The following is a 144179-nucleotide window of genomic DNA, read 5'->3' as shown; positions in this document are numbered from 1 at the left end:
ATGGTTTGAATCCAGCCATTTTTATAATGTGGAATCCGCATTGAAATAGAACTGCAGAGCTTCAACAATGTGATAATGCACTACACTTCAGATGATTTCAGATAAGTATTCTGAATTTCTGATTGAAATTTGAAAATGATTAAAATGTATTTGACTGTTGAGTTGCATAGTGTAATTGGTGTTACAAATGTTTCATACTGTGTTATGTTGCAACTTAATTGGCATTGCAAGAGTTTTGCATGCTGTCTGGAGTAATGTAGTGTTGAATTATAGTTCTTTTGCATGATGTTACAAATGTTTTGCATGTAGTGTTGAATTATAGTTCTTTTGCATGATGTTACACATGTTTTGCATGTAGTGTTGAATTATAGTTCTTTTGCATGATGTTACAAATGTTTTGCCTTTTTGCATGTAGTGTTGAAATATAGTTCTTTTGCATGATGTTACAAATGTTTTGCATGTAGTATTGAATATAGTTTTACATGATGTTACACATGTTTTGCATGTAGTGTTGAATTATAGTTTTTTTTGCATGATGTTACAAATGTTTTGCATGTAGTGTTGAATATAGTTCTTTTGCATGATGTTATAAATGTTTTGCATGTAGTGTTGAATATAGTTCTTTTACATGATGTTACAAATGTTTTGCATGAAGTGTTGAATATAGTTCTTTTGCATGATGTTAATGTTTTGCATGTAGTGTTGAATATAGTTCTTTTGCATGATGTTACAAATGTTTTGCATGTAGTGTTGAATATAGTTCTTTTGCATGATGTTACACATGTTTTGCATGTAGTGTTGAATTATAGTTCTTTTGCATGATGTTACAAATGTTTTGCATGTAGTGTTGAATTAGAGTTCTTTTGCATGATGTTACAAATGTTTTGCATGTAGTATTGAATTATAGTTTTGCATGATGTTACAAATGTTTTGCATGAAGTGTTGGATTATAGTTCTTTTGCATGATGTTACAAATGTTTTGCATGTAGTGTTGAATTATAGTTCTTTTGCATGATGTTACACATGTTTTGCATGTAGTGTTGAATATAGTTCTTTTGCATGATGTTACAAATGTTTTGCATGCAGTGTTGAATATAGTTCTTTTGCATGATGTTACAAATGTTTTGCATGAAGTGTTGGATTATAGTTCTTTTGCATGATGTTACAAATGTTTTGCATGTAGTATTGAATTATAGTTCTTTTGCATGATGTTACACATGTTTTGCATGTAGTGTTGAATATAGTTCTTTTGCATGATGTTACAAATGTTTTGCATGCAGTGTTGAATATAGTTCTTTTGCATGATGTTACAAATGTTTTGCATGAAGTGTTGGATTATAGTTCTTTTGCATGATGTTACAAATGTTTTGCATGCAGTGTTGAATATAGTTCTTTTGCATGATGTTACAAATGTTTTGCATGAAGTGTTGGATTATAGTTCTTTTGCATGATGTTACAAATGTTTTGCATGTAGTATTGAATTATAGTTCTTTTGCATGATGTTACACATGTTTTGCATGTAGTGTTGAATATAGTTCTTTTGCATGATGTTACAAATGTTTTGCATGCAGTGTTGAATATAGTTCTTTTGCATGATGTTACAAATGTTTTGCATGAAGTGTTGGATTATAGTTCTTTTGCATGATGTTACAAATGTTTTGCATGTAGTGTTGAATTATAGTTCTTTTGCATGATGTTACACATGTTTTGCATGTAGTGTTGAATATAGTTCTTTGCATGATGTTACAAATGTTTTGCATGTAGTGTTGAATATAGTTCTTTTGCATGATGTTACAAATGTTTTGCATGTAGTGTTGAATATAGTTCTTTTGCATGATGTTACAAATGTTTTGCATGAAGTGTTGGATTATAGTTCTTTTGCATGATGTTAGAAATGTTTTGCATGTAGTGTTGAGTTACGGTTCTCTTGCATGATGTTACAAACGTTTTGCATGTAGTGTTGAGTTATAGTTCTCTTGCATGATGTTACAAATGTTTTGCATGTAGTGTTGAGTTATGTTACAAATGTTTTGCATGCAGTGTTGAGTTGCAGTTCTCTTGCATGATGTTAAGAATGTTTTGCATGTAGTGTTGAGTTACAGTTCTCTTGTATGATGTTACAAATGTTTTGCATGAAGTGTTAAGTTACAGTTCTCTTGCATGATGTTACAAATGTTTTGCATGCAGTGTTGACTCTTGAGTTACAGTTCTCTTGCATGATGTTACAAATGTTTTGCATGTAGTGTTAAGTTACAGTTCTCTTGCATGAAGTTACAAATGTTTTGCATGTAGTGTTGAGTTAGTTATCTTGCATGATGTTACAAATGTTTTGCATGCAGTGTTGAGTTGCAGTTCTCTTGCATGATGTTAAGAATGTATTGCATGGAGTGTTGAGTTACAGTTCTCTTGCATGATGTTACAAATGTTTTGCATGCAGTGTTGATGAGTTACAGTACTCTTGCATGATGTTACAAATGTTTTGTATGATGTGTTGAGTTACAGTGCCACATGACAAAATGTAATAACTGTACATGTTGAACCAGTGTTTGCCCCAAGTGGAATAGTGCCACAGGACAAAATGTATTATTTTAAACAAGATTACTTTGATTAGTGCATGTTGAACCCCATAGTTGTCCCAAGTGGAACAGTGCCACAGGACAAAATTTAATAACAGTACATGTTGAACCAGTGTTTGTCCCAAGTGGAATAATGCCACAGGACAAAATGTATTATTAATTATCTAGATTGCTTCATGTTGAGCCCCATGGTTGTCCCAAGTGGAACAGTGCCACAGGACAAAATGTAATAACAGTATATGTTGAACCAGTGTTTGTCCCAAGTGGAATAGTGCCACAGCACAAAATGTAATAACAGTACATGTTGAACCAGTGTTTGTCACAAGTGGAATAGTGCCACAGGACAAAAATGTATTATTATCTAGATTACTTTGATTAGTGCATGGTTGTCCAACGTTGAACAGTGCCACAGGACAAAATGTAATAACAGTACATGTTGAACCAGTGTTTGTCCCAAGTGGAAAAGTGCCACAGGACAAAATGTAATAACTAGATTATTTTGATTAGTGCATGTTGAACCCCATGGTTGTCCCAAGTGAAACAGTGCCACAGGACAAAATGTATTATTAACTAGATTACTTTGATTAGGTCTTGTTGAACCGCATGGTTGTCCCAAGTGGAACAGTGCCACAGGACAAAATGTACTATTAACTAGATTACTTTAGTGCATGTTGAACCCCATGGTTATCCCAAGTAGACCAGTGCCATGGGACAAAATGTATTAACAGTACGTGTTGAACCAGTGTTTGTCCCAAGTGGAATAGCGCCACAGGACAGAATGTATTATTATCTAGATTACTTTGATTAGTGCATGTTGAACCCCATGGTTGTCCCAAGTGGAAGTGCCACAGGACAAAATGTAATAACTAGATGACTTTGATTAGTGCATGTTGAGCTCCATGGTTGTCCCACGTGGAACAGTGCCACAGGACAAAATGTATTATTAACTAGATTACTTTGATTAGTGCATGTTGATCCGCTTGGTTGTCCCAAGTGGAACAGTGCCATAGGACAAAATGTATTATTAACTAGATTACTTTAGTGCATGTTGAACCCCATGGTTATCCCAAGTAGACCAGTGCCATGGGACAAAATGTATTAACAGTACGTGTTGAACCAGTGTTTGTCCCAAGTGGAATAGTGCCACAGGACAGAATGTATTATTATCTAGATTACTTTGATTAGTGCATGTTGAACCCCATGGTTGTCCTAAGTGGAAGTGCCACAGGACAAAATGTAATAACTAGATGACTTTGATTAGTGCATGTTGAGCTCCATGGTTGTCCCATGTGGAACAGTGCCACAGGACAAAATGTAATAACAGTACATGTTGAACCAGTTTTTGTCCCATGTAGAACAGTGCCACAGGACAAAATGTAATAACAGTACATGTTGAACCAGTGTTTGTCCCAAGTGGAACAGTGCCACAGGACAAAATGTAATAATAGTACATGTTGCACCAGTGTTTGTCCCAAGTGGAACAGTGCCACAGGACAAAATGTATTATTAATTATCTATATTACTTTGATTAGTGCATGTTGAACCATGGTTGTCCCAAGTGGAACAGTGCAACAGGAAAAAAAGCATTATTAACTAGATTACTGACAAAATGTAATAACATGTTGAACCAGTGTTTGTCCCAAGTGGAATAGTGCCGCAGGACAAAATGTATTAACTAGATTACTTTGATTAGTGCATGTTGAGCTCCATGGTTGTCCCATGTAGAACAGTGCCACAGGACAAAATGTATTATTAACTAGATTACTTTAGTGCATGTTGAACCCCATGGTTATCCCAAGTAAACCAGTGCCATAGGACAAAATGTAATAACAGTATGTGTTGAACCAGTGTTTGTCCCAAGTGGAAAAGTGCCACAGGGCAAAATGTATTATTAACTAGATTACTTTGATTAGTGTATGTTGAGCCCCATGGTTGTCCCAAGTGGACAGTGCCACAGGACAAAATGTAATAATAGTACATGTTGCACCAGTGTTTGTCCCAAGTGGAACAGTGCCACAGGACAAAATGTAATAAAAGTACACGTTGAACCAGTGTTTGTCCCAAGTGGAATAGTGCCACAGGACAAAATGTATTATTAACTAGATTACTTTGATTAGTGCATGTTGAACCATGGTTGTCCCAAGTGGAACAGTGCCACAGGACAAATTGTAATAACAGTATATGCATGTTGAACCATGCAGTGTTTGTTCCAAGCGGAATAGTGCCACAGGACAAAATGTATTATTAACTAGATTACTTTGATTAGTGCATGTTGAACCCCATGGTTGTCCCAAGTGGAAGTGCCACAGGACAAAATGTAATAACAGTACATGTTGAACCATGCAGTGTTTGTCCCAAGTGGAATAGTGCCACAGGACAAAATGTATTATTAACTAGATTACTTTGATTAGTGCATGTTGGGCTCCATGGTTGTCCCCTAAGTGAAACAGTGCCACAGGACAAAATGTAATAACAGTACATGTTGAAGCAGTGTTTGTCCCAAGTGGAACAGTGCCACAGGACAAAATGTAATAACAGTACATGTTGAACCAGTGTTTGTCCCAAGTGGAATAGTGCCACAGGACAAAATGTAATAACAGTACATGTTGAACCAGTGTTTGTCCCAAGTGGAATAGTGCCACAGGACAAAATGTAATAACAGTACATGTTGAACAAGTGTTTGTCCCAAGTGGAATAGTGCCACAGGACAAAATGTAATAAACAGTACATGTTGAACCATGCAGTGTTTGTCCCAAGTGGAACAGTGCCACAGGACAAAATATGATAACAGTACATCTTGAACCAGTGTTTGTCCCAAGTGGAATAGTGCCACAAGACAAAATGTATTATTAACTAGATTACTTTGATTAGTGCATGTTGAGCTCCATGGTTGTCCCACGTGGAACAGTGCCACAGGACAAAATGTAATAACAGAACATGTTGAACCAGTGTTTGTCACAAATGGAATAGTGCCACAGGACAAAATGTAATAACAGTACATGTTGAACCAGTGTTTGTCCCAAGTGGAATAGTGCCACAGGACAAAATGTATTATTAACTAGATTACTTTGATTAGTAGTGCATGTTGAGCTCCATGGTTGTCCCATGTTGAAAAGTGCCACAGGACTAAATGTAATAACAGTACATGTTGAACCAGTGTTTGTCCCAAGTGGAACAGTGCCACAGGACAAAATGTAATAACAGTACATGTTGAACCAGTGTTTGTCACTCACAAGTGGAATAGTGCCACAGGCATAAATGTATTATTAACTAGATTACTTTGATTAGTGCATGTTGAGCCCTATGGTTGTCCCAAGTGGAATAGTGCCACAGGACAAAATGTAATAAACAGTACATGTTGAACCATGCAGTGTTTGTCCCAAGAGGAACAGTGCCACAGGACAAAATATGATAACAGTACATCTTGAACCAGTGTTTGTCCCAAGTGGAATAGTGCCACAGGACAAAATGTATTATTAACTAGATTACTTTGATTAGTGCATGCTGAGCTCCATGGTTGTCCCATGTGGAACAGTGCCACAGGACAAAATGTAATAACAGTACATGTTGAACCAGTGTTTGTCCCAAGTGGAATAGTGCGATAGGACAAAATGTATTAACTAGATTACTTTGATTAGTGTATGTTGAACCCCATGGTTGTCCCAAGTGGAACAGTGCCACAGGACAAAATGTAATAACAGTACATGTTGAACCAGTGTTTGTCCCAAGTGGAATAGTGCCACAGGACAAAATGTATTAACTAGATTACTTTGATTAGTGTATGTTGAACCCCATGGTTGTCCCAAGTGGAACAGTGCCACAGGACAAAATGTATTATTAACTAGATTACTTTGATTAGTGCATGTTGAGACCCATGGTTGTCCCAAGTGGAACAGAGCCACAGGACAAAATGTAATAATAGTACATGCATGTTGAACCATGCAGTGTTTGTCCCAAGTGGAATAGTGCCACAGGACAAAATGTATTATTAACTAGATTACTTTGATTAGTGCATGTTGAACCCCATGGTTGTCCCAAGTGGAAGTGCCACAGGACAAAATGTAATAACAGTACATGTTGAACCATGCAGTGTTTGTCTCAAGTGGAACAGTGCCACAGGACAAAATGTAATAACAGTACTTGTTGAACCAGTGTTTGTCCCAAGTGGAATAGTGCCACAGGACAAAATGTAAAACTATATTACTTTGATTAGTGCATGTTGAACCATGGTTGTCCCAAGTGGGACAGTGCCACAGGACAAAATGTATTATTTAAAACTAGATTACTGACAAAGTGTAATAACAGTACATGTTGAACCAGTGTTTGTCACAAGGGGAATAGTGCCACAGGACAAAATGTATTATTAACTAGATTACTTTGATTAGTGCATGTTGAGCTCCATGGTTGTCACATGTGGAACAGTGCCATAGGACAAAATGTAATAACAGTACATGTTGAACCAGTGTTTGTCCCAAGTGGAATAGTGCCACAGGACAAAATGTATTATTAACTAGATTACTTTGATTAGTGCATGTTGAGCTCCATGGTTGTCCCATGTGGAACAGTGCCACAGGACAAAATGTAATAACAGTACATTATATTATGTTGAACCAGTGTTTGTCCCAAGTGGAACAGTGCCACAGGACACAATGTAATAACAGTACATGTTGAACCAGTGTTTGTCACTCACAAGTGGAATAGTGCCACAGGACAAAATGTATTATTAAATAGATTACTTTGATTAGTGCATGTTGAGCCCTATGGTTGTCCCAAGTGGAATAGTGCCACAGGACAAAATGTAATAATAGTATATTTTGCACCAGTGTTTGTCCTAAGTGGAACAGTGCCACAGGACAAAATGTAATAACAGTACATGTTGAACCAGTGTTTGTCCCAAGTGGAAAAGTGCCACAGGACAAAATGTTATATTAACTAGATTACTTTAGTGCATGTTGAACCCCATGGTTGTCCTAAGTGGAACAGTGCCACAGGACAAAATGTAGTAACAGTATATGCATGTTGAACCATGCAGTGTTTGTTCCAAGCAGAATAGTGCCACAGGACAAAATGTATTATTAACTAGATTACTTTGATTAGTGCATGTTGAACCCCATGGTTGTCCCAAGTGGAAGTGCCACAGGACAAAATGTAATAACAGTACATGTTGAACCATGCAGTGTTTGTCCCAAGTGGAATAGTGCCACAGGACAAAATGTATTATTAACTAGATTACTTTGATTAGTGCATGTTGGGCTCCATGGTTGTCCCCAAGTGGAACAGTGCCACAGTACAAAATGTAATAACAGTACATGTTGAAGCAGTTTTTGTCCCAAGTGGAATAGTGCCACAGGACAAAATGTATTATTAACTAGATTACTTTGATTGGTGCATGTTAAGCCCCATGGTTGTCCCAAGTGGAACAGTGCCACAGGACAAAATGTAATAACAGTACATGTTTAACCAGTGTTTGTCCCAAGTGGAATAGTGCCACAGGACAAAATGTATTATTAACTAGATTACTTTGATTAGTGCATGTTGAACCCCATGGTTGTCCCAAGTGGAAGTGCCACAGGACAAAATGTAATAACAGTACATGTTGAACCATGCAGTGTTTGTCCCAAGTGGAATAGTGCCACAGGACAAAATGTATTATTAACTAGATTACTTTGATTAGTGCATGTTGGGCTCCATGGTTGTCCCCTAAGTGAAACAGTGCCACAGGACAAAATGTAATAAAAGTACATGTTGAAGCAGTGTTTGTCCCAAGTGGAATAGTGCCACAGGACAAAATGTATTATTAACTAGATTACTTTGATTAGTGCATGTTGAACCATGGTTGTCCCAAGTGGAACAGTGCCACAGGACAAAATGTAATAACAGTATATGCATGTTGAACCATGCAGTGTTTGTTCCAAGCGGAATAGTGCCACAGGACAAAATGTATTATTAACTAGATTACTTTGATTAGTGCATGTTGAACCCCATGGTTGTCCCAAGTGGAAGTGCCACAGGACAAAATGTAATAACAGTACATGTTGAACCATGCAGTGTTTGTCCCAAGTGGAATAGTGCCACAGGACAAAATGTATTATTAACTAGATTACTTTGATTAGTGCATGTTGGGCTCCATGGTTGTCCCTAAGTGAAACAGTGCCACAGGACAAAATGTAATAACAGTACATGTTGAAGCAGTGTTTGTCCCAAGTGGAACAGTGCCACAGGACAAAATGTAATAACAGTACATGTTGAACCAGTGTTTGTCCCAAGTGGAATAGTGCCACAGGACAAAATGTAATAACAGTACATGTTGAACCAGTGTTTGTCCCAAGTGGAATAGTGCCACAGGACAAAATGTAATAACAGTACATGTTGAACAAGTGTTTGTCCCAAGTGGAATAGTGCCACAGGACAAAATGTAATAAACAGTACATGTTGAACCATGCAGTGTTTGTCCCAAGTGGAACAGTGCCACAGGACAAAATATGATAACAGTACATCTTGAACCAGTGTTTGTCCAAAGTGGAATAGTGCCACAAGACAAAATGTATTATTAACTAGATTACTTTGATTAGTGCATGTTGAGCTCCATGGTTGTCCCACGTGGAACAGTGCCACAGGACAAAATGTAATAACAGAACATGTTGAACCAGTGTTTGTCCCAAGTGGAATAGTGCCACAGGACAAAATGTAATAACAGTACATGTTGAACCAGTGTTTGTCCCAAGTGGAATAGTGCCACAGGACAAAATGTATTATTAACTAGATTACTTTGATTAGTAGTGCATGTTGAGCTCCATGGTTGTCCCATGTTGAAAAGTGCCACAGGACTAAATGTAATAACAGTACATGTTGAACCAGTGTTTGTCCCAAGTGGAACAGTGCCACAGGACAAAATGTAATAACAGTACATGTTGAACCAGTGTTTGTCACTCACAAGTGGAATAGTGCCACAGGCATAAATGTATTATTAACTAGATTACTTTGATTAGTGCATGTTGAGCCCTATGGTTGTCCCAAGTGGAATAGTGCCACAGGACAAAATGTAATAAACAGTACATGTTGAACCATGCAGTGTTTGTCCCAAGTGGAACAGTGCCACAGGACAAAATATGATAACAGTACATCTTGAACCAGTGTTTGTCCCAAGTGGAATAGTGCCACAGGACAAAATGTATTATTAACTAGATTACTTTGATTAGTGCATGCTGAGCTCCATGGTTGTCCCATGTGGAACAGTGCCACAGGACAAAATGTAATAACAGTACATGTTGAACCAGTGTTTGTCCCAAGTGGAATAGTGCGATAGGACAAAATGTATTAACTAGATTACTTTGATTAGTGTATGTTGAACCCCATGGTTGTCCCAAGTGGAACAGTGCCACAGGACAAAATGTAATAACAGTACATGTTGAACCAGTGTTTGTCCCAAGTGGAATAGTGCCACAGGACAAAATGTATTAACTAGATTACTTTGATTAGTGTATGTTGAACCCCATGGTTGTCCCAAGTGGAACAGTGCCACAGGACAAAATGTATTATTAACTAGATTACTTTGATTAGTGCATGTTGAGACCCATGGTTGTCCCAAGTGGAACAGAGCCACAGGACAAAATGTAATAATAGTACATGCATGTTGAACCATGCAGTGTTTGTCCCAAGTGGAATAGTGCCACAGGACAAAATGTATTATTAACTAGATTACTTTGATTAGTGCATGTTGAACCCCATGGTTGTCCCAAGTGGAAGTGCCACAGGACAAAATGTAATAACAGTACATGTTGAACCATGCAGTGTTTGTCTCAAGTGGAACAGTGCCACAGGACAAAATGTAATAACAGTACTTGTTGAACCAGTGTTTGTCCCAAGTGGAATAGTGCCACAGGACAAAATGTAAAACTATATTACTTTGATTAGTGCATGTTGAACCATGGTTGTCCCAAGTGGGACAGTGCCACAGGACAAAATGTATTATTTAAAACTAGATTACTGACAAAGTGTAATAACAGTACATGTTGAACCAGTGTTTGTCACAAGGGGAATAGTGCCACAGGACAAAATGTATTATTAACTAGATTACTTTGATTAGTGCATGTTGAGCTCCATGGTTGTCACATGTGGAACAGTGCCATAGGACAAAATGTAATAACAGTACATGTTGAACCAGTGTTTGTCCCAAGTGGAATAGTGCCACAGGACAAAATGTATTATTAACTAGATTACTTTGATTAGTGCATGTTGAGCTCCATGGTTGTCCCATGTGGAACAGTGCCACAGGACAAAATGTAATAACAGTACATGTTGAACCAGTGTTTGTCCCAAGTGGAACAGTGCCACAGGACACAGTGTAATAACAGTACATGTTGAACCAGTGTTTGTCACTCACAAGTGGAATAGTGCCACAGGACAAAATGTAATAATAGTATATTTTGCACCAGTGTTTGTCCCAAGTGAAACAGTGCCACAGGACAAAATGTAATAACAGTACATGTTGAACCAGTGTTTGTCCCAAGTGGAAAAGTGCCACAGGACAAAATGTTATATTAACTAGATTACTTTAGTGCATGTTGAACCCCATGGTTGTCCTAAGTGGAACAGTGCCACAGGACAAAATGTAGTAACAGTATATGCATGTTGAACCATGCAGTGTTTGTTCCAAGCAGAATAGTGCCACAGGACAAAATGTATTATTAACTAGATTACTTTGATTAGTGCATGTTGAACCCCATGGTTGTCCCAAGTGGAAGTGCCACAGGACAAAATGTAATAACAGTACATGTTGAACCAGTGTTTGTCCCAAGTGGAATAGTGCCACAGGACAAAATGTATTATTAACTAGATTAGTTTGATTAGTGCATGTTGGGCTCCATGGTTGTCCCCAAGTGGAACAGTGCCACAGTACAAAATGTAATAACAGTACATGTTGAAGCAGTTTTTGTCCCAAGTGGAATAGTGCCACAGGACAAAATGTATTATTAACTAGATTACTTTGATTGGTGCATGTTAAGCCCCATGGTTGTCCCAAGTGGAACAGTGCCACAGGACAAAATGTAATAACAGTACATGTTTAACCAGTGTTTGTCCCAAGTGGAATAGTGCCACAGGACAAAATGTATTATTAACTAGATTACTTTGATTAGTGCATGTTGAACCCCATGGTTGTCCCAAGTGGAAGTGCCACAGGACAAAATGTAATAACAGTACATGTTGAACTATGCAGTGTTTGTCCCAAGTGGAATAGTGCCACAGGACAAAATGTATTATTAACTAGATTACTTTGATTAGTGCATGTTGGGCTCCATGGTTGTCCCCCAAGTGGAACAGTGCCACAGTACAAAATGTAATAACAGTACATGTTGAAGCAGTGTTTGTCCCAAGTGGAATAGTGCCACAGGACAACATGTATTATTAACTAGATTACTTTAATTGGTGCATGTTAAGCCCCATGGTTGTCCCAGTGGAACAGTGCCACAGGACAAAATGTAATAACAGTACATGTTGAACCAGTGTTTGTCCCAAGTGGAATAGTGCCACAGGACAAAATGTATTATTAACTAGAATATTTTGATGAAGACAAAATACATGGTGAGCTTAAATATTTGTTCCAACTGAAACAATGTCATAGGGTTATTGTATTAGCTATTATATATTGATTAGGAAAAATAGTACAATGAACCAATGTTTGTCCCAAGTAGAACAGTGCCACAGGACAGAATGTATTGACATGAATACTATAATTAAAAGAATAGTACATTCTGCATCTTACCATGAAATTTGTCCCAATTGGACAGGGCCATGGCAAAATGTATTTAAAATAAAGTAATTGATTAGGATTACTACCGTATTTCATCGAATAAATGCCCCCAGGGGCGTTACATTTTCCCAAGGGGGGGGCGTTTATTAGAGGTCATTTTCAGCACGAAAATTCCCGTTAAAATCATTAGGTAAGCTTAAAAGTCACGCTAAAATGACGAACTATGACCTTTTGACACTGACTTTTGGTTCACTTCCGGGTTCGGATGCAGATTTTCGCCATTTATTGCTGCTACTCGCGACCATGTGAGCAACTTGGTAAGCTTACTACACAAGATAGCATGGAAATATCGGAATTTGTGAAACATCTTGGTTGAAAAAAGTGGTGGGGGCGTTTATTTGAGGGGGCGACTATTCGACGAAATACGGTATGTTACAGTAGTAAATGTTGTCGTTGTTTGTCTTAAGTGGAATTTGGAATAGTGCCATGGCGAAAATTATTAGTTACGGCACTATGATTAGTATATATATTTAGTGCATGTTGTATATAGTACATGATGAAGCGATAAGTGCCACAGGGCAAATTTACGTCAGATTGTGAATTTATAGGAATTTAAAAATGGTTGTCCTGATCGACAGCGTCACCCCCTCCCCTACTTTTTTTTTTTTATCAAAGTGGAGATTTTGGCATCAGAAGAGAGTTCATATTTTTTTCATTGTCCCAGTGAAATTTTAGCCCAAATTATATTCTGTTTAGATGTTATGAATGAAAAAGTGATAGCCTCATCCCCAGTGAGTGCAGTATAGCGATCTATGGGCCATTGTGAAACACGTTTTACTTCTAATTTAAAAACGGCTAGTGCAAATTGCATCAAAACTTGGGAATTTGATTATTTTGGTACAGGCCTCAATGTGAGGTACAATACGAAAAAATCTGACAACCTACCATTTAAGTTGTATAATTTCATGATCTCAATTTGATCTGTAAATCTGCTGATGTTTATGAATTGGATTTTGCTTTGATCTATTCTTGCAGCAATGCAGTTGATACTATCAGTGACTGCTGGAACTATGCATATCATGATGAATTTGTCAAATCTGATGCCAACAGGCATTCAGCCTCAAAGGTAAGAATTAGAAGCAAATGAATAAGGACATGGCTAGTTTTAGGTACATTGGTAGTAATAGTAATACTAGTTAACATGCTATAACATTATAAATGCAATTCTATTACCCCCACGACCCATTATTCAAAATCGTGCACTATGATTTGTTGAAACGCGTCCACGTGACAGACCATTAATTAGCAATAAAGTGGCCAGGGCAACGAACTTTATCACTTACGCTTTTGCTACCCGTAGGCGCTCCACATTGAGGTGATATTTACTCTTTAAATCGCACTATTTTGTGGTAATAGAATAGAAATAATGTGTCCTCGGCAGTAAAACGTTGAATAATGGGTTCGGCTGCGCCACCCATTATTTACGTTTTACTGCCTTGGACACATTATTTATGTGTACAAATTATGGGTCAACCCCATAGAAAAGCATATAAACTAAATTTTCCCAGGAAAATGTGTGGTCATTTTTTTCAGCCCCCCCCCTAGGAGGGTCAAAAAATTTAAGGGCCCCCCCCCCCCCTTTTGCATCAGGCCCCCCTTACAAGTGTTTGTGAATGGACCCTTACTGGGTTCCTATGTGAACCATCAAAATATTAGCACTAGGATGAACACATATTCACCCATTGCAAGGTGCCGCCATATGCGAGGAAAGCCTCGATCTGGCAGAATGCATGAATGGGAATTGAACCAGTCATATAACATTGCGTAAAGTTAAGTAATAGGTCGCATGTCAGAAGGTGGTCCATTTTGCGTTACAGGACAAAAACTTACCAAAAAAGGATTTTTGGATATTTTGGAGGTTTTGACCCTTTTTATTAATCAACATGACTTTTGAAGGAAAAATATGTTCCGTTTTTGCGAAAACGGACAGTTTCCGCCTAATTAATGTACAGGATTCAATGTAAATTTGAAACTTTAAATGCATTTTTCTCCTTTTCGACTATTATCAGAGCAATTTACATTGCAAATCATTGAAATAGAGTGTTTGGAATATTTTGTATCAGAATACGTTCCCAACCTGATTGTGAACATCTTGAAGTCAATAAATGACTCTTTCAATAAAAGGCATCTTGTATACATGGTGCGTAAAAAGTACGTAAAATTAATTAATTATTTTTTTGAATTTTTAAGGACAATTTGTTAACACTTCAACCTACCCAATTTTGAATGCAAATTTTGAATTTTTCAGCAAATTTCACCCCAGAAAATGTATACTTTTAGCATAGTAGAGTGACTAATAAGCATGCTATGGCAAAATGCTGTAACTTCTTCAAATTCGATATATTAGAAAACAATAGAATACATAAGGAATTACAAGTGCATTCCATGCAAATGAGCGTACCACTTTACAAGTACTGATACTGAAACTGTTTAAATGTTTCAGAACAATACTCTGATGTGTTACTCACAATTAAATACTTAAAATAGCTCCTTATTATGTATTGTTTAAAAGATATATTCATTGCAAAACATCGCTGGGTATGACAAAAAACAATATTCCCATTCACTCAGCACACTCAACCTCCTCCTGACCCACCTGCTCCTGATCGACCCACCTGCTCCTCCACCCCTGCAATTTCAAATGTAAACTGCTGCCATTTTTTTGTTTAAACTTTTGTTTCATTGACATTTTCCACAATTTTTACCCCATCCTGCAGTTTTAAAATGAGACTTCAACTAGCTCAATAGGAGAAGGGGTTGTTGCAGTATTACATTTTTCATTCCGCCCCATTTAGAAAAATGTAACACCTCCACCTTTTTAGGGTACGGACTTGTGACATGCGACCAATAGGGGAGATTGGGGTTAGTTGAAACATTTTTCACAAAATCGTCTTTTTAACGCAATCCGATTACTTTCAAGAAACACTAACCATATCAGTATAAACATATACATACATGCTATAAGTACAGCCTTAAACTTTATTGGACCTGCTTATGATTATTCATTTAATCCAATTTGAAAATTTGAAAAAAAGTGTTTCAACTAACCCCACCCCTGGGGTAAGTTGAAACATAGAGTGGGGTTAGTTGAAACACAGCTTGTAAAAATTTCAAAATAATTATTATTGTGTTGTTGGAGTTATACTTCCCTTGAAGGCACCCTTTAACATACAATCAGTGTGAAAAAATGAATAAATATGTGTGAGTGCTGGTCAATACTTTGGACACAAGGTGATGAGTGTCACCATGGACCAAAATATGAGAAGCCTAAAAAATTATAAAATGTACTTTCTGTGTGCACTTTTTGCTTGTATTATTGCTTTTTAACCATATTAAAGCAATATTGAAGAAATGGTAAACATGTTACAAATTTTTAAAAAGGCAAATGTTGAACCATATTTTTCTATGCGATTTTCACGTGTCAACTAACCCCACCTCAAAAGTTTCAACTAACCCCGATGCCTATTTTTACATTTCAAAATTCATTACACAAAATAAGAAATACAATAAAACTTTTATTTAACATTAAAAAAAAGTAAGTCAAAAAACAGATATTCCTTTCCCAAGCCAACACTGGTAGGGCATCAGTGCTGTTGCTAATTTGGTGGATGACCCTTACTAATACCTATTACTAGGTGCCAGTATTTTACCAAATTAATTGTTTGTGTCAGAAAAAATACAATGTTTCAACTTACCCCTGCTGCTCCAACTAACCCCAATCTCCCCTACTTCCTTTCATGTCTATTGCCAGTTTGAGGATTTCCTCGCATATGGCGGAACAGTGCAATAGGCTGAATACATTGTGTTTTTTGGTTTAATGGCTTAAAGGAGTAATTTTCAGTTGATTCCGATTTTGCATTTGCGAGTTCTGTATGATTATGTGTATTACACTGCTCCATAGACAATGTGTTGTAATTTTGTTCTGGTATACCAGAAAAAAATTTAAATTTCACAATATCTTTGCTAACGAATTAATCTACATTATACAAGAAATTGTTTTTTCATAAACCAAATGTTTCCAGTGATATAAAAATCTCAACTTTTTTGAGTAGTGGGGGGATGATGCTGTGGATCATTCATGAAATGCCCTTTTAAACTGGGAAATTAAATTTTGTGTTTTTCGCTTTTTTTGTTGATTAGTGTGTGAGCTGGGGGAGGGCAAAGCTGCACTTTTACCATAGATAGTTGACATCATGGGCTACATAAAAATGCATCATAGCATTTGACCTGGAGTTGCTTTTGGTGAGAAAAGGTCATCAAACTTTTACACAGGGTCAAATTTGAAACTTGCTCAAATTGTGTTAAAAACCATTCCAATCAGGGATGCAGGATTTCCATTAATTAATGTTTTTTTCCCACAAATTTTCTGTTAATACGGATTTTCCGTCGAGCCTCAATGGTACTTGACTTATTTTGTTACGTTACCTAACGTCCTACATGGTGCAATCCTATCCTTATTTGAACTGTTTTATCAAATCGAACAATTTGACACCTCTTTTGTCAAAATCGGAGCACTTGGATGTTTGTAACCCCCAAAAACGTAACCTTTGACCTTTTTGGTTATAACTCAAGAACGGGACGTCCTAGATAGGTCAAACTATACATTTTCTGAATCCGTTTGGCTAGAGGAATACAATGAAATGGTTTTAAACACAAAGTGCAGCTTTGCCACCCACCCCCCTCCAACTTGTACGAAACACCCCAAATTAATTTTGACCATCACTTGGCTTGAAACTGCAGCACTGCCATTGACTTTGAATTTGAATTTTGTGCTATACCAATCGATACACAATGTGCATACAAGAGAAACCGTGTGCAGCTACAAAATTGTGTGATTTTAATAACACTCCAAATCCAATTATATTTTCAATTGCATTAGATTCCTGTTAGATTTCTTATTATGGCACCACGTCCAAGCTTGAATTTACTTTTTTTTTTAATTTGCCTGTATGCATGGAATGTGTTACAATTTAGATGCAATATCCCTACCGAGATTAGTTTGTTCAAATCACAGTGCATGATTTTGAATTATAATAGACTGTGGATCGGCAATCATGTTAAAATAGCATATTGCTCCCATATAACTAAAAAAAATTCTTCTTCTTCGCAGTGTTGGAGTGATTCCCATGGATTTGAACTAAAGCAACCACCAGAGAACAAAATTTGAAAGGAACTGGAAGCCACCACCTGATAAGAACAAATAGACTCGCACAGTTTTAGTTCCTCCAAAGAAAGCATTTTTGAAGAAAAAAAGGTCATCTCAAAAGCCCATTGAATTAAAGATGGACAGTTTAAGTGGAATTTTGGTACTTCTGATGTTTATTTATGTCTTGTTTTAAATGTTTCTAGCCAAAAAAAAAAGTTTGTTTCCTGTAGCGTGCGCATTAGGTTTTATTTTACGCATTAGATTTTTTTTCACTTACAAAGAAAAAAAAAAAATCACAACAAATAATATAAAACACTGCTGGAGTAAACATTTACACATTACACAACAAACAAGCGTAGTGAAAAAAAATACTGGAGAAAATAGCACATATTTTTTTAAAACCTTTTTTAATATCTACAGGTTGAAAATGGGATCATAAATATTCTTGAATATGAAAAAATATGATATTTTTGTGTGTCGGAGAGACCCACAGTAAATTCCCATTCCAATTTGCAGCAAAAAAAGGTGTTTTTTTTTCATTTGAAGACATGAATTTAAAAAAAAAATAAAAAAACGCATTTTGCATTTGACTTGTATGACCTGCTACAGGAAACAAACATGTTTTTTTTTGGCCAAATATAAGATTTCTTTCTTGTGACAACACATGTTTACAGGAGTTTTTCGATACCCATTTTGATCAACTTTTGTTGAAGTTGTGATATTATAGGTAGCTTGTGGCACCTGTAATCAATATTATTTTGTAAATTAAATCTAATACTGGAACTAAATTGATGGTTTGATGTCACATCAGATGCCTGATGATGTCATGTTTCGAATGCAACTGTAGTGAGTTGCTAAGTTTTAGTTCCAGTATTAGATTGACCTGTAATCAAGTTTGATAACAATTTGGGTATTATTTGCTTTAAAACCAAAAGTAATTTTAAAAAAATTAACTGTGCTTTGTGTCTTTTTACCATTATCTTTTGTAGCCCAAAACAAGGAAACACATTCAACTAAAAAAAATTGATGAGTAAACCTTGCTTGCTTAAGCCCCCCCCAAATACAATTTGTTTGTCATCTCAAAATCCCAATGAATTACATGTACATATACTACAGGGAAGTGTTTTGGCACTTTGCCAATTTCTCAAAATAGCCAATATATCACAGATTATTAAATACAAACCAAGTAAGAATATATTTAAAAGAACTGTTTGTACTTTTTTATTTTTTCTGGATTTTTTGTAGAAACAATGAATAACTAAAATTTTTAGGATTTTATTAGCCAACAGGGACGGTGCTGTGGTTACCAAACTTTCAGGGGTGGTAAATAAGATCATGGAAGTACTAGTACTTCCATGATAAGATGAATATCTATTACCTCGCCAGCTTTTTTCAATTCAGTGTTTCTATTTTAAGCTACAGTGTTTCTAACATTCCCTAAAATACAAGCTTGAAAAAAGTAAACCTTTCATCCAAAAATCATGGTGAGAGAATTTAGGTATTAAGCTTAAGTTTAGTAACCATAGCACCTTCCCTGTTGTCTAAAAATAATAAAAATGGGCATAGTTTAGGAATAAAGAAAACATACAAATTGTTACAATTCGCAAGAATCTTTAAAATAGTTGAGGAAAATACTTTTCTTTTGTTGTGGTTGAAGATTTAAATAATAGACCTGATTGATTTGATACAGGAACTATCCCAGGGATTAAAACTCCAAATTGTTCGATTTCATTATAATATATTCCTCTGGTCTGGATTTGTTGGCAAAAATGGTCAAAAGTAGAAATTAAGGAGTTCATGGGTGTCAAACAGAGAAAAGTTTACTAATTTTTCTGAAAAGTCTATCAAAATGTTTCTCTAATAATAATTCAAAAATGAAATAGTTTGCAGTACCTACGATGTTTCGTTCTCGGGGTTTCAAGTACCATGGTAACACACCAAACACAGGATGGGATTTGTCCGGATATTTTGTGGCCAAAATTTACTATTTTCTGGATATTTCACAAGCTTTGACACCCCTGCAAACAGTTCCTGCCTGTTGAGTCCAATTGATGTTGACTTTATATTTCCCGAGTCACCTATGCAAATCTAAATGTCGCATATATGGCAAACTTTTCTTTTTCTGAATTATTATAACAAAAATTTTTTTAGACCATTATGACAATATCGAATCAATTTTCAGTGATTGTGACACATGTTGAGCCCAAATTGCAACATTTGACCTTTTCACTAATAACTCCAGACTGATTGGTCTTAGGTGGTCAAACTATTTTTTCTTAATCCTTGGACATGGGGAATATTGCTTATAACCAAACAGTAATTTTGAGTTTTGACCCCTGTGTAACCTTTGACCTCATTTCTTTAATTGCTCAAGGGTGCCTGCTGGGCACCTTTCATTTTTGACGTCTCAACATGTTAGGCATCAATTTTAAGCAAGAAAATGTTAAGTCATATACAACTTAACTCTAAAGGAGAGAACAATGTTATATACTGGACTAAAAATTAATTTCACTTGAAAAATAACCATAAAATATAGCTATTTTACAAATTGTTTTTAAGAGACAAACTTTTGGCATTTGACAAAAATGTTTAATGCATGGTATGGTGACATGCAATCACCGCCTATAAAGTAATGCAGCTGTTATAAATACACCTATAGCTTCAGAACTTTTCACAATATCTTGACATAGAAAGACCTCATTTGCCTGGCTCATTTGTCAAACGTTGTTCAATACAACACAGTAGTGCTTTTAAAGAAAAATACCCGAATTTAAAAGTTGCAGTTTACAGCGATCAATGGTTATTACGCAAGCATTGTGGCACATAAGGCGCATGAAAGTCGATTCCGAGTTTATCGTCCCCCGCCCGCGTCTTTTTTTGGACACCAAAAACACCCGCATCAAATTTTCAACAATGCCAAAATAATTCATTATTTTCAAAGTATCAGTGTTTTCACCAGTTTTAGCAATTGAAACATATATTTTGTTTGTAAAACATATAAATTTATAACTTGGAACCAAAACGAGGCTCTTTTCTAACCTTTCTAGTCCCTACCCATATAAAAACATGTTTATAAATAACATGTAGGAGTGTGGCTTTAAATCAACACGCACTTAAGGTCAATAATGAAATCTGATGAAATAATGAAAAATGAAAAAGTCACCTCACCAACCTGGGAAAAAAAAGGGACATAAACTCGGAATTGACTTTCATGGGCCTAAACAAAACGCTCCATTATCTTCGCACAGATTTCAAATTATTACAAATAGCTGCAACTTTTAAATTCAGATATTTTTCTTTAAAAACACTGATGTGATGTTGATATTGGACGAATGGGGTATCAAAATGTGCGTAAATAAATCATCCTTTATATCCTTGTGAAAACAGGTATTACTCCCTATTCCAGAAAAATACAGCACTAATTTTTTGGGATTAAAAAATATTATCAAGTTCTGCCAAATGAAACATAGCTCTATCCTAATCCTTCAGTTAGTCCTAACTGGCAATAAAAGAAAAAAATAACTATTTTACTAATTTCTTGAAAAAAGAGCCAAAAACCTGCATTTTCGGCATATTTTCTGACTATCTATTCACAAAAATCAAAGACTTGGAACAAGTCTAAGCATTCAAAATCTTGAGTATATGCCGACATTTTGCTATAATTGTCACTTTTTTGTGTTTCTTTAATTAAATTATCGGTTATCAGAATGAACAATGTCTTTTCCAAAAAATAGACTGCATAAACTGAAATTAGTCTTGGTACAAGTCTTTGGGCTTGATAGTAACAGCATACGATAAACACCATAAAAATGCATGTTTTTGGCCCTTTCATTTGGCAAAACAGGATAATATTTTTTTAATCCCAAAAAATTAGTTCTGTATTTTTCTGGAATAGGGAGTAGTTCTTAAGCTATGGGCATTTTTATAACAGCTGTGTTACTTTTTGTGCAGTCTTTATAAGACCTAAAGAAATTGTTTGATTAGCGTAACATAAAAAAAAAATCATCGGTCGGTCAGCATTTTTTTACACACATTTTATGCTGTAATTTGCCTTTTTTTCTTTTTTTTTTTAAACTTTAGGTTTAAAAGTAATTTTTTTGCAAAAAAAAAAAAAAGTCTAGGTCGGGCCTATTGTAAGGGTCAGTCGGTTACGCCAATCAAACAAGGTATAAGTAGGTAGCTCTAGCTTGTAATCATACCAATTTAGAGTATACCCCTATTGTGGTAGGGGAGAGCGGGAGTGTTCAGCAAAATAAAACATGTTTAGAGCACTTTTATAATGCCTCCAATACCACCTTAATTAATGCAAATTAGTGACTCAAATATTTTATGGTTTCAAGCATTGGGATGTGTGCTCATAAAAATCGAGAGGTGTGCACTTGGAAGGGGCATATTTTTATTTTTATTTTTTTCCTTGCCTACATGTGGGAACCGATTTTCCTAACTTAAGCAGGCATGAGAATTTTAAGGCTTTTTTTTTTGGCATTTCTTTTAATTTCAGCCCGTTTAGCTTAATTTCACATACTTTTTCAGTTTTTTTTTTCATGCATGATCATTCTCATACCTGCTTAAGTTATGAAACCTGGGGGAGGCACAACGAAAAATTTTGGTTGGTATGCACCCCCGGATTTTTGAGGTGGTGGGTCTTTGGGAGCTGACGGCGTACCGATAAGGGGGGCGTCTTTTGGAGCTGCGAACAACTAAAATGTGGACTTTTGGAGCTGCGAAAAGTCCAAATCAAGGGTCTTTTTTTGGCATTCTGGTTGAAAATTGCCTGAAAAAACCTTTCAGAGCTGAAATTATCGAAATCAAGGGTCTTTCGGAGCTCTATTTTGGTCAAATATAGGGGTCTTTCGAGCTGCGAAATCCAAAAGGGGGTCTTTCCAGGGAGCATACCCGTATGGTCATTTGTGTTATGCCCCCCATGCAAAGGTGGTCAGTTGTACATGTAGCTTCCAGTCTAAAATGGTGTGTCATCCGTAAAATAAGCACCTACCTTTGATGGCATAAACAGGGAAATGTGTTTTTTTAATACTCTTAATATTTTTGGACTAGAAAATTTGCTGGAAAGCACACATAGATAACATTATTTTCTTTCAAAACAAGAGAAATCAACGATCTTACGATTAGGGTCTAATTCGCCCTATAAATATATACAATATGCTACTTAAAGACCCATTCAGTGATACCAACGCAAGTGTAAAAAATTAAAATTGTTTATAAATAATTGCTTTATTGGTATTTTTGAAATGACAAATTTGGCAAAAAACGAAGAAAACAGCAGTACTGATGAAGTTGAAGCCCATTTAAATACATGTAGCTAATTTAGATACTGTCGGTATCTAAATTACAGATTCGCGTAAAATGTCTTATTTTGTCTTAAATACAAGGCTTTCGGCTGAACCACTCGCAGGCTATGTTAGCACATCTATGACAATGTAATGACAAAGGTACCAAAATCTGAATTTTAATGATTTTTACGATCGTCCGGATGAGCAAATCACTGAATGGGCCTTTAATGGCAAATGGCATGTTTTACACAACTTTTCACATCTGGTGTTTCATTCGGTGGCTCAAGCTTTTTTTGTGCATGTACTATAAAAAGAGCAGGTTGAAATCAAGAATTATACCCCTTTAATCAGGGATGTAACTTTAAACGCATGAGCTCCTATGCTCCTCAGTGTGCGCTAACTCCAGGAGGGGGTAAATGTCTAATACACGGGTCAAAAATGAAAAATATAGGCCTATAGTTTTGAACATCTACGACTTGCCGATACAGAGATAAGACAAAGTTCATAAAACAGGGTCAAGATTTTCAAATGCTCCGATTTCTTTCAAAACAATTCAACTAGTCACAATCTTTAAAAAAAAATGTTGGGGTGTGTGACTAGATTTTCCAAAAATGTACCAAATAAATAGAGACTAAAATAAGGGAATTTTCGATCCTTTGTGTTTAAAATTACGGTAGATCAACTTTGCTAAAAAATTATTATTATTATTATTATTATTATTTGAAAGCTTAAATGTTCAAGTCATAAATGCCCATCGGGATTAAATTTCGGTGTTGCTAATTTTTTAAAGGAAAGAGCAGATGAAAGTATCAAATAATAATTGCAAGTTGATTTCCAAGTTGTGTAATAATTAGACCTTTACCTCAGGAGACCACTCGCGCAGCTTCAGTATTTTATTTTTTTTATTAGTTTGCAACCAAGTTTCCTGCTAAGTTAAGTACGTAAAGTGCTAATGGACCGTTCACAAACACTTATGGGGGTTGATGCAAAATGGAGGCCCTGGGAAGGGGGTGCCTTTAAAAAACCTTGATGCTTCTGATAGAACATGATTTTACACTACTTTCTATGAGTTTGACATGCGTATACATTTGTCAAGGGGGGGGGGAGCTGAAAATAATTTTAGGTCCGCAAATGGGTCCCTGAAAAAATGTGAATTTTTCTGTTTACATCAGGCCCCCTGTAACATGTCTTTGTGAACGGTCCCTAATGAAATAAAAAGTAAATAAATTGATACATAAATGTTTTGCGGGGATAAAGATTTATTTATTAGCTATTAATTATTGTATAAATTATTTGCCGTTTCATGCGAAACAGGTAATAAAATGATTGTTATTTGAATATTGTTGTTTGTAGCACATTTTGTTCGTGTAAGTGTCTTGCATTAACTTAGCCCCAACTGTTGGGCTCATTTGAAGAAGAACGTGATGTTGATATTTTCCAAAAGATAAGAATTTGAACGTTTTCCCCTTAGTTGCATTGGGCTAACCAAAAAACAACTATTATAAACTACGATTACTTTTAATTTATGCCCTAAAAATCATTGACTCGTGCAAAATGTTGAACTACATATGCCCCCTGAAACAAGTTATCCAACAACTCAATTAATATTCCTTAAATTTCAATTTATAGCTCTGCAATTGCGAATGCCCTTTAATCTGTCAACCACAGCTCATTAAATGATCCTTTAATTCAGAGGTAATAACTGTAAAGTATGCCATTTTAAACAACTTGATTAATATTCCTTTAATTTAGATTTTATAACTTCAAATTTGCGAATGCCCCTTTTAAACAAGTCATTCAGCAAGTTTCCAATCCAATCAGTAATCAGCTACTGAACAATCAGCGTTTTCAGTGATCAGTCTTATACCTGCTGAACAATCAGTAATCAGCTACTGAACGATCAGTAACCAGTGACTGAACAATCAGTAATCAGCTCCTGATCAATCAGTAATCAGGTAACCATTCAGTAATCAGTAACTGGTCAATCAGCAGTCAGTGATCAGCAATCAGTAATCAGTGACCAGTCTTTTATACCTGCCGTGTTTTAAAGGTGGATATTTTTGAATGTATTTTTTATACACTATGTCGGTGCAATAATACATCTGTTTAAAGGGGTACTACACCCATTGAATTTTTTTCGCATTTTTTTGCATTTTGTGAAGAAATGAGAACAAAATTGGACAAAGTAGTATGCAAAATGAAGGGGCAAATCTTCTCGTTCTATTGGTGGCATCGGTATCAATGTAGCTTACATGCTTTTACAGGTAAAAGCCAAAAGGTGGTACATCACCAATGTTTTAAATTCACTTCATTTTGGAAAGCTTACTATCAACGGATTTCGTTAAAATTTTGGATACATGTTGCAAACGCATTAGAGAAATAATGTTGATATGTAAAATGGGAATAAATGCTTCTTGATGACTTCATGAACTTGGTGATTTTCAGTGCTCCACACCTATCAACAAACGAACTGGTTAAAATGCTTCTATTTTCAATGTTAAGCTATATTTTGTATTTTTAACTAGCGACATTATTTCACTGAAACCTAAGTAAGCCATAGGTAAAAAGTTTCCACAACCAAACTACAGTTATGTTGAAAAAATTGCATTTCTCTTCACCTATACCATCAGATTAGGTAGTTTTTCGGCTTCATTTTTGTGATTTTGGTACCAATTTTACCTTTGTCTAGTTGAAATGGATTGGACAAACCAATCTAAATTGTACTCACCATTTACATCCATTCCCAAGAAATGTTATTCTGTCCATCATAGCATTATATATCCAGTAAAAAGACAAACTAGACCAAATATCAAAATTGATGCCTCATTGCAGCTATATATGTTGATATATCACATGTGTATACAAAATGTGGTAAAATTTGACCTCAACCAGGTGACATATAACCTGACCTATGATGACCTATAACCTTATAGAAATCTCTTTTCCAAACAACACATGATAGAGACATGATAGTATTAAATTTGCTATACCATTCATTGAGGAAGAGATATAGTTGATCACAAGTCTGAAGATGATATAACAAAGGATATAATTTATTCTATTCTTCAAGTACTACTTGAATAGAATAAATTATGTTTTGTTATGAGTGAGGCACACATACTGAGTTACTATAATCCCATAGTAACCGGTAAACAAAAAAGTATATAGGCCAAAAATGATATACTTAAATGGTTTAAAATCACTTTGTAGGTAGAGATATTTTATAAGTTTAGGACATGAGATGATGAACATATTTATGTAGTTCATAAATTTGCAAGAAAAAAAAGAAGAAGAGGGGTACTGATGAAAATCAGGGTATTATTCCCCCTTAAATGAATGAATTGAAAGGTACTTTGTTAAAGCAAAATAATGGTGTATTAAATAACATTTTGATAAGGTTTTAAAAGGTGAATATTTAATGTATTTTTCTTTGTGCAATATCTGTTAAGGTAAAAATGGAGGTAAACATTCTCGATGTAGTAATATTGTATTGATAATCTGTGATAATGTCCTTTTTAATAATAATAAAAAGAAAAGGTTAATTTAAAAAAAATATTTCCAAAAACATCAAGGCCGCCGGGCCGGCCACTCCCTTACGACGACTAAACACTCCAAGTGGGTCCCCAATATAAGGGTCCCGCAGGGCAAGAAAGCAAGAGTAACCTTAAGGATGACGAGCTGATAACAAAAATTCTGTTATATTTACGGACAGCTTGTCACTCATTTCATAGGCCTACTTTTACATTTTTTACTCTTTACCCCATAATTTCCCTCATTCTTCAGGCCCTGTTCTCTGTCGGGGGCTAAATTATAGTCTAAGCTTGTTTGCTATTGTTTTTGAGCAATATTGTCTTTGAGATAACGCCCCGTAGGCACCCCAGCCAGCCCCATACCAATACTGCTTTTTTATATTCCATAGGGTCGTATATTACCTCCAATATTTCTTCACTACGTTGAAAATACGTACTAAAGTGAATTATGACCAACAGAGGGCACCATTACTATACTAAAGTACGTGGTAATTTGACAACGGGGTACAACGTACCCATACGTATGCTGTAATGCAGAATATCCATCCCAGCACGGCATTTACCGTGCCAATACGACCGTATTGACAAAATGTATGACGTGTACATATGTGCATACTGCAGTTACTGTCCGTTTTCCTATACACAATACACAGTGCTCTCACCTTTACAAATAGTGTATGTTAGAAGTATAGGCATTTGCCTAGCTAACATCATTGTGTGAAAAATAACCGGCCAATAGTTAAAGTATTCTCCAAACTTCTAGCAAATATTCGCACTTTCGTAAAATATGAGTGAGGGCAAGGCTTAGCTAGCTCATAGCTAGCCAACTCCCCGTGTTAATTGAATGGAGATTTGACCGAAAATATTGGTAACTGATCGCTCACTTCTGAAGGATGCCACAAAAAAACGGTACAAGCTACATATAAAATATTCTCTGAAATTCTAGAAAATATAGTTTTGTAACATGTCCTAAATTTTTAGCTAATTTAGGTGTTTGGAAGTATTCGCACTTTTGTGTTTTAGGAAGGATATATAAAGCAAAGTTGATGTGTCTGAAATAGAATTGGATGAGTTTTTTCGAGATACAATTTTTTCTACTCTGACTAATGAACAGAGTGAAAGCTGTGAGGGTATTTTGACAGCAGAAAAATGTGTAGGCGCGCTCAATTCTATGGCAAAAAATAAAAGCCCTGGCTATGATGGTCTCACGGTAGAGTTCTATCAGCACTTTTGGCCAAAAATTGGTCCCATTGTTGTTACGGCGCTAAATGATGCGTATCTTTCTGGGTCACTTACCACCTGTCAGAATCGTGGCATAATCTCCCACATTCATAAAGGAAAAGGGCTTCCCAGGATTCCCTTAATAACTGGCGTCCAATTGCTTTGTTGAATATTGATTATAAGATAGCCACTAAAGCATTGGCTGCTCGTATTAAAAAACATTCTTCAGTCTGTTGTGAATACTGATCAGAATGGGTTTGTTAAGGGTAGAAGTATACACGAAAATATCCGCCTTATTGAAGATGTTTTAAGATATGTTGATAATAATAATTTACCTGGTGTTATGATGTGTATTGATTTTAAAAAAGCATTCGACAGTATAGAACGTGACTTTATATTTTATGCGCTCAGAAAATTGAATTTTGGTTCAATGTTCAGAAAATGGATTTCAGTTATTTTTTCCAATACCACTAATTGTATTATTAATAATGGTCACATCTCAAGTTCCTTTGATGTAAATTGTGGCGTGCGTCAGGGTTGTCCGATTTCGCCTTTGATCTTTGTCCTTAGTGTGGAGTTGCTCGCTTGTAAAATTCGTCAATCCAAGCAAATCCAGGGTATTACTTTACCATTTGAGAACTATGAGCGTAAAGAAATTCGCATCTCTACTTTTGCAGATGATACCACCATTTTTGTAAAAGACCCTGAATGTGTTAAAACGGTTATGGATGTATTTGATAACTTTTCAAGATTATCTGGTCTTTCAGTAAATCATGCAAAAAGTGATGCCGTATGGATTGGGTCCTTGAAAAATAATAATTTCGGCATCGGAAATGTTAACTGGAAATTAGCGCCAAATAACACTGTTAAAATCCTTGGTGCGTATTTCTCCCCAAGTATCTCAATAAATCATTTGTCTTCTAATTGGGAGGATAAAATGAATAAGATTGAGTGTTCAATCCGTGCATGGAAGATGCGAGGCCTATCAATGGTTGGTAGAAACTTGATCGTGAAAACATTGTTGGCTTCACAACTTTCATACATTGCTCCAGTTGTAGACCTTCCTGAGAGAGTTGTAAAGAAATTAAACAGTATGTTTTTTAAATTTATTTGGAATAAAGTGGAAGCGGTGAAGCGGAACACCATTATTGCCGATTATGAAAGAGGTGGTATAAACATATTTCAGGTTGAGATGTTTTTCAATGCTTTAAAGATGTCTTGGATCAAAAAACTAAACAATTCTAGCCCTGCTTGCTGGAAGAACATTCCACATACTATGTCAACAAGTTTGGTTTGGGTATGAATGTGTTTAATTGTAATTGTAGCTTCAACCAAATCAACACTGTATGCAAGAATGTTATTGACACCTTTCCTGTTTTTTATAACAACATGTTTAAAGTCTGGTTCAATACTAAATGTACTTCAAATAAAGCTGACATATCTGATTACTACAATCAAATCATTTGGAACAATGATGCTGTAACTGCTAACAAGAAAACACTTTTCTATAGAGACTGGATTGAAGCTGGCTTTATTTTGATAAAAGATCTTTTTGATGATGATGGTTCAATCTACTCACTTGAGTATTTTAGGCACCGCATTCAGCGCACTGGCAACATTCTTTTTCAGTACTTCGCTATTTGTAATGCTCTGCCGAATGATTGGAAGAATGCACCAATTCTAGACCAAATTAGGACTGAATCAATTGTCTTTAATGCAGTCCCTATAGAAGCCTGTTCTTCAAAGTTTTTTAGACATGCCATGGTTAATAAGACTTATGTTCCACCAATTTGTATGAACTATTGGCGTAGAAGATTCCCAAATAACAATTTTGATTGGGAAAAGATTTGGGGTTCAATACCATGTTGTACCAGTGAGGCCAGGCTTATTTCACTTAATTGGAAAATTATTCATAACATTTATCCTACAAAAGTTTTATTATGTAAAATGGGGAAAGAAGATACAAATTTGTGCAATTCCTGTAATGCTGTTGATCATCCAGAGCACTTCTTTTTTCATTGTAATAAGACCACTCCTATTTGGGATTTTGCTAACAGGGTTATTACACAAAGGCTTGGTAAGAACTTTAGGCTTTCTGTTGAAAATGTTTTATTTAATTATCATAATGACATTACCAGTGATCGTTCAAAATATATAAATTATGTTATATGTGTTGGCAAAATGTGCATTGGCAAATTCAGATACGGGGATCATCCTTGTCTTCTGTTCCTCTTTAGGCAGGAGATGGTTTGGTCTGCGATGACTTTAGCTAGTTGATCGCAGATGAACAGTTTACTTGGATGACTTCCGTGTCTGTTCTTGGCTCTGTCATTTTGCTTAAATTATTTGTTTGATTTTCTTACTATATACATATATGTGACCGTCCACGGCGAATGAGCCGTAAATTCCTCCCCCGGTTAATTTTGTTTTATTTCGTGTTTAAAAAATAAACATCATAAACTTAAAAATGGTATATCATTTGACTTCAAACGATATCCAGAAGCGGAGTTATGGTTAGTTAAACTGTGCTCCTTCAACAAAATTATAGCTTTTTTAGTTTCTATGTGTGTCTCTTTTTCCACATTGCTGGCAATAAATATCAAACAGTCATAATTGGCGGTCATTTCAAATCATCCCCAAGTCAACGAGGTTTAAGAAGGTTCTCTCATTGTTAATTGTTGGTTATGCATACCTATACAAATAACCCACCACTTAAAAAGGATTTAGCAAAAGCAAACAAAGACCAGAGCTATTAAAAGTTCTATAGCCATCTAAGGTAGAAGCTTATTATCCACTTCAATAATAGGATTATTGATTGGTGTTGTGACTATCCAAATAAGACAGATGTCGCGCCAGCTTAAGTGACCGATGGATACGACCTTCGTACACATTTTACACCATAACTCAGAATACAATTTAGGGGATTTACGGCTCGTTTGTGCTGCCGGGTCACATATGTAAATTTGTTTTATAACATCTACTATTATATACGGATTATGTGCAGTGCAATAACTTTTGTTGTTATAATATTTATAGTGTATTTAATGTGAATAAAAGGCATTTTGCCTGCCATACTATGTCAAAAGATAAAAAAAAAGGATATGTAAACGACAGATAACACCAAAAAATATGAAGAAATTATTTCCAAACCGTGTTAAATCAACAATCATTATGTTGCTCATTTTCAAGAATGCTGGTTAACAATAAGCAGACCATTGTCTCATTTCGTGAACAAAGGCCCACATACCATTGTTACCTTGTGTTTCCTTTATAATCGGTTACCCAACTGAAACTATAATACCAACTATAATACCATAATGATCTGTGCGATACCGCACAGGTAAAACAGACACATGTGCACAACCAGAGAAGATCTGATTTAATCAGTTGAGCTGTTTTCAATGAGTGTTATCTTGGTTTAATAACTTTTAATAGGGTTTAAGTCCTGCAAAGGTCGTGGTGAATTCTACTGTAGACATGGCTGCATCATGGTGTATTTGCAGCCTAAAGACAAAATCATATTTAAAAAAGCCATAATTGCAACTTGTTATACATCTAGGGGCCGGTGTTATGGACTCTGGGTGAGGGTTAGATTGAAGGAGTGGCAAGAAAGAGAGGGCAATCAATTTTGCCAAAGCCGAAGGGAGGGGGAAGCGATTTTGGGCAGACATTATAAATAGGGCACCTTTTAATTTTATAAAAGCTCTAAACAGGCTTAGGAAAACAGTACAGAAACGTTTACATTATGCAAAATTTCCTACTCGCTGAGATATCATTCTAGTTATATGTAGACCAAAAAATTGGCGGGTGCGAGGGGAAGGGGCATTTTTTGTTTGCAGCTGGGGGGGGGGGACATTTTTTTTTCGTAGGTCAAGATGTTGGGGCAAGGAATTTTTGCACGTAGTTTAGAGCTTTTTAAAGCCGGTGGGGCCAGTGGCAAGGGGAGCAAAGGAAGGCAGCTGGCCCCAGCTGCCCCTGTGAAAAGTCTTGCCCCCTCTTGTCTCCTCTTGCCCCCCTGGGATGGTCGCCGCCCCGATAAGATTTTTAGGCCTTTTTTGTGCTTTTTAGCCCATTTTTTACCATTTTCGACAATGTTTGCCCACTTAAAATTTGTGTTAAAACATCGCATACCTATTACCATGCTCTCTCCAGCTCATATTTGAGACCATCAGAAAGCTGAACACAATATTGATTGTCAATGTCCTTGATAGGGAAACAGATTGGTTCCGAACGGGCTCATTCACATCAGCACACTATACTAGGACACGTAGAAGTGAAGTAGAAGTGAATTGAACCGCCATAAACTTCCCGAAGCTTACAACACATTACTGTGTCAGAGCATGCTATGAAACTTACGTCATCAATCCATTAACCGAGTGAGCAAGGAATAGTGATACATTCTGAAAGCTCTCAGGTGAGAAATTTCTTTTTTTATTATCCTATTTTTTTTTTTTTTTTTTTTTTTTTTTAGGTTTTCTCTTTCAATTTCTTGGAAAAGGTTACTGGTTGACATGTTAATGCTCGCCGCATTGGCCTTTCAATAACTCCCTACATACTATTAAGTTTCTCGTGATGCTAGAAAAAACAATTGAGAAAAGCTATATTTTTGTGTTTAGACTATTAAAATCATTGTTCTTATTCTTCTTTTTCTTCGTACCCTTACTCTAGCTGGTAACAACTGGTTTGGATGAAGTAGCTTTCCAACATTACACGTTTGCTGAATGCACGTGTTCAGGGAGCGTTGGACCTTGAGATTTACCTCCTGGGTAGGACGCTTATCATTTCTATTTCTTACAGCTTCTTAGAAATGTTTTTTAAGTGTATGGCCATGAATATACAACACCTGGGGTTCTACACTTTGTATTTATAATCATACAAAGGGTCCTTTCATCTTTTCTGTTTCGGTTTCCGGTTTCGGTTTCGGATCTCATTGTTATTTTGAAGTGTTAGCATGGTACGTGTGAACAATCCTTTTATTCTAGTCTTTTGTTGACTACAGAAAAGTTGAACGAAGATAACTTCTGTTTCGGTTTCGGGAGTTATGTTAATTTCTGACATGAAAAAAGTGAGATGAGGGTTGATGCTAATCTAGACAAAAGAAGTGTATAAATTTTACGGTCGTAAATTCGCGATAAATTGTACGGCTTCAATTGACTTGCGTTGGGTGTACAGGTACTCCAGCCTAAGCGGGAGTAGATTGTGAAAAAAGCGCAGCGTAGAAATATACATTAACATGATTAATAGAAATTAATCAATAATAATCAGTGTTGCCAAGAATTACGTATACTTGTTCCCGTGCAATCGCGCAAAAAATCGGTCATATTATGATTATGTAGCGATTAAACGGGAATTATTTTTGTCCCAAATACACCTTAAAACTTGGTAATATGCAACACTAGAGAAGTGCGTTGAAGTGAAACTAATAGGATTTCTTTCATTGGAATTGGTAATCTGATAATTGCTTCAGGCAAAATTGCCAGACTCAAATCTATTTTAAATGTATTATTATTTGAGAGAGTGGGGATGATGAGATGAGGAGATGATCTGGTGGAGGTGAGGGGAGGGGAGGGGAGGGCAGGAGAGGAGAGGAGAGGAGATCGAGAGAAGAGAGGGGGCGAGCAGAGCAGGGAGGAGTTTATTCCGTTTATTTTGATTTTTCCACGTTGATCATAGGCCTACTGCTAAAACAGTGAGAGGGGGAGAAGGGTAAAGGAAATACAACATCCAATATAATTCAGATATCCACATAATTCAAAAGATGGCACAGGTGAGAGTTGGGGAGGGGGAGAGACAGACAGATTAGAAAGAGAAGAAAGCGAGAGGAGAAGAGGCAGGGGTCCTTTTTTTAAATGTCATCATAATATGGACCATAATGCCACCAAATTTGCGTTCGGACCTGATGTAAGTAAGAGTGAGTAAGATTGCCCACTTGAGACGCCAGTGTTGCATATAATTGACTTATCCAACCTTTATTGACAGACATAAGTGTGATTGACAGCACCTATTATTACCTCTTCAAATGAGAAGTATGATGCCCCAAACGTAACAATGAAGTCAACTTACACACCATCCTACTTCATTTGTACTTAATCCCTTGCGTTTTCGTTTCTGAACAATAGAGCTCCCGAAACAGAAAACTTGAAACGAGGGAAAGTAAATAGACCTCGGAAACGGGAGGTATGAGAATACTGATTTCAATGCAATGCGTGTTAAATGATTCTTGCCAACAAGTATGTTTCCAAATTTTATGTTGCTCCAGCGATTTTGATATGAGAAGAAAAATCGTAATAACAATGCCCCATAGGATAGTACCAGTGATGTATCGTTTGAGTCCGGTCCACACTCGAGTCCCCTTTTGTTGGACTCGGACTTGGCTCGACTCGGACACAAAATGACTCTGCTCGGCTCGGACTCGGACACAAAAGGACTCGGGCTCGAAGCTCCAATTAAATCCATGTGAAATGATTATCTAAAAATGTCAAAATAAATATCAAATTTGTTGCCTTTACTTATTTGACCATTTTCCAAATTAATTGGGGGCTGTCAAATTTGTGATCTGTCATATATCCTACATATCCACCAAATTATTTAGATTTATATGTCACTTAGCAGAATTATATTATTGTTATCATTAATGAAATAATTGATAATTAATTAAATACATAATTTTATTAAATATTTGGACTATAAAAATATCTAAGAGCTCTTTCATGGAACTTTCCAATCCATTAAAATTAAACTCTTGAAAGAGAAAACATGCACAAATGGACCTGACATTTCAGCTCCCACGCAGTAAGTAAATCGGTACTAATCCATAGTGGTTTGTGTGTGCTCACAACTCACTGCACATGTGGGACAATTTTGAAAAGATGTTTAGAATTAAAGGCGAATTTCTGTTAGTATTGTTATTATCATGACTAGAGCTATACCCGTATGCGTAAATGATTATTAAGCTCAATATGCCGGTATCTTACTATAAAAATGGTATAGGCCTAATGCTATAGGGACTTTTATTGAGACCGATTCCTCCAATTTATTGTACCAAGTTTAAGCGCAATCCAGCTGATAGGATATGCCTACTGTTTCACCCCATATGACCTTTGACCGCAGATGACCTGTTGGATGACCTGTGACCTCAGATGACATTACTTAATTACCGGTAATTAATTAAATTAATTAATTTATATATTTACTTGTTTTACTGACTACTCTTTCTTTCTTCCTTCAAAACCCACAGTGGAAGACATTGCCTTAATATAGATTTTACCAAGTTCAAGTACATACATGTATCAGAATGCATCAGAGCTATTTATAGAACACAGGCAGCAAGTACAATTGTTTATACCATGGTCACTGACTTGGGCACTGTGGATTTTTGGAAATTCACATTTGCACGGATTTTGAGCCCAATCCTTTACCGATCGCAACCAAATGTGATCCCCGCATTCGACCGAAAGTAGCTTAGGACACTCCCCATATTTTCCTTGATCTCCCGTATAAATTACAGCCCAATCGGACCAAGTTTAAAAATTGACCTTTGACCTTCGACCTCCGAGTTCGACCGAAGGTAGCGTAGGACACTCCCCATATTTTCATTGATCTCCCATATGAATTACAGCCCAATCGGACCAAGTTTAAAATTTGACCTTTGACCTTCGACCTCCGATTTTGACCGAAGGTAGCTTACGACACTCTCCGTATTTTTCTGCATCCCCTGTGCGAATTTGGCGAGGCTCGGATCAAACCTGACGGAGCCTTTGGCACACACACATACACGCATACATACAACATTAGGCAAATTATAGTAAGATTATTATGACGATGATGATAACGATGATGGTGAAAAAGAAGAAGAAGAAGAAGAAGACAATACTGTTACGTAAGATGAAGAAGAAACCCGCCTCGGAGCCCGCCCTACTCATTATTTCATTGTACTTATTGCAATTTGCCTCCACACATTACGTAATCAACACAAAGCAGGGGCGGACTGGCCACTGTGGCGTTGTGGCGATCGCCACATGGGCCGCTTGGTTCTGGGCCGCTCAGGGCCGGTTGCTCAAAAAGGAGAGAAAAAGAAAGAAAAAGGAAAAGAAAGGAGAAGGGGGGAAAAAGAGAAAGAGAGAAAAGGAAAAAGAGGAGAAAGAAAGGGAAAATAGAAGAAAAGGGGAGAGAATGGGGAAGGAGTATCTTAAGACATATAGGCCCTATAGGCCCTAGGGCCCGAGGCATAGGTCCGAGAGCCGAAGGCGTAATGCCTAAGACATAGGCCCTAGGGCTTAAGGTATAGGCCCTAACACTAAGCTTATAGGCCGGTCACTAGTACACCGTCGCGGCATCACCTACAAATGGCCTTTTGAATCGCCTCTCTAGACCGTATACACAGCAAAAGGCCAATACTCTAGACGCGATACAGTAAAAATTTTAAATTTTAAGCCAACATAAAAATATTGGGCTGGCTGTCAATGGAATATTGGTATTTCATTGCGGCTGCGGAATGAGGCTATAGGGCCGATATGAGCATTTGGTATATAGGCAGACATAGGAGAAAGAAAGGAAAAGAGAAGAAAGGAGGGGGATAATTGAGGGGATGAGTAATATAAGGGCCTACACAGTGTGCCCGCTGTTTGTCTGCATAGTGATAGGGCCTAAGGCCTGTAGAAATAGGGGCTGATAGGCCTACAGGCACTCGACTTTCGAAGTGACGTGGATGTGCGGAAATGGGACACCAGTTTGAAACTATACATGCTATAGGCATGATAGGGGTCTTTTGGTGAGAGCTTCGACGCCATAATTATAACCAAGGGGGTCATTCAGTAAGGAGGCCTCAAAAGGGGGTTCTTTCAGTTAGACTGGGACAAAATTTGGGTCAAAATATAAAAGTTGACAATTTTTTGATAATTGTTTTTCAAAAGTCGTCAAAATGGGATTTTTTTTGAGAAACAACGGTGAAAGACTACCAGAAATTTGTCAAAAATTCTTTACAAAGAGAGGTCTTTTTGTGACAGGAAAAGAAAACATAGGGGTCATTGAGCTAGTGAGGACTCAAACCAATTTCTTTCCCTTTTGATGTTTCAACTCATAGGCGTAGATCCCAGGGGATGGGGGATAAATCCCCAATATTTTAAAAGGGGGATGGTCCATACAAGCCCCCCATGATGACACCTGTAGGCCTATGTGAGTTTCTGACCAAATCAATCTCATATTTGGCCATTTTAGCCTAAAAAGTGTCAATTTTTTCGCGCTTCGCGCGAATTTATTCCACTGCATCATCACCAGTTTAGCTTCAATATGCCAAAAATGTCTGTGCGCTTCACGCGCATTTGTACAATAAACTTATAATGTCGCCAAAAGGTGCTATTTCAAGAATATTTTTCCAACCCCAATGTCAAAAACAAATCTACGCCACTGTGGAGTTTTATCACGCTCGCTATGAAATGATCAATGCAATTTTTGCCAAAGCTCACTACCATTCGCTAGATGCTGTGAACTACCAAATCGCAATAGTTTAAAAAAGTTGCTATTAACCTTTACCCAGTAGGCCTAAACAATGTTTAGCATTTACCTTTTAATGATTGAATATATACTCACGATATGATAACACAGTTCTGCAAAGATGTAGGCCTAATTCTATATGTGTGCAAATGAGTCAAAACATAAAACATGCACACTACTTATAAATTGAATAAATGTTGGTTTGATCTTGATTATTGCAAGTGAGTGACAATGGATAAAGAATATTTCAAGTCTGTACAAATGGAATTTGGCTTCAGAAATCGTTGTCAAATCCGGGCTTCCTGACCCCTAGAATAGCTAAAACCCTTAGTTGTCCGGGGCTTCGCCCTGGATTCCTCACCAGGGCTTTGCCCTGGACCCTACCAGGGGCCTTACGCGGGCCCCTGGACCCCATGCGCTAGTCGCTACGCTCACTTCGCTCGCTGCGCTCTATTTGAGTAATAGGGCCGGTCTTAATCAATTTGCCACGGCCGCCTAAAACCACCAGTCCGCCCCTGACACAAAGCTTTTGTGGGGATTAGTGAGTGGATAAGAAATTGACAGTGGAGGATACGAAGGACACGCCGATTGTTAGTTGTCAATCATGAATTGCCGCAACGTATTAATATTTTACTGCATGGCATTCCGCAAACACCAAGACAAATTATGCCGTATTTTTCCCAAGATCATCTCATATGAAGTAAGCTGAATGCGATCTGTACTTTTGTAACATTCCGATCGCTTTTGATCACCTATTATCGGCGAATTTGCTTGAAAACACGTGAGTTCATGTTGTGTAAACATAATTAGCATAGACACAAATGAAATTACGATGCAATACAAAGCAATTTGAATGCGCAGCAGATCTATAGAAATAACGTTGCCCGGTTTTATGCAGAATTAGACCCTGTCTGATGTAGTGTGCCACATACACACACAAATATCCCCACATGACTAGTGTCTGATAGGGGTGATCTGATACATGTAGATTTACCTTCAGGAGTTACATGTACCTGTTCATGGGTATATGGGTCTTTGAAGTATTGTGTGTACGGTTGGTTGGTTGAGTCTTTGAAATGTCAACTGTGTGAGGTGGGGTGGGATTTGGTAGGGTAGGTGTGTATTAAACGAATCCAATTTCACGCATTCCTGCTCCTGAATGGCAGCCATTAGCCGCGACGGGTACCCAACTATCCCACCTAAAATGTGGGATGATGCGGCCTTGAAGGGTATTATAAACTGCATTCTATCACCCGTGTAACACGTAGACAAAAGAATGATGGCAGTTTACAACACAAAAGAATCTAACATCGAAATATGGCCGACTGACAATGTCAACTGTGTGAGGTGGGGTGGGATTTGGTAGGGTAGGTGTGTATTAAACGAATCCAATTTCACGCATTCCTGCTCCTGAATGGCAGCCATTAGCCGCGACGGGTACCCAACTATCCCACCTAAAATGTCCGATCTGCCGCGGCCTTGAAGGGTATTATAAACTGCATTCTATCACCCGTGTAACACGTAGACAAAAGAATGATGGCAGTTTACAACACAAAAGAATCTAACATCGAAATATGGCCGACTGACCATGACTTGGCTCGTTGGATTCGTCTATAGACGAAATTTATAAAATATCTGCACCGCTTTCGAACATAAAGAAACATAAAGACAAAACAGAAACCAGTAGCACTGACAGACTGAACAAATGAGGATGGGCATTACAACAAGTGGCAATACACCGTGTGACCAACTTTAATGAGCTATGACATCATCACCCAATTTACACCCCGCCGTGATATAATAAATAAAATAAAAAAATCCCCAAGCCTCAGCACACTTTACAGTAAGTGTATTAATATATACTATGCAAATAACCACTTTCCTCGCTCCACGGTGCAATGGTAACTAACCCTTTGTTATGCTAAATAGCTTTCTCAGTTTTACGTGCTAAAGGCCACACTCGCCATACTTCAGTAAATATCAAAAGAGGAGCTAGCTGTTTTCCGTGTGTGGGAATTTTTAATGTATATTTCTGTGTATAAGATTTGTGTATTTGCCAAATGCCAAATATGGGCATTATGACCAATGACTATTTGCAAGGTAACTATAGGGAACATAGCCGGATGCGATTTTTTTTTCCTAGTCAACATTTGCATCACATAATACATTTACATGATATAGGCCTAAATGAGGCTGGATTGAGCTGTGTTCAGTTTTATACGGCGGATTTATTGCCATAATTATTACCTCTTACTTAACAAAAGAAAAACAAATTTATTCCAATTAAAATTCTACCAGGGTTCGAACCCACAACCTTTTGATTAACAGTCGAGATCGAATACCACTACGCTGTGAGTGCTTCTGCCAGAAATGCGTTTGTTCATCATACTTATTGATTACGGAATAAATCGCAAACACACGATATATATATATATTACTTGTCTATTACTAATAAATACGTATATAATCTCCAATCAATAATGAACCTTGCCACCGACTATGCGGTTCCTATGCAAATGTTGACTAGTAAATTAATATAGGCTAGCCGGATAGTGTCCAAATGTGGCTAGAATATGCTATATGGTCCAACCTATCGAGTGAGTCTGATATTTTTATGAATGAACTATATTATGAATGGCAGCACGCCGTCATCCACATCCACACTCACTACGAAACAGTGAAATGTTTCTGTAGGTTTTTAATTTTTAAAATATTTTTTGCATGTATAATTTATGGAGATAACATTATTCAAATTAATATTAATTGTGATATTTTGGCCTAAATACGTTTGTTTAGCAAGACATGGCTTTCGAAAGGAGTAGATACGTGCAATTGGCCTATACCCTTGAGTGTGTGATTATTACGTAGTCAATTCAACACACATGGGTGAATGGGAGATGTCTAACTTTTTCTAATGGAGACGGGGAGAGACAGAAAGATTAGAAAGAGAAGAAGTCGAGAGGGGAGAAAGACTCACAAAGTGTCACATTAATATGGACCAGTTTAACATCAAACCTTTCTTGCTCAAACTTACTTTAACGCGAACGTGGAAGTTTCTGTACCAATAGCGTCTTTTAACTAGGGAGTAGGGACCTGTGTGTCATACGTCAATGTGCGATCATAAGAAAGGCATGTAAAAGCGACTGCAACAAAAATCCTCCCTTTTGTTTGCTCAAGAAGTTTGTTGGTAACATGGAGCTATTAAAGATGGAGACGCAATAGATTAATTATGTAACGCATTGTTCACTTGTGCCGATTTGATTTCCGACAAGCTATTCATCGAAAGGTATCTTTTGTTCGGGACAAAGGACTTCCGCCATTAAATCGGTAAGCTGACCTGACAGTGTATTAACGCTTTACCTAGCAGGCTACTGTCAATAAACGAAAGTCGCGTGAAAGCGCCTACTGGAACGGAAAGTACCTTTTGTTAGCTTACCACCCAAGGGTGTGATTGAGTAGCCGTAAACACAAAAGGCACACATTAGCCGCCGACGTAGAGTTCGTTGTCACCCACTGACTTCAGGTGCTTCATTTAAATAAATTGAATGTGCTTGCTGATCGATTAAACATCAGAATGTATTAAGGCTGCCATGTCCGCATGTCTACAGATTCCACGCTACCAAATAGAGTTCCTATTCATTTATGTGTTAAAAGGTATGGAGGAATTGATCGTTTTCATCGTTTTTGGAATTGATCGGTAAGCAGCTTGATTTTTCGCAGTGACGCGTCGAAAACTATGTACATCCTGTCCATCTTACAGCACACTGATTCTATGTATATAGTGACGTCATCTGGTGAAGAAGAACAAAAAACGTGCCTCAAATTTCAGAACTGTGACAAATGTAATCTTTTTATGCTTAGATAATGAGAAAACCATCCACAAAGTACAGCTATCACAAAAAAATAGGCACATCAACCTTCTTTTCTAACTTTTTTTCCCAATAAATCAACCCTTCTCACAATAAAAACACTGATTTTCTTACCAGCCATTTACCTTGGTGGTGTGATTTGGTGGTGTGGACTCTATAGTACTGTATAATGGTAATAGCTACGTATACATGTAACATAATAGTACCGGTATAGGCCTATATAAAAGTTGTTTCACAAATTGACATTTTGATTTTATTTTAAGAAGGAGATAGAGGATATCCGTGTTCTATAAGCTGCATATCCTATCAACGACTGCTACCAAAATCCTCAATGATCAATGAGTGATTTGCATGGAGAATGAAGATATTTGCACCCGGTGCGATCTGACACGACCAGAGCTCTGGCCACCCTGAACATCTTCTGGTAATTAAGACACAATTTACTGGTCTTTAACCTAGCTTGTAGTTCAGACTTTCTTTTGTCAAGTTCCCGTTTGATCTTGCCCAATATATCAGATGTCTCAATACTCTCCAGTATTGATTTATCTGCCATCAACGAAGAGTACACATCTTCAGATTCATCCATCAATATCTCAAATTGAGCAAGTTTTCCAATGTATGGATTACTAGTAGCCCCAGGTTCACCACAATAAATGTTAAATTATGTCCCAATTGTTTACTACCTATTATTCTACTGTTAATTAATTGAAGTGAGAAGTGAAGTGAAGTGAACATTCGCTGGTGAAGGTCGCCGGTTCGAATCCGGCCATGTGTACTGGGTTTTCTTTTCAACGTTTGTGTGCGCTGGCTGCTCTGGGTAACGATTAAAATTTGTTCGTGATGCAAAACTGTTAAAGAAACATTTTGCAAAAATGTTTGCTCAAAATATTTTACAATTACATTTTAAAAACGTATTCATGATCTTTATGAAACCCGACATTTTAAATGTCATTAAAACCGGTTTTGAATATCAACGTTTGAAGAACATTTTTGTGTTTGCTGGGGGAGCGCATTTTATATATTACGATGGATTTACCTTAATTATATCACGAGACACCCATATTTGGATTTTAATGTCTCTTTTTATCTCTTTTTAGTTTGTAACTAACAGAAAGTAAAAAGAGAACCTTAAAAATAAAATTTAGTATTGTCGAATTATAATAGTCAATGTACAAAAGCAGCCATTGAAAATCGGCTCGTATACCATTGTTGAGCGATTTGCATTGGTGTATATCGCCATCTCCCGGTAAGTGTATTATTAATATCTACAACTGTTTTGAGGGAGTGCCTGGCAAAACGTACTGCATGTACTTGCGGTATCAGCTATCGCTGGGATTCAAAATATCTGTCAGTACGCAGTTTTAATGTTAACCTCAATAGCCCTCAGCTACATGCACAAAATTGGGTACAAAAATCATCTTGAGGTAATATTTTTACGAATTAATGAATTGAAATACGAATTGGAATTATTTATAGGCTAATGAATGCATATTACTTGTTTGGAGAGAAATTAAGGGGGAATAACACCCTGATTTTCATCAGTACCCCTCTTCTTTTTTTTCTTGCAAATTTATAAAGTACATAATGTTCATCACCTCATGTCATGAACTTACAAAATATATCTACAAACAAAGTGTTTTTAAACCATTTTAGTAAGCCATTTTAGCCCTATATATTTTTTGTTTACTGTAACCTAGTAACTGAGATGTGTGTTTCATAACAAACCATAATTTATTCTATTGAACATGTCCAAGTAGAATACGTGAATAGAATACATTAAATCCTTTGTTATACTATCTATAGAAATGTACTCACTGATTATAACACTGAATAAATTAAATACACCTAATCTCTTCCACATAGACAATTTAATACTACACCATGTATGTATCTTCAATAATGTGTTGTTAGGAAAAGAGATTAAAAAAGGCTATAAGGTCATCAAAGGTCAGGTTATAGGTCAATTGGTTCAGGTCAAATTCTGGCATTAATTTTTAAGACATGTGATAGTCTGTGATATCATACATGTTATAATGAGGCATCAATTTTGATATTTTGTCTGTTACTGGATATATAATGGAAATTTGTGAGGTGGATATACTAAAATACCTTGGGATGTAAATGGTGAGTACAATTTAGATTGCCTAGTTGAGATGGATTGGGCAAATAAATATAAAAATAAATACAAAATCACATAAATGAAGCTTACGGAAAACTACCTAATACGGTGGTATAGATGACAAAAAATACAATCTTTTTCAACATTGCTGTAGTGTGGTTGTGGTAACCTGTTACCTATGGCTTAATTAAGTTTCAGTGAAATAGTGTCGCAAGTTCAAAATACAAAATATAGCTCAACATTGAAAATAGAAGCATTTTAACCGGTTCGTTTTTTGATAGTTGTGGAGCACCAAGTTGATGAAGTCATAAAAGAAACCAGGGACCACTTATTCCCATTTTACATATCAACATTATTTCCCTAATGTGTTAGCAACACATATCCAAAATTTTAACGAAATCCGTTGATAGTAAGCTTTCCAAAATGAAGTGAATTTAAAACATCAGTGATGTACCATTTTTTGGCTTATACCATTAGAAGTATGTACGCGTCATTGATACTGATGCCACCAATTGAACGAGAAGATTTGCCCCTTCATTTTGCATACCACTTTGTCCAATTTCTTTTCTCATTTCTTCACAAAATGCAAAAAATGCAAAAAAAAAATGCAATGGGTGTAGTACCCCCTTAAGACAAAATAATACACACGCGCTGATATTGATGTGTCTAATGCTGTTATGTACTCTCTAAATTCCTAAGATTTAAAAATAAGTCTAAGAGACTTTAATTAAAATGACAAAACTTTTAAAAGACTTAAAATTCAAATCTTTATTAGAGTATTATTTAAATCCATTAGATTTGAATTTTAAGTCTTTTCAAAGTTTTGTCATTTTAATAAGTCCCGGGAATTTAGAGAGCACGAGCCCCGAAGGGGGAGTGCATTAGACGCATCAACATTAGACGCATCAACATCACGAGCCCCGAAGGGGGGAGTGCACAAGACGCATCAACATCAGCACAAGTGCATTATTTGTCTAATTTATCTCCCAGCAAGTAGTACGCCTTCATTAACCTATTTCATACACGAGAAGAAAAAACACATTATTTTTTGCTGTTTTTAACAGAATTACATGATGCAGTCATGTCTACAGTAGAATTCACCTCGACCTTTGCAGGACTTAAACCCCATTAAAAGCTATTAAACCAAGATAACACTCATTGAAACAGCTCAACTGATTAAATCGGATCTTCTCTGGTTGTGCACATGTGTCTGTTTTATATCTGCGGTATCGCAATGAGCTGGTATAATACAGCTTCAGTTGGGTAACCGATTATAAAGGAAACGCAAGGAAACAATGGTATGTGGACCTTTGTTCACGAAATGAGACAATGGTCTGCTTTTTCTTAACCAGTATTCTTGAAAATGAGCAACATAATGATTGTTGACTTAACACGGTTTGGAAATAATTTCTTCATATTTTGGGTGTTATCTGTCGTTTACATATCCTTCCTAAAACACAAAAGTGCGACTATTTCCAAACACCTAAATTAGCTAAAAATTTAGGACATGTTACAAAACTATATTTTCTAGAATTTCATAGAATACTTTAAATGTAGCTTGTACCGTTTTTTTTGTGGCATCCTTCAGAACTGAGCGGTCCGCTACCAATATAGCTCAATATTTTCGGTCAAATCTCCATTCAATTAACACGGGGAGTTGGCTAGCTATGAGCTAGCTATGCCTTGCCCTCACTCATATTTTACGAAAGTGCGACTACTTCTGAACATCTAACCTATCTGTAATTTTAGGTCATGTTAGAGAAATATATTTGCTAGAGGTTTGGAGAATACTTTAAATATTGGCCGGTTATTTTTCACACAGTGATGTTAACTAGGCAAATGCAATATACTTCTAACATACACTATTTGTAAAGGTCGCGCGTCAATGGTGAGAGCACTGTGTATTGTGTATAGGAAAACGGACAGTAACTGCAGTATGATTGGAAAAGTGTTGGAAAATACAAGCAAATATAAATACATCAACCCACAAGAAAAATGAATGCGCCCGAAAGCAATACGCGTAGTAGGCGGAGTGCTCGCCCGGTTTGGATTTTTCTAACGCTTGCTCTGATTGGTTCTCGCTATCTAAGAGTGTATGAAAGGTTAACAAATGCGTTTCACCTGCTGGGAGTGAAATTGTCAATGCACGCGATGTTGATGCGTCTAATGCACGAGCCCCAAAGGAAGGAGTGCATTAGACGCATCAACATCTCAGTACAAGTGCCTTGTTTTGCCAAATTTCTCGAGCAACAAGTGAGACGCATTTATTAACATATTTCATACACAAGAAAAAAATTCCACGATTTTTGCTAATTTTATAACAAAATCGTCACTAAAAATAATGGAAAGTATACAAGCAAATATACATGCATCAACCCGCAAGAAAAGTGAACGCGTCCGAGAGCACTGCGAGTAGTACGCCCGTGCATACACTATTATGGTTTGGATTTTTCTGATTGGTTCTCGTTATCTAAGAGTGTATGAATAACCAATGATAACCGCACGCTATCTGTTTTGACATCATTGCTTCAAATTTGAGGGGTTTGTTGTGGGCCGAAGTAATGACCTTAAAACATATAGTGCAAAGTTATTATTGTCAATTCATTACCGCCATCTTACAACTTTTCTTCATGAAAATAACGTATTTTTTTGTTTAAAAGATCATTGAAAATGTATCTTACTTTCACTGTTATCGCATAACGGGCTTACTCGCGATTACTCGCGCTTGTTTGCGCGTTCAGAAAGGATACGCAGACGCGGATTATTTGCGAGATTTGGAACAATTACGGAATCTGCTGTCAATTGTCAAGACCAGATCCTATGCACACGCCTGACGTCACTCGTTAAAAAGACCCTTTTTGCAACAGATAGTGACTATACGCCTGATTTAGTTCGACAATCCCTCATTTCAAATCATTAGTTTTGGTGTCTCTTTTGTTCAGAAACCAAAAATCAAGGGATTAAAAAGTGGAGATGAACTGTTCTCCAATCATAACACTATTGTGCTGGGAGGAAACAAGAGGGTATATATAATCAAAAGTATAATGGCCTATAACCATACGTATATAATAGCCTATTGTGCTAACATTTTCATTATCGATATCTATCAACGCGGGCGACAGTTGATGCTCTCTGCCGTAGGTGGCACACTTCCATGACACCTTATATTTACACCCAAGTTCTATATACGAGGCCTACATGTAGAAATCATGTGCATATATTGAGAGGGTGGGGGGGTGTTTTGTTTATTTGTCTGAAATATAAACGATGCATGATGATGTAGATGATTTGATTATGAATTAGATTATTCCCCGGAAAGCACAACTCATACCTCTTACCTATGTTCCCTCCGCCACCTATATATAACCTCCTCCCTCCCCCTCCCCACACTCGATATCGACTCTTCCCTATTATTCCACTCCACTCTTGAGCTCCCCTCTCCCCCTCCTTCCCTTCCCACTTCCAATGCTCTCTCCCCTCTGTTTCTCTTTCTCCCTTACCCTTACCCCCCCCCCACCCCCCAAACACACACACACCCTATTTCCCTGGCGATCTCTTCTCTCTCTCTCTCGCTTCTCCAATAAATAAATTGAATAAAAGTCAGTTTAAACCAGCTTTCTATGATATTGATCTTCCGTCATGCGACATGCACATAAATAGAGTTGTGTATAATAGTGTTTATATCACTGAAGTCATAATCTGTCAAGTGTCTATTGTAATGTTTGTGGAAATATTTCAATGGTCTATATATTTTCACAGTGAAATCAGCTTAGGCTATTTCGTAGTCTCAAGTCAATGCTTTCAAACTAAATCAATGTTTTCAAATGTAGACTGCTTTGTTCGACTTCTCTGCTCGTGAATATTGCACTGCGAAATTTAAACATTTCTTTTGTATACTTAGATCAGGTAACTCGAAAATCCTGTACTTTTATTCGTCACACCACTTATAAGAAACTGAAACCAAAACCGAAACTACCTGTCACAAATGTTTAGTTTTAAACAAAAGGTAGAAACAAAGAGTTCGATATCTTGTGATTCAAGTGGTTAGGCAGGACAATAGGAAACCACGTGACCAAAACCAAAACCAAAACTAAAACTAAATATTTGAAATGAGGCAATGTATTTATATTGAATCATCAAAAATAGCCATTAAATTCACATACCACGTGTATTTCTTCGACTCACCCACTCCACTTCATTTACGTAACCGTATTTGTCAGATAGCACGTGTATATGGACTTGTCTGAAAGTGCCCGTGTTCGTATTCTGGGGTACACATCGCATTTTTCTCCGAGAAATTGACAAATTTATTGTTTCTTCATAACACTTCACATATGTGATGCGATCAAACAAAATACTAAGTTGCTATATCGTGTAATCGATGGATTTTCCCAGTTATTTTTAAATAACTGATAATAACTGATAAAAATTTGCATAAATTATGCAAATGATCCTTTATTATTAGAAATCAGTGATCTGTATGATCTGTGTCGCAACCTCTTAAACTGTCAACATGTAGAGCATGGTTGTGTCAGTATGACTAGTACTCACAATGTACGGCGGTCTCTCCGTAAAGCTTTCATAGTTCACATGATTCATTACTTTACCATCTTTATTTATTTATGAGTTGTCCCCGTACATGTATGGCTCCTGCTGAAAATGGGCCCTAAAAAGCAGGCACATTCCCGTATTCTAGCAGCCAGCACCCATCAGCAGGGGAAGCTACATATCTTGGCGTGAATTATCACCTGCTGACATATCCACGTGACGTACGTTCCGTATAAGTTAGCTTTGTTTCGCAGAGATCACCATACATCAGTGCAAATGCTAAAGATACTTTTCGAATATACTATATTTATCGTCTTATTTTTCAGTGTAATTATCCGGCATCTAAAAATAAACTTTAACGAAGGAGTGCACTTAACTTTGCAGCTTCTATACATACTGGAATATCTATAGTAGTTCAAGTCCTTGATATTTTAACAATTGTAAAATTTAGGGTTAAACGACTTGAGTTTTTTAAAGGTTGACTATACTTGTAAACTGGAATATCTATAGTTGTTCAAACTCTTATCTTTGTAACAATGGTACCATATTTTGTAACACGGACTACGCAGGGGGGTGTTGCACCTCCTCATTTTCAATTATAAACGTCATATACCGTTTTATTTGTACTAATGTATAGCTATGGGTCTCCTCTATCCAGTGATAACAAAATAACATTCCCCACATAATGTCGCTATGACGTCATAATGTGAGAGCACCCATGCAAATTTGGGAAATTCCAGCTATATGCAAAAGTATAGGCAACATTGAATTTCTGCTAAAAATTCTACAAAAATGGGATTTTTCCTCAATAAAGTAAAAAGTGCAAAGTTGCTCGATTGAATATTCAATTAAAAAGATTGAATTTTCAATCTCGCCGTCCCGAATTAGGGACAAATCGTTTTCGACTGTATATTCAGTCGGGTGATTTGAATTTTCAAACTTTTTTTTCAATCAAAAGGAGTTATTCTTAATCTTTTAGTGATTTTAAAAGTTATATATATAACCTGACATGTAAACCTTGTCTGTACAACATTGTGTGTTTGCTGGGACATACTGTGTTACCCAATTAAAATGTTTATGGTGAAAACTATTCTTTTACATTCAGTTCGAAACTTTGTTGCAAAGTTGGTATTATTTGATACCTTACTCTCTTAAAATGATTTTTAATCTCGCCGTCCCGAATTAGGGACAAATCGTTTTCGACTGTATATTCAGTCGGGTGATTTGAATTTTCAAACTTTTTTTTCAATCAAAAGGAGTGATTCTAAATCTTTTACAATCTTTTAGTGATTAAAGTTAGGGGCAAATCTTTTTTGATTGAATTTTCAGCAGAAAGGATTGATTTTTATTGTTTTTCCATCTTTCAAAGTTCACTCTAAAACATTTGAAATCTCATTCCAAACATATGCAACACATGTAATTTGGCAGTACATTAAGAGTAACACTTCATTAAAATAATAATAAAATCAGTCTACAAAGAGAGTTATAGTGGAAAAAACAACAACAAAACAAAAAAACATTTCAATCTATTTTTCAATCTATTTATATTGGACATTGATTCCTATCATCAATCGTTAAAAGGTTGACATATTATTTTCAATCAGCCAATTTAAGAGAGTAACCATTTTTAATTCACCGTGGACATCCCTCAACTTAACATAACGTTCTTTCTAGATTTTAAAAATAAGGTTGCAAAAAACGGTTTGAGATATTTTCTCCACTAGATGGCAATACTGGGCTTGTTTGTACTTAATTCAATGCATATTTCATGCTGATTCCCAGTATGGTCATGAAAAATGTTCAATTCCGAAATGTATTTTTTTAATGAAAATTTGGACCTTCTCGTCTGCAGTTGACGCATGTGCGGACAGGGTTACGAAATGCAAAGCCATTACTATGACTTACATTATCAATGGGGGATGCAGCTAATTGGTAGAGGGCGTGTGCTAGACCCGGGTACAATTCCCGGCTATCCAAACATGCACCTTTCGTTTATTTTTTGTTGATTCTTCTCCTTCATTTCCCCCCATCTATTACGTTCCTTGTGATACGAGATACTTATACAAATTTGATTATCAAAGAACCTTTAAAGAAATGTAAGATAGCTATAAATCTTTGTATTCGTTCTTAAAATAATCCAAACATAAAGGGGAAAACAGTTTAATAATATCATTCATCAAAATATAAGAAGGGGAATAAGGTTGCCCATATTTCATCGCTGGCACAGGCACGTAGATGTGACACTAATAGTGCTACTTCATGTTGTTTTTTCCAAACTAGATAATCCGAAGTTTATTTTTACTAGCCGTGTGGTGCGGAGAACCGGGACCCAGCGGTACACGACTTTTACACTGCACGGTTTTGCAAGCATAACGGTAACTTAACTCAATATTCATTGCACGCGTGCATTACGCGGGTCCGCAACGCACCGTTCGCGCTAATTGGGCATACCGCAAATTGGAGCCAAAGAATCTACCCAATGTGGTATATATCCCTTCTGTGTATGCTATACTAAGTATTGCATGTTACCGCAGTGAAGAGTAATCGACCTGTTGTCATGGACTCGAGTATACAAACTTTGAATTTAATTACATGACATCATTATAAATGGGAATTCGTGTATCCCTTTGATTTCATAGGAATTGAGGAATTAGGAGTGTGGGATAAAGAGCTTCTGGCTTGGGAGGTTTCCTGAAATTACCACGTGTAACTACCATAAAGATGATTAGCTCAATTTCTTTTATGCTTTTTAAAGTTCGTTTTGCTTTCCCTTTGCCATGTTTAACATAGAGTTAAAGAGTTTCACAATGTATTGCAAATCATTGTGCTTTTCAATCTTTGTTTTATTGCGAGTGTTAATAAAAATAGTATACAATAATGCAGCTTTTCGTGTCTCATGGGATATTGCGATTCAAACTCAAAAAGTAGATAAAAAATAAGCCTATTTCTTCAACCGTTAACAATCATAATTATATTATCTAAGCTAATGTGCAAACTGACATTTGAATAACCATATTTTCATTTTTTCTCTAACCCCTTACTTATAAGTTTAATCTGGTCAAATCTTGTTATAATATGAAAACCATACCTCGTCTTGCATCATTCTTTGTCGGTAGTTGGGCAATAATTTCGTTTTGCAAGTGAAGTGAAACTGCTCGATGACAGAGCGGAACAAAAACCGATGCGAGTGATGCACAAGTGAGCAGAGACGAAGATGACGAACAAATCAACAGAAACGAAGATGGAGAAAGCGGAAAGATGAAAACATTGAAAGGACGCTTTTATACATAATTCCCATCCTCCTGTGTTCTTCATACTTTTCTTCTTGATCAAAAGAAGATCAAATGAGTATAAGCGAAGATGGTCATTAGAAGATTGGAAAAGTGGAAAGATAAAACTCTATTAAGATGATAAAAAGAGGCTTCCTTACCTATTCACATCCTGCTTAAATTTCTTTGCCGACCACGTTATATTTTCTTTTTTCTTTATTAAATGATGCCAATGAGGAGAAACGGACAGCATGAACAAATCAACGGAGATAAAGAAAGCGGTAAAATGCAAAAATATATTAAAGAGTTTATTTTATCTAAGTCCCTTCCTTTTGTTTCCCACTTCGTTCCATTTTTCTTTCCTTTTTTCAATTTCCAATGACCATCATCAAGATTGATCATGACCGCTAATAACGATTACAAAGTTATTATTGAGAATCATTCTGAATGTTCATTTTTAATGGGGTAACACATACTAAAAGTAGCTGTTTTTACTTATTTTTAAGATTTACAATAAATATATTATGGGGGAGGCTCACTTTTAGCTCTGTTCATTTTTGTCTACAAAATCATTGTACGTGAAATTACAACTAGCATGGCAAAATAAAAATGAACTTCATACTTAAAAACATTAAAAATCAAAAAAATTAAGAATTGTACATTTTGTATGACTATATAATGCATTAGGCTCTATGAGTACAAACAAATTAAGTAATTTGTTCAGTGGTTCTTGGGATAACTATTTTTGAGAAAATATCTGTTGAAGCCTTATGGCCATCACACGAAGCATTAACACTAGTATTAAAACAATACGGTTTATTCGGTTCAAATTGATTTTACCGTTACCATTCATTCCCCCTTCCCGATGTCGATAAAAGAATGTCAAGAAAAGGTATTACCATTAGATTATTATTAAGTTGACTGCAAGAAGATACATACGAATATTATCTTATTGCGAATATAGCAAAATCAAACATAACGAAGTTAATAGGTGTTCCGATATTTACTGGAATAGCTTTACGGCAAGCATGACACAATAGTCTTCGCCCGGCTAGCAGAGCATCACGGCAGTATCTGCATGTATATGCATGACACAATGCCTCGCAAAAATGATCATATCAGTCCGTAAAAAAGACGATTTAATTCTATTAGTATATTTGACATTTAACATTCAAAAACTTAAAAATTAATGATTTCGTTTTGCATTTATATAATTATAATATTATACTAATGTTTGAATATTATATCATTCATACAAAGATTCTTATCATTTGATTCAAGGTCAATTACTATTGAATATTTTTGCTATTTATAGAAAAAGACTATTGCACTCCGCGCCAGTGCAATAGTCCATTTTCAATCAACGATTGATTTACCTCGTTATTTTACCCAATGACTAACACCCTTTCGAGCCTCAGAATTAGATGTTCAGTTTCAACATACAGTGAATATTTATTATTAGCAATAAGAGAAAATTTTCTGGCAAAATCATTTCACTCTTTTGTGATTCCATAACTAACTACAGATGTGAAAATCCGCTCCGTCTGATTCGCTTCACATCTCTATTTCAAATGAGGGGTAAATTCTCTGGTTTGTATTACCCGTATGAGCTGTGATCATACATGTCATATTGAAGCACTATGTACCCATAATGGCCTCATCCCAATGACATAGTTCAATAACCTCAATTAAACAATCATAGTGCAAAATTTGACCTTATGTTGCTGAGTATGATTTTTGTACCCAAATGTTCAAAGGTCATTCAATAAATGTACAAATGTATTGGGGTTAAAGAACTGTGTCCCTGGTGGATGAGCATGTTGTGGATCCTAGTGAAGGCAATGGTTTTGCTTGGATTTAGATTGTCATTTTGTTGATCTGCACAATGTGTGTGGTATATTGATGTCCATATGACAAGATTATGAAACTTTTGATGAAAAGAAGTTTTATGACAGGATTTGCTTGAAGTATGGGCACAAAAAGTATCAGTGCACTTAAAACAAAAGCAATATCTAAGGTTTGTCTCAACACTGGAATTGTGGAAACCTTTGTGCCTCATACTGCTATATAGTGTTGTTGTAAAGTATATAAAAGTATAATATTTAGAATGGCTAAGACTTGATGAGTTCATCTGTGGTGTCAAATTTGCCCAAAAATGATTAGTTTTGGAGAAATTCCCCAACCGGTTTAATTTTCTTTCTTTATTTATTTGCCCAAATTTTGCCGGACAACGTAAAAAAAACCACTTTGAGTAAAAATATATTAATCTTCAAAAACTAGATACAAATATTTTTTACCATGACTTTGACCATCTTTGAGAAACTTTCACCTATAATGGTTGAGAAATGCGTAATTTTGCAAAACAAAATCATAAAAAAGCCTCAAGTTGATCAAAATTTTAAAAACAAAAAAAAAACCACCAAAAAACTAGCTTTTAATTATATTACCCCCCCACACACACACACACACCCAAAGTGGTATATTTGAGTGGTGTACAGGCATCATGTTAAGTACTGCGTTGCAGTGTTATTGGTTGGGTAAAAAAGTGGCATATACCATTGGCAAGCTTGGACGTTAAAGGAGTGTTTCGTGATCCTAGCATCCTCTTTTTATGACATTTTTCAGTACATATCCACGAAAAAACCTATTCCCAAAATTTCAGTTGATTCCGATTTAGCGTTTGCGAGTTATGCATGATTATGTGTATTACACTGCTCCATAGACAATGCGTTGTAATTTCGTTCTGGTGCACCAGAACGAAATTCAAATTTCACGATATCTTTGCAAAACGAATTAATCTGCTAGAAATATTTTGTACATAAACATTATGTAGCCAGAGGTTTCCAGTGATATACAAATCTCAACTTTGTTTGAGAAAAGTGGGGGGATGAGGCTGTGGATCACGAAATGCTCCTTTAAGCTTTTATAAAAACAAGTTTAATAATTAACTATGTAAATTTTATGCAAATTAGCTCATGAATAGTTAATGCGCTCATAGCCAAATATGAAAAAATATTTTGATTTACATTTTTGAAGTGTATAAGTATATCAATGTGGCATTTTCATGCAGTTTTAAATACACTGCTGTGTTTCTACATAATCCGAGTTGATTTGAACTATTTAAAAAAGGTATGGACCGTTTCTTGGGCTATTTTTATGGCAAAACTTGGCCTAAAACGGTTAAAATGTGTAAGTTGTCAACATTTTAAACCATTTTATGATGTTTAGATGGTAGTAATATTAGGGGAAAAGATTTATTGTTGATAGAGAAGTGATACATTATCAAAACTGTTCAAAAGACAAGACCTTATTTGTGTAAATATTTTTATGGGGGAATAATAAAACAGGGTTAAACATTAATTTTAAAAAATGACTGTCTTTGGAGATTTTCTCCAAAAGTTGCACATATTTGACCTCACAGATGGATTCATAAAGTCTTTGCCATTCTAAATATGTATATACCTTTATATACTTTAGACCATTACTTTAGCAGTTATGTGGCCCAAGGTTGCCATAATTCCAGGGATAAGACCAACCTTAAAGACAGTATAGTTTCATAACTAGTAATCGGCGGGAATTGTTAGGTTTTACCACTACGCCGAAAAGTAGACCCACGTTAAGAGTTGTCTATCTGATCTATTTTATGCGTGTTAAATAAGGTATAGATAGAGTATAGAACTTTGTATTAATAATGTGTGATACTTCTGGCGAGATGTCACAGGGTACGTGTGCGTTCATATGAAATCATGAAAATAACAATAAATAATCATGAAAATAACAATAAATACCTTTCAATACCTTCAGCAAACGGCTCTTTTCAGAGCCACCATAAACCTTTATATTAGCAGATAGGCGAGATCTGCTTGTTCTCTGTTGACAAGGGGCAGTCTTCAGTGAACGACTCTTTTCAGAGTCATCAGTAGACAAGGGCGGTATACATGTCTCAATCTTAGGTACTTTTGTCCTGAAGAAGTCAGAGCTACTCCTGACGAAAGCTTGACAGTTCTAAACTTGTCCGACGGCGAACCCGCTAAAAACCCACTAATTGTTATGAATTCCCGTCGTAAAAGCCTATCCCACAATCTTTCAATACCTCTCCAACATCTTCCCCAAATACTCTCTCCATACCTCTTCCATAGATGACCATTCTTTTCCGAGCAAATTAATGAAAGGATTTTCCATTTTGACAGAAGATACAAAATGCACAGTATGTAAACATGTTTAAATCCAAAACACAAATCAATCTAAACGCATCATAAGGCTAAACACATTTATTGTTTCAATCCTAAATGCTTGTCAATCTAAACATGTTTAAACTATAAACAGGAGTGCCCTAAACATAAAATTGACCTAAACGTTACAAAATGGGGACAAGATCGGTGTTTAGATTTCGTGTTTAAGGTCTAAACACTGTATTTACAGTGTACATAAAGAATTCCAGCTGGCACACACACATTAATGTTTTCAGAATATTTCCAAGAAATTGTAATGCAAAGTTTAAATCTTTTAAAACTTCAACATTAATGCCGCATGGTATCAAAATCACACGTAAAGCTTTAAGCACTTGATCATTATCATTCTTTGTAAAGTTAAAATATAACATACATGTATTTGCACAACCTAAAGAATGAAAGTTGGAGAGCTTCCAATTGCAGAAATAAAAGTTTTCTCGGACAAACTGTTATACACAAACATTAGGAAGCGGTGAGCGAGTATGAAAAAAGCTCCTGTTGATCAAACTTGGAATGAACTGCATCATTGATGCACGCATTTTGCAATCGTTCATTTCTTCAGAACCAGTCAACCGAATCAAATCAAATTTTCGTATGTGATGCACAACAAAATAGGCTATGCGCTACATTTTAAATTTTTTGATTTTGATATCTATTTCTCGACTTACATTCAATTTTATTCACTCAGGTTTTTTTTCTGGGACACCCTGTACAGATTAACTACGAGAAGGCTTGTACCATGAGTGTATTATTATGCTATAGACGAATCCAAGTAGCCAAGTCATGGTCAGGATTTGGTCGGACATCTTTGGGTAGCCGCTAGCACCAACCTGGTGTTTTGAGCGTCCGATTGTGCAAATAAAAGCCGCCTAACACCTAGAGAAGATGCAAGGACGAGGAGGGTTAATAGAATAATAGCTATATAATTGAGATAATTCCGCAGGTAATCCCGTCGCATCTATTCATATACATAGTCCTTTTGTTCGCAAGTACATCAATGCATAGATACCGCGTATAGTTAATCCGATTATTATGTCACTTCAACAACGAATAGACCATGCTGTGTGTTTTGTCGAAGGGAACTGTATTGTGTTATTCTTTTGTCTACCTGTGTTTTCGCGGAAGGTGTAAAACGGGTGATGGAATGCAGTTTAAAATTTCCGCCAAGGCCGAATCATTTCACATTTTGAGTGCATTGTAGCCGACGGCTACCCAACTAAAGGCTGCTAGTCAGGTGTAGGAATGCGTGTATTTGGATTCGTCTATACTCATTTTCTACACTTGTGATCTGCTACCATGAAATGAGCGTAAAGTCGCAAGTTGGTAGTTTTGGGACGTCCTGGCTGCGTCATTGACGTTCTGTGTTTCACACGCACCTGTTCAAGCCAATAGTATGTGTGTCCTCTGTGAGTGGGGGAACAATGGGCCATGCACAAAGGACATGTTACTGGCTTGTACACGGTGCGCGGCAAACAAAGAACATCAACTCAGCAGCGAGGGTGTCTCGAAACTACGAACTTGCGACTCCACGCTCAATTTGTGGTATCAGGTCACATTTGGTACTCTCCTGCGCAGAATATATCTGGGATAGTAGTCACACAATAAAAGCATATAAGACACGAGTATGTCATGTTTCCATCTTACTTCCAAAAGCAAGAATATTTTATTTATCCAATCTCCGCCGATTTCATCGTCAAATAATATTATTTTTACATAAACACTACGATCAGTTTATCAACATCTACATGCACACATACTCAGTAGCAGCGGTACTCAACAGAATGGGCTATCCCATTTGAAAGAAATCCATCATACCCATGTGGAAGATTTCAAAAAGTCTTCCATAGAAAAAGGTGTTTTTTTAATTAAATTCCAAAGAAATTGGCTATGGTATGTTGAATGGAAGTTACGCAATTGTGTATTCTTTATTTGCTACCCACGCTCCCTCTGTGGAAGACTTGAGCTGAATCTTCCGCATGGGTATGACTTCTTTCAAATAGGATTTCCCAATAAAATATTTCAATTAATAATAAGATTAATAAACAATGGTACAACCGTTAGAAAGTACACATAGCCGGGTTATTCTGAACACAATGCGCAGTATTTCTAATGGTTATACCACCACAATGTCTTTTGTATTTCAATTTTACAACATTTACTGTACATAAATAGTCAAATTAGCTGTCATGAAAAAATATTTTTACAACTTCAATGAAATTTGTTCATTATGGTCAACATATTCTAACAGGAGGACAATACAATTTATAACTTGCTGAAAACTTAGTTCTGAGCAATAGTAACATTCATAGTGTAATATTTTTGCGCAAGAAGTAATGCTTCTTCTCACTGGTCAGCAATAACAAAGACTGGTTGCATATAAGTCTATAAGTTACCTAAAACAAGCAACTGTTTGTGTTTTTTCCTCTTTTTGGACAGTTGCAGCCTACTCTAAGTTGCTTGTCAAAATTTTCATATTTTCAAAAGTGTCCATCTTGAAAAACAAACAAACAAACAAGCTATCTTTATTATATAGAACATTCGTTCAACAGCGGCAGAAGATTTTCTCTTATACCACTGAACAAACAAAAGAATAAATAAATAAATTTATTTTACATGAGACAATTTATTGATGGCGCAATGACAATAAAATAATTCGGCAGAGAGACGAATACCTCTGTAATATACCGTAGACCGTCCCTATCAAACACGTAGTGTGCTGCAGGCGACTCGCCTAGCGCGAGTAGCGATCAAACCTTTATTTCGTCAACAGAGGGCGACGTTACTAATATTTGACCAGTGAAAACCCGTTTTTGCTTTAAAGACGATTTATACTTGGACACTATTCGCCAAGATAAGAACGCTATAGACGAATCCAAATACACGCATCCCTACACCTGACTAGCTGCCTTTAGTTGGGTCCCCGCCGACTACAATGCATCCAAAATGTGAAATGATTCGGCCTTGGTGAAAATTTTAAACTGCATTCCATCACCCGTTCTACACCTTCCGCGAAAACACAGGTAGACAAAAGATTGATTTAAGTTTACAACACAATACAGTTCCAACAGTTGTGCAAATTAAAGCCGCCTTACACCTAGATAAGGTCGAGGAGGGTTAATAGAATAATACAATAGAGATAATACCGCAGGTAATCCGGCCCGTCGCATGTATTCACAGATGTACAAATGGATGAACAAAAGGACTATGTTTGAATATATGCGTCAGGATTACCTCTATTGTATATATTATTATATTAACTCTCCTCGTCTTGGCATCTTCTCCAGGTGTTAGGCGGCTTTTATTTGCACAATCGGGCGCTCAATACCCCAGGTTGGTGCTAGCGGGAAACCAAAGATGGCCGACCAAATCCTGACCATGACTTGGCTCGTTGGATTCGTCTATAGATGAGTTGACTTCTGACGTCAATGCCTCAACGCATCATCACAATTTCGATTGTTTTTGCCTGGCAGTATGCGAGCGCATCATATTTTGTTCAGGGCCCGTGTTTTTAAAACTCCCGCCACATCACAATAAGACTATTGAACAGTGTAGTGGTTGCATGGGGTTCACACAAGCATAATTCAGGAGGTAAAATACAAATGACCAGCTTGAATAAGAATAATGATTTAAATTTGCATGTACAAAATATGCATTTCTAGGACACTAAATGGAAGTCACAATTTTTGTTCTGCAGGGTCAAATTTGGCTCACGATGACTCCCTTCACACACTGATTCTGAGTCAAACTAGTACCTGACTCGGCAATAGAATATGCTGGGAGTCATTGATTCCGAAACAAATTTGACCCCGTAGAAATAAGAGTGCGCATATAAGATAATGGTAGACAATTTCAATTTATTTTAAACAATGGACAATGTTTGGTCACAATATAAAAAACACATTTTCAAAAGGAATGTGCTATGACTTACACCATTATCATTTTTATAAATGATGTTTAGTAACTTAATCGCATGTTGTTCCAGAATTTAAACAATATGAACTGGACTGAAATTTTATTCCCTTATTGTCGATTTTTCAACTTATGACATTTATTGACATTAATTGCACTTACTAGTTTCCATAATTAAAATAATGACGATATTGGTTACATTGACCAACACAAACAAAATAAAAACTTTTCAAGTTTTTTTTATAGTTTTTTTTAAATAGGCATGGCATGGTCGGAAAAAAATGGTACTATGTTATATTAATACTTTTCTAATTTTGTTGAGTTGTTATTTGTACCGTATTTTCACTCAGTTGCACCTCTTAATATATCACTTTAAAAGGGAATAGTCGCTTACATTTATAAATACCTGTTGTTTTTTGTTTTGTTTTACTATCAAATAGCTTAAATCTACTCGACAAAAGTTATAGTATATATGAAGACCTGAGCGCAAGAAGACCGTAAGTCCACTTGGCCCCTCAACATATATACACTAAAGTTACGTATAGTTTCTTAGGGTTTTATCATGTTTAATACATGTTCCAGGGTGTAAACATCATGAAAGGTTGTGAAAGATTTGTTTTGGTCCCTGAACATGTATAAAACATTACCAAACTATAAGAAAGTATACGCAACTTTAATGAATACATGTTGAGGGGCCAAGTGGACTTACGGTCTTCTTGCACTCAGGTCTTCATATGTAAAATAGTTGAACTTTGCATATTGTGCTTGTTCTAGTGAAAACCGTTTGTACCACATTTTAATGAAGAAAAAATTCACTTTTTTGGATGATTATGTCATTTGTATTCACTCACTGCATTTGAAATAATATTTCAATTTCAAAAGCAGAGCATATTATGCTCAGATAAAAGTCTTTAAACCCCGATAAACGTTAACGCTCACTGGGTGATCTTTGAACGTATTTGGTATATACTTGAATGGGTAAATAAACAATATAGGTATGCATGAAACATTTGCACAAGAAGTTTAACACAACATTTGAAGCCCACAGTTGAAGAACAATTAAAAAACAAGATAATAAACACAATAATCAAAATAATAACCCGTGATTAACAACTACAATAATAAATATGAACATTGAAGTTTTAAGGGGATGACATTAATAATCATATTTACATTTTCAGCCATTTTTACATGCATACCACATGTAAAAAAAGTATTGATTTACATTTTACATCATATAAAAGTTGCTCTTCTCTAAGATTAAAGGTCAGGTTCAAGAAGATTCTTAAACGAAAGAGAATTACTTCCGGGTTTTATCACCTGTCGAGCTTCATTAAGGCACCACGCACACTTTGATCATATATTGCCATCGGACACCCGATAGGAACCGATGGCTGTGTCTACCATGTCTACCGTATCCTGAACATTAATTTGCATAGTGCTTTTGTTTTTTTATATTTAATACAAAACAATAACAATATGCTAATTCTAAATTATTATGCTCTGTACAATAGGACCAAACTAGACGTGATACCTACGTTAATAAATTTCTGGCTAAGAAAATTCTTGAACACCAACTCTGAATCTGACGATAATTATTAAAACAATCTTTTCTCTTTTTCACTTTTCAATAACACAAAAGCGAATAAATTTCCATCATCTTTGTTTTGTGTTCTCGTGCCAGAATGAACTTCAATGTATTCGTTCGCTGAAGAACACCAAAACACTGTACCAATCCATTGTTACCTCCTTCAGAATAAGTATCTGGACAGTTCTCTGGTCCCAAAGTATTGAACCATGGTCATCGTGCATGTTCATATTGCATAAATGCAAAATAATTATAATGTCAAGATATTTACATCGACAAAAGTTTTGGTCAGTTTTACTGTTTATTGTCGTGTTTTCTCAATCGTTCAACAAATATGTCGTTCCCAAGATGCATTTAGTGCTGCCGTCGTTCCCTCGTGTTCGGTTTACTTCTTCGAAGTATCTCTGGAAGTATTAAGTACATCCTTGCAGCATCAATGTCCTTTTATAATAAACATCTTGTCTTCATGATAAAGTAAATTCTGGGAACACGGCTTTTATACATGAAGAAGGCATAGACCGATTCCAGACTTCTATACACATTGTTCGCAAGAATCAGTAGAGTTCAATGCTTCCACATGTTATTAATACACCATCGTTCATTAATTTCATGAACTCTGTACGATTCGCATTGCACCGACTGGAGAGCTGGGGTTCTTTGCTGTGATATCAGAAACTGAAAAGATAAGACAAGAAATGGACTATTATAAACTAGCAATATGAGCCACACCATAACCAGTGGCACAGTACATTAGCCAATATTCAAAGGTCATTCTGTGTGTGTACAAACACGTTGGGGTTAAAGAACTGTGTCCTGTTTTGTGTTTGAAGAAATTCGGACATACGGTTTTAAGTTTTAAAAATACATTAATAATATACAGTCTTTGTATCTAAATCTTTTTTTTTTATCAATAAGAAATAAAGTTAATGAGGTAAAATGACTGGAAAAACTCATTAATATGTAATATTATTGCGACACTTATCAGGCTTATCAATATGCTCTGTGTTTGAAGCTATTCAGACATACAGTTTTCAACATACTGGTAAAACTCATTAATATGCAATTTCTTGACAATATTTTGCTAAGAATCCACCCCTTTATGTTTACGTTACTTTTATTTTGCATACTTGTGCCTTGAAACTTGGTTAAAGTGTTTCTAATAATTATGTTCTAATGCATTACAAATTGATTCCTATACACTTATTTGCTAGATCTGCTACACTGTGTTCTAATGTATTATATAGTCTAGCCGCCCTCTAATTTGCATATTTGCATATTTAATTAGCATTTATGCAACTTAGCTAATTTCCTAATATCTAGAAATATCCTCATACATCATTTTGTGTACATCCTCATGGATGTAGAATATTCGATGTAACGTGTCTTCGTTATTTAATTTATTCCCATTCTATTTCCACTACAAATGTTTGAATACGTAGAATCGATTATATTTTCCACAAGATAATCGACATAGCATATTATCGATTTTACGTCATGAAACATTCGTTAGAAGTTAAACACTACTGGAAATAGAATGGGAATCGATTAAATATCGAATACATGTTACATCGAATATTCTACGTCGAATCCTCGGAGTCTGTATGGACCTTTAATACCTTAAATAGTATAGTACAAAATTAGTTACTACTATAAGTACTAACTTGATTTTATCAAGAAGATTCAAGAAGCTCCAGTGACACATTCTGCCGTGCCACGGTGCTATAATTCTCAGCAAATCATTTGCCGTAGCTCACCTGCGCCAGAATTACATGATGTTCCGTGTACCACAGATTTGTATGCAAGGGGTGACGGTCTCAAGACATTCCCGCCTTCGAGAACATTAGCCGTATCGCCAGCTGCACAGTTCATGGCTCCATTTGGTGGCCACATTGGGTGGGAAAGGCTTGTGGGCATAGCGGTGGTTCCATAGGCGGGGACGTAGGCAGGTGCAGGGTGTGGATAGGCGGCTGATAATGAATGTGACGTCACGACGAAATTACCAACAGATGTATGGTCCTGCAATTACATAAAAAACAAATACAGATACTGTTAGGTTGATGTAATTGAAATCATAAATAGAATGAAGTTTATTATCTCTCTAAACACTGTACTAGGTATGTAACTATGATATTAATACGCAGTAAGACCAGCAGCCGATACCTGTGCCCTTTAGCTCTCATTTAAGACCTCATTCGGTTGAGAATTAAAGAAACGATGATCTAAAACCCAAGCAAGGAACGAAATCAAAAGTTGCTCTTTAATATTCTAATCAATGGAAACCACGGGGTTATACAAATCAATAGACTATGCAATGGAGCAAATCGTGTCTTTATTTTGAACGAATAAGGTCTTAAATCCGAGCTAAAAGATGCAGCTATTGGCTGCTGGTTCAAACTATGACATATCTTAGACTTTTTTGTTTAGGAAATACACGGGTGACAACAAAAGGTACCTCAATTCCTTTGCTGTATATCAGTTGGTATATGCTTCATAAGGATTTAAATCAAAATATCCTTGGCTTGCATCATATTATTTCCGATCCTCACATATATTAGTTGTGTCTCGTATTGTCTTACGCGCTGCTTAGCGTGAGGCACACTAGCCGCATCTTTTCGTCACTATTTTAAATATTTTTAAATATGCCAGTGTATTTGGCTTTGTGTAAAAGTATGGGTTGCTCTTTGGTTCAGTGTGCTTTCAATGCGTATGGCGGAACTGTAGAAAGTCAAGTACAGAACAAAAGACTTTTAATTAATATCTAATAATTGACAGAAGTCTATTGATTGAAGAGTGTTAAATAAGAGCGGTCGTCAACCTTGCAATTAAAATATAAAAATACATGAGAAACGGACGTAATACTTGAAGCTGGAGGGAAATGGAGTGGCATCGAAACTGAACAAAATTAATACAGAAATATCTCACGGTCAGAAGCGGAAAAATTATGATTATACAGGATACAATAATATCAAGTGGTTAGTGCAATAAGATAATATCTCCAATAGCTGCTAGGTGTCGTATTATTTAGATTTGTACAATATAGAATGCAATTCTTTTGTCAAATGTAAAAAGGGAGCTATTGCAGATAGGCATGCTTGGACTAATCCCTTGCAATGCATATACACACGAGTAGCCAAAGCAACGTTCATTATGTGTGTTTGTTTGTTATGTTTGTTTGTGTGATTGCTATTTGCTGGTCTTGTGAATCGCTTGGTTGCAATTATTTTGTAATAATACATGCTAAGGAGTACGTACGTTTGGCAAGTGATTTTAGAGCCTTTGTTTTTTACTTTGTTTTACTAACCGATATTTATTCATGTTACCATTTTCATGTTCTTCTTGAACATTTAAACAATTCAACGACACATAAAACCCGCGAGACTTTTTATCAAATTGCATAAAGTCATTCCACTATAACCTCAACTCTCTTGGCAATGCGTCGTTGTATTCACGCGGTCTATCTCATCCAGGGTCCAGGATCCCTTGAATTTATATTTGTTGAAGAAAGCGTATGTCCCAATGCATATGGCCAGACTTCTAGTGTGTCTTTGTCCCAAGATTGTACTCTTGTTATCATAAAAAGCCCTCCACACACCCTATAGGATTTCAAATTCAAAGGACTCACAGGATTACTAGGACAGAAGTTTCTCAATAATTAAAAGACCTATTTATGACTGTACTATAAATATGTGGATATTAGAACAATTTGGTTGAGGGATACATAAACAAATATATTTTTCTTTTGGCCGTGTCGGAGTCTTTTGGTGATCCGACATTGTGACGATGTGACGCTGTCTCATAAAAATATCATTCAATCGAAGGCCACAAACCAACATATATCACTAATCACCCTCGGGAAACTAATTAATATTGATACCATGCTAAAAAAACTCTCTTTAGATCCCGCGCAATCACGCGGGATTTTAATGTATTGCCGACGTTGTTGAAATTTGAAGTACCGCCGAGATGTCATGTTTAATATGCTAAGTGGTGCTCCCGAATGAGAAGGAATATCCCGCCATGAATATCAAATAAGTAGCAACACTGTACATTGTTATGTTGTGCAATAACGAATATCATCTTATGTCTTTTTATATACAAGACAACTTAGACAAGACGTATTTCTAAACGCTATACTTTGTAATCGACAAGGGATTTCCTCGAGATCGTTCCTGCTTGAAACCTGTCGCTTATCAACAGGCGGCGACCGGTGCTTTTAAATAAGAGTACGCAGTGGAATATACCATATCAAAATACAACATGAATCCCAGTTGTCCTTGAATTATATTATTCAAATTACTGAACAAATGTTTGTTTTAACACGACCATCTATGGGAGTTCCGATTCTCCGGGACGAGAAGGTTAAGGGTTCTTATGACATCTAATGGGAGAGAGAAAAACGTCTTCCATTTTAACATGTTGATTTTAAACTAGGCTAATGACGTTTTAAAGTGCCGATTGGAATTTTAAACTTGTTCTTCGGGAAAGTGCAATGAAATGTCATTGTATAAAAGAACATATAGCTAGACAAGTTTCTTGACGATAAGTCTTGAATGACAAGGTTTTATTCTTTATAAACGAAAACAATATTGTTTGAAGCCGATATTTTGTCTTTTGAATGCATTAAGGCGAATAGCTTCCACCATCTAAAAAGTCACTACAATGAGAACGTTCATCTCGTACATCTCCATAAATTTTGCAAAAGAGATAATTCTAGAATTTAGTTTAGTTTCTGTTTGTTTTCATAGTTCGATTACTATAGTAGTATAGTATATATTGTTTTGCAAAAGGTTCAATACAAAAAAATGACCAATGACAAAAGGCATTTGTCATGTTTGTAGAAATTACATTAAAAAAGCATCAACTCCAAGTTTTAGTCTCTTTAATTTCTACTATCTCCATTCGCGCCGATGTATATTAAAACTTTTACCTATTAGAGGCTACCTGATGTCATCACCTGACGTCACGACAATGTGCACATCGTTTAGCGAACATCGTTACTGCGCATTTTAATGCCGTTAAGTGCGCAGTAGCAATGTGCGCATTAGAGTGACGACATATGATCCGAACGCAACGACTTGTGGGATTTACCGAAGAGGTTAATCTTCTTATATTAAAGCACTCCATTGTCCTTCACATATTCATGCATTGTGTTTATTTTAATTGGCTGTATAGCAATTATTAACCACATTCTTTTACCTAGTGACGAAATTATCTGTCAGAAACAAAATGGAGCCCTTCTTTTTTCAGAAATCTGAACGATCTCGTTTAAAAATATGTTTACGGTACGAGTTTGCCCGCGATTTGCAACAAACACGAGGTGGACCCTATTGGCAAAAAGCTATACATGTATTTCATTCATGTACTAAAGAAAATGTATTTTCAATTTTCTTTTCTATCCTCTATTATCTCCTTGAAATTATGTTTTTTAACAGTTATATTTCAGCATAGATTTTATGATTATCTCAGGTAGATGGTTAAAGTACCCCCGCCAGAAGGACAAGACAATATAAGACAATAATAGTGCCTGCAATATTCACTATAGACTAGGTCATTGGCCAGATATTTCTAAAATCTTGAGTTAACACCCAAGAGTTCGTAGATTTAATAAAGTGATGACAAATTGAGAGGTATTCAATTCCACAGTAAGAAGTCTTCTTTTCACCTTTGCGCTAACCATCAGTAGAAGCTCTGTTCAGACGACTATCAACCTAGGAGTTAAACTTCCAAAATACAGAATTCACATATGTATTACAGGTTTGCCAGCTAACACCCCCTAGTCAATGGTATTTGGGGTGAAAATTGTACGAGAAACGGAATTTAGCCAATCAAACATTGGAATTCTAAACAAATGCTGAAACCCTTCAACGCGACTATACCTCCAATTTCCTCTACGTTTACCCGGAGGTTCAGCTAAACGCCCTAAATAGCTTGGGGTTAAACGCCACTTGGAGTGTCAAACATTTAAGTGTGTTTGCACCACCTGAACATCTGACTGAATCATCAAAGGTTCTGAACTACTTAGTATCATCCTCCTGTGTGAACATGGCGTGTGTATTTTGTAGAGAGCAGAGAGGTTTCGGCAAGGAGGTAATGATGAGAGAGGAGGTCAAAGGGATGAGACGAGATAGAGGACGTGTGACATTCTTGTACACGCCCACTAAATCACTGGGGTCGTTGCTCCTTAGTGGTGGCGGATCGGAGTGAATGAAATATAACGTATAGACAGCCTTCCCGCGTACAATGGGCCGCTATCATTTTTGTATCTAAACTTAATTTAAAAATAAACTTGTACAGTATGTATTGATTTTATTTGATGTAATCGATGATATCACATCTAAATTCCAATTAACAACAAAACCGGCTTCAGGAAACAGAAACGAATGCGCTGGCGAAGTTACGTAATAATGGATTAACTACCATATCAATAGGTGAAAACAATTTTTGAATATACCGCGCTGCACTGATACGTTCACGCGGTACCTCTTCATTGAACCATATACTATACTATACTACTATACTACAACATTTATAAAGCGCCTTTTCAAGAAAGTTTCAAAGCGCTGGTAAGCAAAACACAAAAGATAAAAATATAAACATTAAGCAATAATTGAATATAACAATGGCGACATACATGTATCATGAGAAGTACAAAAGAGTTTATGGAAAACAAAAAAAGTTACTGCGGATAAAGATGAGATTTGAGAGCTGTTTTGAAACTGTTTATGTTTTGAGCATTTCTGATTGTGACAGGAAGCCTATTCCAAGATTGAGCAGCAGCAATGGAAAAAGCTCTGTCCCCAGCTTGTTTTCTGGATGATGGAATTTCCAATGTGATACAGGATGATGAACGAGTACGCATAGAGTCCGGCCGCGATCTTATTTTTAGGCACGCATCAATGTACTGAGGACAGAGCCCGTTAAGTGATTTAAAAACATATCATGCTGATTACTTGCACCTGTAAGATTAGTATCTTTGAAAAGACCAGTATTGTATTCAATCTATGATTGCAGACATACACAGGTGATGAGTGTAACCTGCTTGTAGTGCAGCGCGATATGTTCAAAATTGTTTCACCTATTGCTATGGTAATTAATCCGATTAATTACGTAACTTCGCCAGCGTATATTACACCTAGAGTGATCTCCACACAAGAACGTCAGTCACGCTCTACGCACATTCTCGAGTTAGGACTATAGCCCACCAAATGTAAGAAGTAACCAGTAACAGTAGAAGAACAAGAGTTGCCAATTAAACTAATTAGTTGCATCATCATACCTTGTTATTTTCTATGTGGTCCAGATTGCTACTATTACACGTAACTTGATCCTTTAGTGAAGTCCCATTTCTTCTGTAATCTAATGATACTGAGTGCGCATGTGCAAGAGCTGTGTTCTCCGCTGTCATACCTGTTGATGTTGCATAGATACCGGGAAAAGCTGAAAAATACAAAACAAACATTAAGAAGTTTAGAATTGTTAATATCTTTTAAGCTGTTTTTTAATTTATTTGCATCATTCTAAATGTCCATGCTCCTAAATTTTATGTGAAAAGTCCAACGTGCATGCGTACCATCACGACCGTGGGACAAAACACTCTAATGTAATTGTGATATGACGCAGCAGCCAATAGTCATGTTAGTGTAGATCCATGAGACGATGCCGAATATTTTGAAAGCTACTGGAGATAAGGATCAGTAATATTGCTGTGTAAAACCCACCAAAACGTCAAGAACGTAAACTATTGGCGATAGTATACATCGAAAAGGCGAAGAGAAAGGCCCTGGTACAAGTTTCAAGAGAGATGGGATAGAAAGATTAAAGCACAAAGAACATTAAAGAACAAATTCCTAGCCCCAGCCCTACGACTTTAACATACACACCCCCAATCACAACATGCTGAAGAAGCAAAAACATTGGAACACTTGACCATTATGTTCATTTTTACCAATAGTAGTCTGGAGCTTTCGTAAAATAATTTCAGACTTTGGAGATATCTGGGTTTTAGCATTTTACAATGTGGCAATTATTAAAACCATTCACTATATTGAATCTCTTTATTACCGCAAAATTATTCTGCGATTGAAATACAAGACTCAATAATTTACTGACTCTTTTTATTCAGCTAACACAACGAGTCATATGATATTAAAAAATGACAAAATGGCTTTCTTCATGCAAATATTTTGTATGCGTAGTGATTTTCTTCCAATATTGACTTATCTTATTTATTCTAGAAGCACTTTGTTGAGTCAGCAGTCAAACTAAAGTGAAATGTTTTGAGTTTAACAACCGTTTGATTTGTATTCTATTCGGATAAATCATGGGATATCCTGAATACGAAAAACGTGAAAATTGAATCTCTAGATGACTTGAGTACACGGGTGACGACCGCGAGAGGTGTGCGCTAGGCTGACGCGCATCCTACCGCTAACTTGGCTAACCCCTTAGCTGCTCAAACGCATGGTGAGAATACTATAACGTGTATAAAACGACCGTTATTTTTAAATAGATATTTAAAACACGTGGTTCATAATTTGAAACAACCACATAGCATGGAATTAGTAAATCATGTATAGAATTGAATTTAAATGTTCTTAATGTCTGAGTAACTCTGTATTCCTTAAGCAAGGAATGCATGGAAATGGGAAATATCTGCATTTAAATTCGGATGTCCGTATGCAATGTCTTAAAAGTTTGTGGATATTCTACGCGGTCCATCGAGCATCTCTCCCGTGAGAATGCACTTGAGTTAGGGCAACGGCACATGTTAAGGAGAATGTAAACTTGTTAGCAAGGGCAACTGCCTTGCTTCGAGTTCGTCGTCGTCTTCTGTGCTCACTCAAGAACAAAAACTAGAAATAATCACAAGCTAGCGATCCTCTCCTTGTTATAGAAGGACCATAACGATGATGACGCTACACGGACGACACGTTTGTGATGCGCATGATGAGATCAAAAAAGATCTGCACTATTATGGTATTCAGCACGCGATGTTACCGGAACTTCAACTCGCACAATTCCAAAATTTCATCCATGGTGCGTTGAGATCTCCAAAAGCTGATGTCACGGTTGGTCGATGCAAAACGAGCGAGAACGCCAAGAGTAGAGGAAGATTGGAATAAGAAGGGACTTGAAGACGGGGCGAGGGATAAGGGGTAGATACGGATAGCCATTATCAGTAAGACAGTAATACGTGGTCGGAATTAACAGGCCGTGGAAAACTTCATGTAAACCATACTTGTAAAGATGCCATTGGAAATAGCTGCCTGATAAGTTTTTTTTTTTCTGTATAAACAATCCAAACACAAAGACAGCATCATGTGCAAAAGTCAATTTGTCACTACAATGTAACGATAAATATTTGGCTGAAGACACAAGCTAAGACATGTTCCGTGAAGCCAGTTTTGAGACATGTCTCTACTCTCTAGTAAGCTTGGTAAGACACTTATTTACGTGCCTATACAAGACACGTCTCGCAAAATGTCTCCATGCAAGATATGTCTCGCAAACATGCATCTAAAATGTAAGATGTGTCTATTGAAGCCAATTTTTAAGACATGTCTTGAGTTTGTGGCTTCTGACTTGACACGTCTTTGCTGAAGACATGTCTCAGTGTGTCTCAATTTTCCTATGTGTGTCTTGTCATGTGTCTTCAACCAAATATGTAATGTTTTTTGTTGTTTAATTTAAGTTCTTATACCGATCCATTTTCTTTTTAAACAAAGCAAAGCAACAAGCAGCTATTTTCTCAGGTAATAAAGATTCATCCCTGTCGCTTTTTCTAGCATCCTCAACAAAGCGCGTTATAGGAGCTGCATGCATACAAACTTCTTTCGCTGTACGGCAAAGGCATCTGCCAAGTAGGCATGTAAAACTAACGACAATATTATTATTATCATTATTATTTTAAACAAAATACATCATACTCACTCCAAAAAAAAAATTATAATAGTAATAATACGAAAATAGACTGAACAAATACAAAATGCAGGATTGTACTGGGCTATTTAAGTCAAAATCCACACTGTCCCTGTGGAGGATTTTGGAAATATTTGCTACAGGGGAGTGTAAATTTAAAATGGAATGAGTAAATTAGCTCCATTTGAATTCCATACATCCTCTGAGAAAGATTCAACCTGAACCATCCCCTGAGGGAGGGTGAGTTTCAAATGGAGCTGCTAATGTGTTAATCCATTTGAAATTCATACTCCCTCTGTGGCAGATATTTCCAAAATCTTCCACAGGGGTAGTGTGGATTTTGACTGGAATAGCCCAACGTGACCAGCGACTATAGTCTTATGCAATAATGATTCCTGATGATTACAGCGATACTTGGACAGATTCATTTCATTTCACAAAATGACAAGTATATGCCGATTAATCAAAACATTATCCAACAAAGGGCTTTGTTTTAATTTCCTTTACTTTGCACAATGGATGTTTTTGCGTTTTAGGGAGCCATTACTGCAATACAAAACATTTAGTGTTGCCACTTTACCCTCAGTTTATTATAAAAAGATTTAAATGAATAAAGCTGATAAAACTTCGTTTTGCTTTTGCAGGAATTTCCCTCTTCACAAAGCTTACATTTGTGACAAAATAACGGAAGGTAAAATCCACACAGTGAATGGCACTATGGACCACAATGGCCTCATCCCAATGGCATAGTTCAACAACCTCAATTTAACACTGGAAATGCAACATTTGACCTCAAGTTGCAGAGTATGAGTTTTGTATCCAAATTTTCAAAGGTCATTCAATGAATGTACAAATGTATTGGGATTAAAGAACTGTGCCCTGATAGATGAGCATGTTGTGCATAGTGTTGGTTGGTGTCTCATGTCAAGAACCGAATAATTCAACTACATATCACATCCAAATCTTTCAATAGCTACCATATTTGTTTGTTCACGAAATGCTATATCGTATAACCAATCGAGATGGTTAGTAACTACATAGTAGTGCCGAAAGCTCAAAAACATCGCAGTGCTTTTAGCAACTAAGGTTCAAGGCGTAAGCCCCTTAAGCCTAGCCCTTATAACCGTCAATATCATCAAAGCCAGAGTTGAATTTTAACTTTCCACATTCGTTATTCTAAACAAAACATAAAACATCTGGCTAAATCATCATTAACTCATGAAATTCAACCATGCCAACATTTTGGAGTTTAAAATATCCTTTTACAGAGTTCAAAACAGGTCAATATAAGACTAATAAATGAAATAGTTCGCAGACGATTGCGCATAAATATGTAGGCCAGGATGGCGGAAAGGCGTTTTGGATCAAGACAAGTCGGAAGCTGAAGGGCAAGCGAGATGCCTCGAGGAATCGTGAGAAGGTGTCTGCCCCCATATCTATGTCTGAGCAGACGACGTAACAAACAAGCTCTGTACGGAAGTAAAAAATTCTATCTACCACGTGTGTTATATACCTTTAATTTTAGGTATTTTCTTTAAAAGCCACTTTATAACATGTATATCATATCCCGAGTTCGGCAAGACACTGACTAAGCTACATCTTTCACGAAAGCAATAAATTATGGCCCAAGAATTATCTGTGTCAGAGGCGTATCACACAGCATCCTGAGTTTAATCATTTTGTTCAGTCACGAGGTTTCTGTATGGCGTTGTGAAGCCACTATACTTTGCGTGGTAGTTAAAATTTTCACAACTTCACAAAAGCAAATTCCAGAAAATATGGAATATTTTTACCAATACAACTGACCCTAAACAACCAATATTGTACACACATTTTGGAAAAAATTTAGGAAATAGCATATTTTTAATAACATTTTGCAGAATTTATTTTTTGTGTCGTCTGCTTACAATTTCCCGCGTATACATAGAGTTAATTTTGCACGCGGCAATGATTTTCCTCTATGCGTACTCTACAAAACCAACCACTTTTCTATTTTTACTCTCAAATTCCAAGAGCCATATCAAGAGTCACTGAAACATCACTAGGCATGTTAGTACTGTTTGATCATGTTGTCACATAAATAACATGTATGAGAACTAAAAATAGGATCTTCTGATTTGTTTAACAATTTTTGCAAAAATTTAGGTCTGACGTCTGCTCTTGTCTGCATTGAGTTAACAGATATTTTACTCGAAAGAGAGACATGTATCATCAGTTTTGCCTAGATCAATAGATCTGAACAATTCCCGCGCGAATCAAAAACTCAATCCATTTTATTATGTTGCTTGAGGAGAAATCATATTTCATTTTTAACAGCGGCACTTTTTCTATGTCGTCACCTGGTGTTCAACTTAAGTGCAGAGTTAAGAATGATACATGATTGTATAAAACCTTTGTTTTAATGTACGGAATTGTACATGTATGTACATGTACTCGTGCAGGATACACTCACAAACGTTTTCCTTACCATTTTGAAATGGGGCTCACAGGTTAGAAAATGTTTCAATATTGGGTTATAAAGGTTATAAAACGTTTTAAGAACGTGAATTTTTGAAAAAAAATCAAATGTTGTCACAAAACATATGTAGTCTGTACTGTTATTTCAAAAAAGTATTTACAGTAACATTTTAAAAACAACAGTAATGTAGCGTTTTTTGATGATAATAACTAACTAATACATGTTTTCTGGGTAATTTGTTATTTTGTACATGTGTTCATAGTGGGGGTAAGGAAGTAGTACTGGAAGTAGACGTATATAGAACTACGGTATTCTATCTACGATCCACAACTTATAAGAGGTGTGTGTAGCCTACTTTGTTATGTACCAATTTATAGCGTCACATCATTGCGCTTGGTCACAATGGATCATTATGTAAAACAAAGAGGCCATTTCAAAAGTTGTACCTGACTCCATAGGAAGCAACTTTCTTTAACAAACACCTGAATAGGCATGGCCTATTGTGTGGTTTGAGAGTTGACTCCAATGGACTCGGATGCAAATTTTAAAACGGCCTCTTTTTATATAATGAACCATTGTGCCCAACTGCAATGATTTTTGACGCTATAAATTGGTCCAGATATATAAAACAAATAAGGCTAAATCACAGTGAGGCTAAATATACCATTTTACATTTTTACGTTTCTTTTCCCATTTATAAGTAGCAAAAGAATCAGCAGTGGAGGTGGTAGTAATTAGCAGAATATGTAACAATTTAATTTGATCTCGAAGAAAAAATGAGTCAAGTTGCCTCCGTTGATAGAGACGTAACTGTCGACTATTTTGATCAACAGTGATCAGTTGTTGTACACAACATCATATAAATATGGCACGATACCTTTTAGTGTTGGGTGATACATTTAATGGCACGCTACCTTTTAGTGTTGGGTGATAAAATTTACACGGAAGATATTTGTCACAGAAAAGTAACTTTGGAATGCAAATATGAATGACATTTGACCTTTGATGATGACGTTAGACTAGAATGAATGATTAATGCTTCTCATATTACAAATTTTGACAACGTGGTGACTAATATGAAATCTACCATTTATACGCCATTGCAATCATTCTCTACATGGACTCTTCCAGTTGGAATCCATACACCCCCTATATAAGATAATCCTCGATACAACGAGTGTGAAATTCAAATGGGGTTAACTGAATGGGTGACTCCTTTTGCAATTCATACTCTCTGTGTTGGAGATTAAGGTCATGTCTTCCATAGGGGGTGTATGGATTTCAACTGGAATACCCAATATAAATTCCTTTAAATGCACTGTCTGTAATTTCGGCGAAAGCGCAAAAATCATTTGAATAAAATTACAGTCTATACAATATTATCAATTTATCATGATTATCATTAAGGAAATATTGCCTAAAATAATTCAAACTAGAGTCAACAGACGCTGAATACAAGCCGCGATTTGACCCTATAACTTGACCCCTGGGTTACGGATGGGGTCAACTGCTCTTACACTGTGCTTAGGATGTCATAAGAAATATTCCTGGTGAATTTCAGCTTAATCGGAACTTATACATGGATTTTGATTTTTTGAAAATTTTTGATTGACCTTTTGACCCCTTTAATGACCTTTGACCTCAATGTAAAAAAAAACCTTATGTACACCGACAAAATGCATTGTTCCAATTTTAATTAAAAAATTCTAACATGTTCAGTTCTTGAGATAAAAATTCTTGAAGTTATTCAGCTAAAAACAGGAAGTGACCCTTAATGACCTTTGACCCCAAAATAAAAATACCATGCATACATCAGGGAACACTAATTCATGTATGTTGGTTATATTATTCTGGTCTGTTTACATTTTGAGATACAATTTTTTTGAACATTTTTGGTTTTTGACCGAAGTAACCCCTTAATGACCTTTGACCCCAAACCTGTAGGCATCCTAAAGACCCTGGCTAGTAGCAATGCATGTGTGCTAATGGCGACTCTCTGCTATATATTTTTGTAAAGACAGTGATTTTTTGAATATTTTTAGCTTTCAGACCGGAAATGACCCCCTTAATGACCTTTGACCTCAATTCTTTTTAGGAAGTTTTAAGCACTGCCACATGTTGATTCATATGCATGAGTCACATGATCATTGCATGAAATTTGTGGAAGGAGTAGCATTTTTTGTGAAATCACACTTTTGACCATTATAGCTAGGTCAAAGGTCACAGCAAGGTCAAAGTCAAATGGAAGGTTTGGCCTAGTCCAGTGGTCATTTGGCTCAACTATGGTTGAAATCTGTCGAAGCATAAGAGAGCTAGGGCGAAACGTGGCAAGTCACGCAAAATGTCACGAGTTGCCAGAAGAAGAAGAAGAAGAAGAATTAAGAAGAGACAGAACAAGCCGACATCCGTCGTCGGCTTGTAATTCGTGAATATTGCTGCAAGTGTTCTTATTGGTCGTATTACTTATATTAAAACACCTATTAATATGCTAGGTTTCTTACAAAAATGCAACTTTCTGGTTCTTGATCACTTAAGTAAATCTGAGTTAGTATCTCGCTATGACTTACTTGACTTAAAGCCGTCCTCCTGAGGTAGGTCTCGGAGATGGCTTCCGAACAAGTTTGAGTCTCCACAGCTGTCTGTTGGTGGCCAGATGTCCTGCCGCTGCAATTGATGGTATTCCCGTCTCTGAACAGAAGTGCTTGATGTCCTCGAGCCACTTTTTTCCCGGTCTTCCTCTGGGTCTGTTGCCTTCTATGTGACCTTCAAGCAGGATTTTTGGATATCGGGTGTTGTTCATTCTTTTCACATGACCAAAATATTTGAGTTTTTTGGTCATGATAGTTGCAGTCAGTTCTTTGTAGTAATGTAGCCGCTCCCTGATGCTAGTATTTCGGATTCTGTCTCTACGTGTGACTCCTAATATTTTCCTCAAGCACGCCATTTCAAATACTTGCAGTCTCTGTTCCTCTGATTTCTTGAGTGTCCAGGTTTCGGCACTATATGTGATGATGGATAGGACCAGTACTCGGTATAATTCAAGTTTGGTTGAATATTTGATGTCTCTCGACTTCCAAATGGGGTTCAGCTTCTGCATGGACCCCATAGCAAGACCAATCCTACGTTTGATATCGTTTTCATTGCTGGGGGTTTCTGATATTACCCCTCCCAGGTATACGAAATCCTCCACCTGCTTGAGGGGTTCCCCGCCAATCAGAATATCAAGTTTCACTTTTTCTCTGTTGATGACCTGGACTTCAGTTTTGCTGATATTAATAGTAAGTCCAAACTTCTTGCTGAAAGTATCAACTCTTGTAACCAGAAACTGTAGGTCTTCTTTAGTTTCAGCCAGGAGGACAATATCGTCTGCGAAGCGGAGGTTGTTGATGTACTGCCCTTGCACTTTTGCACCTATCTGTTCGTCTTGGATAGCCAACCTTAACACTAGTTCCAGCAGAATGTTGAAAAGTTGTGGAGACAGTATGCATCCTTGACGTACTCCTGTCCTAGTGGTAAACCAAGGTGTAAGCTCTCCATTGACTCTTACAGTGCTTTGAGATGTTCCATAGAGTGCTCTTAGAAGATTGACGGTCTTTGACGGGTATCCCAGGTGTCGCATGGCTTGCCACAGACCCTCTTGCCATACAGTGTCGAAGGCCTTCTGGTAGTCTATATAACAGCAGTACAATGGTTTCCGTTTTTCGTTGTACTTTTCAGCCAGTTGTCTTAGGGTGAAGAGTTGGTCTATGGTGCTCCTTCCCGGTCGGAAGCCTGCTTGGGATTCAGCAAGTATTTCCTCTGTTCGGGTTTGCATTCTTTTATGGAGTATGCTACAGAATACTTTTCCTGCAAGGCTAAGGCTGCTGATCCCTATGTAATTGGAGCAGTCTAACTTGTCCTTTTTCTTATAAATTGGAACAATAACAGCTCTTCCCCAGTCTTCTGGAATTTCACCTGTGTCCCATATTCTGTTGCACAGTTTGTGTATAATCCTGACACCTGGTTCTCCTGTAGCTTTCAGTTCCTCTGCTGAGATCCCATCAAAACCAGGGGATTTGCCTGTTTTGAGATGACTGATGGCTGCTCGAACTTCGTCTATCAGGATGTTTGCTTCCTCCCCTTCTTCAGGAATGGTTGGAATTGTTTGGAGGATGGAGGTGTCATCAGGACTGTCTTTGTTGAATAATTCTTCAAAACTTTCTTTCCATCTATCCTTGACTTCCTTATCTTCAGTTAGCACTTTGCCATTTTTGTCTTTGACACTTGACATTGATGTTGAGCGAGTCCCTGTGATTGTTTTTATGGTGGCATAGATCTGCTTGGTTTTCTTTGCTTCATGCGCATCATCCACATCTTTGCACAGTTCACGTAGCCAGTTGTCTTTACACTCTTTCGACTTCCGTTTTATTTCCCTATTTAGAAAGTTGTACTTGGGTTTCAGAGTAGGGTCCTCCTAAGCGCTGCAGTTTCACTTTACTTCTCTGTCTGCTTAACTCTAGGACCTCAGTACTTATCCATGGCTTCTGTTGTTGTGGTTTTTTCTTTCCAAGAAGTTTATCAGAAGTTTCATTGATTGTATTTCTGATGTCATTCCATAGGTCTTCAATCCCGACATCAGTATCTGGGATGTTTAATAGGGGTTTGAATCTACCACCTATTGTCACTTCATATGACTCTCTAATCTCTTCCGATTTGAGTTTTGTAACCTCGTAGCGAGGAAGTCTGTTTGCCTTTGGTTTCACTTTCAGCTTGAGTTTTAGATCAGCAAGGACCATCTGATGGTCTGATCCAATATCGGCGCTAGGGTAGCTCCGTGAGTTTGATATGCTGCTATTCCATTTTTGTTGAATGAGAATGAAGTCAATTTTGTTCCTTGTTGTACCATCTGGGGATTCCCAGGTCCACTCACGGCTAAACTTTGATTGATTGAATTTGGTGTTTGATATGCAGAGGTTGTTGGTAGCGCAAAAGTTTAGGAGTTTTTCTCCTCTTTGATTTCTTTCACCACAGCCAAATTTCCCGAGTATACCATTCCATGGTTCCCAATCCTTGCCTACTTTGGAATTGAAGTCTCCCATCACTATCAACATGTCTTGGGATGGGGCTTCATTTATAGTTCTTTGTAGATCTTCATAGAACTCGTCCATTTCTTCTTCAGTGTTGCTGGTATTTGGAGCATAGACCTCGCTATAATAGTGCCTTTAAATGCCGTCGCGTCATCACCTCAAAATGAAACAGCCTAAAATGTCAGTGTTTGAGAAAGCAGAAATAAACAAAGTATCGAAGTGAAATATCATTTATCATTTGGCGATTATTTGTACTTGTCGCTTCTACAATTGAAGCTTTTTTTTTATCTTCCACATTTTGATGCTGTTAATCTGAAACTTTGAGATGTTAAGGTGACTTTATAACTAATTCATTGTAAAAAGCTGAATCAGTCTTACTTTGTCACATTATATGATCTGGGGGTGTGGGGTGCGTTTGGTGGGGGTGTGGGGTGTGTTTGGTGAGGGGGGTGCGTTTGCGTTGAGCCGTCGTACAATGTACGACGATTTAGACACGTTCAAGAAATCATACCTCAAACTAGCAGTGACACCTTAAACATGATTTGTCATCAATGACGAGCAAATAAATACAGGACTAAAACAGATTGCCGCCTTATGGTCAGCAGTATCACAATTTGATGGTATGAATGATGAGTCTGAAGAATAAAACAAGAGCTGATATGTTTGGATGAAGTTGAACAAATGAATTGACGAGCGTGATGCATGACATTGCATGTCCTATGCATTTGGACACGCATGTCTGCTTGTCTACCCGCCCTCAAACACGGTAAATTTATCACCTTTTCAGAGTAAATATTGATCAAAATTAAAGACCAATTTGTGAACACAATGTAAATGTTGCCTACAACGCCATGCTTTAATTATATCGCTATTAAGGCGAGTGGCGCGTGCAGGGACAGACGTTAGCCTGTCACAATGGGGTTATGTGCATGGGTAAGAGCGCTTTTGTAAATGTTTGCTAAAGCTGTTCGACACACATATCTATGTCGATTTTAATGCAATGAAATAACATTTGACTTGTCATTAGATTTCATTGAGCCACTTTTGCTGGCCAATGTGACTTTTGACCACTTTAACAAAGCTCTAAGTGGCCTTAGACTTAGAGGTCTGGATTTAGTGTGTTATGGTAATGCAAAACTTAAGGGTGAAAGATTTTCTTCTTAACATGTTAGAACATTTTAAATATAATAGTTTTACTTTTTACCTTGAATGGGCTTAACGAAACATTTTTTACATAACTTTCCTTGTTTTATTTAATACTTGTTTCAAGTTTTAAATAATAATTTCATTTCATTGTCATTCGGTTTCCTAACTAATGTAAAATAATTTAATAAATATAATTGATAAAGAATATTATTGTTCTTCAAAGCATATAAAATGAATGCAGTTTAATTAAGAAGAGATCATTTTATATAAAGAATGTTATTGTGTCACCCTGCAGCATTACATACACACCATGTGGAGATGCGCTCAAAATAATTATTCAATTATTTGAAAACAGGCATTTGGGTTTGATCTTTGCTATTATATAATAGCATTATACTGTCGCAATAATGAGTACAAATATACAGACAACTCTTCAATTGAACAAACAACTATAGAAATATGTTTTATCAAACATTGTCAAAAGTAAGTAATGTTGTTTGTAAAACAGTTAAGTTGACAAGCTGCGAAATCTGTCAATCATTTTATTTTTTCAGGGCGAGACACGCGCAGGCGCACTTAAGTAGATTTGTGAATTTTGTGCTGAAGAGGTTGAGAGGCATGTATACGCATATCGAGATTGTATTTAACAATGTTAAATTGGGCCAATAATGGCCCATGCAAACACTTAAATTTAATATACTTGTCACTATAAATGTGTGACTACCACATGGCTTTGTAACGAAACGCCATTTATTGCCTCAACTGGGTGTAGAATTTTACCGTTTGCTTCACTTGTGTTCAAGTTGTAACTTTGAGATTTATTGATTTGGGTCTACAATTAGGCCTAATTGTTTCCCTTCACATATCTATAGTATGTGCCGATCAAATTTATTGAACCAACACTAGACAGGTTTTTCATTGCAATATTTTCTATAGTATTAATGACCTTGAAACTGTGATTTGCTTATAATCATCACATGTAGAGTTAAACGTTGGGCAACTTTATTTTACATGGGCACGTTTGTCGAGAGTCAACATGTTTAATGTGTGTGAGAAGGAGCATTTAAGTCACACAAATTCAATAACTCCACTTCATGATTATTAAAATATATCTTTTTCGAGATAAGTTGAATTATGCAAACATTTCAGCTATGCCATAACTTCAATCATTCCAATAATGGGTTTGTTATTCGTTTTATCTTTTCATTTTTTTTTTTACTTGCGAGTTACGAGTTTGAGTCTATTATATGACTTTACATTGGGTCATCATGGTCATCGTTCACAATGGTTTACGAAAGCATAAGAATTGGTGGTAGCATCGCAAGGGGCACCAACATAACCAATGGAGATTGGTTAATTGGGAAAGTACAATTCAATTAACTATGATTAGGAGGACATGTGACTGCTTGCTTTCTACGGTAGATAGCAACCAGTAATGTATGGTCATTTTGAGAGACAGCATTTATAAACGGTCTTCAACAGAGAAATAAATGGAAGAAAGAAAGAAAGAAAGAAAGAAAGAAAGAAAGAAAGAAAGAAAGAAAGAAAGAAAGAAAGAAAGAAAGAAAGAAAGAAAGAAAGAAAGAAAGAAAGAAAGAAAGAAAGAAAGAAAGAAAGAAAGAAAGAAAGAAAGAAAGAAAAGAAAGAAAGAACGAAAGAAAGAAAGAAAGAAAGAAAGAAAGAAGAACAAGTTTCCTCAAAAAGGGTAAATAATTTAAACTGATAATATAATGTCGTATTAAGGCGCATCAATTTCACGCTTTAGTATCGTCTTATCATTGTCATTTCTTCTTGTTTTATAGTGTTGCCAACCTAAGAATAATCATGGTACTTCAAAGTTACGCGTGAAAGCCGAGTTACTCAAAACCGTGAAAGAATTCCTATAGGCGGCGACTTAAGGGATTCACGCTAGCCGGCAAATTCCCTAAGCACCGCATTTTTAAATGCACCTCATCAAAATGTGTTTTATACTTCTGGAGCTCGAGTTTTAAATATGTACGAATTATCAACATACAAAGTAGTACTTAAATTATGCATTTGTGTGATTCAACTAAATGGGTTTAAAGCATGCCGAGGTGCGTGATGTCAGAAGTTTCAGAAATGGACATTTAAAGGGCAAATGATTACTTCGAGACGTTGCTAAATGGATTCTGCGCCTTAATGTACTGTATTATGGGCATTTCATTGGAGTGGATGTCTAATAGAACGACGAGGGAAATTCATAGTTAAATGCGATCCAATGGGCTATTCCAGTTGAAATCCATACACCCCCTATGGAAGACATGACCTTAATCTTCTACACAGGGAGTGTAAATTTCAAATGGGGTTACTTTAATGTGTAAGCAACTTTTAAAATCTACACCCACTGTGTGGGAGATTAAGGTCATGTCTTCTATAGGGGGTGTATGGATTTCAACTGGAATAGCCCAATAAGTCTCTTCCTCCTTCAGAGAAGCGATGTTTTTGCGATCGGGGGCTGCACTTACTGATTCTTATGGCTCACATTACTGATATACAGCACTGGGATCCACAACATGTTCATATATTCGGGTACAGTTCTTTAACTCCAATACATTTGTACATTAATTGAATGACCTTTGAAAATTTGGGTACATAATCTCATACTTTGCAACTTGAGGTCAAATTTTGTACTATGATTGTTTTATTAGGGTTATTGAACTATGTCATTGGGATGAGGCCATTGTGGTCCATAGTGCAGGCATTGAGCATATTGAAAGAAGACACACATAAATAGCCTACTAACCAATCTGTAGCTTTTTTTTAAAAGAGAGACTTAATTTATGTTAATGCTTAGATTAACCTTCATCATAGATGTTTTGAAACAAGCAGTGATGTACTAACAGTTATTCAATCAAACGTAACTTATAAGCTTATTTAAATCTCAATATGGCAGAACGGTGCCGAATTTGGAACCTTTTTATTTTTTTCCTCTAGACCTATTCAAATGGGCGCTGTGAAGACTGTATAGCATGTAAAGGATTACGTTGGATAGGGAGCCCGATTAGAAGCCCATTAGTATACTCATTATGGATTGAATCTTGTTCCAATCAAGAGCCATGTTATACAAAAAATATAAAAATAATTAATGTTGACTATAATAGACTCCAATTTCCACAAAGGTTGAGATAATGTACATAGGTCTGTATTAAACAGGTCAAAATAGCGTACGGTCTGGGCTAGTTGACTTGAAACATGAACGGCTTTGTGTTTGGGGATTCATATAGCAATCTGTTATCAATCTGCGCGACGATGCGCTCCACAGACCGTGCGCTATTGGATGCGTACGTTCGGCGTTTACTCTCTTGCGCCTCGAAACAATGGAAAGCTGTTGATCCATTTAACGATGAACCGCCCTAATTTTAACACGGATTTTGAAGTATGAAGCATCGGTCGGAATATTAGGTCAACAAGTTACTTATCAGAAAGGTAGCAGTGGATGTCATGGCTGTTGTACACAAGTGTAATGATGATAAAGGGAACTTTTGGTGCTTTAATGCAATTGTAGGCTTTTACACTACTTTCACAATTAAAAAGCCAGAAAGCAATAACATTTATACAATGTTATAAAAGTTTTTAAAAATAAGTCAAAGGCATAATAATATTATACATTTGACTGTCTGCACATTTTAAATAAATAAATAAATAAATAAATAAATAAATAAATAAATAAATAAATAAATAAATAAATAAATAAATAAATAAATAAATAAATAAATAAATATGCATATAAATAACAGATGTAAAATATATTTATCCTATACATGCTTTATCAGTGTAACAGAATAAATCCATTGTATTTGTAGTTTTTAAACGCGTTGTGACCTTAAAATCCGCGACATACATTCGTTTCAAATGAGGGGGTTTTCTATTTAACCTACTGACTCCATTCATGGTTTTGTAAGTGACACCCCCAATAACTACCAGTGTGTTTTAGCTAAACACGTTTTATAGTACATCCGATATAGGTGGACGTTGGCCAGTCTTATGTCCGTGATATTCAATTGTTATTCACTGGAAAATATTCTTTGTGATTGTAAACACGCTTCTAAATGGGTTCAAGTTAATAGATGAGGCGGGGCAATATTGTATAGTGGCGGGTTGCAGACGGTATAGCAACTGGTGGCTTATAGCCTGTATAATGTATTCATATCACTGATAGAATTGATATGTTGAAAATTGAATATTTTGCCCGATTTATGGTGATAACGTGAACTGCCCAACATAAGGCGTAAATTGTTCAGGACAACTCTACTATTAGTATACGTGAATATTTTGAAAGACCACTTAAAAAGAAAGAGCTTCTAAATTGAGTCTTGATTTCATTTTAATGGTTTCAACGCATTGCATTTGTGTTTCACGCCTGTAGTTGCTCTTAGATTGAATATATAGGACTCTAAATCCGCTTTGTCAAGACATTTAACTTGGTTCATAGATTTTAGATATTAGAGTTTTTGTTCCTGCCCTAGATATGATTTGCAATTCTAGTCTCTTAAGTTAAGCTGTTTTGCAAATTTATATTATTTCAATCATTCTTTCTGAAAATAAAATAAATTTATAATAGATTTATAATAATGTTCAGGTGGGTCAGAAGAGAGCATGACAAACTCAAATATTGAGAAAAATAAAGCTGACACACAAGAGGAATGGTAGTGCTCTATAAAGGTTAAGAAGTGCACTACAGTTATGAGGTAAATGGCTAAAACTGGAAAAAAAATATTGCTCATGCCGCCTTTAGATAATAGTATTTGTTGAAGTATTCCGATTTATCCTCCACTCCAATGGTAATTAATTTCACGATATTGTACAAAAGTATAATTTATAATATGCATTATAATGATGTTCCTAACTTAGGCCTATGTAAAAATGCGTTTTGTTATATATATAGTAAAATGAATAAAAATGTATCACATATTTGGAGGAAAATAACGATTCCCAGAAAGTCGAACTCGAATAAAAAAAATGTATATGTTTATCTAGAATTCTTAGAGGTTGAGAACATTTGAAGTTGAACCATATGGAACATCGTCTTGCTTTCAGCTAGGTATTGGTCGATTGATCAATGCATATAAACAGTGTGTGTTACGTTACGACCATCGCAGTTTGCAAAAGGTAGAGAAAGAAACAAGAAATACATAAAGAGACAAAATAAAAGCTAAAACAATGACACTGCATGCCTATTTAGAATCCGAGTATTTGATAATCATTTGCATTAGTTTTCTTAAAATATCTCTATCGCTCTTAATGCGTCTTTGCCTTAATCAACATGATCAATGTGTTATAATGTAAATGAAGATAAAATGGCGGGAATACGACACCGTATTCGTAACAATTTACGCCAAATGCTGGCTCGTCATCCGCCACTGATCACTATCCATCAGTTGCATTCGTGCAGAAACAACCGGGTAAAGACGAACCCATCTTCTGCCATGAACATGATACCATACACGTGTGGTTGTCATGGTTTTGACGAGGATATTTGGCGGGAAAGCATGACTTTTTTTCGCTCGCTTTTTTACGCTGATATCAAAGGGCTACAAAAGTTGCTAATGCATCTCACCAAATGCATGTTTTCTCTGCTATTGTCAAGATTGAGTAAAAGAGGCACAAAATACGACGTCCTTCCTGCATGTCCTGTTCGATATTGGGCTATTCTAGTTCAAAACCTTACACCCCCTCTGGAAGACATGACATGAATATCCCACACAGGGAGTGTAAATTTCAAATGACGTCACACCGCAGGTAACCCATTCACACTCTATGTGGAAGATTAAGGCCATGTCTTGGGTGTATTTCAACTGGAATCGCTCATTTGGGGATGTGATTGATCAGGCGAAACATATCTGTCAAATTGATGTTTCTCTGTCCTAATAGTGTTTCATCTATATTAAAGATGCGATTTATTAGATGACAATTTGGAAATAATGATGAAGTTAAAGATCATCATTTCCCTTTCTTTCCCTTTCTCTTCTGTTTATGCCTGGACAGCATAATCATGATAATTATCGTGTATAGAAACGCACTTTCTCAAATAATTTGTCCCTCATTTACGATCATAATGTTTGGTGGGGGTGGGAGGGATTGGGTGGGGTGTCAGGATGTATATCTGGGGGTGGGACGGGCGAAGTTATATATATTTTGGTATAAAAAGCTTTTTGTACCTATGCGTCAGCTTTTGTCATTTGCGCATTAAGTGATCTTCTGTGTCAAAAGCCTTTTGTAAATCACATCGGGGTTTATTATAGAAGATGATATACACGGAAGAAAATAATGCAATCACTATACCCAGGATGTTTAAGCATTTTGATGCTTTTGAATGCTTCAATGCAAAATTTGAAGGTAAAATCTTAAGCAATTATACAATCTGTGCTATACAAGAAACGGTGCTCTATTTCTGTTCGACAAATGCGCAAAAGCATCATCCTATACAATGCAAAGTACTTGAGTATTATTGGAGGCAATTTGATACCCTATGCATTAATAACAACCGAGGATATGACATTTGAATTGGAAAGGAGAGTTGCTAACTCTTAGATTTGAAAGCCCAATCGGGCGACTTTTCATGCATTTGCCCGTCGATTTAGTGATCATTATTGTTACAAACAAACCGATGATTTTATAGAGACAACAAAATTGCCGTTTTTCAACAATGGCTCGCAACTACGGTAGGTTGCTATCCTTAGCTATAGACACCAATCATTATGATAACATTGGGCGACTTTTTGATGATTTGCTGCGTGATTCGGGCTGAGCATTTTTGGTAACCCACTCACTAGTTTGGCAAACCATAAACTGAGCACGAACGATTTCCAAATACGCCATGCTGCTTTTTCGCTTCGCTTTACTTCAATATAAACACAGCGTCATCAAATCACACATTAATCTATAAAGAAAGGGGGAGAGTGAATGCCCGTGATACATTTTTCTCCGTTTTGAGCGCAAAATACACATGATACGGCTAAGTTAATTTTCATAAACAACTAGCCGGTAAGATGCGTGGAGGCGATTCAAAGCATGTAGACAGTGTCCGGACGCCACGCGCCAGAGCCAGGACTAGGGGAAAGTGGGGTAATGCCGGACTGTGGGGAATCCCGGACACGTCGATTGCAGCTAAACGGAGAAGGGTGGCACTATTATACTACCTTAGGGTATTAGCTACCTCAAGGTGTACCTCACGTGTACTACTACCAGCGCTTTGGGTCTCGTCTTTCTTTGTGAAAATTACGAAAAAACAGAAATTGTCATTTTGACTTTTATCTGAACAGTGATTTATTAGCTGGGTGACAGTTAAAGCGACAAGGGACACAGATTAAGTATGGCTGAAAATTATGTTTGATACTTGATTGTTAGCTGGATGTATGAATTCTGGTATCTTAAAAATGGATTAGTAGAACAAGCACTGACAAAATAAATCGAGACCGTGAGGGGTAATCCCGGACACACATGCGTCTCTATACAGATGGGGTAATGCCGGACGCTTGTTATTTCGAAAATATAGACAACAACAACAGCCCCCATAGTTGCATGCTTGAGGTAACAGAAGTACCTAATACATTCAGGGGATTATCACCCTACTCCACTTTCCCTCTTAGCAACAATCATGTGTCCGGGATTACCCCGTGTCCGGCATTACCCCATCATTTTTTTCCATTTTGTTTTTTAATTATAACTTATTAACTATAGATGTTGAGTTATTAAAAACTTGTTACTAGTTAGAACATTACTCCTACTTTGCATTGGTATGATTTTCACTGATGAACTTTATTTAATCTTGTACCTATGTAGCCTTAAACGAAAGGTGCCCGGGATTACCCCACTTTCCCCTACAACTCGCATGCATAACAACGTTAAAATAACAAATCAAACCTGATATATTATCACTTGACAAAATGTCACAACTGGGTAGATTGGCAGGTTTTTAAAAAACGGTTATCATCTGTCATTGTCTGTGTTTTCATCGCGTATTTGGAAGCTCTTACAATGAGCTCATTGACTCTACTGGGTGGAGAAAGTTGTTGTAAAAGCTAATGAGTAAAATTTAAATGCTGTGAGGAATTTGTTTAAGTCAACTATTAAGATTATGTGAAGTGAAACTTACATGGAATTTTGAGCACTAATAACAATTGTATGTGTATCTATTCGTGTTTCCAGCTTTTAAATTATGCCTACCGATATTTCTTTCCAATTCTTCAGTATTAAAAACTCTATTATTAAATGTATTAGGCTACTATTTATTTATCATGTTCATAGCGTAGCCTACGAAACCCAGTCGTTTATACAGTTTCTGATAAGCACCTGCCTTCATGATCACATTGTAATTCAACGAATATTTCAAATCCAATAATTTATCAAAAACTTTTTATCATTCAAAAGTCTCCTTATGATTTATTCATGGCGCGCACATAATGTCAAAGGTCATTTGGTACCTGGAATATCGCAGAAACCAGCAACATTTGTTTGATGTTAAAGCATCTCCGCTGGTATGATTCATGTATTCAGTCGTGTTCGACTTCTAAAACTATAATATCACACGCAGGACTTTGGGTGCCAAAACCCGGACCACCAGATGAGGGGAGCCTGGGCTGCCGGTAAGTAGAGTTAATCTCCCTAATGACCCCTGTAATTAGATTTGACGGCGTGCTTCTCCACTCATAGGTTACGGAGGAAAGAAATGAACATAAATCACGCTTAGATTGTTATGCCTTGGTAACAATACGTTATAAACCATACACACAAGCATAGGATTATAGCCTCAATACTGAGGTTGTATTGGTGCTGAGAACGCATGGTCATTGAACCTGTCCGGTGCGTAATCTTTCAACGCGACATGGACTTATTAATGGAATCTACCGTACCATTTCGTCGGGCTTTTTATTTAAATTATCGCAAGACCTATTTTGGGATTACAACACTTTGAGCAAAATTCAATGTTCATGTCAGAATCAATGGAACAAATTTCGAGGTACATATTGGCACTTCGTAATTCTTTGGGTCACGAAGATTAATTAATATTGTCGCCTATAGTGAACAATATCTTAAATCAATATCACGTATCACGTATATCACATACATTTTAGTACATATAATATGATATCATTTGCAAAATTATAAACAATTTCTTCCAAATCACAATAATTATAGGCCTTCCAAATCGAGTACAAATTTCATCAGTACAATTTGAACAAGTGTACAAATTAAGCAAAAAAAATATTGAATTCTGTGGATAATTTCACATAATAGGCCTATTTTAACCTTTTTTCATATATCTGACTATTCATCATCATATCGGTCTACTGATGTGATTAGTAAACAAACTTACTATATAGACGACATTATACATATTTCACGTGCATCTCAAATTAAGTCACAAGAAATTTTCAATTCCGTATAAATAGTTGACATTTTGTTACATTATTTGAACCTTTGTCTGACGCTCTGCATCCGAGCGCTATAAAGGTTACTAGCCAGAAGCTAGTGAAATTTAATCGACTTTTCACCTAAAGACTTTCCTATGAATATCGAGGGTTTGGGGGCAATAAGCCCCTATCTGCAATAGCTGCCATGAATCATGTTATGAAGTTTGTACTATGTAGAATGCAATATATTGACACAATGGCTATAGGGCAGCTATTGCAGATAGGACATTCTTGCCTTAAATCCGTGATATTCTCTATTGTTAGAGTGACTCTTACGTACGATCTCTGAATATGCTCATCCGCCGAGACACAGTTTGTTAAACCCAATATATTTGTACATTCATAGAATGACCTTTGAAATGTGATGAGCATAAAAACTCATACTTTGAACTTGATGTAACGTTTGAGATATCCATATTGAATAGGTGTTTTTGGACTGTGTATTTAGGCTTGAGATCATTTTGCCTTTCTTATGTCTGAAGGATCTACAATGGCGTTTGAATGAAGATTAACTAGGTGTGGATTGAACATTGCCCACGGGAACACTCTGTGATGATTTATTTACCATGATTATACAGGGCTGTTACGTTATTAGCCTTATCCTGATGATCACATGATATAAAAAAAAATAATGTTACATTATTAATGCTAAGGATATTTATGAATATAATATTGAACAAAAGTACCCCAAATTGAAATGAGCTTTTCATTTACAAGTTCACTGGCTGATCTTGTATACTTCATCTTCATCTATGACAATTCGCTGACTGATCTTTTATTTGTGATTTACTTTATCCGTTATGTGGGATTATTTTTTAACAAATAGACATGATAGAAGCGTCAATAGTTCAAGTAGGGAGGGTGGTGAGGCTTCTTAAATCTGACCGAAATCTGAATACTCGACCGATTCATTTGACATGATAATTAATTATTACCTGTGCGACATGAAAACATCAATGCAGCACGGTTAATGACTTTGCATCTTTTTCTATGTTAGGCCTATATCAAATTGCAGACATGTAAATGGTGTGCATCGTGTTGACTGTGCTGTCGGCGTGAGCATCCTAAACATTATGGCCCGTATCTCCCTAAGTAACATAGAAGTGCAAAAGAATACTGTGAAAACATGTAACAAATATTTTCCCTTGCTCAACAAAATATTATTTTCCGAGATTGTTTTGTTGGGGTCGAGTGACGAGCAGTAAAAAGTTAATGGTAAGATTCCTAAAGTAATAGATCAACATGATCAATGTGCTTCTCCCATTTCGTTATAAATTTCCTTACACTACCCATGTCATAACTTAGGCATATACTTTCTTCTTTCATTCTTTCTTTCTTTCTTTCTTTCTTTCTTTCTTTCTTTCTTTCTTTCTTTCTTTCTTTCTTTCTTTCTTTCTTTCTTTCTTTCTTTCTTTCTTTCTTTCTTTCTTTCTTTCTTTCTTTCTTCCTTCCTTCCTTCCTTCCTTCCTTCCTTCCTTCCTTCCTTCCTTCCTTCCTTCCTTCCTTCCTTCCTTCCTTCCTTCCTTCCTTCCTTCCTTCTTTCTTTCTTTCTTTCTTTCTTCCTTTCTTTCTTCCATTTATTTCTCTGTATCTTTTGAAGACCGTTTATAAATGTTGTCTCTCAAAGTGACCATACATTACTGGTTGCTATCTACCGTAGAAAGCAAGCAGTCACATGTCCTCCTAATCATAGTTAATTGAATTGTACTTTCCCGATTAACCAATCTGTTTAGTGTCGCACGAGCTCAATTAAATTATAACATCTCACAAAACACGGGTACCGAAGACATAAAAGACTAGTAATTACCCAAGTTCAGGGCTACCTATTAAGATAACCACATATGTAAACTTGACAAATTTAGCGCTATTTAGATGCAAGTTGCAGACTACATCGAGTTAAAGGCGGGAACATAAAAAGGCTGCACAAATGACCGAGAATTAGTGTCATTTCGATGCGGCTTGAAGAAAAAGACTTTTCAAAATTGCCTGAGAATTCTTTGAAAAGTTTAGAAAATAGTTGTTGTACATTGAATGATATCGCATGAGTGTAATAATAGATTACGATATAAAAGCTTGAAACATGTTTGAACTATTGTTCTAAACTGATGCAGATTGTTGACAGACTCGTCCAAGATGCATTCTCAAGATGTGCGTTTTTAATAAGTATACCCATCATATCGATCAAGCTTCGGTTTCAAGTCAAATTTCCGTCTCTAAATATACAAATATGTCTAGAATAATATTTAGATTTATCTTGTATGAGTAAATCGTGTTTGTGCAAAGAGAAGAAAGAGGAGGGGAAACAAAGGCGGATGGACATGATGGATGGGTGGATGATGTTGGATGAGGATACCCGTAACCATGGTGATGAGATGGTTCAAATAGTGCATTGACTTGTCAAAAAAAAGTTCGTTTAATATGTTTACAACATTTTACCATGTTTGTAATTATATGTTTTATCATTATAAAGCAAGTGGAGTTGTTGTATGGACCGGAAGCTTGGTTCGCTTCTTCCCATGCATGCTACATGGCCTTAATTTTTCACAGGGGTATAGGGTTTAAATGGAGTCACCCATCCGGGAAGCTTAACTTTTGTTTCTGCAACGGGACGCAAAAATTTTATAACCCATAGGAACACATAGGAAAGGTTTAGGGTTAGGGTTAGGGTTCAAGTTAGGGTTAGGGTTAGGATTTAATAAAATTTTGCGTCCCGTTATGGTTGCAGAAAAAAATTACGCATCCGGGAACCCCATTTAGAATTCATACTCCCTGTGTGGAATAAGGTAATATCTAGGGGGTATGGACTTCAACTGTAAGAATCCAATGTTAGTAGCTATTGCAAACCATATTTTCATCACAGCTCCGACTGATTTGATTATCACCGGGTTAATCTCGTGTTTATCTAAGTTAATAATCTTAATAGCCTTTTTGTGACCGAAGCTTGCGATGATGAGAGTTTAAAATCTCGCGAGAGTTCAAGTATTTTACCGACAGCGCTTTTTCATGCTTGTAGAGGAATTGTACAGATAACCCGTAAATTATTTATCGCTATGAAAAACATCCAGATATTTCCACACTTAATTCTCTGTGTTGAATTCGACAAATTAACGATGTTAATTGCAAAATTAAGTAACTAATAGGGTCAGTGTTACTTCAGCTGTATGTTGATATTCAGTGATATTAGGAAGAGCCCTACAGAAATGTGAAGCATACACGAAATTAGCCTATTGTCACGACTTCATTTACCGATTATTAAGCTGTAAGCTCTGAGCACAGTGCCGGTGCAACGGGGGTTGGGGTTGGGGTGGCAGGACTCTTCCCCTAGTTTCCCCCACCCCCTCCTTAGTGAAAACCAAAAAATACGAAAATGTCACTTTTTGTAGCATTTTGCGCAAAATGTTTTGATTTTGCCGCCGTAAATTCACTTCCCATGCACCCCGCCGCCACTATCTGTGTATATGCTTCTATGAAGCCATGCCTAATACAAAAAAATTGTCTTCATTTACTAGCAGATGACACCAACATATAATGCTTATCATTATTTCTTAGAAGCTGATGTTTTATGAACGTCCTTTTTTATCAGTTTTAATATTTAAATGATGAACTTATTTAAACACCATCTTTCTCCAGAACACAATGAACCAACTTTGCGTATGACTTAACGTGTTAATGGCGTCACACGCACACGTACGCATACCCGTTCGGAGAGTTTTCTAAACCTCGAAGCATCAATACGGCTACTAGCATCTCATTGACGAGGGCAATGGCCTATAGCAGACAAACCAATACTCACACGTAAGCACAGTAAGTGTAACCATACGGTAAGCCTTATCCCCGAGGAGGAATAGAATACACCATCCAAGTATTGGTCAGAAGGGAACTGGAATTTCTTTTATTCATTTTAAAGTTTGAGGTCGTGATCCTTAATGTTCTGAGAAGAACATCCCTTTCTTTTTTCAGGTAAGCGTTGGCCCGAGCGTTGGATGTACTACTGTTAATGTTACATGCGAAATTGCTGAAGGTTTTCATCACATGTCTCGGAAAGAAGCTATATCGGATCACAGTGCGGTCGCATGTTCGCACAATCTTTTACCGTTAATTTTCTTTTTGCTCTTGAGTATATTTTAGACAACTCCTCTACCATGTCTTAAATAATACCGTTTATTTTATTTTTTTTTTTTTTTTTTTTGCTCTTGACTATATTTCAGAAAACTTCTCTACTATGTCGTAAATAATACCTTTTTTTTTGCTCTTGGGTATGTTTCAGAAAACTTCTCTACCATGTCTTTTAAATAACACTTTTTTTTTGTTGCTCTTGAGTATATTTTAGAAAGCTTCTCTACCTCGTCTTAAATAAATGAGAAAAAAAGTCAAGGGCTGAGATTTGCTCATAATAAATATTATAAAAATCCTTTCAGCATGTTGTTATGGGATTTCATTGGGAGATAAACTTGAAAAAGCTTCGAAGCTTTTTTTTTAACAGGCCGTACACATTTATATATGCCTAATGTTTGAAATATGTGCGATGTAATTCTATTTTAAATCAGTTCGTCTATCATTGCTAAGGTTGATCGCATATGGGTATCATAATGTTTTACCCCCCACTCATCATTAACGATCAGACCCCGGGGTCAAGTCATCAGGATGAGGTTTTCTCGAGTAACATGTAACCTTTAACCCCAACAAATGCGTCTTCGCTGGTCAACCATTTCCGTTTCGCTTTATCAACATAACCATATTAAAATCCGTGTAGTGTACAATAACGGAGCTGAATGAATGACGGGAATGCACCTGTAGGTCTTTAGCGTATGGCGCAATGATGAACGAGTTTATCTTCCAATCCAGTAAGCCCCACGGCTTTATCCACTAAGTTAACTTCAGTATCTAAGTAACAAGCACATTGCCCTCACGTCAATCAAATTTCATTGGCGGAACGAGAATTTTTCAGGTATATAACAATTTGTTGTAAGGGTCAGAGCAAAAGAATTGCTTGCCGGGTGGAGACAGATTTGACACAAGGTACCACAAAGCAAATTAATTACTGTCACAGTTTTGTCCTGTTTTAAATTTTGAAATGATGACAAGCGCGGTAAGTGGGACTATAGTTTGTTCAAAATTGTCGTAGGTGACATCGAATGACCTTTAAGTGGAAGATTTTAGGTGTCAGCGTGTACTGGTAAAAGTACAACAATATCAACACTTAACATAAATAGAGCTATTATCTTTTAACTTTGTAAATATTTGACAAATTTTAAGATTGAGATAAAAATTATATATTCTATTTTACATTGAGCAAGAAAAGCTTCTGAACTTTATGTAAAGGGTGAACAGACACTACAACAAGAGGAACGAACTCAGTGACCAGTTCGTTCCTCATTTCCGGTCCCTCACATTGAAATTGAAGCCACTGTTAATGATATTGTATTTACAGAACCGTCCAGTCCCAAATTGGCCATCCAACTTTTGCGTCACTTTGCGTTGGATGAGGATAACCGCACAGCAAATGCAGGTATACTTGTAAAAGCGCCAAAACCATTTTGATGACGCCATTATCAGTAGGCGCGATGAAGCATCAGAGGATGGTGACCTGTTTCGCCCGGAGGCTTCGCGTCAATGTAGGAAATTTGCAGGCCTAAGTAACCACAATGGCATCATCCCAATTGCACAATTCAATAACCTCAATTAAACAATCATAGTGCAAAATTTGACCTCAAGTTTCAGAGTATGAGTTTTTGTACCCAAATTGTCAAAGGTCATTCAATGAATGTACATATAAATTGGGATTAAAGAACTGTGCCCTGATAGATGAGCATGTTGTGGATCCTAGTGTAACCGATTTTGCAAGAGATAGAAGATGAATAGATAGCAGTCAAAATGGAGACATAAAGGCTGTACAGCTCACAACTTGGACAGCAATGAAATGAATCATTAGTATTTAAGAAAAACAATAAAATCAACACTTATGAGCAAAAGTGACATTTTTTGAAGATAATTACAAGGTTGCGTTCAACACCGTGTAATTTATTACAAATCGGTGACGGGTTTGATATTTGAACTTGTATTAACATTGTTTATCGAGGATTACTTAACATGATTCCATGACAAATGCGTAGGCCTAATAGGAAGATAAAATATTTTACTCAACAAGTACACTTGAAGAATTTGATTTCATAATCATAACTATTTGTTTTTCAAATACATTTATGCATTACCTAAAAATTTCAATATAATCAGTCCGACTAAATTTAGTTACTTGTCTAATAAGTTTGCGCAAAATTTAAAATTGTTCACAAAGTTTGAATCTATATGAGATACTGAGCACATAAGTACCAAAAAGCTATTGTTGTTCAGAAACTCTTCATTTCACCAAATTTTTATTTATTTATTTATTTATTTATTTATTTTATCAATCATTGTAGGTAATATTTTAGGTCAAGTACTAAGGGTTATTACAACACTTACACACCGCTTTCAATTGGTTTCAAAATTCAAAACAAAGATTTTGTTTCGAGTGTATCTTGACTTACAATGAAGTTTTTCCCGTGTCAGTTTGCGTCAATTCATGTCATTTTATGGAACAAAACGTTTTCAAATTCAAAACTTAAGTAGCACGAGATTGCCTGTATAAGCAAGACAATCACTGCAAAAGTCTCTTAAGTGTATCAATTCGCTACTTTGAAACCATTGCATATGCAAAATAGTAAAATACTATCAATTGTTACATTGTATCGTCAGCTGGTCACGCTTGTTGCAATAATGATATCCTAATGTTTATTTACAATTATTTTGAATAGTACTTCAGAAATGATATTTTATGCATTTCGATGACGGTAAGTTATGGTTTTTGAAGGGGATACTTTCGTTGTGACATGTTGAAAATTGACATGTTTTGGAGTTATTTGGACATGTTTTGGAAGTATTTAAGATAAGCTGGCGTACCATTGCTTCTTTGTTGCTTCAACAAACTTTCGATGAAGGAAACAAAAGATACCAAATGATTTTACGTGTTTACACATGTCGTATTATTGCAATTAATACAACCATTGTATTTGACAAAGACGACTCTTTACAATGGCGTGCGCAATTGAAACTATTAAATGTGCAAGTTCTATCCAGCTAGTCCAATGTTTTGTGCCAATCAGTGTTTCCAATAGGACCTCTATACCCAAAATGGTCGAGCAAGTTGAGACTGAATTGGTCCAGAAGAGAAATTCTCCGTTGAAGAGAAATAAACCAGAGAATCCCATTTCGTTCCCAGACAGACAATACGATGATTTCCCTTCTTCCTTACCCTAACGCCCGAAAGAGAGAAAACAAACAAAGAAGTTGTCTGCTCTGGGTGGGATTCGAACCCGAGACCTCTCGCATACCAAGCACTAGGTCGGCGACACTTAGCCACGGGTCTTTCGCTGGCAGGGCTAACTAAAGCGTGTTATACTCACTTAGGGTGATTACGTCATTACATCATGTGAGATACACGCACTCGCAGTGCATAATGTAGTATTTTGCAGTATCCATGCGTGTTACGATTAATTACGCAATGAAGCTAATCTGCAACAAAGCCCAAAACATTCTGCATAAATTACTGACGCTTGCACTTGTTGAATTGAGAGTTTGAAAGGTTGAGGTTTAATGGATATACAGTATAAGCGTATCAGTCTTAGTATCCCTTAAAGTCAAGTTCGAATGGGTTTATCGCCACCTTAAGACTTTCCATGTGAGTAAGCTTATGTTTAATGCCCCTTTTCGCCCCGAAGGCAATCATCTCTTCTCTCCGCTATGACATCTGAAAGCAGCTAGAACAACTATCATCAAACGCCATTGCTCTTGTGGCTCAGTGCAGCAACCTCTTCATTTAACACTCTTCCTTAAAACCCACTACAAAAAGGTTTATCCCTTGTATTGAAAGTAAACTTACAAAGGGAATCCCCGAGGTTTGTTCGGGTCACCTGGTGAAACTGTCTAGCTAGAATTAAACTAAGCGAGTTTGTGTAGAAGAGGAGCTGATTGAATTATACCTGTAGGGTACATGCCGGTGTGACTAAACCCCATAATGGCGGCCGCACCTTCACGGTAGAGTTAGAAGCTAAATCCATAGCGGTATGGTGTGCCAATGAATGTCATAATACTAAGATTGGCTTGATTTGCACCCGAGATTTGCGCTTAAGATTTATTATAACATCTAAAGTGTCAGCTAAGTCATGTAAGTTGGACCTTTACAATGCTCAGGACATTTGAGAGTTTGCGAAATGCCGTACCACATTTGCCTCTTCGTTCACCATGCATTGGTCATTCGTTGTAGGGTGTTTCACCATTTCACAGTAGAGTGGTCTTGAATGGAAAATCTTCTGAAATAAAATGCATTTCGCAAATTATCCATTGTGTTATCATGGTTATGGTGCCGTTAGCGTACTTTCTCAGCATATGTATTGCATGATGGAAGACCCTTAAGTGAAAGACATATCCATTCCGGAGACAGATTCCCCAATGAACATGATGAATCCAAAATGAAAGTTCTTTTTTTTCGGACAGAAGGTGGTGAATGATACATAATAGTTGATTGGTTCGTTAGTTTTCCTACAGTTTCTCAGTGACCAGCAATTTAGTTTAATTTGCACACCGTTTATAGGCCTACTTATGTGCTATGAGCTCGGCTGCCGAATTCAACAGCGATGCGCATTTTTTCTGGTTGTAGGATTTGCAACTGACCGATATGTCATGGTACAAGTATTTAGTATGGCATTGGCACAAGTATAAGGTACTTTAAAAGTTGTTTGTTGATTATCCGTAACTTTGACGATTTATTTTCTGCATCACGCATACCGTATCAAAAGGCATGCCGAGCGTATTTGAATGTTTCCTCCTTTTATCTGAAACCAAACTATTTTTATTTTATCTTAAATGCATGGACGTACAAAAGTAGCACAACCCTGTACATGTACCTAATACAATAATGCACATTTGTCTATAGCTGTAATAGCATTGAACCCCAGGCATTAAACATGTTAAAACAAGCAAAAACAAAGACATACTGCATGGCCAATATGTTTTTATATAACGAGAGCATATTGCCTATACCCAACGTAGATCAAAGAGAATACCGCCGCGATCAAACATCATAACACGCCTATTTTTACGCTCCATTCATAATGTCATATTTCAAAAATATGAATAACATTTAAATAAAACAAACGCAAATCAGCATCATGATGAATGGATGCCTCCATGAGTTGTGAAAACACGAAAGTCCCCGATACCGACCAAAGCATTTGCCCGCCCGCGCCGCGATGGAAAATCTCTCACATATGTGACGAAGTGGGGACGGCCATTTGATCATGCTTGTGCTTATCAAAACACGGGAAGAGTTAAAACTAAATGCTCCTAAATGATTACATGTTCTTTCCACTGATGACAAAACTATAAACTTTAATAGATAATGCAATGTAAGGACGCGGCATGGATGGCCACATTGGACATGCTTTGCTCAGGCATTGTCCAAAATTTGGTTAACATTCTGAAAGCTGGCCTCTTGTTTCCCATTCTTCTTCCAGTTTTTAAAATAACAAAGTACATGACGCACATTATGACAAATTCGTCATATGCAGTATTATTAACATGGAACACTACAAAATGGGCTGTGCTTTTTGTGGCAATATGTATTTTAACAATAGAAAAAATAGAATAACCTACGCCTTTAAAAGCTTTGCTGAAGACAAATGTCTTCCAGCAATCGATACTGAACATTGCCGAACATTGCATTCCCTGAATACACTAATCAGTCAGAATTAATAGGTAAATTTTCACGGGAAAATTTTCTGGACACGTGACCAATGCGCATCAATGTGAATGTAACCTCGAGCCTGATCTCTGACCCCCGGTGGTGACCTCGCTATTCAAGTCTTAGTAATTTTGAATTGGAATAGTATTTTTGACCGCTATATTGATAGAAATTTGTGCATTGCAAATTTATTGAATATTATGTTATGTTAATTTCTTCACAATATCATCAAAATGTCATTTCAAAAATATCTATCTACGGAAAAAAATATTTATCTACGGAAACTCTTGCCATAATATTATTAACTTGCGGCAAGTAACTTATTTTGCATCAAATGAGTTATTCTTCCTATTCAAATACGCTGTGCTCGGGGTCACATTCCATAATGCTAATATGTCTGCGCCCATGGGTGTCACGTGTCCAGAAAGTTTTCCCGTGAAAATTTACCTATTAATTCTGACTGCTAATGTGACATTTAGTACGCACCGTATAGTCGTGCGGTATACCCTTTTCATGCTTATTCACCTGTAAAGAAAGAGCACGAGAAATAGGAAAATAACAAAAAGCAAGCCCCTAAATTTCAGTGTAAAAGCTACGGAGCGCAAACTGTCTCATTTGCATAACAAGGAACCACTTTAATGAAAGCCAACGCCCTTTATATCAATTTAGTTGATAACGGCTTTCTCATGATAATGATGACAAGAAGACATGTCTCACAATATCAGACTTATCCTGCATGGAGACATGGCTGTGGGCTTTTAATTTGATGATTCCTTGACGAGAGTTGTGACATTTTGTCTTTAGTGTCTGAAAGGTTGATTGCTCTCCGTGACAGGACGTTTTTGAAGAAGGGAATTTTTATATGGTGTAGCGCATGGTTATATAAAACACCAAAGTCCTACATTCACCATTTCAATTAAATTGCTTATAGCTCAATTAACAATTAACATGATCACGATTCTAACTAAAAAATTTGAAGGAAAAGTCTGAAGTAGCCAATTCGACAGATTCGATTTAAATTTTAAGTGCACGCCAGAAGGGAGTATAATATATTTCCACGCAAGACATGTCATCCGAAGGTCCCAGGTTCAGATCCTGGATGGTCATGATGGTTAGTGATTTTTAATACATGTGATTCTTTTTCATCATATCCACATGTTATGTTAAAACCTGTTATTATATTGTTAAAACCTTTATTATATTATGTACAAACATATGTCTAATTCACGATTTTTACAGAAGAGAGTTAATGGCTATGTTAAGAATGTGTTTCTCTAAACTTGATACCAATATCTTTAACTGATTTAAAAATCTTCCGCTCTGTAACGTGCGGCGCTATAAATCAGCATTCTGCTGTATCCTTTGTCAATCCGTACTCTCAAATTGGTTAAATAGTTTTAACCAATTAGATTTAATTAAAGAAGCACACTTACCACGTCTTACATTTGGGCTATATATTTTTTATAAGAAGAAGTGCTCGTCCACAAGAACACTCTTTATATTTACGACTATCTGTAAAACAACACAGACGCGATCAAATAACCCTAACAAAAACATGTTGGACTATTAATCTCAATCCTCCGCTAGAGATAGCATGATAAATGGCATAGTTTGTCTCAAAGAAGCGCCTAATTTAAAAGGTAATACATAGCCACATGTCTCCAGTTTGCATGTATTGTGACAGTAGCTTTAAGAGCAATTCATCATATAAAAGACACCATGATTTACTGTTGCGCACACTGCACGTTTACTTTACAAATGATACTCAGTTCCCTGAAGTACCATATATTATAAGACGGTACTATCTCGATTAAAACATGCAATATCATGGACGAGTGAAATATGACATGTAACCTAGATTTTTTCTATTTCAATTAAGAAGAGAGAAGAAGTACTTCTGTTATTTTGAAATATTAATTTATATGCAGCGGAGTAGATTCTACCCACAGAACCAGGTCAAATGTAATGTTTACTTATGCAGTGGTCAACGATCAATTTGGTGCTTCAATTAGGAACAAATAAGCAGCAAACTCTCACAATCTACCCTACTTAATTATTATTATAGTTTCATTCAAATAAGCGGGACGTTTGAGAAATATATATATCAATTAAAAAACGTAATTTGAAATTCATTACAAATTCTTATTACTTAAGGCTTACATCAAGCTTTTTGTTTAAACGTCTTTGTATCAACTACCATTGTTATCATTGTTACTATGACTTTCTGTATACAAGCACTTGTCTTGCACTCTTGGTACTAGAAAATATATAGACAAATTGCATAATTCTCGTGACAAGATCATTTTTCTTGCTCTTTGGACAAAAGGATGTGACAAAAAATCATACAATTAACATGATTAATATACAACTTTAAGCGACCGCCTGATCATGTCTCTTGATCGTGGGCATCAAATACCACAATCATCACAATGTACATGATGCATTTAGCGCAAAACAAATTAAGTTTATAATCGCCAGAAATTACGGGACTCCTCTTATTGGTATATTTGAGAAAATGTCGTATTCCAAATTAACTTCATCTATCAGAAAACCAAGAGTGAGGCGCTTCTTTCCTGAGAGTAGTAAAATAATTATTGAATATAATCTGCTACGAATACTTTTTGGACACTCGAGCACTGTATAAAAGAGAAGACATTAATTTCTAAATGGTCATGATGGTATAGCAGCAACACCCATTGAGCTGGCTTTTATCTTACCGATTATAAAAAAGTGCGTTCTTCTATGTGCAAAATCATATTTCAATATGGACCATGAAAGCGTATCATAATGTGCACAACAATTGGACGGAAAAGCGACACTTTAACAGCATTAAGGCTATATTACTTCTTATCAAAATTAGGTAATTGCGACTTCTAAAAGCGTAAAATACAACCATAATACTTGCAACAAAAGTAGACACCGAAAAGAAAACCCACAGTACGAAATAAGAATAGAGTACATGGAGTGGCGTATTGAATGTGGAACACATTAACGCGTCTAGCTATACACCATTTGGATCACGTATATATCTTTAATGTTGCTTCGACAATAACCGGAAAACCTGAATACGATCCCGTTATTTGAGCTGCTAAAGACACCTAGATAAACCGCGCGAAATCTCTATCACTCGATGTACATTCTACATATGTGTCGCCTTTTACTGCATGTATATAGCTTGTAACTTAATGCTTGGCGTTCCTGATTGTGTCTGACAAAAAAGGAGCATTCATGATTCGGTGAATTTTGACGGTATTTTACAACGATAAATATATCACAAAGATTGAATAATTGCTTCGGAGACATGTCAAAGTATAAAAAAGCACATACTTTTTGATTTGCGTACAAATGTTATTTTTATACCTGTGTGCTTTTCAAAATTACATATTTTGCTTGATCTTTGATACAAAATAATTCTATTTATATGGTCACGTGAGCAAAAGGTTAACGCAACGAAAGCCATCTATTGTTACCAAGCTATTTGTCGGTAGAAAGATGATCCGATGACACCAGGAGCATAGAGACAAATTAACTGATAATTTTCGCTCAGGCCCACTCAAAGTTGATCCCTCTTTTGTCGCCACTTACGATGTTCTGCAAATATGGATGAAGATGGTGATACCTTTAATGATTTTTCTGTTTCAATTGGTGATCACGTGGTACAAAGTGATTTGCTTGTTGTATTATTGATTTCAAGACATGCTGATTGAGTAACCGTGCTTAGTAAGATTTTCCATGGTAGGAGCAGTGTGTGGGATGATCGCTCTCATCATCTTCCACATCATATCTCTCTTCCTTAATTCTCTTCTTCCCCTTCCTCTCTTTCTCACATCTCCGTTCCCATTCCTCCCTTTACGTACTCCCCTTTCTCAGTCAGAGATCTCACGAACGTTTAGTGCCACATACGCGTATCTTGTATTAATCAAATACGCGGGCTTTTAGAGTGAGATCATGAGTTGTGATGTGTGGGTGTGGTGGGTGGGTTTGGATGTGGTGTGATGGGTCTATGGGGTTGGCTGATTAATATGTAACACGGTATGTAGATACTTGTACGGGTAGACACTTGCATAAGTCCGTGTTTTAATGTGTGATTTGGGCTAAATATCTACATGCAACGTGTTGTTTATGGTGGTTTACAGGTTTCCAAAATATCATTATCAATCCCTCATAAAATATGTCAAAGTTTCTCTATTTTCTTTATCAAGAATTTAGTGCATTATTTAACTAATGTATCTATCAACAGAACATTACTATTGAAAAAGCTCAATCCAATTCTCAAAGCTCAGGCGCACATATTTAATACTCAGAAACGCATTACAGTTACATTAGAACTCTCAACACATCATCAAGGTACCAAAGCCCTTTGATTCCGTAAGTGACAACCCAGTTGTGTATCTGTAAGCAAAATGGCCGTGGGAGCACTTAGCCTATTAACTGCAACATCAAGGGTTAAAGAAGAAACGAAAGGGGTATACCTAATGACAGAAACCTATGGGAGGAATGTAAGCAACATACTTTTACGATGAGAATTTGTGCAAGGTGTGTGTTTCTTAACCTTATGATTCAGAAATTTCCACTTCCATTATACAGGTTATAAAACTTTAAACGGTTAAATTTCTTGTGCATTCCATTTTCAGTGTTATTATTTTGTTTAAAACTATAGTCTTCAGTTAGTAGAGTATTACTGTAGCATGATAGTATTGATGTCAAGACTGGTGTATTTGCATCTCGAAATAACAGGTTAATGTTTTAGAAACTTGACTCGACTTAGCTTGACTTCATTCTGTCATTCGAGTGGTTTCCTCGAACTTCTATTATTCTGTTGTAACTTTCAAAAATACAATTGCATAATATCATTGGAGTAAAATCACAATACTGATATTTTCCATTCTATACAGCCGAAATAGAAACTAAAGTGCCTTGCCCAATAAGGAACCTTGTACAAGAATTCCATTTTCAATGTAACTACTTTGTTTAACTTCAGTTAGTAGGGTACTATAGCATGATATAATTGATGTCAATACCGGTGTACATGTGTATCTGGATCTCGGAAAAACAGGTTAATGTTTAGAAACAAATAAGATCCTAAGTAATACCTGATTGTCGATATGTACTACGGTAGTAAATAATTGTGTTCTGATTTTGTTAAATTCTCAGTGAATAGTAGCTAATGGTACCTAATTTTTAGACCTCACAATCTTTGCTTGAGCAATATCATGCAACGATTTTAAGTGCACCATAACACACTTGATTTCCTATGTAGATTACCACTGCTCTGTATACAAACATGCTTGTGCGTGGGTTGTTCTTCAGATCTGCCTATTTTTCAGGGGACAAACTTAACCAAGACTTTACCTATGTTAACACGGATGAACAGTGTTGTACAAGAGTGGCAAAATATTCTATTTTTATTCCATCAAATCGAACATGGGAAATGTATATTTTGGGTATACAACTCATAAGTCTTACTCCACAGTTGATCAAATTTGGAGCTATGGTTGCTAAATGAATAATCTAAATTTGCTGTTGGAAGTAATATTATTTTGGCTCATCATGCTTTATCATGTCTATAGTGAATAGTTTCTGATGATACATGTGACCTAGGCCTAGACCTATTGCATGCTTCCATCTTGACATTTGAAGGATGAATACAACAAGTCGCACTATTCGATCAAAACCTAATATCCAATATCTGTTTAAAAATCATTAGGTCAATGAACTGAGTCCCGAGATATGATATTATTAGCATATCACTCATCCATCAATCCATCTCTTTGACAAGACATCAACACCCAGCTATTCCCATCACAGACTCTCAACGGGGTTATCGTTGGTTATCGACGGGAAGCGACGCGTGTAATTCTCCGGTCTAGTTTCCGCTAAGGGAGTGTCAGTTCTGCCCACTGTATTGTTAAGGTTTGTTTTAGAAAACAAAATTTAATGGTTGTAGGTTTAATCTACCGTTACTGTTCATCAGTGTTAACATAGGTAAAGTATTGGTTAAGTTTGTCCCCTGATAAATAGGCAGATCTGAAGAACAACCAAAGCACAAGCATGTTTGTATTTAGAGCAGTGGTAATCTACGTGGTCTAAATAGGAAATCAAGTGTGTTATGTTGCATCTTTGGCAATTCAATTGTGCATGATATTGCCCAAGCAAAGATTGTGAGGTCCGCAAAATTAGGTACCATTAGCTACTATTCACTGAGAATTTAACAAAATAAAAACACAATTATATATATCGACAATCAGGAATTAGGATCTTATTTGTTTTGCCTTCCCCCTTTCTACTCTTTTCCTTCTAAATATTGTTGATTTCTCGCTTCTTCCTTTGTACGTTTTCCCACATAACATTCCCGTCTCAATGTAAGTCGATTAATGGACTGATACCTCGTTTATATTAGATGACGGCATTCATCATGTTCACTGCTCATGGAGTGACTGCAACAGTTCACAATTTCCGACTTCACAAAGTCAGGTAGTGGTTTTTTGATACCAATCTGTTACTGTTCATGCACAGTTCTGTTCTCCAATTTTCTTGTATGTAGACATATAATGACCTTTGACCGGATTGGGTACAACAATATCATCCTTCACAACTTGTGGTCAAGTTTTAAATTAAGATTGAAGTAGAGTTGTGAAACTTTGCCATTGGTGAGGAGGCTAATTTGGCTCATAGGGAATGCGGGGGAAAGTTTACTTGAGTTCAGTCCCATCCAGCGTGCGATGACCCCAGAAACCCCAAATTGCAACTCATAATGGTTGTCGATGGACCTACGACCTACATATGTCCTGCCATCAGACCTAGGAGGCTCGTTTCTTTCATCTTAACTCTCCAGATGGCCTAGGAATACAAGGCCAAGCAATGATGTGATCACGTGACTGATTAATGAAAACACCGCGTATTCTTGTTGTATATATACGTGATATTATGATGAGCGACGCGTAATGTCAAGATGAGTGTAATGTCAATATGAGAATAAATAATGCAACTGAAAAATTAATGGTATGATGTTTTTAAAATGTTGGTAAGATAATGATACATGGTGTCCCTGAAAGAACTGTATCGTCAGATACTTTTTTTGTTTGGGTATTTTAACGCCATAATTAAACATAACTAAATAACTGGTGTGGTTGAGGAATTTTGACAATTGACCAAACCGTTCGTGAAATATAAGAATTTTACTAAACTGACTCATTTTCGAACCTTTCCAGGGATTCAAATATCAATCGATGATCTGTATAACGGAGTCCTAAATCACTGTACATCATCAGCATGCACATGAGGCGTCTATGTCTATTGTCATTAATAGATATTTGACTCCGTGGAACGGGCTGAAAATTAGGTAGTTACGTAAACTTCTTTTATTTCAAAAACGGAGCGGTCAATTGTCAAAATTCAAAAGTATGTGATAGCTGATATATTCATCAACTATACCTCAGTTTATTTAGTTACGTTTGGTTTATGCGTTAAAATACTATTAAAAAAATCAGTTTCTGAGGATACAGTTTTTTCAGGGACATCCTGTACTAAAAGCAGAGATGGGAGACAATGTAGACATGGTAGAGGAAGCAGGGAAAATGGAGAGAACCACAAACAATGCAACTAAAGGAAGCATAAAAAACCCATGCACCATCATCATAATCATCAGCATCCTCCTCCTCCTCATTAGCAGCAGCAGCAGCATCACTACCAGATCATCTTCGTCATCATCATCAACATCTTTCATCACCATCACCATTATCATCATCTTCGCCCTGCCCACTCTTACCCAATCTTCACCGTGTTCTCAATTCTCAAATTTTGGACCTATCAAAATATGTCAGAACAAGAAACTAATCTGTCGTTATTTATAGTTATTCAGTGTAAGCATGATGAGTGTATATGATCATCTGCTGACATATTTCAATTGAGTTATCAATGTCCAATGACCGCACCTATCCTTTATGCTAGGATCATCTTTCAGACACCAGTCAAGCGTTCCGAGTTGCCATGGACCGGTCCTAGCACAGACGAAGCGGATCATCCCACCGCTGCCACCAGCCGCTAAATCGTCACCCACATGCCGCAGTTTAAGATCTATATACCCACAATGAAGCAATGCAATACATTTTAAGGAGATAAGACACTTCTTACGGTTATTGAAATCACTATGGAAACCCAGAGTCTTCGTCCCAGTTTGTTATACGCCTGGGAATTGGAGACTAGGTAGACTACAGACAAGCCAGAGGCCATGCTGGAAGAACTTCGTGGCGAAATGGCACTACCATGAAACACAGAAGAGAAAGGGAAGGTGGCTCGGGGAAGGTGCTTCAAAAATTTGCTCGTAATGGATGATATATTAGGTAGGATAATGAATCAAGAGATGCATATCCAGGTCTCGCTACACTCGGCAGAAGTTCCATAAAGCCAATTTTATCTTCAGATTTGAATTGTATTCCAAAAACTTACTGAACCTAAACTAAGGTCATTGCTGCATGCTCATTCGATTCCATTTTGGTATGCAAAGTTGGTCATACTAAGTAAATATAAACATTTCAAATCATAACGTTATACTGTCTCCCATTGGCATTACCCTACCTTTCTGCTTGAAGCTGGTTATTATCAAAATCAGTTCTGCAAAGCACTCGAACTGGAAATTTAACAAGGATCATATAGCTGGGAGAAACATACCTGACTCATGTAAATTATGTGTCTCTTTTTTGTCATGTTGTACCCTCATATTTCATTTCCTTTGATAGGTTACATATATTTCAAACAAAATCAGTTTACTTATTTTCCTTTTTTCCAGTGACAAAAATTTGCTAAATAAAAGCAATTATATTTTAACAAACTATAAACCCCTATAGCTATTCTATGTGTACCTGGACACATATTAACAGGCAAGCATGACGATTTCATCGCTGCGTTACGATAAAGAAAAAAGTCTAAATACGTATTTATAAGACGTTTTACTATATTTTTAACAAAGATAACACTTCACAGGAAAGCCCTTGGAGACAGTTGTCTTTGATTCTCAACTTTGGGGGTAGAATCTGATGGAACATGATATAAAGACTTCAGCAAAGTCCGGAAAAGTTAATGAAGTATATGCAAACGAACCGCGCGATACTGTCTGCCTGCTTGAGGGCGATTCAGTGTAAGCCGATTGTCAGCCAGGTATACCATGACGTTCCACACGCTGTTGAAAGTCTAAAGGGTTTTATACAGTAAGCTTACCACAGATGTAGCTACGTGTAGTGACAGTAGCATGAGATATATCAAGTTTTTGACTAGGAATGTTTTGACTTGAACAAAATCATGTCAAGTACTAGTCGCAATAAAGCATGTGTTATCTCCTTTATAAATGAAACCCGAACATTCTATAAGTATGTTAGCAGTACAGATGCGGACAAGCTGCTGTCATTTAAAGTCCTTCCGACAACTTTCAACATAACGTTGTTACTTGAGTTAGGGTCAAAATGGTCAAGCCTTATCTATAACAGACTTATTTCAGCACAGGCATATTAGCATGTGTACGTCTTTGAGTTCTTAACCCCCTTTAGGTAATATGGATGGGGATCATGCGCCGGGAAGGAAGGTCCCAAATTCTTTAAGACCTCATGTAATAGCAACAGTTTGTACACGGAGGTGGGCCCGCGCGTCATCTCAATGAATTGCAATGCCTTGCATTAAGGGGCAACCCCTAAGGGGATTGTCGAACGCAACTGTCAGCACCTCGAGAGGCTACGGCGAACAGGCCTAGCCTCACACCCGCCCATATGATTCTACGAGTCATTGACCGGGCTATGGCCTAATTTTAGAAAGCTTTCAATACATTGCTATGCATGCACACAGCTGAAGTGAAACAAAACTGGATATCATTATTCGTTGTCTGTCTGTATGAACTACCAATCACGACGCTCGTACTGAACCGATTATGCTAATACTTGGCAACGCTACATTTTTACTGACCAATCAGAGTTGTTGTACTATCGTAGTTAGTATTGGATGGCAAAGCTATATTTTGATGACATTTGACGTCAATAGTTCTATTTATCAGTTATTAAAAGTTTCGATATGGTAAAAATGGCGGATGTTGGGACACCGCCTTTCATAGAGATGTCGATAATAGACAATAATAGAAACAAAGCTAAGTGATGCAAATGTGTATGGTACAAGGCGAAGTAGGACTATTACGTATCTGTATACTAAATAACCCAATTAATCGAAATGTGTTACCCACTAACAACCGCCCACATCCAGCACCGACAGAATTCTGTAGGATATGAAATACCCTTGGACATTTTCAAGATATTTTACCAAATTATGAAAATGATGATGTAGGATGTTTTTAGAACTTTATACTTTTACTCTATGATCAGTGTCAACTGTAATAAGGCAGAACAAAGACGGCTGCTATTCCATGTTTATTTGTTCCTTAATGTGTATCCGGTAATTACCTATCATTTTTATGAGTGCAAATATGAACATCTTGTTACTGTTTATTAATCCTCATTGTTTCCCTTAGTTTGAGTCTCCTCTTATTTGGAACATGTTGGCTGCATTATACAGGGTTCCATTGTTTGCAATGTTATAATTATTAATATTCTGTCAAGGTTACTGACACTATGGACCACAATGACCTCATCCAAATGACATAGTTCTATAACCTCAATTAAACAATCATAGTGCAAAATTTGACATCAAGATGCAGAGTATGAGTTTTTGCACCCAAATCTTCAAAGGTCATTCAATGAATGTACAAATGTATTGGGTTAATGAACTGTGCCCCTGATAGATGAGCATGTTGTGGATCCTAGTGTGAATATTGAGACAAACATAATAATTATTAGGTGAAAATTTTCCCGAAGAGCATGAAGCATCATCTTGATATCTAAAATCACGATGATTCAATTATACTGAAGTGCTTTCATGAGTGAAAGTGCAAATACTGACTGTTTGACGACAATCTTTGATGCTACGAGTAACCTCCGATAAAAATATTTATGAATGGCTCGAATGATACACGGATATGTAGGCATCTCCATAATTGTGTTAGCATTATTCTAATAGTATTATTTCAAAAGAGATGCCTAAATTCATTAATCTAAGAAACAACTATTAGATTGGAAGACATTATAGCCATAATTAAACATTAAATTGCATTTATTGGTTCATATGAATGGTTATTGCCCATCGCTCTTTGACCGTATTTTGTGAACGGTATAGCAACCTTTAGTGAAACATGAACATTGCAATTTCATCTTCAGATTAAATTTTACCGCGGCATCTATTTACACTACATATATCCTTTGAATGACCTATGACCTACGATGACAGATTCATTGCAATATAAAAGTTATGTTCATCAAGTTTCATGGTACTGATCAGATTTAAAAAAATAATTACCACCTTTGAATGATGTATGGTGCCCTTGACTTGATACATCATCCTTTGTCATGTAAGTCTAAGACCCGAGTCACCTTTTTAAAAGACATTTCTTGTTTTCGCTAAAGTATGCATCAATATACAAATATATTGGGAGATACATTAATTGTTATCTCTTTATGATGTTTGTACGGAATACATGTACAGAATAGGATTTACTCGATGAGAATGCCAACAAATATTTCTAGTTCACGTTCAAACCACCAAGGTTGTCTGTTACGCCACACCACCATGACAGGTCATCCGTCTGGTGTGCGGTATGGTCCGTCTAATTTCGTTGAATCAGGTGTACCCAGACGTGATGGTGCCATGACAGACTAGGCCTTACCTTGACTCCCTATTTGACACTGTATATCCAAATTGTCAACACCAAGGAGCAACTAAACCAATACTGGGACTGTTAGTCCTTATTGAAATACGTTTTCATCACATGACGATGACGTCACCATGTATGATGCCGGGGTATGACCGTATGATCATGGTGATGTCACGTAACATCAATTTGACATGATTCGTCATAGTCTGGAAAGCTAACATTTATTTTGTGACCAATTTTTAATCATGTAGGCATTTACAATAATTGTTTAAATCTTCATATTTAATGAAAATCTCAAAATTAATTTCTTGGGCCATACTAGTAAACCATGCCTAATACTAATAGTAAAGATGTATATATGGATCAGCTAACCCGAGAACACGAAAAGACCTGTTATTAGGGACCGATCGTTATTTACGGCAGGGGGGGGAATGGGTGTTTTGGCAAAAATATCGACAAAAAATTTCGCGTTCCCCCCTCGCGTCCGCTCAAAATTTTCGCGTTCACCCTTGTTTTCCCAATTTTCTCCATTTAAAATTTAACAATCACCCCTCCAGGTTCAACTAAAAATTTCAGGTTCCCCCCTCAAGACCACAAAAAATTTCGTGTTCCCCCCTAAATTTACCCATTCCCCCCCCCCCCTGGCATAAATAACGATCGCTCCCTTAGGAAACCAAGTAGTGAGCTACATAGGAAACCACTATATATAATTCCGTGGGAATATGAAATAAGCAAAGAATAATAGGAAATAATAGAATGAGACAATCGCAAGTAAACAACAATCGGACGTCCTTAGCAACTGGTATAAAGGCCTAGATATGTACCTTCTCTTTTTAGATATTGGTACCATCAGAACACTGACAAACGTTCCTGAAGTTTTGTTGTGTTTATTTAGGGAAAATAAAGTGTCCTCGCGGTCATTGCCGTGAAGATGTGTTGGCAAGATAAATTTGGCTTCTCAAATGTTTCTTTAACGCTTTTTGAAGTAAATGGGAAAAATATGTTACGTATTAAATGTTAAAATGTAAAAAGGTATGTGTATCTTTATTTGGTTTACACATCTAGACCAAATTATAGCGTCACACATCATTGCGTTTGGTCACAATGGCTCATTATGTAAAAATGAGGCCGTTTAAAAAGTTACACCTAAGTCCATAGGATTCATCTTTTATTAACAAACACATGAACAGGCCTGGCCTGCAGTATCGTTTAAGAGCTGATTCCTATGGACTCAGATACAACTTTAAAAACGTTTTTTTAACATAATAATTGAACCAATGTGATCATGTGATCGAACATAAATAACATGACGTGTACTACTAAGCCTTAATTACATCTGGCAACACTTACAACATTTACACCCGATCAGGCGTAAAATTAGTAACACAGGCAATAAGATCTCTCGGATACCATGGTTAACAAATTATGCTGAAAGTGTTATTAAATTTGACATGTACAAGACCAACGGGGAATTATATTTATTAAATTTGAATAGGTGTTAATTGAGTGGGGTTGAGTGAGGTTAATTTACCAATTATTTTACAAGACAAAACACGTATATAGAATGGATCACATATCAATGAAATTTGGCATTGTCTCATTGACAATAGCTATTGTGGCACATTCCAACCGAACTATTTATTATTATACATGAATTAGAGACGTTTTCTAAATGTAAAGAATAAACCAGATGCCTACATTGATCACTCCAAATGGAATTGAATGACAAGAATGAAAATTGAGTTAATTTCATCCTTACGAGTGAAATACATTCAGAGTATGCAATTAAAAGTAGTGACATTCAGTAAGTTTAAAGAGTAAATCGACGTCAACAAATCGGAAGGTTTATTGGCGACTTGTTTCCACATTTTACAAAAAATAAAAAATAATGATAATGATTAAAAACAATAGCTGAAACCATGAATACTACGAATAAAATAACCTGCAAAAATGATTTTATATTCATCAGCACCTGTCTGTTGTCCATCACCTATATACCTATGTGAAAGGTACTGCAACTTTTTTACTTTTTTCAATTTAAAGGGATTATTATGACTTGGTAATTTATACCAAGTTTTCAAATGTTAGTGGTGATTTTACATTCTTCCCATAGAAACAATTTCTGTTGAACGAATTTGTACTCAAATTACTTCTTAATGATTGATTTCAAAATAATATCAAAGATAAAGCTATAATTGAAAAATAATTGTTTAAAACTTCTATATCGCTTGAGACAAGTCTGGCATATTAAAAGTATTGGATTTACACTTCTGTTTCACTTTAGATTCGTGGAAATATTCCTGTTCATCAATAGCCAAAACAATGTACACTATACAACAATACAACCATGGCGCATGTACGAAGATGTAGCTATAAATAAAGTTTTACAATTTTCTATTATGATAAGAAAATGTATCCAGTTACAAGTCGGATTTATACTTTATCGCTTTTGCACAAAGGCGAATCGCACGCATGCTCAGTATGTATAAATTGCGTCGTTTTTGCACTGAGCATGCGCGCGATTAACTATTCTGCAGAAGCGGTTGAGTATAAATTCAGATTTACAAGTTGAATTAATTTGGTCTAAGAACGAATCATAAATTACACAAGAAAAAAATATGTGGACGTATTAATAACCGGAAAATTACTATGCCTTTGACAGGGTATACATGCTATAAATTTCTGACGACATTTAATGTTATGTTACTGAGGTTATTTCATAGACTCTAAAGGGAATACATGAGATCAAAAAGTTCAAGTCCGTAAAGACTGGGGTTATTGGCATGTATTTAGGACATGAGATAACCAGGATTAAGACTAACGGGGTTTAAGCAATACATTATGCTATGACTATCGCGCAGAGTTTGTGTTGATGTTGACTCAAGAGCACAAGTATAGCAAAGAATTTAACTGTACTTAATATCTTTAATATATCTTAAATTATCGGATTCAACATTTCTGACAACAACTGTAGTTCCAGTGTAGATATTTAGCTGGTCCACAACTTATAATTTTCCCCCAAAATACTTTTTATAATAAATCGAAAAATATGAGGAAATGCAAACGCGTAAAAAGGTATTAGGGTACATTATAGCCTATTGTTTTACACATACATGACACGTATGACATACATGACATGACGTGTGACGCTATAATTTGATCCATAAGTATAGCGTCACACGTCATTGCGTTCAGTCACAATGGTTCATTATGTGGAACATGTAAGAGGCCGTTTTAAACAGTGTTAAGTCTAAGTCCATAGGAGTCAACACTCAAACAATACAATAGGCCAGATATATCCACGTGTTTGTTAAAGAAAACCTGACTGCTATGGACTCAGGTGCATTTTTTAAAACGGCCTCTTTTCTAACACAATTAACCATCGTCTCTGAATGCAATGACGTGTGACGCTATAAATTGGTCCACATGGTCCCCAAATAGGGCTAAACTTCCTTTTTACATGTTTACATTTCGTAAAATATTTTTCGACTTATTTAAAAAAAGTATTAGGGGGAACGTATAAGTTGTGGACCCAATATTAACTATAAAGCTTGAAGCATCTTCCTAATAATACATATAGCATCATGATGGCGATAATGATTTCCTTATAGTACCTATTGACCACTTCGAACCTGTCCAGAGTAAAGCCTGCAGCAGATCAACAAATACTGTCCATCTGAAAACAAATCCTCGCTTTACTTAACACGCTATAGTAAGGAATATAGTCATATACATCTTGTACGGTTAAGTTATTGCCAATATGCTTCAAGCGAGAACGTCATATTTCGATGCTTAAAACCACGACAAGAGCAAATCTATAGATGTAAGGATAGAGGGTATAAGTATTACGCGCAGTGAGGCTCACTGATCATGACATAATGTCAAAAGTCTGGAATACAACTTGAAATTTACATAAAATATCAATAAAACTTGTTTTTATTTCAAAGATGTCATAGTTGGTGATGTGCGCTTCATCGATATTGTTCTGACCCGTCGGGGGTTTGGTGCTTCACGCGAGTGTTGTAGTCAATATTTAATTCATTTGCGACGGAAATATGCCTCAGGTTGCTAAGTAAAATACTTCCTTACTAATGTTCAAATCATTATTGGGAGTTTATTCCTAAGTACAACTGCCGAAAGCAATCTTCAGCTAGTTAACTTTATAAGACTTAAGTCAAGTGCGTTTTGTAGAAAAAAGTTATATGATCTGGGCGTATCAGTTTTCGTTATGCTTTGGTTTATCGCCATCTTTTCACGCCTTTCGTTGCTTTGTTAAACCAAAATGACCGCGTCAAGCACGTCTCGTGATCGCCACTTTATTCTCAAATTTGATTGTTTGTTAAAAAACAAAAACTAAAATAATACTAACAAATAACTGAATATTTTATTATTATTATTATTATTATTATCATTACTATTAGTGTTATCATTATTAATATTATAATACACGTATTCGGTTAAACTCATTGTTTTCAAATCAAACGTAACAGAATATTTCTTATTTGTTCATAATTACTGATAATCGTATTTGATTGTCGTAAAATGAGGTATTTTTCTGTAACAGAGTGAATATCACATTCCTATTCCTCTCCACGCATGTGTCAACTCAACTGCAGACAACAAGCTACCCGTTTCCTTTAAAAATTAAACAAAACCAATTGTACATATTTGGCGCCAGCATGAAAATGCATTTAAATTAGTACAAACAAGCCCAGTTTTGGATCAATGTTTCTTGCGATAGCGCTTGATATATTGCCTTTTTTTATTGAAGCTTCTGGCAAGCATGCAAAGCATACAATCCATAAGAGTGTTTCAGCCTAGCAGTTCACTTATCACTTGGGTGGCTTAAGGTGCTTGCAAGTTCAGTGGGAATGTTTTGTTTCTAAGCATTCCAGCCATTACTTGAAAATTACCCAATCTCATGTTTCAACAGACCGCGGAGTTCGATTGAAAGTGACTTCATTCTTAACCGTTCAAATTGTCAATCTTTAAAATCCTCCCAAAACCAAACATTTTTAAGTATACGTCATGAACCAATCATAACACTAGGATCCACAACATGCTCATCTATCAGGGGACAGTTCTTCAACTCCAATACATTTGTACATTCATTGAATGACCTTTGAAAATGTGGGTACAAAAACTCATACTCTGCAACTTGAGGTCAAATTTTGCACTGTGATTATGTAATTGAGGTTATTGGACTATGCCATTGGGATGAGGCTTTGGTAGTCCATAGTGATGTTTCTACTCATTAAAGTGTGTTTTTCCATGTGGATGCTTCATCGATATTGTTCTGTCTCGTCGGGTGTTGGTGCTTCACGTGAGTGTTGTAGTCATTATTTAATTCATTTGCACCGGAAATATGCCTCAGGTCAAGTAAAATACCTTCTTACAAGAACCAATCCTAAGCATGTATCTACTCTACACATTAAAGTGTGTTTTCCATGTGGATGCATTATGCTCAAGAAACAGTGAAATAAAAAAATATTTCGAATACTTAATTACTTATGACAAATCTCGGCCATGTCATATCTGTACCATGTCTAATTGGAATACTATATAAATTGAAGACTGAACTGTTTTTATTTTTGTTTAATTTTCATTATTATCAAAAGAAAAGAGATATTAATACAGTTGCTGAACAACAATTATGCATGGTCACATGAAAAATAAGTTGAATATACCTATACCTAATACAGTTAGAAATACATGTACATGATTTTCATTTCATCCATAAAGTAATTTGCACATTGGCTTTCTTTGACATGTGGTAGTTTGTAGATTGATTAAAACTACATAGATTAACAATAACTCAAATACTAGGATGACATTTGGACTCAATTTGGAGTGTTATTCCACGATGGCCGCCAAAGCTACAATTTCCATTTTGAATTCCCAGTATAAATCAGATGCAACAATCATATAGGGTATGATGCACCCATTTTCATCATAATATTGTTAAAAAAATATCAAAGACGCTCCATTTGTATAATAACAATTCCACTTTGTATTCAAATATTGCCAGATATACACAATATCATTTTCTCCTGAAAATTGATTCCTAAACGTGATAAAAATGTACAACAAAGTTCAGATGGTTCAGTACACAAAACATTGTCAATATCAAGTGTCACTATTAAAGTTGTGATTTGCCATCGCCATGCTTAAAATCTATAACGCGTTCGAACTTCGAACGAGTACAAATACGCCCAGCATTGGATCAGTTACAGTTTCATTCAGGCTTCAGCATTCAAGATTTTACATGAATGGAAGTCTCCGAACTTACACACATGTTGAAGACAATAATTATCCTTGTACATCACACAAGAAGGGCTCAAACTGTACCATGATATGAAAGAAAACATTTCAAGGGGGTGATTGAATTCCACAAGGATTCCGTATGACAAAGACACTCGACTAATTGACATTAGGTATACAAAATAAAAATTGGCCTCCGATATAGTTAGCATGATAGACCTGAATGATATCTAACCGTTTGGGTCAAACCTCTTGTTCGTCAACCCTCTTCAACAGACATTGGGTAACCAGGAATATGGGAAATGTCTTCGATGGTGAGACAGTAATGTATTTGACTTGCTCTTCACCAGTCACCGGGGAATTCGCACTCAGCGATCTAGTCACAAGTCACAAGAAACACGGTAAGATGACTGGGAGTATAGTCTTCACATCATGCTCAATACCCGGGTTGCGCCGAGTTTCCCAGATCTAAAACTGTTAATCGACCGTTACTAAACAAGCAAATAAATCGACAAGTACTTCATCAGAAGTATTATTAGAAAATAATGCATGTTATAAAGCGGATAGAACGAGCTGTTTTGTGTTTTGGATATTTTGTTTTTAGTACAAACTAAGTGATTTTTTAAAGCTTACGCGGGCTACATACTGAAATCATCTCTCTATTACGCCGTACATTATCAACTTTCTCTCTCGATGAGTTTAAATCCAAATTCATCAAATTAGCATGCTATGGGGAGCCAACTGCATAATTTGGATGAGAGTAAGTTTACGAACGAAGATCTTCTTAAAATGTATTCAAGTCTTTGGTTTGAAGTAGATTTGGTTTACAACAGTTGACAGAAATTTTATGCAAATCAGGAATTAATGCAGGCAACTACGACCTTGCTTCATACTCACTTGACATTGGTAACAAAAACAAATAAAGAACAGTAAAAAAGCAAAGCTTAAGCAAGGCAAAACAACTTGACCAAATAACAAAAACAAGCAAAGTCAACGAAGACAGAATACAAAGAACTTTCTTCTTTTTTGCTATATAGCTTTTCGATGTGAAGCTTTTACAAGATCGTTATGATTGAATATGCCGTACACATTGATTTAAACATGGGCATAGAATTATATGAACAAATTATGCCATTTTTTCCAAGCCACAAAGCCATGGGATAAACTTGATGTTAAGGCGCTACAATAACTAAGTTTGGTATGACATTGACATTGAGTTTATTTATATTAGAACTAAGGATACCGCGTTGATGGGATGCTGAAATTATCAGGTCAGGGTTTAACTCGGGGATGTCAGGGGCAATACGGGTAATTTGACAGTCACTTTTGCATCTTGCCTTCTCTAATGATGGGCACATGATGATGTGAGCCTCACTACAAAACATGCACACTCATCATGCACTTAGAGCCATACAATTATCTTAGAAGACCTCGGAAGAACTTTTTTGGCTCTCAGAAACATAGGTAGAACCTTTATTTTATAAAGGTTCTTAGAATTTGACTAGCCTCTTTTTAATTTGAACGTTCAATGGAAACCTCCCTATTCAAAGGTTCTTAAAAATTTAGAACTATTTAAAGAACAAAAAAAATTCTAAGTGACTTTAGTTTTAGAGAACCAAAAATGTTTCTGAGAGGACAGAAAAGGTGTCTTTTGGAATCGTTTGAAGCGCGCATATATCGCATCTATGTTGGCTCATTGGGTTTGCTCTATAAATAAGTTTTGTTATTAGTTGAAAATCAGGGTTTTCAGCAAAATAAAATAGATGAAGAGTACTAGAAACATAATTCCTTTAGCATTGATGGTATGTGCCTTTGTTGCTTTGTGTTATAACACCGTATCATCATGCCGGGGTCTTTCAGGGTGTCCCTTGCGAGCGGGTACATTGCTAACCATGCTAACCATAACATCATAAGGTTTTGTTTTATATTCACCCATGCGACTATCTTCATGCATTTGTAGCAGCACTCACTGAGGATGAAGATGAAGGTATAGCTGGTATTTCCAAAGATATAGATCTCTAAGGTATAATATCATACAGAAGAGATATATATAAATAACATGATCAAATATTGAACTTGAATTTGTTCCAACAAATGTTCCATGAAAGGTTTGGTAAAAACATTTTGTTTTTTGTAAAAAATTTCCCTGAAGAAATATTTTCTTTATAGCAAGATCTAATTTCCTGAAATACAGAAAGGTGTTTCACTATTGCCTTGGGTATTGCAATGCATGCCCAAACCCATCTGAATAATTGGTGTGGTTGAGGAATAAAATAACTATAACATACTCTTGAAATGTAAAATGTAAACATTTTTACGAAAATACCTCATTTTTAAACCCTTGCACGGATTTATTCAATCATTGATTTGTATCTGAAGCACCAATCATGAAATTGATTGATATTTGAGTCTGAAGAATTGAAAATTGCTAGAGCGGAGCGGTCAAATTTATAAAAGAATGCAATACATGTAGTTGTTTTAGTTCTCAACCATGTATTTAGTACTTCATGTTTTGTTCGGGTATTTAAATACCCAGAAATTTAAGTTTCCGACTATACAGTTCTTTCAGGGACACCCTGTATCGAGCATGATGACTTAAGAAACAAGAAGAGTCCTTAAAAAGGACAACGTTCCGCTATGGCATACTGGTATTGAAAATAAATCAAAATCTACTCTTTCTTGACTCATGGAAACGATTAACATTGATATAATTTAGCTGAACTACTTGCATGGGGGTGTAGAAACACGCAATACAACAGTTGTTAAATGGCATGTTGTGGGACCGGTGCACTGGCGTAACAAACAAGTGGTAGAATCCATAAGTTGCTATGACAACGTACCTAGCCCAGTTCGGACAACGACCTTATGAACTTGAGGAGGTCTTTTTAGCTGAATGCATATCCAGTAGAGAGAACCATAGAGAGAACTGTCTATGCTGAATGCTGGCTTAGAATTAGTAGAATTAAATTTGATATATTTTGTGGAAGACTTGAAATCAGTATAACTTTTGTTAATGAAACACTTTTGATATATCATGGTTTAAATGATTTACAAACTAAGTATTTTAGAATATTTACTTCAATCTTCATTCACAAAAATACTCTAGTGCATGTATGCAGTTTACTAGTAGTATGCCTAGATGCTTGTGGACCCAATGAGATGCCTTGTTACACACTAAACTGAGGTGATTGTCTCTGCTACATCTCCTGGCCTCCATGCACTTTCATGACTATTAAACCAAGCAACTATTTGACAACCTAGTGTACGAGAGGCAGCATTTTACCTCTTTACAGTCTCTTTCTCATACATATAATTCACACTTCAAGCAAGTTTTACAAACAGGATATGATGAGAACTGGTACTGGGTGTTTTGATCAATCTGAGCATATCGTTCCTACGGAACAAAAAAAATGCACTAAATAAACGCGATAAAAATCCCTAAAAAAATAATGTAACAATTACAATCATTCAATACGTGAAAAGTCTCTAAAATCTTTCCAATAATTCCCACCAGACTCCAAGCTGTTGGATGATGTTATGGTTAGCAATGTAGCCGCTCGCAAGGGACACCCTGAAAGACCACGGCATGATGATACGCTGTTATAACACAAAGCAACAAAGCCACAGACCATCAATGCTAAGGGAATTGTGATTTCTAGTACTCCTTATCTATTTAAATTTGCTGAAAATCCTGAGTTGATTTTCAATTCAATGATGCGACTTTATAATTTTCTTTACCTAGATGATCTAGCTAGTACTGTATCACTGGATGATGCGGTGTTTTGCCCTGAAATGCAGGTCAAGGGTTGGAAGGTTGTTTTTGTCATGAATGGAAAGGAGACTGATCGGTTTGGAGAGCATACTCTCTGCATACACGTAGAGCATGTAAAGCTTCATGTATACAAGTATAGCGGGTTACACATGTGCCAAACATATACAGACTGAAATTTAATTTATACTATTATTTTGAAATCCATCATAATGATTATTCAAATAAAATAATAATGACCTAAGTGTCCTATATAAACTTCAACGCTTCAAACTTCCACAAGTTCATAACTCAAGAAATTGTTCAATGACATTATTATGATTTGTTTGAACCAATAATTTCCGCCCAATAGTCACCGCAAAGAGTGCTGAAAGCTTAGTTGAGAATGAATTTGTTATTTTTGACATGCTAAGTTTATAGAATACACAAATAAATGGAGCTAAAACAAGCTCTGTTTGAATCACCGTGATAGCTTCATCATCAATTGTAAATCTCATGTAAGAGCCGCTGATTGCGAATTATTGTTAAGGCTTTAGTGGATATCTTTTTGATCCACTCGTCTTAACTGCGCTCTTAAAGAATCAGCGGATAGCCAAATGTTAAAATACTAGTAATCAGGGTAATTAGAGGTTTGGGCACATTTCATCGTATCACTGACATCATTATATCACTGTTTATCATGAAACTATTTAGTAGAAGAACATCCAGCAGACTGAAATGTGTGCAACATTTTAAATAAAATTCTTACAATTTTTTGACGATAAATGTACATCTACCAAACCAAAGCGTTTCTTGATACACACTGATATCAAATTGATGACAATGAAAATAGAAAACATTGACAAAGCCCAATTACTAGTATGTTAACGTTTGTCTATCTCCTGACTCTCTGATAGCAAGGTTAAGATGAGCGGATCAAAGAGATATTCACTGAAGCCTTAACATTCATTTTCAATCAGCGGATTGACTTACAATTGGTGATGTATAGAAGAATAGAATAGAATAGAATAGAATAGAATAGAATAGAATAGAAAATAATAGAATAAATTAAAAGAACAAAATAGAATAGAATAGAATAGAATAGAGAAGAATAGACTAGAATAGAACAGAATGTAATATAATAGAATAGAATAGAATAGAATAAAATAGAACAGAATTGAAAAAAAACTAGACTATACTAGAATAGAATAGAATAGAATAGAATAGAATAGAAAATAAGAGAGTAGAATAGAATAGAATAGAATAGAATAGAGCAGAGTAGAATAGAATAGAATAGAATAGAGCAGAGTAGAAAAGAATATAGAGCAGAGTAGAATAGAATAGAATAAAATAGAATAGAATGGAATGGAATAATACATTTCATGCTGTCCTGTAAAATGTGTATGAATCTGCAAGAGAAATGGTTCTTGAAAACTAAAATAACCCAAAAGGTTCTTTGTAGAAGAAACACTTATTAAGGTTCTACATACAGCCGCCTCTAGGTTCTACAACCTTAGAGCATACCTGCTATAAGACACGTCTTGATTAACTTTCATTTATATAATCATGAGTACAAGCTGTATCAAAAAGATTGGTACACATCAATTTTCATTGATACAAAACACATCAAACCAAAATTCAGGATGGAATCCAAATAATTTGTAGATTAACTGTATAACAAGTCATAAACTATACATTCTGGACATTAAAGATTACCCAGTGTTGCATTTGGCTGAGGCATGCTTTCCAATATATATCAAAATTGATGGGTACTAATCTTTTTGATAAAGCTTGTACATGCAGTAGTAATGGATCTAAGAAATTAACCTGTTAGTACGCACGGGTATAACTTCTCTCGGCGATTTCCATCCCCAAAAAAGGAAACTTGCCAATTCCATTAACATATTAACCTACATAGATACAGATTTGCAACAACCTATAATTATTTTAATTACTCTCATACCAGACCTTGAAATATCAGGACATTGTCCTCATAATTAGAACTTAATATACCAGTGATATAAGAAGAACCGTGACGGATATGCTGATTTCCTTAATGTTGCAACTCTATGGGACACTATTCAATAGCACTTGAAAGACAGGTCTAGCAGGTATACGTACGAAATAGGTATATACAAGTGTTTATAGGAAGTAATTTTGGCCTATGAACAGCTCCAAAATAGGTGGTCGTCCGCTTGGTCACTTCGAGGGCAAAGACCGGGGTCGGTTGAGTATTTTGATTGAGCTATAAATGGTTAATAAGGGTGTTTTTTCATGACTTTGCACAATATTGTGGTACTCTGTGTATTGCCGCAAATACAGTGGCTCCCTTAGTATATTATCTACGTATCTATCTACCTATAGCATTAAAGTTAACTCGCCTTAATTGCACAAAGTATGCCCAAGACTAATAATAGTAATTGATGTAAACATTGGTTTCTTCAGCGGTTTGCATATACCGGTAAAACGCTCAAAGAAAACGCCACATCCAGCCATGACCCGTAAATTGCTCCACAGTGACTGCTGAAAGAAGCCGATGATAATTCGTTGGACATTAGCCGCAATTGGGGAGAAATGTCACTTATAAAGATTTATTCTCCGATGAGTTCAATGATAATAATATTGTTATTTCTACGATTCTCAAGTATTTTGTATTTACTCTATGGGATTGTAAAAGTATAGATGCTATAATGATAGGGGTCAAAGACGAATTGTTGATAGTGCAGAGCATCACGATGTCTCCTCCAATTTATGCTGCAATACTTGAACTTGGGAAAGAATTGGAAGAAAAATGTACTTGAGCATGCATGTGTGGAAAAATTATGAACATAACAAACATCAGTATAAACATAATGAAATAATGTTTTTAGTCAAAGTGCTTGAGCTTAGAAATAATTATAATCCCATAATTTATTCCAAAATTGATATTAGGTCGAGCATGTTGATTAACGCTCTCTGTCATGCGTATGTACTTTTTTGGAGAATAGCTAAGAAATTGGTTTGCATAGTTGAAATAAAAACAGAAAATTAACTTGTTTATGCTTTTTTCATTTTGCAAAACAATTAGCCGCTTTTTTGTCTCTTGCTTTATTTTTCAGTAGTGTTTGAAAAAATGACATGGAATTGAAAGTAAGCAGAGTGCAGCATTATCTGAATTATCTTAATCAAACACATGACGGCAAAATATTCATTTTTTTAAATTCGCATTTGGTAAAGAATTCTCTCTATCTCTGATACTTTGACATTGTATTTTGTCTTCGGTATGGACTCACCTGCACTGTGGTCTTGTGGTGTCATCCCCATGCCCATAGCGTGACGATGGAACCCGAGGATGTCTGTGACACTATGAGAGGAAGGCCAGTGCCTCATCGGGCCGCATTGTGAGACAGATTTTGTAGTTGCGGTAGGTGGACACGGGTACGCGTACATTGGGCTATACATGTGTCGTGAGTCCTTGGTAGGATCGTACGGATGCTGCAAATGTGACAAAGTCGATCCTCCAATTTTGTTGCGAAGAATCCGACTGATGGAGCTAACGGATGGCACATTGTATTTATCACAGACACCTTCGGCCAAAAGTTTATCACGAATCTCCCAAGCGAAGATACCTGGATCACGCTGCTTGTAATCACGAATCTTCTTCACCACATTTGGGGTAGTGACTCTTGGTTTACTTCCACCAATGGCACCTGGAAGAATGGATCCAGTCTCGTTATAACGGGCTAAGATCTTGCTGACGCAACCATGTGACACCCGCAACTGTCGGCTGATATCGCAGGGACGAATCCCTAGTTGTGCTAATTCAACGATTCGTAGACGGATTGCGTTAGGTAACGGTCTCCCATTGACGAACACACCACCAAGTTGGTTCACTTCTCCAAATGTTTGCTCTGTAGGGAACATACCGTAAAAAGCCATCACTTTTGAGTTAATATTGTTAGAAACGTGAAAAGAGAGCATTGGTGAGAGAGAATAAGACTATACGCTCGCTTGTCCAGGGTTTACCTTACCGACTGGCGTCGCGAAGCACATCAACTCGCTTTTGCTGCGGGACTGGCAATCGAGAGCGCCATTAAAAGAGTGACAGCTCGCGGTGTGTTTGAACAACGTGAATTACATTTCCGATTTAGCTCCAATATACTATAGGCTATTCAAAATTGTCGCATTGATTTGGGGCTTTCATAGGACAGAAATCTAAACCGTTAGCTCTTTGAAAATCAAGGGAAGAATCAAGTACACGCAGATTGAATGGGTGTAAATGAGCCTTATTCGATGGAAATTAGCGATAGTGATACCGTTTTTGACAAACATTAACACTCAAAGTGTTAGAAAGTCGACCCAAAATGAAAACGATGTTAAAGTTATGTTTAAGTGTCAGAATACTAGGGGATAACAACAAGTGGGATGAGGGAGACAGCGCGCAAGATTTTTTTTTCCTTTTCAGATCATCTTTTTAAACTGCCATCATCATGAAAAATGCATGGGCAGTTAAATCGCCATGACCAATCGCTAATGCGGGTATAATAAGTCAACAATCGTACATGAAGATATATGTCCTGTCTTTGCAATGATTAATGTACGTTTAACAATCGGAAGAGGTGTGATACACTTCAAATCTGTATTTCTATTTTTTCCCACACTGGTATAAGCCAGAATGCGTATTAGGCTTTTTAAAGCCTGGTTTGAGCATTGTGTTTGATTCCTGGTCCCATCAGGACACAAGCATGTTTCCGCACGGAAATCCCTCTCATTTACATAATACTATAAATATTTATTTAACTTGAATATTATTCGGAATAATACTGCTGGATGGACATTACATGTAATTCCTTTCAAATGATACCACTCTTATCTATTATTGGCTTAGCATGATTTAGGTCCCCAAGATTCCTATTTTTAGATGTTCCGTGTTTTAAAAATTAAGTGTAATGTAATTGTAATTTTAAGTGTATTTTAAGTAAATGTAAGTGCATTTATCTCTTCAGCTCAACAAATCTTCTACAAAGATAATATTTACATATTGCAAACCTAGATGCTCTACTTTTTATAAAAGCTTAAACTAAATATTTTGAAAATCAATGGCTTTGACTTCATCAACACCTAAATGCTCCAATGGAGCAAATGCGTTGTACAATGACGGCGACGATGCCGGTGGCTCTATTTGGTTTAACAACACTTGAATTCAAAATCTATTACAATCACTTGGGTTTAAACACATAATACACAGTAGCCTCAAGGTAAAGACTTGGCTAAGCAGTGTTTGAGAACAAGCTTATTGCTAATTGATTGAGCAAATTCAATTAAATATATAAATACTGGGTCTTTGTGATCAATATGTGCTATGAACATTGGGGCGTGGTCTTTGGCGTGCTCAATTGACTACTGTACATGCAAATACAATGTTGCCGTCATGCACGTTGTTGAATAATTATTATGATTATGTTTGAACTGTCAATATTTAGTGGTCTAATTGATTTTGTTAATTATCAGGTGGCCTTTAAAGGGGGGTTTCAATACATTTGTTTAGTAAGTCAGCCGGGTAAGTCAGTAAGAGCGTGCACTTAATTAGGAGAATTTTAGAAATTTGACATTTTGGTATACTATGTGGCTGTGCTCTTAATTTGTACAAGGTTTGATCAGAGAAACGTATTAAACATAAATTAGAAGACTTTTGACTCAAAACAATATCACACTATTTTATTCTTATTTGTTTTGAAATAGGGGACTTTTGGTAGCAGCCAATTTACTTATAACATTTCAAACGGTCTTATTATTTAAAACTCCCTTCGAATTGATGATTTCAAAAACGTCTAGATATTAAATGTTAAGGCTTTATATTAAATATATATATCAAATTAAATATATCAAATATATTAAATATATAACAATTTTTACATTAATTTGTTAATTGTGTCTTAACTTATGCTTATGCCTTAGTTGTTTGTTCCTTTGTAAGTGATTTTGTTTAATTCCACAGACATTAAGTGCATTTATTTATTTATTTATTTATTTATTTATTTATTTATTTATTTATTTATTTATTTATTTATTTATTTATTTATAAATACTGGGTCTTTGTGATCAATATGCGCTATGAACATTGGGGCGTGGTCTTTGACGTGGTCAATTGACTACTGTACATGGAAATACAATGTAGTCGTCATGCACGTTGTTGAATAATTATTATGATTACGGTTTGAACTGTCAATATTTATTGGTGTAATTGATTTTATTAATTATCTTGTGGCATTTAAAGGGGGGGGTTCAATGCATTTGTTGATTTAGTAAGTCAGCCGGGTAAGTCAGTCAAAAATCACCAAGAGCGTGCGCTTAATTCGAAGGATTTTAGAAATTTAGAGAAAAAACATTCATCAGTATAAACACATGAAATAATGTTTTTAAGTCAAAGTACTTGAGCTAAGAAACAATTATAATCCTATAATTTATTCCAAAATTGATATTAGAGCATGTTGATTAAAGTGACATGCTCTTTATCATGCGTGTGTACTTTTTTGGAGAATAGGTAAGAAATTGGTTTGACTAGTTGAATTAAAAACAGAAAATTAATTTGTTTATCCCTTTTATTTTGTAGTGTTAATTAATTAATTTAACTTTTAAAGATTGATTGATGAATTTCTTTTTTGTTTGTTTATTGATTCATTAATTTATTCGTGCATGCATTATGTGCAATTTGATTGGAATATGAAATTCTCGAATATTTCATCTAAATGTTTCAGTTTTCACAAATACTTTAGTATGCCCTCATCTGCCACACTCGGGTTTGTTGTCTACCTGATTATGAATGTACTTAGACTACGGAGGGAAATTAATATAGACGTCTCAGCGTAGAGCGATTCCGGTTTTATGAAAATTGAGGAAAAGGGGGATGTGTTATCCGAAATGAACATATCCTCCCTCTGTCAGAGTTAGTTTTTATCCCGCAAACACCCTGCTAATAAAATTGCCGGTTAATTGATAGCCGTCATCGGGCTGATGGACCGCCATATACCTGCAGGGCGTTTAAGGGGTTACAGCCAAGAATATAAGGGGGATGTGATCAGTTGAAATGGTTAAGATAAGGGTATTTTCTGAGCAGTTTTTGGTACTGTCATGACGCTGAGACGGAGTCGTGTTATCTGTTTTAATCAAGGTTTGAATGATGAAGTACACATGGGACTTATGATAAGGTTGTGTGATTTTGTGAATATGATGAGTTATAAATGTATTAAATAGAAGTGAACTTTTATTTTGGCTAATAAAGAAATATTTGCATTTGCTTTTAATGTGATGGAATTCAGAAAAATATAAATATGAGTACATATTTATTTTGAATGTTACATTTTTTTGGCACAAAATTTTAAGTCTTAGGGTTAATCGCCAAATTTCATGAAATAATTAGAAACTTTATGAGTCAAAATCATGCTCCTAACACTTAGCTTTTCAAGGCACGGACAATATTCACGGAACAGTTATCGTTTGCTCCATAGCGGGAAATACTAGTACACATTTAGAGACGTTTGAACTTGTTGTGATGTCGGAAATGAGAGATGAAAAGTTTAAACAATAGAAATCGTGATGTATGTATCGTAAGGGTGGGGCCCCCTGAGATGCTATGCGCGGAGGAATCTTCACTTTCTGACCAGGAAGATATTGTTCATGCATTTAACAGACCGTTGGAACGGTGAGTTCTTTCAATGTGCATGACAATTCTACGTTAAAATATATGTATATTATATGCCATTTAAAATTTGCTTTCAAAATATGCAAATAAGGCTCATTTAAAATTTGCATTCAAAACATTTAAAATTTGCTTTCAAAATATGCAAATAAGGATCGCAGTTCATATCATAATGTTTGAAAAATTCGAAATAAAGTAAAACAGCCTTGGAACAAGATTAGTAACTTTTAAGTAAAGACAATAACCATGATAACCGTTAATATATAATACCAATAAAGTGTAAGGTTTTTCAGTGTAAGTTTTGAACTACCGTGCTTTTTATACAATACCAAGTTGCAGTAATTATTGCATCATTTGAAATTGAATTTGACATAAAACGGAAAGGGCAAATTTCCCGTCATACCTCTGGAGGAAAATATCTTCAAACGCGCAAACAATTTGACTTATAAGCCGTCAAGATTGGCTGATGCTGTTCTGAAATTGCTTGTAGGGGTTTGATGCATAATTGGGAAAAGTATAAAGAAAGAAGGTCTTATTCGTTGACCACTGACGTTGCTTCTCCTCTCTCGGTAATGCTCTCTTTTCGTTATACATGTTATTGTACATTGTACTTAAACTTCTTCTGTGACAGATTTACCACATACAGACAATATACAGATACAAATAAATGTTATAGGGTCAGTCCATGTCGAAACAGATTGAGTGTACACCCACCCTCTTGGATTTTGCTCTCCTTTGGCTCAGGGGTACCTTTCATGGATCCCTAGGTGAGGTCACAAGAAAAAAATTCAAATTCCATTTCGTTTGCGAATGGCGGGCAATCAAAGTTTGGCGACCTCGACCAAAATTGTGAATTTAAGGGGTCCAAATGACAAAGTGCTCTCTTTGAGGGGCACTTTCTTCTTAATTGAATCAGTTGTGATCCTCTTTTTGAATGTGGTCACTCACTGGCTGTGTCTAAAATACCTAATGCCAAAAAAGATAGATTTCGGAATTTCGTTGGGATTTCAGAGGGGGTCAAAATCAGCACTTCGTACTGTTCAATCAAATTATCTTGATTTTGAAGGACCCATGATAATGTCACAGTGCACTTATAGGTCCTAATTATGTTCAGAATGGATTAACCATATGCCAATGTCTATGAGCAATTCAAAAAAAAGAGAAATTTCTAGACCCCTACAGAATTTTAGGCCACCCCTAAAGTGGTTCAGCCACAAATGGCACTTAAAGACGGCAAATTTTAACCCCTAATAACTTTAGGTGTACACCAGATATGAATTTCTAGTCTTTTGCATCTGAAAGAATGTAGTTTAATGTTACTAGGAACATAAGATTTGTTTTGTATTTTTTGTGTTTTAGTATTAATTTGACGCTTTCAAAAATAGTCATTTTTGCCTAACATACCATGCATACAGGATACGGTACAAAATGCCAATTTTAGTATGATATTTTTTATATTTTTGATCACTTTATAGCCATTTGTATTATTTATCCTGATATTTCAAGTTGCTCTTGAGTCAAGTAATAAGAAAAAACTACTTTCTAATCCTCTGTATGGATTTTTAAGGGGTCAAAATGCACTTCCTGGCAACGATGCACATGCAAAGTACAGGTTATGGGGGTCAAATTTTCAGAATGATCCCAATTATGTCAAGTAATATATCAAATTACTCGTATGGTCATGAGGATTCCAAAAATGTATAGTTTGTTATGTGTCAGACCTTTCAGGAGGGCGCTATGACGAAAAATGTGCATAGGTCAACGACCTTTTTGAAAAGATCAAAACACAAAAAATACAAAACAAATCTTATGTTCCTAGTAACATAATACTACATTCTTTCAGATGCAAAAGACTAGAAATTCATATCTGGTGTACACCTAAAGTTATTAGGTGTTAAAATTTGCCGATTTTAAGCGCCATTTGTGGCTGAACCACTTTAGGGGGCCTAAAATTCTGTAGGGGGTCTAGAAATTTCTTTTTTTGAATTGCTCATAGACATTGGCACATGGTTAATCCATTCTGAACATAATTAGGACCTATAAGTGCACTGTGGCATTATCATGGGTCCTTCAAAATCAAAGATAATTTGATTGAACGGTATGAAGTGCTGATTTTGACCCCCTCTGAAATCCCAACGAAATTCCGAAATCAATCTTTTTTGGCATTAGGCATTTCAGACACAGCCAGTGAGTGACCACATTCAAAAAGAGGGTCACAACTGATTTAATTAAGAAGAAAATGCCTCTCAAAGAGAGCGCTTTGTCATTTGGACACCTTAAATTCCCAATTTTGGTCAAGGTCGCCAAACTTAGATGGCCCGCCATTCGGAAACGAAATTGAATTTGAATTTTTTCTTGTGACCTCACCTAGGGGTCCATGAAAGGTACCCCTGAGCCAAAGGAGAGCATAATCCAAGAGGGTGGGTGTACACTCAGTCTGTTTTGACATGGACTGACCCTATAATGTTTTAAAATAATGTTCATTATGCGTGAAATATGTTATTCTCTGAGGCTGCGTTATATCATAGGAAGTTGTTAAATGTGGTTACATAATTACATAGCCATTAGTAAACATGGTAAACAATATCTCTTAGTGAAAATGGTATATCCTACAATTTTGCGCAAAAAGCTTGGGACACTTTGTTTATTTTACGCATCTGCGCTCCCTTATTCAATTATGTTGATTGCTGAAAAATAGGCAAGGTAAAAAGTGGTTGAGCGATCCAACATTGTTTCCAGGGGGAGGCGGATTATATTAACATGAGCTATGAAAACGTATCATGCATTTTCAGCCTCATGTTCAATTCACAGGAATTTGGTCTTCAAAACATCAACTATCCCAACGATTTTCGCACACGATTGTATTATGATAATAGGTCAATAATCTCGCCCCCTGTTTTTTTGTTTTTTGTTTTTTTTGTTTGTTTTGTTTTTGGGTGGTTTTTTTTATCTTGATTCAAATTTTAACCTCAAGTTGTGGTGTATTCACAGGTCATTACAAAGTCCAAATAGATTAAGGTTTACCGAACTGCGTCTAAAAGATGAACATATTACAGATATATAGTATCTCCGGCTCTTTTTTCTTAATCTAGCTCTTGTACTCTTTAGCTGTAGCTCCTTCAGTGTAATCATAGAAGCACCACCATGAGTGTTGGATTGTGTTGATAGTGTGTTCAATTAGCGCGACGTGTTAGAGTTATACTTGAGCGTCTGACACGGCCCTCTTCATATAGCACAAATGGGGATAAAATATCCCATCCCCTCTTGATGTCCTAGTCGTTATGCTCGCCACAATATGTGCTAACACTTTATACGCTAAAATGACTTTGCTAAGTCAATCGTGTAACAGTAAAAGAACATGCCACAAAAATGGGAGCTTTGAGTGTTATTTTTGCATTAATTTTTGATAAAAATCGACTCTATTGTCGTAATCATTATTTTCAGAGATAAGTTGATAATTTGATGAATTATTGGTAACTATTTATAAGCAATAAGCGACCTCATTAACTTGGTCAAATGGCAATGCCTCAGCATATTTTGATGAAGGGTTTACCATTATTGATGAAAGGTTACTGTACATAGGCTAGGCGTGAATATAGGAAGGTGATAGGGCGGGTAAACTTAGACCCATCGTCAGTAGGATCTCTGAACAGGCTCATACATCAGGACACAGTTCTTTAACCTATTATGTTTTGTACACGCAAAGAATGACCTTTTAAAATTCTGGGTACAAAATATCATACTACACAACTTAAGGTCAAATTTGCTGCGACGTTTGTTAAATGGAGGTTAAAGAAATGTGTCATTAGAGGTGAGAGTATTTTGGTGCATAGTGCGTACCAATGTCCGCTAATGACCCTATACAACAAAGGCTTTGATTGAGAGTGAATCTAAGAGGTAGGTTTACGTATGGTGGTCGACGGGTACAAATTATGCACGAGCTTGACTCCTCCATACATGCCATATCAGCGCCAAACACACAGATTTATAATGTCAAACAACAAAAGATATTGATAGGCGAAAAAATGAGTATTATAATATCATTTAAACTTGAGATAATTTCAATTAGTATGTGCTGAGTGTGCTGCTGCTACTTGTAACAGGGCAATGGTGACCTGGTTTTAGCAAAGATTGGAGAACATCAGCCATTATTAACTTAATGTATGGTATACTGGATGAACATGTCAAAGAACTGATCATTTTTCGACATAATCGTTGGTACTAGTACTTATTAAGTCTGATATTAATTTGCATAATGTAATTGCTAATAGAGGTAAAATAAGTGTTTTGGTTTGAGCTCAGATATTTATGTGCAGAGTAACAATGCATTCATGTATTTTACTTATAATTATTCTGCTAATCCTTTGTGACAAACGCTTTCCTAAATATGTTCTTACTTTCTCGAAGAACTGATTTCATTGCAAGTACGGCATTCTTATAGTACTTAGTAAGTCTGATCTAAATTTGCGCAATCTAATTATTTTTGAGTGAGCTCAGATACCCTTAATACAAACATTGATGTGCAGACTTACAAACAATGCATTTTTAAGATAGTTATTTTACAATTATTCTGGTAATCCTTTGTTACAAACACTTTCCTAAACACGTTCTTACTTTCACTTAATTACTAAACATTCTACTTTATGGATAGTGTTTATGAATTGATCAGTGGTGTCAAAGAAATTATAAACATTAATGTTTGGCTTGTAAACATTGTATTACAAAAGCAAACGATTTTATATCCAAGGTGTCCCTGAAAGAACTGTATCATCGGGAACTTAATTGTTTGGGTATTTTAACGCCACAACTAAACATAACTAAACAACTGACGTGGTTGAGGAAAAAAGCAGCTATGATATGCTTTTTGAATTTTGACAATTGACCACACCGTTCCTGAAAATATGAACTTTACGAAACTCCCTCATTTTCAAAACTTTCCACGGATTCAAATCAATCGATGATCTGTATTTTGGAGTGCTAATCACTGCGCATCATCAGCGCGTGAAGCGTCTATTGTCATTGATAGATATTTGACTCCGTGGAACGGATTGAAAATGAGATAATTTCTTAACTTCTTTTATTTCAAAAACGGAGAGGTCAATTGTCAAAATTCAAAAAGTATTTGATAGCTGATAAATTCTTCGACCATATCGGTTATTTAGTTATGTTTGGTTGATGCCTTAAAGTACCCACAGTACGAATCCTTGGTCATGTTGGTTGCTGTGGAAGTAGTAGTAGTAGAAGTCAGTCGATACCTGTCTTGTTCATAGAAACATCATTCCCAATTTCGAGCTCTTATATTTTCTGTGACAAAAGTCATTCTGCATAACGTTTAGAGGTATGAAAACGTAAGAATTATACTTCAAGTATTAAACCATGTAACAATACAGATACATTTTCAAATCTTAAATTGTTTTCGTTTCATACATCATTCATTGAAATCTATCCTGCAAAAATGAGATAAATATCTAGATTCCTACGATGTTTTGATCTTCAAAAAAAGGAAAATATCTTGACAAAAAGATCTAGTTTTAGCTCAAATGTAAATACCCTTTTAAAATCATTCCAAATGACAGTTGAATACATTATTATACGTTTTGTCTTTTTAGCAAACCCGTATTATCTCAAAGAAAACATTTGACTTGATATGACTTGAAATTTTGAAGTAAAAGTTACACCTTGCTCGATTCTCCTTCATTCACACGATTGTTACATTAACATTAAGACAATGATGAAGGAATATCGAGATCATCTGGTTTGATAGTTGAATAATGTAGAAAAATGACACAACAAATTTTCAGTTTTGAAAGTGCATCTTTTTGTATTGTTATGTTTATACTCTTTTAGAAATAACATGTATAAAATTGTTAAGGCATTCCGACAATCGTATGCATAATGCGTGTACTATTATGATTAATATTCTTCAACTACTCATTATTTAAAACAACATTCAACAGTTATAATTCATGCATAGTTATCTAAAATAATTATTGTACACTGAAAATCTACTTAGATAATTGTATATATAATGATTATGAGAATGATAATTAATTACGAGTATAATACTAATATTTTTTTTACTTTTTTAAACATAAAGTCTCTCACGCTTCCTGGCTTCCTTTCTTTCTTTATCTCTTCAGTTATTTTGTAAGTTCAAAATAATTACTTTTATTAAAGTATTACTGTTTACGTTACCGTTATAATAGTGTAGCTCTGTTTTAAGAGAATACATAAGGTTATTTGCAATACCAATTATATAAATGCATTATAATCCATTCTACATCTTACGATACATTAAACATGTGTTGTATTGTTTTACTGACGTGAATACTTTGGTATAATTGTATAAATATACAAATACAAATGTACAAATGCATTTACATTTCAATGTATCTTTAAACACTTTGTGTTCTGTTCATAAGGAATACTATTCAATTGAAAGATAATTACAGTGCGAAATAATTAACACCCGTAACAGGCCATGTTAACTTTAGAATGTGTTTATCTCTTAGTAGTACAATTATGTATCTATTACAAATAGAAGCTGCAATTTCAACATGTATAAGCATTTTAAACACAGAAAGATTGACTTTGATGATGATACGGCATTATTGTGCATCAGAGTAAAGTCCATATGCAAATAGTTGGTCTAAAGCACTTCAGAGCTGTTCCGGTGCTGCACAGGCCTCGGGCTTACGCATTCAGTAAAGCCCGCATCCGTATGCAGCAACATAATAAAACCGGGCTAAAAATTCCGCCTTCTAGCATTTTATACATATAATATGCCATCAAAAACAACTTGAAAATAGCTTTAAAATTAATTATTGATCGCTATTTGAAGCTCGTGCGTAAATGAACACGGTAAAATAATATTTGTACTTGGTGAAAAAATCGGGTAAAAATCCGCTCATATAGGGAGGATCGATTTTTGTACTTTTTGAAGAGGGATGATTTTTGTTTGGCGTTTGAATAGCAAACACACGCTTTGTAGCTCTAACGCTTGTCTTAGATGAAGTTAAGATGTAAACCTGCCTATATAATGTTTGTGCAGGCTGACAATTATTTGTGTACATAGTATATCTAAATTTACAATGAAGAACACTGCGCTTGGATAAGACTGCGCCTCTGCAAGAAAGGAGAGCATACCTACTTGAGTAGTGCCCACCAAATGCACACACATGCGACACTTCAAAATGCGGGGATCCTGCTCTTAACGTTGTTCCACGGACAAGACAAAAAATGCTTTTTTCATTGACCATCAGATGGAGGTCATTTTATTTCAATTCTACCCGGTAAAAAAATTGGTGTTAAGTTATACAGAAGCTAATGGGATTGTCCGACCGTTGCGTGTATGGTTAGGGTTTGCGACGGGACAATTCAATTGGCGGGTTAGTTTGGCCGAGTTGAACTCGTCCAAAAGGCAATATTTTGATGCTGATCACGCACGACGGTCGTCATCCCTTTTTACTGTGCATAGCATCCATATTACCTGCCCCGTCTGACGCTTAAAAAGTTTTAAACAAGAACAGCTTATCGATAAACTTACCCATTTTAAGTATTCCAGTCAGGTTTTTCCCTTGTAGGAAAAGCGCAGGTTGATAATGGTGCCACCAGACGGTGTCGTCCGTGCGTACTATGACCAAAAAGGCAGAAAAGGAGCAGAAAGTAGTCGAAAATAGCGACGAAAACTTAAAAGACCAAGACTGGCAATCAGTGAACTTTTCAGGCCTAGATTCGAATCACTGGTAAGCAAATTTGACAAAATTGCATTGGTAGCCGATATGGTGATGAAGTGAAGTTTTCTGGTGTTTTAGTATGCACGTTGGTAACTAAGTACTAGCGTGGTTAACAACTTGAGTTACTTCTTCGTAGTAAGTCATGTGTTGGGACGGTACTGGCTAATGATGGCTCACTGATTCCACGTACCGTGTATAGCTATGACCTGTAATGAACGCTACTCGAAAGAGCATGTAACTTTTTACAAGTGTTGCCAGTGGAATATCCTATTCGTTTGGATCATGTGTGTTATAAGAGTGGCTCATTTGCCAGTCGCCCATACCAGGTGAGCAATAGGTCGGTATGCTCTATAGTCTATTCACAAAAACTTCCATCAACCCATTTAGGTTCAACTGTGTTTCCAACGTAACCCATCAAACTCCAAAGTTTGGAGTGTCATGGTAACAACATATTCACATGTCATTCAAATTTGCATAAAAATATTTTTTATATCTTTAAGTATTACCATGTCAAAATAAGGTCATTGTTCAAGTTGGACTGCATATCATATAGATGCTTCAGCTAATGGGGTGATTGTGGGCACACGGAGGCAAAACCGTAATGATCGTAGCTTTGTTGTGATTGGTTCTTTCTACAGTAGTTGCTACATCAATCTGCACCTTCCACGGTATGGGATATGGTTTTATGGGTGATGGAATCACGAAAAAAATATGATAAACGTAGACACAATCTGGAAGAAGGCTAGCTTATCTAACCCTCAATATTAGGTATTAAATTAATGGTCCTTTGACAGTTTATATAATCCATTGAAAATTTTCAGATTTTACAAATGAGGAAATCATTGAAGAAGAAACGATATGAGCAATGATGTCACTACTGGATTATGATCTTTATACCAAGTGTTAACACGACTGAGCTGGAGTACTGATTTGGATAGTTTCGTCATTGAGTCTCAAACCAATGGCTACATGGTCATAACCCGGTCAAATGTAATGGTTTTATAGCAAAGCAAGCAAGTGAGGCAGTTCGCTTGTGGGTTAATTTAGGAGTAGATTAATGAATGAAGTATAACGCAAGGAAAGCAGAGGAAGACATAGATCAAAACAAAAAGTGATATTCCCGATTTCCCTTGTCATTTTTGATACACTGTGTAACATTCTCAAATAGAAAATGGTAACAAGGTTCATCTGGACATGATAGACTGAACAAATATGTGGACAATATTCGTAAAATCTTTCCTTCAAAAGTCAAATATAACCACAATTATACCCTTTACATGATCATGATAATCATGATAATAACTTGAGGCAAGTAAAGAAATCTGCAATTTTGCAGTGACATGCTTATTATTGTTATAAGTGTTTATTGTTCCATTAAATATCACCAATATTTTCAACCTGAATAAAGTACCAATGATTTCTGCAGATGTGTTCACTGCGCATTATTATATTAATTTCTTTTGCAGGATATGATTATACGATATCATTTTAAAACGTGACGTGATTACGTAATTGCTCCGATGTCTTCCAGGGAGTGGAAAAGCGTCTTCGTCGTCATTCACAGCATCTGCAATTAAACATACTGTATCAAAAACATGATAACCATGTATAATAAATGCATATCTAGTTAACGTCCGCATTACGAATAACATGGTAAAATTTATTATTAGAGAGCTTGCGATTTCTAAACGTACATTTCAAACGCTCGTGCGTCTATTCAAAATCCCGTCACGCATTAGGAAACGAAGTTGGAGAAAACCTTCTGTTAATAAAATACTATGCTGAGCCACCAGCCTGAGTGGCTCACGCTCCCGTAATTTCAGATGATTGAGCTCAGTAATACATCAAAGAATGTCTTCCAATTCATGAAAACAAATAGATAATCAGCTTATCGGATTAAAAGCTTAGAGGGAAGGTCTTGCTGCTCAGCAAGTGTTTGTAATTATCAGAAGGTTTTCTCCAAATTCATTCTCTAATGTGAGAGTGATTTTGAATAGATGCACGGACGTTTGAAATGTTTGCTTGGAAATCGCAAGCTCTATATCCCCTCACTGCCATATTTGTTACGACCACTCTCTATGTATAAGTATTGAAACATTACGGAAACTATTACTAATATGCAGTTTTTATCGGGTCATAACTGCCATCATTCATATGCTTAAAAACAAACACAAATACGAGTACTATAACACGATGTAATTGCATGTTTCGGAACATAATGAGTGCAACTCTGACAGAAACTAGTACATCCAGTTACGTGTTTAAGGATGATGTCCTGTTACCCAACCTAAATTCAGAGTATTCTAAAGTAGTTTGGAAACTCAAACAGTTAATTACAAATTACAAACGATACATATTTCAGAAACAAAATTTAGTCATGGAACAGAAATTATAGTGCCGTTCAGTATGATATTCATATTATACCCAAATAGTTTGGAAGCTCAAACCGGCATGACAACACAATAGTAATCTTGGGACACAACATAGTACATGCAGTTTGGTGTGTAAAGATAATGCACTTTTTACCAAACTCAAATTCAAAGTATTCTAGAATAGTTTGGAGTCTCAAGCATACAAAACCAAATTACAAATGAACAAATAACGTGTTTCAAAAACAATTTATGGTAGTAATACTTAGGACACAAAGTAGTAGCCTAAGTTAAAGTGGGTAAATATGAATAATGTCCTTTTAACTCAACTTAAAATTAAACTATGGTATTCTAGAATATGCTAGGCTAAAATATTATAATAACCATGGCAACCTGAACTTAAGGTATCACCCAAACATGACAATCTCTCATGGCACAGTTATTTAACCCCAACATCCTGACCCATTCATAGAATGACCTTTGAATATCTTGGATACAAAAACTCATACTCATAACTATCAGGTCACATTTTGACCAATGGCTGTTAAATGGAGGCCAATGAACTATGCCATGGAAATACGACAATTTGAATAGCCTCACAGTGTCCATCCCTCCGTGACCCAAGCTATCATTCAAGTCCAATAGATCAAGGGCAGATCAATTGACACTTTAGGAATATCTATGAAGCACCTTAGTTGATAGGTGGGTATTCGTGGTATGTGCGATGATAAGATTAGCCAAATATCCTCTGGTGTAACCTTGACATTGTCCAATCAATTCCTACCAATTAGTAATCATTACAATAAATTAGCAATGGCGGCCTAGTTAATATGGCTTAATAAACATGGGAAAGAAATCTTGGTTTAATCTTAATTTGTTGTTACAACTATGGGACTTGGCTCAAAAGTAATGAACGTGTGTACAAACGGTTGACTTGTTTAGAAGCATATTATTATTTAGCCTGGTGCTTCAGGATAGAACCACAATATTTTTACCAAATTCTAAATACAAAATTGTAAATACCTTATAAATAATAAATAATAAATGGTACAATATTAAGAGCATTAAGGTAGTTTGTAAGCATGCAGGCCGTCATCAATAAAGATTCCCACTGTCTTCTACAAATCTATTCAATTCTATTTAAATCATTCGAAAATCAGTTATAGACATGGACGAATACATTAGAGGGAATTTAACGTAGAAACTCGCAATATCTCACAATCTGGTAGCTTCTTCGAGCATACATTGTAGAGAGATTTTAACGCAGAAACTCGCAATATCTCACGCATTACAATCTGAATTCGAATTCATAACGCCACATTTGCCCACTCTCAGTTATAGACATGGCAGAATAGTAGTACATTGTAGAGGGATTTTAACGTAGAAATTCGCAATATCTCGCGCGTTACAATCTAGGAGCTTCTTCGAATTCATAAGGCCATTTTTTCCACTTTCTTTGTGGTATAAGCCAACATTCGGTAATCTTGGTATTAAATACATGTATAATCTGCTTCAACCTATTGTTATCACCAAGAACCAGATTAATCATAATTTTGAAGTATAGGGCATACAGATTTACATGTATTTGGAGTGTTTCAGGTATAGACATGATTAGATTTGAAAAAAAAGCCTACGAATACAAGTTAGAATTTTTTATGGATGGAATCGAGAGCCTGGCACGTTTCTGCATGGAAAGTTCGTTTAGAAGAACTTTTTTTTTCTGTGAAAAGGGAATACATTTATTGTATTTATAATAATGTATTAAATGTTTCAATGTTTCAACTATATTTTCTTGTCAGACTGGGATGAATCCATTGGGTTGAGTGGCCTTGACAACGAGCTGTATCTATGTGACGAGTGACTTGGCTAAAAGATTTGTGCGTTCTATTTGGGCCGTGTGCACACACACATATAGCTACCGGTTAGCAGACGTTTCAGACTGGATTTGGCGGGTCAACCGAGGACAACGTTCTCGTTTCTAGCACAAGGTGTAGACAGACGAACAAAAACTAAATCCGCATGAAAAATGGCTAAGAAGCGTTAATAAAATTTACATTAATAAGCTAAAGCTGTCAAGAAAGCAATTTGTGCTGTCAATAGACGAAAAACATTACCGAAGGCTATATTTTAGGTTTAGGCTGTAATGCATTGTTTCCTTTCTGTAAACAATCTGCTATACTTGCAAGACTATGATGAAGTCTAGGCCTAAATAAATCAACTGTTTGTATAGGTCTATGCCTATAGCTACTTTTTTTCGTAATTAGACCTATCCTCATGCATCCATAGCACATGACTCTTATTTGCTGTCATAATTAATGCAACTTGAAAGATAATGTGGTGCGTATTTACATAGTTTGTTCATGAAGCTTCAATATAATTTACAGGTAATAGTCAAAATAGAGAAACTGCTGATGAAACAGTGTAAATGAAATATCCCATGTGTGACAAAAATAGATAAGAATTGCAATCAAAGTTTAATCAGTTATTTAGCAATTGAGATTAAGTTTGTACTTGATGTTTTCTAACCTTCCAGTTACTTCAAGTAGCAGGACTCGAGATCAATAGGGTGCATCATTACGTAATAGGTTAGGGTGAGGGGTGTACATTGGTGTATGTGTGATAAGTACGGATATGTGTAGGTAGAATCACGAAATTGTGAATCACACATCACGCACCCGCTTTTGTCAATAGATTTAATGGACCATTGAGGAAGATTGAGACACCGTTTTTTCGAGAGCCTGTTCATGTCGTCAAGCTTCCAAAAAAGGCTTAATTGGGATATTTGGGCACCTGAGTGAGGGGAATTCTGATGGGTAAAGGGCACCTTGCCCCTTATTTTCCTTTTCTTTGCATTCCCGATTTCTCTTCATCTTTTCTTTTTGTCAGAGGGGCACTTTTTGTTTTGTTGTCAATCTCCTCTGGTATTGGACCAGGAGATCGATAGGGGACATAAAATCTAAATGTGTGACATGACAAATTCTTTGTTGATTTTGCTAATAGAGGTCAACGAATTTTACTATCGATCCGGTAAATATGACATATTTATTATTAGCAAAAAAACTGTAGATCTCACTGACATTGCTGTATGCTCTGTCAGTATTTTGATGATTTTTAACCTTATTATCAAATTAAATACGTTTTTAAGGAAATAAACCGACAAAACGTTTCAATATTTATATTGTAATGTTCAGTATGTTTGAGCAATATTGCGCTGTGATCATGGTAATGGCGATATCTCGCCGTGCCTCTTATACCGTACCGGGCTCTTATACTATGCAAATAAAGCTAACACTATTTATTTGATCATCTTCCGTCTACGAATTGTTTTAAAGTGCAATCCACTCATACTTGATATGCAAATAGCATTAAAACATTTGATTTTTGGAATCTTAATTGCCCAAAATGAGCGGTTGACGGTTATATTATGTTCTACTACACGCTTAATGCGGTGTAGTGGAATATTTTTGCTTGAACGTTACTGCAGTATTGCTGCTGGACGATTGCGTTGTACTTGTCTCGTAGTGCGTGGTGAACCTAAAACGTTATTCTAATGCTCCTTGCGTTTCAACTGATGCAAAAACACCTCGCTATTTGCTTATCAAACACGGATTTATGCAGAACCTAATTTACATGATTGATATTCTGGACAACTCTATTGAATTGTTAAAAGCAGCGTCTAGTGAATAATACACCGTGAACCAAATGGTATCATCCTCGGTGGTAAAGTCATATAACACGCATTCAACAATCAGAGATCAAAAGTTGACCTCAAGTTATGGAGCAAGAGTTTTTGTACCCAAAATATGTAGTTCATTATATGGAGTGTGCAAACATATTGGGGTTAAAGAACTACGACGCGAACGATGAGCATGTTTGGGATTCTAGTACTAGTAAAGGACAATTGCTAAGTTTAACGGGCTATTTACGTCCTGTGAACTTCACTTAACGAGCTTCGAGTGCCTAGTTAATTAGGGCCTCTTGTTTTAGTAATGCGTTAAAAAGTTGTTGTTTCTGACTAGATGTGGTACTGGAAGTCGTAATGGCCATTACTTTGATATTAAATTATATTCAATTGCAGACACATACTATAAAATTATGGCTATTGAGATTTCTGAAGTCAACGGTACATAAATTGGACATGAGTGTCTCGATTTAATTCAATTATCATTGGAGATATTAGGCCATTCCATTTGAAATCCACACTACCCCTGTGTAAGATTTAGCTTAAGTCTTCCATTGAGGGAGTATGAGTTTTGAATACAATAGACGATTGGGTAACTTCCATTTGAAAAACTCACTCCGGTTGTGGAAGATATAGGTAAAGCCATAATACACGTGGAGTATGTGTTTTAAAATGATTAACCCTGACCAATAACATTTGAAAAGCATACTCCCTCTGTGGAAGATATTTCCTAGATCTTCCACAGGGAGAGTGTGGATTTTTGAGAAGTTACCCAATTCTTGAACAGATAGACGTGAATATGTATATAATTATATATAAGCAATTAGCCATATTTTATTATAAAGAACTTATTTACACTCAGCACAAAAACCAACTTCTCTTATCCGGACCTCTTTTACATGGATCTCTCTGTTATCCGGCTGTGAAATTTTCAGAGGAAAACATGTTTTTGATGATTTAACACCTTAATTCCATGCTCTGAATGCTTAGAATGACATCTATATTGCACAAAGCACTCTAAAGCCATCTTTTAGTGCTATTATCCCATATTAGCACAATCTTTTGTTGTCACAATTTCAGTCCTTGGAACTTTCAATGGGCTATTCCAGAAAATAAGCGCACACCCCCTATAGAGGAGTTCGGATATCCGGACTTTTTCTATCCATCCAAGCTCCGGATATCCGGACTTTTCATATAGAGGAGTTCGGATATCCAGACTTTTCTATCCATCCAAGCTCCGGAAATCCGGACTTTCAAACATTTTCCCTACATAGTACCGCGCTCGACCTATAGAGGAGTTCGGATATCCAGTCTTTTTTATGCATACAAGCTCCGGAAATCCGGACTTTTCAGACATTTTCCCCTCATAGCCATACGCTCGACCTATAGAGGAGTTCGGATATCCAGACTTTTTCTATGCATACAAGCTCCGGAAATCCGGACTTTTCAGACATAGCCATACGCTTGACCTATAGAGGAGTTCGGATATCCAGACTTTTCTATTCATCCAAGCTCCGGAAATCCAGATTTTCATCTTTTGAGTCTGGACTCGGACTTTTTTTTTTTTTTCGGACTCCGACACAAACAGACTTGGCTATACTCACACTCGGACACAAGGGGGCAGTCATTTTCTTCGGAAAGGGGAGGGGGGCAGTGGGTCACTGTTTTTTACTACCATCAAGAAGACAATTTTTAATCAATGTACATGTACAAAATAATACAGATATCTGGGTATTTGTGTCTGTGAATTGGAAGGGTCGTACAAATGTCTGGTATCTGCAGGGGGTGGGTCTCAAAACAGGGAAGATTATAAAAACAGTGGCCATGATCTTCTAGTAGCCAGAAGATCATAAATATAATAATAAAAAAAGGGTTAGTATCCCTTTTTTATGAGATAGGAGATGACCACCTCCCCTCCCCCACCCCCACCCAAAATATGACTCAAACTTGGAGCCGAGTCATTTGATCATTTGATCCTAAATTGGTTGGCTTCACTTATTTGCCAAGGGGTCTATATTTAGATTTATCTGTCACAATAGTTGAATCGTAATAATATTATCAATTAATAACAGAATATTTATTTATAATCATAATACATATTTTGCCTAGATATATCCCACTTCAACTTCTCACAAAGTTTAGGGACCGTTCATTATTTCTACTGGAGGGGGGAGCAGACAGAAAGTCACTGCCGAAAACTATATGACCCCCCTTCTCCGATAATAAAAACCATATGACCCCCCCCTCCGAGCTACATGAAAATCATATGACCCCCCACACACACATTAACGCCAACGAAACAAGAAAAGGCATTCCCGCAGAGGGGGTGTAATTTTGATTACAGGGATGTGCCAGGCATTTCTCTAAACCATTTTCACCCTGATATAACAGTGATGTCGGTGTGCATTTCATTACACAGCTTCATGTGCTTCACAGCTACACAGCTTTATTTATTTATTTATTTATTTATTTATTTATTTATTTATGTAGCTGGTGGACGCTTAAAGTGCTGGCATACGCACACACGTGATTAAAGACGCGCAATAGATGCGCGCATGGAT

The 144179-nt window shown here is 36.2% G+C and overlaps 1 protein-coding gene across 2 annotated transcripts; it reads right to left on the bottom strand.

Moving 5' to 3' along the window:
- Positions 1-56731: 56731 nt before the first annotated feature.
- Positions 56732-135835, bottom strand: LOC140146004 (paired box protein Pax-1-like). Of its 2 annotated transcripts, none has more exons than XR_011858167.1 (5): positions 135378-135835; positions 123426-124043; positions 67878-68038; positions 62263-62617; positions 56732-61276 (listed from the first exon to the last, which is right to left on the bottom strand). XR_011858167.1 is itself a non-coding variant. In XM_072167743.1 (5 exons), exons 1-5 carry the CDS (start codon positions 135379-135381, stop codon positions 61209-61211), a joined length of 1113 nt encoding a protein of 370 aa, XP_072023844.1. In that variant the 5' UTR covers positions 135382-135835; the 3' UTR covers positions 56732-61208. The 2 variants fall into 2 exon arrangements, 1 of the variants encoding a protein (XP_072023844.1); XM_072167743.1 differs by having other exon boundaries at positions 62356-62617.
- Between the last annotated feature and the right edge of the window lie 8344 nt (positions 135836-144179).

This window comes from Amphiura filiformis, chromosome 2 (assembly GCF_039555335.1).
Source record: "Amphiura filiformis chromosome 2, Afil_fr2py, whole genome shotgun sequence".
Lineage (NCBI taxonomy): Eukaryota > Metazoa > Echinodermata > Ophiuroidea > Amphilepidida > Amphiuridae > Amphiura > Amphiura filiformis.
The sequence above is the reverse complement of the archived record's forward strand: the minus strand, read 5'-3'. Positions and strand labels throughout refer to the sequence as shown.

Bases quoted from the DNA above. Each gene is read 5' to 3' on its own strand.
- LOC140146004 (XM_072167743.1), bottom strand. The intron at 62,618-67,877 runs GTATGATGATGC...ATGTAATTGCAG, and splicing joins ACCACATAGAAAATAACAAG to GACCATACATCTGTTGGTAA. The intron at 61,277-62,355 runs GTGAGCTACGGC...TTATCTTTTCAG, and splicing joins ATCATGTAATTCTGGCGCAG to TTTCTGATATCACAGCAAAG.